The sequence below is a fragment of the Heptranchias perlo genome, unplaced genomic scaffold (genome assembly GCF_035084215.1).
Source record: "Heptranchias perlo isolate sHepPer1 unplaced genomic scaffold, sHepPer1.hap1 HAP1_SCAFFOLD_55, whole genome shotgun sequence".
NCBI classification, from domain to species: Eukaryota; Metazoa; Chordata; class Chondrichthyes; order Hexanchiformes; family Hexanchidae; genus Heptranchias; species Heptranchias perlo.
In genome coordinates this window covers 1,223,112-1,367,290 of record NW_027139570.1, presented here as the reverse complement: position 1 = coordinate 1,367,290, position 144,179 = coordinate 1,223,112, and the positions used below count along the sequence as shown (strand labels likewise).

Genomic DNA, 144,179 nt, shown 5'->3' with positions numbered 1-144,179 from the left:
CTTTCGGAAAAAAGAGCACATTAAGTTTATTATAAAATTAAACATTGTGGAGACAAAAGTCATTGCCCCAAATTAAAGTGGAAAATCACTTTGCACCTTTTTGCTCCTCCATCTGTACCATGTGTAACTTTCCCAGTGAGTTGCTGGATTCTCTGATAAATCACAATGTACTCTTAACCCGTCTGCTGTGTTATTAAAGTGGACAGGGTCTCGCTGCACTCTCCTGCTCTGTTAATGTTACAAATACTTTTATTGTTTCAGATTAAAGAAAAATATGAATAATGGAGAAATAAACAAAATCCCAGATTAGACTGCATTCAGATTGAGTCCAATTTTATTCTGATTTATTTAATAGAAGCTAGAATTGCATTCGCTACACAAAACGGTTAATTGGACCTTTCCTCCGAATGTCTGGTCTTTCCTTCTCGGTAACCATTACGTCAGAATAATCAAGTATTAGTCAATTTCTTTTTGCAGAAGTTCACATTTTGGTGTTTAATCCCTCACTGCACCGCCATATTTCTGTTAAACACCAGCTAGTGCCAGTCTCACTCAGTTTGTATCTATAACTATAGTGCAACAGTGATTTAACAGGACCAGCAAATTAACTCTTTCCGTCTCTCTCACCATAAAAAGCTCTACCTTGCCCCTCAGTAAGATGGATGCCTTACTGTTGGCCTTTTTGTTTCAAGATCAGGGCGGCAATTTTGTTTAAGTTTCATGGCGGTCAATTTGTTTGACATTGCCCCCTTGCCCGCCGGTAAGTTGACTGCCTTGCCCCTCAGTAAGATGGCCGCCTTGCAAATCAGTAAGATGTCCAGCTTGCCCCTCTGTAAGATTGCTGCCTTACTGGCTGCCATTTTGTTTCAGGTTTATGGCGTTGAAGTTGTTTTGTTCATAATTTCATATTTTCATAGCAGTTACGGCACAAGAGGCGGCCATTCAGCCCACTCTGCCTATACCAGCTCTTTGAAAGGGCAATCCAATTAGTCCTTTAATTAATCCACACTTGTCCAAGTGGGTATTAATTTTGTCCCTGATTACTTTTTTCTAAAAGCGTCCCCACCACCGAGGTTAAACTGACTGGCCTGTAGTTGATGGGTTTATCTTTAAACCCTTTTTTGAACAAGGCTGTAACATTTGCAATTCTCCAGTCGTCTTGCACCATTTCCGTATCTAAGGATGATTGGAAGATTATGGCCATTACCTAAGCAATTTCCACCCTTAGTTCCCTCAGCAACCTGGGATGCATCCCATCTGGACTGGATGACTAATCTACCTTAAGCACACCCAGCCTTTTTAGTACCTCCTTTTAATCAATTTTTAGCCCTTCCATTAACTCAACTACCTCCCCTTTTACTGTGATTTTGGCAGCAACTTCTTCCTTGTTAAAGACAGATGCAAAGTACTCATTTAGTGCCTTAGCCATGCCCTCTGCAGCCATGCGTAAATCTCCTTTTTAGTGCCTAATCGGACCCACCCCTCTTCTTGCTTTCCATTTTTAATTATATGCCTGTCGAAGACTTTTGGATTCCCTTTTTGTTCGCCTATTCTCATAGTCTCTCTTTGCCCCTCTTATTTCCCTTTTCACTTCTCCTCTGAGCTTTCTATATTCAGCCTGGTTCTCACTTGTATTATCAACCTGATATCTGTCATACGCCCCCTTTCTCTGCTTCATCTTACTCTCTGTCTCTTTCGTCATCCAGGGAGATCGGCCTTTGGTTGACCTACCTTTCCCACTCGTGAAAATGTACCAAGACCGTACCCGAACCATTTCTTTTTTAAAGGCCACCCATTATTCGATTACAGTTTTGCCTGCCAATCTTTGATTCCAATTAACCCGGGCCAGATCCGATCTCAACCCACTGAAATTGTCACTCCTGCAATTAAGTATTAGATTGCTCCTTGTCCTTGTCCATAACTAATCGAAAACTCATGATACTATGATCATTGTTCCCTAAATGTTCCCCCATTGAAACTTGCTCTGCTTGACCCACCTCATTCCCCAGAACAGCGGAACGGGAAGCCTCAGTAATCAGGAATGATGCTGAGAAGAGGCTGAGCTTGCGGAAAAATCACCACGCGCTCAGGTTCTACGCTGGCCGAGCAGATGCAGGACGCCCCGTCCAGCTGGACCATCCCCCACCACCTGTCCCAGGTGGAGAAGTCCCTGAGGAGGAGCCCCTTTGACCACAAAGCCCTCAGACAGTGGTCGGCACGGAACGTTCTGGGTGACCTGCAGGGAAAGGAGGGCGTGGCTCCTATCGGGCAGTTCCTTGACCAGACGGCCGATGCCATTTGGCAGAACCTCTCATCGCCGGAACTGATGAACAGGCACCGGGATGTGGCCTGGATGGTGGTGAGAAAGGCCCTTCCAGTGCAGTCCTTCCAACATGCACGGAATCTCAGCACCACTGCGCGCTGCCCTCGAGGCTGCAGCATTGCAAGACCATCATCCACCTCCTGATGGACTGTCCCTTCACGCGGGAAGTGTGGAGAGAGATGCGTTGGTATCTGTCCCGGTTCATTCCCACACCTCGGTAACACAGGACGCTGTGCTCCACGAGCTCTTCCCCAGGACACACACCGAGACAGATATCAACTGCTGATGGAAGACCATCAACTCGGTGAAGGAGGCCCTTTGGTCCGCCTGAAACCTGTTGACCTTCCATCTAAAGGAGTTGTCCACGACCGAGTGTTGCTGACCTGCACGCTCCAATGTCCAGGAGTACGTGCTGCGGGACGCGAGGTGCAGCCTGCACAAAGGCTCTATGGGGAAAGGGAACCGTGTAAGGCCATCCCACCTTGTATTGGTCACCATGTATTGTGAAATATGTACTGTGATTGAATTGTAATATTGGGATCATATTGTGTACGATCTGTTTTGTATTAGTTTGAATCTTATTGCTTTGAAATTGTGATATGTAATTTTAAATCTGTGGATTCTTACATTTTATGAAACAAGGTATATTTTGTGAAAAAATAGTGTGCAGAAACTTTCGAGGAAGTTAGAAATCAAACCTATAATCTTCTGACCTGTAGTTAGACACGTTACCCATTGCTGCACTGGCCCAGGTAGTGGAGAGTAAGGAGCAGCTCACACTCCCACATACCTGTGGTATGAGCAGGTACCGAGTCAGTCTCGGTCATGCCCACGTGACTCCACGAGTCCGGGAGTGTCAAAAGGCGCACAGTGAACAGTTCCCAAAGAGAGTAATCCTTGCTGCTTCCCTTCGATCGCTCAGCTGGGAGTGCAGAGGACTGTGGTCGAAAACAAAACAAAGTCATCCTTAGGTTGCTGGTTTAATTCTGGCTTGAAGAAGAGAGTGTGCTTTTGGAGTAGCAGCAATTAGGTCAAGGCCGCTTTCTTAGATTTACAGGCAGCCGACAGCTTAACATGTTGGTGCTGAGGCACAGGAGACCTCTTTTCCTTTCTCAAACCTTGAGGCTTTCTGTGTCTGCCCGAACACGACAGTTTTGCTCGAGCATTTACCTCTGTCACCAGCAGGGAGTGCCTTTGAGTAACAACACGTCAAACCTCACTCACTTTCAGGCAAAAAAGCCTTCCATCAGTCAGTCAGTCAAACAGACAGACAGGGCTCTCGCTGCTCCTCGAAGCTCGTGGCGGGGGTTGGGGTGCTGTTGCTTTCCGGTGACCACATCTGCCTTCCGCATGCTCAGGGCTCTTCTCAGCATCATTCTCGATTACTGTGCCTTCCCGTTCTGCGGTTGCTCACTTGCAAAAACTCGATACCGCGGATTGGAGCAAAGTATTGAATATATTCAGGGAGTTGGCAATTCGTGGCGCTGCCTGGAGGCGAGTGTTAAGCGACCATTGTGAAGGGCAATTTGGCCACCGCAGCTGGGGAATTAGCTCAAATGGTAGAGTGCATACTTGGTATGCGCGAAGTAGCTGGATCGATGCCCGCATTCTCCACTTGATGTTTTACCTTGGGGAATTGTCCCGAAACAAAAATGGTGTTAGATTTCAGCAAATCCATGACTCACGTCAATCCTCAGCTTCGATAAAGAGAGGTCAAGTGGCAGTAAATCTTTTGGTGTGCTGCACTAAGCAAAAGTTTTTGATTTTGGTGTTTAGCAAAGATGGAAAGATGAAGTGAGACATGGAAAAAAGCTTCACAGGTCCTGATATCCATTCTGTGGATTGAACTCAGGATTTACAAAGTTAATAAAACTAATGCACTCCCTGCTGTGTTCAGGACGCACTTATGATGGAGACTGCCAGGCAGCACTGCCAATTAGGACAGTTTGCAAGCTATCTATAGTCATAAAGTAATGGGCAGTTTGAAAAAACAATCCAATCAGGTCGGAGTTGACCAGACGATCTTCTGATTTGTCATGAGAAACGTTCTCCACTGCTCCACTGGCCTAGGTTATGCAAAGCAAGTAGCAGCTCACACTCCCACAGCGCTGCGGTATGAGTAGGGACCGAGTCAGTCTCGGTCATGCACCCGTGACTCCACGGGTCAGGGTTTGCCAAAAGGCGCACGATGCACAATCACCAAAAAGAGAGCTATTTGCTGCTTCCCCTCGATAACTCAACTGGTGGGAGCTCAGAATAATAGTTAATTAAACTCAAAGCAAAGTCATCCTTAAATCACTGTTTCAATTCCGGTTTGAAGGAACGTGTCTGTTTTTGGATTAAGCAGCAATTAGCTCAAGGCCGCTCTTTTAACTTTCCAGGCAGCCGACAGTTCAACATGTCGACACCTCTTTTCCTTTCTCAAACCTGAAAGCTTTCTGTGTTTGCCCGAACACAGCAGTTTTGCTCGAGCACTTGCCTCAGCTCACCAGCAGGGAGTGCCTTTGAGTAACAACACATCAAACCGCACTCACTTTCAGGCAAAATCTCTTCTGTCACTCAGTCAGACAGACAGGGCTCTCACTGCTCCCTCAAGCTCGGGGTGGCTGTTCCTTTCCTGTGACCTCCTCTACCTTCCGCAGGCTCGGGCTCTTCTCAGCATCATTCACGATTACTGGAGCTTCCCGTTCTCCTGATGCTCACTTGCTGATGCTCGATCCTCCGATTGGAGTAAAGTATTGATTGTATTCAGGGAGGGGGCCAACCCACGGCAAGATTTCTCTACTGGTCGTGGAGCTGCTTGGAGGCGAGTGCGAAGCAGCTACTGTGAAGGGCAATTTACAAGAAACAACCTCAAATATGGAATAAAGAGGGAGTAGCAACAAGGACACAGAATTGTCTGAGGGACAGGAAACAGAGGGCAGTGGTGAACGGTTGTTTTTCGGACTGGAGAGAGGTGTAGAATGGTGTTCCCCAGGGGTCGGTGCTGGGACCATTGCTTATCTTGATATATATTAATAACTTGGACTTGGGTGTATGGGGCACAATTTCAAAATTTGCAGATGACGCAAAACTTCGAAGGGTAACAAACAGTGAGGAGGACAGTGATAGACTTCAAGAGGACATCGACAGGCTGGTGGCAAGGGCGGACACATGGCAAATGTAATTTAACGCAGACAAATGCGAAGTGATGCATTTCGGTAGGATTAACGAGTAGAGGCGATGTCAACTACAGGGCACAATTTTGAAAGGGGTACAGGGTCAGAGGGATTTGGGGGTACGTATGCAAAAATCATTAAAGGTGGCAGGGCAAGTTGAGAAAGAGGTTAAAAAAGCATACGGGGTCCTGGGCTTTATAAATAGAGGCATAGAGTACAAAAGTATGGAAGTCATGATGAACCTTTATAAAATACTGGTTCGGCCACAACTGGAGTATTGTGTCCACTTGTGGGCACCGCAGTTCAGGTAAGATGTGAAGGCCTCAGAGAGGGTGCAGAAGAGATTTACTAGAATGATTCCAGGGATGAGGGACTTCAGTTACGTGGATCGACTGGAGAAGCTGGGGTTGTTCTCCTTCGAACAGAGACGGTTGCGAGCAGATTTGATCGAGGTTTTCAAAATCATGAAGGGTCGAGATAGAGCAGATAGAGAGAAACGCTTCCCGTTGGCGGAAGGGTCAAGGACCAGAGGACATCGATTAAAGTTGATTGGCAAAAGAACCAAAGGTGACATGAGGACAAACCTTTTTACACAGAGAGTGGTTCGGATCTGGAATGCACTGCCCGAGGGGGTGGTTCAATCATGGAAAGGAAAACATTTTCAGGGCTACGGGGATGGGGCGGGGAAGTGGGACTCGCAGGATTGCTCTTGCATAGAGCCGGTGCGCACTCGATGCTTCGAATGGCCTCCTTCCGCGCTGTAAACTTTTAATGATTCTGGTCGAGAGATCGCTGAGCATACGCGAGGTAGCAGGATCGATTCTTCCACCTGAGGGAGCTGTCCACGACCGAGTATTGCCGACCGGCACACTCCAAGGTGCAGGAGAACATGCTGCGGGACTCACTGAAGCGAGGTGCGGCGTTGGAAAGGCTCTATGGGGAAAGGCGACTGTGTAAGGCTGTCCCACGTGGTATTGTATAGAATGTATTAAAAAATATGTACCGTGGTTAAATTGTAATATCGGGATCGTACGATGTACGATCTGAAATTCATTGCTTTGAAATTGTGATATTTAATTTGATCTCTGTGTATTCTTAAATTTGATGAAATAAAGTATATTTTGTGAGAAAGTAAAAGTTTGCAGCTACCTTTGAGCCATGTAGCATTCGAACCTACTAATCTTCTGATGTATAATACCAGAACAGGATCTACCACGGTCCACTGGCACACGTTGTGAAAAGCAAGTTGCAGCATGCACTCCGACAGAGCTGTTGTATGAGCAGGTATCGAACCAGTTTCGGTCAGGCCCACGCGACTACCGAGTCGGGGAGTTTAAAACAGTGAACAATCACCACACAGAAGGATCTTTGCTGCTTCCCTTCGATCGCTCAGCTGGTGGAACAGAGGACTAGAGTGGAAAACAAAGCAGAGTCACCCTCAGGTTGCTGATTTAATTCCGTCTCGAAGTAGCGAATGTGATTTTGGAAGAAGAAACAGTTAGATCAAGGCCGCTTACTGTAGGTTCCCGTTCTGCTGTTGCTCACTTGCTGACGCTCGATACCGCCGATTGGAGCAAAGTATTGAATGTCTTCAGGGAGGGGGAAATTCGTGCCGCTGCTCGGAGGCGAGTGTGAATCGACCATTGTGAAGGGCAATTCCACCACCGCAACTGGGGAATTAGCTCAAATGGTAGAGCGCTCGCTTAGCATGTGAGAGGTAGCGGGATCGATGCCCGCATTCTCCACTCACTTTTTTACCTTGGGTAATTGTCCTGAAACAAAAATGGTGTCAGTTGTCCCACGTTAATCCTCAGCTTCGATGCAGAGAGGTCAAGGGGAAGCAAATCTTTTGGTGTACTGCAATGAGCAAAAATTCTTGATTTTGGTGTTTAGTAAAGATGGAAAGAAGAGGTGAGACATGGAAAAAAGCTTCACGGGTCCTGATATCTTTTCGGTGGATTGAACTCAGGATTTACAAAGTTAATAAAACTAATGCACTCCCTGCTGTGTTAAGAACGCACTTACGGTGGAGACTGCCAGGCAGCACTGCCAATTAGGACAGTTTGCAAGCTATCGAAAGTCATAAAGTAATGGGCAGATTGCAAAAACAATCCAGCCAGGTAGGAGTTAACCAGGCAATTTTCTGATTTGTCATGAGACACGTTATCCACTGCTCCACTGGCCCCCCAGGGTGTGCAGAGTAAGTAGCAGCTCACACTCCCACAGCGCTGCGGTATGACCAGGTACCGAGTCAGTCTCGGTCATGCACCCGTGAATTTGATTTTGGAATAAGCAGCAGTTAGATCAAGGCCGCTCACTGTGGCTTCCCGTTCTGCTGTTACTCGATATCACCGATTGGAGCAAAGTATTGAAAAAATTCAGGGACGGGACCAATCCAAGGCAAGATTTCTCCACTGGTCGTGGAGCTGGGTGGAGGCGAGTGTGAAGCAGATACTGGAAGGGTCAATGTATGAGTATTAAACAGGGAATTCGCCCAAATGGTAGCGTGCTCACTTAGCGGGATCGATACCTGTATTCTTCATTTACCTTGGATCAATTGTCCAGAAACAGAAATGGCTTCAGTTTTCAGCGAGCCCATAACCCACTTAATTCCAAAAGTTCACCATGTGCTACGGTACAGAGAGGTCAAGTGGCAGCACATCTTTTGGTGTGCGACAATAAGCAGAAATTCTTGATTTTGGTGTTGAGCAAAGAAGTTTAAAAAAAGCTTTAGACTCCATAATGCCTTTGCTGAGGATCGAACTCAGAACCTTCCGGTTATCAGACTGACGCGCTGCCCTGCTGCGCTAAAAAGACACTTGGCATATAATTAAGCAGGCAGCACTAACGAGCAGGACAGTTTGCAGGGTGTCACGTCATAAAGTAAGGGGCAGGCTGCAAAAAGCATCCATCCAGGTCGAAATCGAATCAACAATCTTCGGAACTCTGGTCAGACATGATCTCCACTGCTCTACCGGCCCAGGGCTGTGGGGAGTAAATAGGAGCTCACACTCTCACGGCGCTGCAGTATGAGCAGGTACCGAGTCAGTCTCGGTTATGCCCACGCGATTCCACGAGTCCGGGAGTGTCAAAGTGCGCATGGTGAACAATCCCATTTCCTACATCCCTTCCATCACTTCGGTGGTAAGACAGAGGATTATAAGTGATAAATAAAGCAAAGTAATCCTTCGGTTGCTGGTTCAATTCCAGATCGAAGGAATAAGTCTGCTTTTACAGTCAGCAGCAATTATCTCAAGGTGGCCCTCTGAACTTTACAGGCAGCCGACAGCTTAACATGTTGGCGCTGAGGCCCAGGACACCTCTTTTCCTTCCTCAAACCTTAAAGCTTCAGGTGTCTGCCCGAACACGGCTGTTTCACTCGAGCATTTGTCTCTGCTCTTCAGCAGGGGGCGCATTCGAGGAGCAACTTTTAAAATTTCAAAATATACTTTATTTCATAAAATTTAATGATACCTACAGTTCAGGGTAAAAGTCGCAATTTCAATTCAAAACAATACAAAACAGATCGCACACACTATGATCCCATTAATTGAATACAAAACACAGTCCATATTTTCTTATACATTCTGTACAATAAAAGGTGGGGTGGCTTTACACGGTGGCCGTTCTCCATCGACCCAACGCGTCGGCCGCACTTCACTTCAGTGCGTCCCGCAGCACGTATTCCTGGACCTTGGAGTGTGCCAGGTTTCAGGTGGACCAAAGAGCCTCCTTCACTGAGTTAATGGTCTTCCAGCCTCAGGTCATATCCGTCTCGGTGTGCGTCCCCGGGGAAGAGCCCGTAGAGCAAAGCGTCCTGTTTTCCCGAAGTGTTGGGGATGAACTGGAACAGAAACAAAAGCATCTCTCTCCACAACTTCTGCGTGAAGGGGCAGTCTACCTGGAGATGGACGATGATCCAGTCCGTGCTGCAGTGTCGAGGGCAGCTCGCAGTGGTGGAAAGACCGCACTGGGAGGGCATTTCTCACCACCATCCAGGCCACATCCTGGTGCCTGTTGGTCAGTTCTGGTGATGAGACATTCTGCCAAATGGCATCGACCTTCTGGTTGGGGAGCTGCCCAACCGGATCCACCCTCTCCTTTTCCTGCAGGACCGCCAGAACGTTCCTCTTTCGACCACCGTCTGGCGGCCTTGTGGTCCAAGTGGTTCCTCCTCAGGAACTTCTCCACCTGGGACAGGTTGGGGGTGGTGGGGGGGTGGGGGGCGGGCCAGCTGGACGGGACGTCCTGCGTCTGCTCGGCCAGCATGACCAGACCAAGTTTTCTCAGTGTATTGGACAGGTAGAAACTCAGCACGTAGTGACGCTTGGTGTTTGTGTACTGGGGCTCTACACACATCCTGAGGCAGTCACACACAAACGTGGCAGCATTGGGGACGCTCTTCCCCCCTTTGTCTGGGGGTTTGTACATGGTGTCCCTGTGGACACGTTCTCACTTGTGCCTCCAGACAAGGTGGAAGATAGCTCTGGTGACTGTGGCAAAGGAACTGCGGGGAAGGGGCCAGACCTGAGCCACATGAAGCAAAACTGTGAGTACCTCACACTTTATCACCAGGTTCTTGCCAGTTACATTTCTGGTTTGAAGCCTGGGGCCCCCCGAACCCGATACCCAGCACCATCAGGTAGCCAGACATGATGGTGAAGGGGACAAAGGATTGGGTCTCCCACCTGCCACAGAATATGGCCTCACCCTTACTGCGGTTCACTCAGGCCCCCTGAGGCCAGCTCGAACTGGTCGCAGATGCCCATCAGTCTGTGGACCGACTGATCGGACCAAAAGACCGTGACGTCATTCTTGTACAGGGGAGGCCTTAACGTGACAGCCGACACTGCCTGGAATCGTCACCCCCTGATACATGTGCCCTTCTTGATGGACGCGGCAAATGGCTTGATAAACACAGGAACTAGACCGCGGAGAGAGAACAGCACTGCCTGACTCCAGATATGATCGGAAAACTCTCCGACTCCACCCATTGATTAGCAATGCGTTATGGATGTGCGCGTAGAGCAGTCGGATCCAATCGCGGATTCCCTCCCCAAGCTCCATTTTGGAGAGCATTTCCATCATGTACGTGTGGGACATTCTATCGAAGGCCTTCTCCTGTTCCAGGCTGATCAGGCAGGTGTTTACCCCCTGTCCTGTATGTCGGCGATCATATCCCTGAGCAGCGTAATGCTATCAGAGAACTTCCTGCCGGGTCTGATCCGGGTGGATCACCCGCTCCAGCCGACTTGAGCGTGTTGGCGATTACCTTGGACAGAATCTTGTAGTCGTCATTTACCAAGGAAATGTGTCGCCAAATTCTGACTTCCCCCACTCCCCCTTCTGCATGTAGATGAGGGTGATGATGCCTTTACTCATGGACTCTGACATGCTGCCTGCAAGAAGCAATCTCCCGTATACTTCCAGTAGGTCTGCGTCCATCCAGTCCCACAGAGCCGAGTACAACTCAACCGGTAAACCATCGCTCCCCGGAGTTCTACTCTTCGCGAAGGACTGGACGGCCTTTGTCAGCTCGTCCAAGGTCAGTGGCCGATCCAGGCTCTCCCGTTCGCTGTCCTCAAAGACCTCCGTAAAAGAGGACAGGAAGGATTGAGAGGCCGTGCTGTCCCTGGGCTTTGCGTCATACAGCCCGGCATAAAAGGACTTGCTGATCCTCAGTATGTCGGTCTGCGAAGACGGCACCGAGCCCTCTCCCTCCTTCAGGCTGCTGATCACCAGAGGTCTCTCTGTGCAGCTTCTGGATGAATAAGCGCGAGCTCTTCTCGCCCTGCCCCACGGAGCGGGATCTGGACCGAAAGCTGATCTTCGAGGAATCGGAGGCGAAGAGTGAGACTTTCTGGCCCTTCAACTCCCTGAGTTCCTCCCCGACATCGATCCCCATCGACTGCAGCTGGAGCAGATCCTGCATGCTTTTCTGGAGCTGGGACAATTTCTTCTGTCTCTCACTCGTCCCTTTAACTGGACGTGTCAAACCGTAAGATCAGAGGGTGAGGCCCCTTTAACTGGGCAGGTCAAACTGTGTGAACACAGGGTGATGCCCCTTTAACTGGAGGTGTCACACCGTGAGATCACAGGGTGAGGCCCCTTTAACTGGACGGGTCACACCGTGAGATCACAGGGTGAGGCCCCATTCACTGTACGGGTAAAACCTTGAGATCTCAGGGTGAGGCCCCGTTAACTGGACGGGTCACAATGTGAGAACACAGGGTGAGGCCCCTTTAACGACGGGTCACACCGTGAGATCTCATGGTGAGACTACTTTAACTGTCACAACGTCCGATCTTAGGGTGAGGCCCCTTTAACTGGCTGGGTCACACCGTGAGATGACAGGGTGAGGCCCCTTTAACTGAACGGGTCACACCGTGAGATGACAGGGTGAGGCCCCTTTAACTGAACGGGTCACACCGTGAGATGACAGGGTGAGGCCCCTTTCACTGGACGGTTAAAACCTTAAGATCACAGGATGAGGCCCCTTTCACTGGACGGGTCACACTGTGAGATCGCAGGGTGAGACTGCTTTAGCTGGCTGGGTCACACCGTGAGATCATGGGGTGAAGTCCCTTTAACTGGACGAGTCACAACGTTAGGTCTCAGGGTGAGGTCACTTTAACTGGACGGGTCACACCGTGAGATAACAGGGTGAGGCCTGTTTAACTGGACGGGTCACACCGAGAGATAACAGGGTGGGGTGAGGCCCCTTTAACTGGACGGATCTCACCGAGAGATATCAGGGTAAGGCACTGTGATTCCAGGTGCTATTCCCTCGCTCGGCTAATTTAAATATATGAGGTTGCGAGAGTGTTGGAGAAATGAAGGCTTGAGATGGCAGAAGCACACAGGGTCTCAGCAGCAGTGGGACCAGGACTGTACTTTGTAACTGGTGCAGGGAAACAGCAGTGGGAACGGAAATCACAAAATCACAAGAGACTTAGAGGTCCATGTATATAGATCATTCAAACATCATGGACAGGTACAGAAAACAATCAGAAAAAGGTAATGGAATGCTGGCCTTTACAACTAGTGGACTAGAATACGTGGGTAGAAGTTATGCCACAACCATACAAAGCCCTGGTTAGAACACACCTGGATTACTGTGTTCAGTTCTGGGTACCACACCTTCGAAAGGATATATTGAATTTGGGAGTGCAGAGCAGATTTACTGCAATGATACCTGGGCACTAAGGGTTACATTTCGAGGAGAGAGTAAACAAACCAGGCTTGTATTCCCAGGAATTTAGAAGATTCAGGGATGATTTGATCGCAGGTTTCAAGGTATTAAGGGGAAGTGATAGGGAAGATAGAAAGAAATTATTTCCGCTGGTTTGGGAGTCCAGGACTAGGGGACATAACCTAAAAATGAAAGCCAGGACTTTCAGGAGTGAAGTTAGGAAACTCATCTACACGCAAAGGGTGGGAGAAGTTTGGAACTCTCTTTAACAAGCGGCAGCTGATGCTAGCTCAAATGTTAATTTTAAATCTGATATTGAAAGATTTTTGTTAACTAAATGTATTAAGGGAAATGGGGCTAAGGCGGATATATGAAGTTAGGTCACAGATCAACTATGATCTGATTGAAAGGCGAAACAGGCTCGAGGGACTAAATGGCCTAATCCTGTTCGGATCTTCCAATATACCTATATGTCAGTTTTCTGTGTTTATAAACACTTCATTGTAGTTCCCTCCGTGTCCAACACTGTGAGGCCTTCCCTGGTGTGTCAGCTTTCAGTGTTTTTAAACACTAAAGTGGATTTCACTCCGTGTTCAACACTGTGAGGCCTCACCTGGTGTATCAGCTTTCAGTGTTTTTAAACACTTCATTGTATTTCTCTCCGTCTCCAACACTGTGAGGCCTCCCCTGGTCTATCAGCTTTCAGTGTTTATGAACACTTCACTGTATTTCACTCCGTGCCCAACACTGTGAGGCCTCCCCTGGTCTATTAGCTTTCTGTGTTTATAAACACTTCACTGTATTTCACTCCGTGCCCAACACTGTGAGGCCTCCCCTGATCTATCAGCTTTCAGTGTTTTTAACACTTCACTGTATTTCACTCCGTGCCCAACACTGTGAGGTCTCCCCTGGTGTATCGGCTGTCAGTGTTTATAAACACTTCAATACATTTCACTGCATTTCCAAAACGGTGAGGCCTCCCCCGGTGTGTCAGCTCACTGGGCTATAAATTGGGTCGTTTAACACCTGTTCTATCGGCGCTCAGCGGCCTCCCAATGTGCCCCGATGGCGTCCGGAATGCGCGCGCATAAATCTAGCATGACGTGCTCCGTCGGCCACCTTGGAGGTGATGCTCCCACTGACACTATGGGATAACATGTTGAATGTAGTCGCTTATTAATAGCAGGGAGAAACACTCCAGTGACACAAGTAGGGCCCGTGGAAACTGATATTAATTACAGTCACTGAACAAACATATTCAGTTATCAACTTTAAATCCAACAATGTTTATATCACAACAAATATTTAACCAAATAGTACACAGATGGAAAACCCAAAGCGCAGTACATTATTTTAATAAATATTTGGAAGAAGAGAATCTATGAGACCCACAGTCTGACAGCACTGATGTGAAGGGAGAGCAGCTTCATTTACAGATTGCAGATTATTTCTGAGTGAAATCCTTTAATTTCAGAGAGTTACTCTCCACTTCACAAGGGATGGGTTTAAACTCAGAGATGGGAACTGAACCATTCTACTGGTCAGTTTGGAGACCATTCTGCGAATATTGGTACAATCTCAGGAGACCGCGTCAATATTGGCAAGTCGGTGGATCCTCTTGTCAATAATGGAGTTGTGGGAAAGATGGGCACGGATTTGGGAGGCGACAAAACTTTCAAGGACTTTGGGGAGGAAAGGGAGGTTGGAGATGGAGGCGATAGTTTGCAAGGACAGAGGGGTCAAGGGTGGGTTATTTGAGGAGGGGGCAATAATGGCAGATTTGATGGGGAGGGGGACAGTACCTGAGGATAGGGAACCTTTAGCAATATCAGCTAGCATGAGGGCCAGGAAGGGAAGTTGGGTGTTCAGCAGTTTACTGGGAATAAGGTCGAGGGTGCACGAGGTGGATCTCATGGTCAAGATGAGCTCGGAGAGGGTATGAGGGGAGACAGGAGAGAAACAAGAGAAAGACGTGAGTTCAGGGCGAGGGCAGGGCGGAGCCGTAGGGGAAGTTTGGCTTGGTGGGCTAGGGGAAGGGAGGCAGCTGAACGGGTGGTCTCAATCTTAGTGACAACGTATTCCATGAGCTCCTCGCACTTTTCGTTGGAGGTGAGGGTGGAGAGGGCAGGGGAGAGGGGTTTAAGAAGATGATTTGTAGTGGAGAAGAGAAGCCGGGGGTTATCTTTGCATTCCAGGATGATCCTGGAATACTGAGCAGTTTTGCAGGGGAGAGCAGGACCCAATAGTGCCCGAAAGAAGGCCCAAAAGAAGGTGATATTAGGAGGAATGACAACAGCTTGGAACAAAAGATGGGTTTCATGGTCCAGACGTCTGAAAGAAGGAAAGAACTTGCCTTTATATAGCGCCTTTCAAGGCCTCAGGACGTCCCAAAACAGTCAATGAAGAACATTGTGAAGTGCAGTCACTGTGGTAATGTAGGAAACGTGACAGACAATTTGCACACAGCAACATCCCACACAATTCACTGAGATAAATGACCAGAAAATCATTTTTAATGATGTTGGTTGAGGGATAATTATTGACCAGGACACCGGGGAGAACTCCTTTGCACTGTTTTGGATATTGCCGGGGAATCTCTTACACCTATCTGAGAGGGCAGATGGGCCCTCGCTTTAATGTGTCCTACAAAAGTCGGCACCTCCAACAGTACTGCGCTCCCTCAGTACTGATCCTTCTACAGCACTGCGCTCCCGCACTGCTGATTCTCCAACATTACTGTGCTCCCTCAGTACTGACCCTTCTACAGCACTGCGCTCCCTCACTACTGATTCTCCAACATTACTGTGCTCCCTCAGTACTGACACTCCGACAGCACTGCACTCCCTCAGTCGTGACCCTCTGACAGCACTGCGCTCCCTCAGTCGTGACCCTCTGACAACACTGCGCTCCCTCAGTCGTGACCCTCTGACAGCACTGCGCTCGCTCAGTAGTGACCCTCCGACAGTACTGTGCTCCATCAGTCGTGACCCTCCGACAGCACTGCACTCCCTGAGTAGTGACCCACCGACAGTGCTGTGGGCCCTCAGTAGTGACCCTCCGACAGCACTGTGCAACCTCAGTAGTGACCCACCGACAATGCTGTGCTCCCTCAGTAGTGACCCTCCGACAGCACTGTGCACCCTCAGTAGTGACCCTCCGACAGTGCTGTGCTCCCTCAGTAGTGACCCTCTGACAGCACTATGCTCCCTCAGTAGTGACCCTCCGACAGCACTGTGCTCCCTCAGTAGTGAACCTCCGACAGTACTGTGCACCTTCAGTAGTGACACTTCGACAGCACTGTGCACCCTCAGTAGTGAACCTCCGACAGTACTGTGCTCCCTCAGTGGTGACTCACTGAGAGTACTGTGCTCCCTCAGTAGTGACTCTCCGACAGCACTGTGCACCTTCAGTAGTGATCCTCCGACTGTACTATGCTCCGTCAGTCGTGACCGTCCGACAGCACTGTGCTCCCTCAGTGATGACCCTCCAGCAGCACTGTGCTCCTTCAGTAGAGACCGTCCGACAGCACTGTGCTCCCTCAGTACTGACCCTCCGACAGCACTGCAATCCTTCAGTAGTGACCGTCCGACTGCACTGCAATCCCTCAGTACTGACCCTCCGACAGCAATGCAATCCTTCAGTAGTGACCCTCCGACAGCACTGCAATCCCTCAGTACTGACCCTCCGACAGCACTGCAATCCCTCAGTACTGACCCTCCGACAGCACTGCAATCCTTCAGTAGTGACCCTCCGACAGCACTGCAATCCTTCAGTAGTGACCGCCCGACAGTACTGTGCTCCCTCAGTACTGACCAGTGTATCCAAGATTGCTGATGACACAAAGCTAAGTTGGAAATTAAGCTCAGAGGAGGATATAAAGAGTGTGCAAAGGGATATAGACAGGTTAAGTGAGTGGGCAAGAAAGTGGCAGTTGGAGTATAATGTGGGGAAATGTGAGGTTATTCATTTGGTATGAAGAATAGAATAACAGAATATGTTTTAAACGGTGAGAAACTATTAAAGGTTGGTGTTCAGAGAGATTTGTGGGAACTTGCCCACAAAACGGAAAGTTAACATGCAGGTGCAGCAAGCAATTAGGAAGGCAATTGGTATGACGGCATTTATTGCAAGGGGGTTGCAGTACAAGGGTAAGGAAGTTTTGCTACAATTGTGCAGGGATTTGTTGAGACCTCGCCTGGAGCACTGTGTACAGTTTTGGTCTTCATATCTAAGGAAGGAAATACTTGCCTTAGAGGCGGTGCCACGAATGTTAACTGGATTGATTCCTGGGTTGAGAGGGTGGTCATATGAGGAGCGATTGAGAAGAATCGGCCCTCATTCTCTAGTTTAGAAAAATTGGAGGTGATCTCATTGAAACTTATAACATTCTTCGAGAGCTTTGACAGTGTAAGTGCTGAGAGGCTGTTTCCCTTTGCTGGAGAGTCTGGAACTTGGGGTCATAGTCTCAGGATAACTAGTGGGCGATTTCGGACTGAGATGAGGAGGAATTGCTTCACTAAGGGGATTATAAATCGTTGGTATTCTCTCCTCCAGACGATTGTGGATGCTGAATCGTTGAAAATATTCAAGGCTGAGATCGATGAACATTTAGACTCTAAAGGAATCAAGGGATATGTGGATAGGCCGGGAAAGTGGAGTTGAGGTCGTAAATCTGCCATGATCTGATAGAATGGCGGAGCATGCTCGAGGGGCCGTATGGCCTCCTCCTGCTCCTTATTCATTAAGTTCTTATGACCATCCGATAACACAGTGCTCCCTCATTACTGACCATTCGACTGCACTGTGCTCCCTCAGTACTGACCATCCGACAGCTCTGTGCTCCCTCAGTACTGATCATCCAACAGCAATGTGCTCCCTCAGTACTGATCATCCAACAGCACTGTGCTCCCTCAGTACTGACCATCCGACAGCTCTGTGCTCCCTCAGTACTGATCATCCAACAGCACTGTGCTCCCACAGTACTGATCATCCAACAGCACAGTGCTCCCTCAGTACTGATCATCCAACAGCACTGTGCTCCCTCAGTACTGACCATCCGACAGCACAGTGTTCCCTCAGTACTGACCATCCGACAGCACAGTGCTCCCTCAGTAGTGACAATCCGACAGCACTGCTCCTTCAGTACTGACCATCCGACAGCACTGTTCTCCCTCAGTACTGCACTGCAGTGTCAGCCTGGATTATGTGTCCAGGTCTCTGGAGTGGGACTTGAACTCACAAATTTCTGACTGAGAGGTGAGAGTCCGACCACTGAGCCACGGCTTGCACCTGAAATGGGGAGAGGGCAATGGAGGGGCTTACGGAGACCACAGTGGAGCGTGGATATGGCTGAAGGCACGGCTGTCAAAGGTAGGACAAATGGACTGTGGATGTACAAGTTGCCAGAATTGGAGGACCGGAGTGGTGAGCGACTCACCAATCAAAAAGCCAGGGGTGGGATGGAATCCTTCGCTCGGACTTCCCAATTTTTAAATGGAGGAAATTGTGTCTCGTCTAAAACAGAATGTGGGTCTGACAAACACAAAGACATTGGAGTCATAGAATCATAGAAAGGTTACTCCACAGAAGGAGGCCATTCGGCGCATCGACTCCGTGCCGGCTCTATGCAAGAGCAATCCATATCCCCGTTGTCCTGCAATTTATTTTCATTTCAAGTACTTATCCAGTTCCCTTTTGAAGGCCATAATTGAATCTGCCTCCACCACCCCATCTGGCAGTGCATTCCAGATCCTAACCACTCGCTGTGTAAAAAAGTTTTGACTCGTGTCATCTTTGGTTCTTTTGCCAATCTCCTTAAATTGATGTCATCTGATTCTTGACCGTTCCGACAATGGGAACAATTTCTCTCTTTCTACGCTCTATCTCGACCCTTAATGATTTTGAACACCTCTATCAAATCTCATTGCAACCTTCTCTGTTCCAAGGAGAACAACCCCAGCTTCTCCAGTCTATCCACGTAACTAAAGTGTCTCATCACGGGAATCATTCTGGTAAATCTGGTTTGCACCTTCTCTCAGGCCGTCACATTTTTCCAAAAGTGCGGGGCCCAGAACTAGACACAATACTCCAGTTGTGGCCGAACCAGTATTTCATAAAGGTTCATCATGACATCCTTGCTTTTGTGCTGTTTGCCTCCATTTATAAAGACCAGGATCCTCTATGCTTGTTTAACCGCTTTCTCAACTTGCCCTGTCAACTTCAACGATTTGTGCACATATAACCCCAGATCTCTCTGTTCCTGCACGAAGGGTCAAGAGAGGCGATCGTTTTGTCGGCGTCCATTTGAAAGCTGGTCCGTGTCTGCAGACTGCGTCACCAAAGGGCAGCATGCAAATGAGGAAGGGGAGGGAGCCAAGGATTGAACCTTTAGAAACATCAGAAATAACGGTGATAGGGTGGGAAGAGAAGCTTCACCTGGCTCTGTTCAGATGGGTGAGTGGAACCAAGCGAGGGTAGTCCCACCAAAATAGTTCCGTACCGATGAATGAGGAGATCATTGGTAGTTTTACTGTGTGTGTGAAGATGGGGTGGGGTGGGCCAGGGGGGTTTTAAATCCAAGGATGAGAATTTTAAATTTAAGTGATATGGAGCTGGGAGCCAGTGAGGGTCAGTGAGTCCGAGCAGGACCTGGTGCTGGTTGGACACGGACTATACAGTTTTGGACGAGCTCACGTTTATGGAAGGTGGAGGTTGGGTGGCCGGCCAGGAGTGCATTGGAGGAATGGAGTCTGGAGGGACAGAGGCATTGATGAGAGTTTCAATGGCAATGGGCTGAGGAAGGAATGGAGGCGGGTGAGGGAATCACGGGGCCTTTGTGATGGAGGTCAAATCGGGTCATGAGCTGAGCTCGGTGTTACACGGGAACAATTTTACTGGAGCCGTTCACCAATGTAGAATAAACGGGTTAACATCTGCAGTAAAATAGCGGAGAGAGGAATGTCAATGGGACACGTTCAGTGTCCGTCCCCTAATATCACCCAGGTATTTCTAGGCTGCAATCCTCAACCTGCCCTTTAACTGTCCTCGTGTCAGAGACTCACAATTCATATTTTAACTGGGAAACTGCAGGAACAGAGTGAAACGGGTCAGCTTGTGTCCCTGGGTTCAGTGCACACTGCGGAGACATCTGTCTAAATTATAAATGAAACACCAGGAGTGAACATGGTCAATATAGTTATATAAAAACTGTAAATGAAGCCGTTTATTATTGTTGGATCAGTCCTGTATGAGAACAGATTTAAACTTTATTCCTGAGAGAGGTCTGATTAAGTAATATCGTGGACTTTGAGATGTTTGTGCTTTATTCACCACATTATTTACAGCGGAGTCAAAGCTGCTGATGTAATGTGTTTGTTAAACTGACTGTAACTAATAGCAATGGTCAGGGGTAAAACCGTGTCAGTGGAAACTTATCCCCTGTATAAATCAGGGCTTGTTGGAATGGATCAGCTCAGAGTGCCTGCTGGAGCTGTGGTTTCCAGGGTAACAGAAGTCAGTGCTTCTCACAGAAATGGAATATCCAGTAATCCATCAGATGGAAGACATCTATTATCCTGTTCTTGCAGCGATTGGAGTTCCAGGTAAGCCGTTATCTCAGCTGTTAATGGTGTAAATCAGTGTTGACTCTGCTGCTGTACTTGGGATATGATGTTTTCTCCTACCATGTTTAACACAGTCACCTGTTCTGTTCTATTGGTTGAATGATGGAATATGTTAAGTCTCTGCTCTTTCGGTCTTGTAGGAGCTGCATGATAACCATAATGACCCTTTTATATCCAACCCTGGCATTGATACTGGTTTATTTCCTGTATTGAATCTATTGTTGACAAATGATATCATTTTAACTTCCAAACTTTCGATATTGTCGGAGTTACATTATATCTGTAATGACTTTGTATGTACAAAGCTGGCATTGTTAATGGATTATTCTCTGTGTGGAATATATTGGAATTTGGCGTCTGGGCAAAGAGTTGGTATCAGACCATCAGGAGCTGTTATCAGTTTCATTTTGTGGAACTAACCTGTCCTGGAATATGTTTTCATCAATGTGTTTTCAGTGATTGATAATGAGACAGCTCAAGGTCTCAGTGTTACAAGGAGGCAGTGCAGTGTCCTCCCTCCCCAATAACATGCTCCAGTTTAACTGAGATTTCAGTGTATTTATTGGTTATCACTGTTCTGAAATATTATTTCATTATGTGTGTATCTGACGCCGCTTCAGCTGTCTGGTTACTGAACTGAGTTTGCTGCTGACACTTTCAAATCTCCTTCTCTGCTTCATTGAGAATGAATACACTGACTGTCTATTACTGGACTTCACTGTAAAATGAAATGTTTGGTTGTTATGTTGTCTCAATTTGCACCGTATCTGTTGGAATCAGGAGACCCTCTAAGATTCCTTAGATTATAAGTGTGATGTTGGCGTTTGTTATCTATCCCTTTACTTTATAATTACAGGAGAAGGAATCTTAATTATTTTAAGATCAGTCTGGAAGTGGAATTTGATTCTGTTTATTCCATGATTTGTCGATGCAGTGAACAGTGTAGGTGAACAGGTGGAGAATTGAATGATCTGTAGAATCATTAAACTATTCCACAAAGGCTTCACTATTTAACAAACTAACACTGAGAATAGGATCGGTGGAACACGGGGCTGGTGAACAGAATGCAGGCACAGGATGATAGGATTTAATCGGATATGAAAATGGACTTGAGAAAGAGAGTAGAGTGAGCGATAGAGAGGGGGACTGAGAGGGAAAGCGAGAGGCTGTGGTGTGAATAATTCATCAGAATGAACTGCTGAAACTTCCAGTGCAATTAAACATAGAAAATGTGATTTGAAGGTGTTATTATGATGTGGTCAGATTGAATTAGATTTTATTGTGGGACTCGCTCCTCGTGTTTATATCCCTGTCAGGACCTCAGTCTATTTTTTGTGAATGTTCCATGTTTTCCAACTTGACACTAAATATAGTTACAATTTACTTCAAGAATAGAATCAGAAATGTCTTGATCATAATGAATTATTCGGATTCTGTATTTTTAAAGTTCGGCTGAATTCAATAACAACGTGGTTGATTTTATTAATACTTTTCAATTTAAGTTTAATTGAATGTAGAAATTAAATTTATTAAAGACATTTTACACCCAGCACAGGTTCCCTGACATCGATAACCACAGAAATGAACAGTTGAATGTATTAGTTGGATTGTGTTCCTGAGACCAATAGATTAGATTTCCTCTCACACTCTGCTGCAGTCTCTCCCTGTGAATCCCAGCCTCTCCTCCCAATGCAATGAATCCTCTGTCTCCTCATCCCTTACTTCAGTTTGTCCGTTTTCGCAAACTACCTGCCCCTCATTCCCCTCCAGCTCCCACACGTTCATTTACACAACTCTTTTCCTTGTCTCCCTCCCAACCTCACTCACTGTCAGCTCTCTTAACCCAGAGCGACACACAATCTGCACCTCCCCCGCCCCCTCACCTTCCTGACCCTTCCCTCTCTTTCCCGTCAGTCCGGAGCCCAAATCCGGCTTTAATCCGCTGGATTCCCGGTGTGTAAAACCCCTTCTCCCTTCCCCACCGGCACTGCGCCCTCACTCAGCCCTTCCAGTGGATCCGGTGCTCACTTTATTCACTTTCTGTATCCATCTCCCAATTCATTATTGATCATTGTGTTTTAAAATATATCCCTGCCCGAAAGCGCTGCCCAGGTCAATCAATCACTTTAAACCCTTCGATGCAGCAACAAAGCTGGAAATTTCACCCCAGATCCTCTCAACCTGCTGCTTTGACTCCAGGTCTGATCAGTAATTTCTCTGCTTCTTTTTCTCTCTCTTACAGTTAACTTGGTGGCGATAGTGATCCTGTCCCGAGGAAAGTGCGGTCTCTCCAAATGTATCAGTGTCTACCTGGTGGGAATGGCAGTGGCCGATCTCATGGTCGTTGTCACTCGTGTGATATTGGTGTGGATTGTTGGAATGTATTTCCCAGGTTCATTCCTGGACATTACTCCTGTGTGTAGTTCGATAATCTTCTTGGGAGGTGCAGCCACGGATGTTTCTGTCTGGTTCACGGTCGCTTTCACCTTTGATCGATTTGTGGCCATTTGTTATGAGAAGCTGAAAATTAAATATTGCACCGAGAGAACGGCGGCTGTGGTTCTGGGAACAGTGAGTGTGCTGGCCTGTTTAGAAAGTGTCCCCTGGTACTTTGCATTTGACCCTTACTATATAATTGATAATGTTCCCTGGGGTTGTGTGGGTAAACCGAGCTTCCGTACTTCCCCCGCATGGGCCGCATTTGAGATGTTTCACCTCATTTTAACCCCTTGTGTCCCGTTCTGTCTGATTTTGCTGCTCAATGTTCTCACGGTCAGGCGTATTTTAGTGTCCAGTCAAGTCCGCAGGGGACTCCGGGGCCGCAGCAATGGAGAGAATCAGAGTGATCCAGAGATGGAGAACCGAAAGAAATCCATTATTTTACTCTTCAGTATATCGGGCAGTTTTATACTGTTGTGGCTGACACATGTTGTATTTTTCATTTATGTGCGAATTGCAGACATTCGGTATTATTACTCCTACACTGACCCTGTTTATCTCACAGAAAACACAGCAAGGATGCTGCAGCTTCTCAGTTCCTGCACAAACACGTGTATTTATGTCCTGACCCAGACTAAATTCAGAGAGGAGCTGAAGAACGCGGTGAAATACCCATTCAATCTAATTGTTAAATTAGTGAAATCATAGAAAGAGCTGAAGGGTTTCAAGCACTAGAACTAAATCCCATTTCATACTCCATCCCCTACACTTCCCGGGAGACGGAAAGTACATTTTATATTAACAGCACAGAGCCATGAAATGATCTGAAATATGGTTCTGATGTTATATTTTATTGAAAATCTGACCTATTAAGGCAGGATTTATTCTGCAGGCGACACATGCATTTTGCTCGAAATGGCAGTCCTAAAGAGCCCAGCTGGACTTCAACTAAATGGTGATACAGCAAAATGTGAAAAGCTGTGAATCAAAGTAGCTGCTTTGGGCCAGATCAGAATGGGTGCACGCCAAATAAATGGCGAGGGAGAGAGAGAGGCAGAGAGAGGGGGAGAGGGGGAGGGAGAGAAGGAACGAGATAAAGTCAGAGAGTTGGAGAAAGAGGGAGAGAGACTGAGACAGGCAGAGATACAGAGAGGGAGAGAGAGGGGAGAGTGACTGACATTGAGACGGAGAGGAACATACAGCGATAAAGAGTGTGAGAGAGCGAGATAGTGATATAAAGAGCGAGGGAGAGACAGAGAGTGAGAGCGAGAAAGAGAGAGAGAGAGAGGCAGAGAGCGACACACGGAGACCGTGAGAAGGATCAGAGAGAAAGACAGGGAGATAGTGGGACAGAGAGAGTAAGAAAGACAGAAAGGCAGGGAGAGAGACAGAGAAAGACAGAAGGAGAGAGAGATGGAGAGAGGAGTGGACAGAGACAGGGAACACAGGGCAAAAGAAATATAATGGTTAAATAGCGCAGAAAATTAAAACAGGTTCACATAAAGGGGAGAGGGTCTGTGACAAAGAGAGAAAGATAGAAACAATGAGGGGTAGAGACAGAGGGACACAGAGCTGGAGATAAATAAAGTGAGTTTGTTAGACTGGAGAGAAATATAAAGAGAGAAAGAAAGAGTGAAAGAAAGCATATATATATAAATATATAAATATATATAATGAGAGAGAGCAAGCAGACATGGATGGAACGAGAGAGAGAGACTGACAAAGGATTACAAATTGATGGAAGTAGAAGTGGAAATAACAAGATAGAATAACACACAGAATATCAACAGAGATAAACGATATAAACAGAGAACAGATACAATGAAGTACGGACAAAAATAACTATGTAATCAGCCTGGAGTGTGTGAGAGTGCTGACCAGCAGAACAGCAGCAGATGAAGCAGGTCAGACAGTTCATGTTTGTTCTGGGGTAACACTCTTGTGGATTTAATTTTGACATTTCTAAAGGTGATGCCTGGAGGCTGCACAATAAAGTCACTCAGCCTTGTGCACCTGACCCTGACCATTACTTACTGCAGGAGTTTCCCAGCTGCTCTTTGCAGTAAACATTCATCTGATAAACGAAAGCCTGAGACTAGATCCGCTTCAGTATGTCTGAAGGAAAAGGACGATTAAAAGGTGGAAGGACTGTTAAAAGGATTGATAATGACACATTGTAAAAGATCACACAGCAGAGGATAGATCACCATCGCAAAAAGAACGATTCCAGGGGGGCTAGAGGTGGTTTGAACACCTGCCGACTTGAATTGGTTACGTTGTGGACACTGAGAGAAAACAAGTAAAGTGTCATTCAATCGTGGGTTGTATTTGTAGGAACCTGTTATTGATAAGCCACCGTCCCAGAGGTGTGATTCTGTGTAGAAACGGTCTTAAAAAGCTGGGCAGAAGTTGAGTGGGGAGAGACGCAGATCCATCATAACTGCTCCAACCTCACCTTTCGCTTCCTGACAGCACCACCTCACCTGGAATTTTCATGACTGCTCGCTACCTCCCAGCTTGATGCCTCGATGCAGGTTTACAGATTGCCTTTGAAGCAGATGACCAGAGAAAGCCACACTGCACTACAACAGTATCCATCAAAATACCTGGAATCTTCCCGGCAAGTCTAAAACTTTCGATATGGGCTTAGTCTAAGATAAACATTTGATTTCCAAACGGTTATGCATTTTGAGAATTGAGAATGTGTTGTTTAATTTTTGCTAAAGCAATTCTAAATCGGGCATAAACCCAAGATGATGTTTAAATTCTAATGTCATTTTTTTATTGAATTAATAATAAATGTTTGTTTTCTCTGTAAAGCCATGGTTTGTGCCTGAAGTTTGTTTAGGATAAAGAGCCCATTAATTAAATGTAAAATTAAACCTTGTGGAGATAAAAAGGCATTGCCCTAAATTAAAGTGTAAAATCACTTTGCACCTTTTTGCTCCTCCATCTGTACCATGTGTAACTTTCCCCGTGAGCTGCTGGATTCTGCAATAAATAATATGTATTTTTACCCCTTCTGTAGCGTTAATAAACTGGACAGGGTCCCGCAGCACTCTCCTGTTCTGTTACTGTTAAAATACTGTTTTTGTTTCAGATTAAAGAAAAATATGAATAGTGCAGAAATGAATTAAATCTCAGATCAGAACGACATTCAGATTGAGTCCAATTTTACTCTGATTTATTTAATAGAAGCTAGAATTACATTCTCTACAATAAATGTCTAATTGGACCTTTCCTCCGAATGCCTGGTCTCTCCTTTTCTATCACCATTAAGTCCAAACAACCAAATGTTAATCCATTTTTTTTGCAGAAGTTCACATTTTGATGTTTAATTCCCTCACTGCACCGCTGTCTTTATGTTAAACACCAGCTAGTGTTAGTCTCACTCAGTTTGTATTTTTAACGATAGTGCAACAGTGATTTAACACGAAAAGCAAATTATCCCTCTCTGTGTCTCTGATCACAACAAGCTTCTCCTTGCCCCTCAGTAAGATGGCTGCCTTACTGGTGGCCATTTTGTTTCGGGTTCAGAGCGGCCATTTTGATTAAAATTCATGGACGCCTTGCCCCTCAGTGAGATGGCCGCCTTATTGACGGCTTTTTTGTTTCAGCATCAGGGTGGCCAATTTGTTCAGCTTCATGGCAGCCAATTCTTTCAATATGACCATCTTGCCCCACTCGTAAGTTGGCCGCCTTTCGGGTGCCATTTTGTTTCAGGTTCATGGCGTTGAAGTTGTTGTTCATCGATTCACATTTTGATAGCAGGCACGGTGCAAGAGGAGTCCATTCAGCCCACCCTGCCTGTGCCAGCTCATTGAAAGCGCGATTCAATCATTCCCATTTCCCGCTCTGCTTTTCCCCCACAGCCCTCATGGATGCTTGTAATAGTAGTTGTGATAATACACACACGCATATATATATATATATATATATATATGTATACAATTTGCTGTTGTAGGAGTTGCTTATATATATATATATGTATATAGAATACAAGTTGTTGTTGTCGATAAAGATTGTTTCTCAATCTTTTATTCTTTCGATTCTTCTCCTTTATAAACTGGTCTTTGTTTCTGTGTCAGTGAATGTTGCTGAGAGATTGTCCCTGTAACTGAGCGAGGGATCTTGCTGTGTATTAGGTTTTTAAAAAATGCTTTGGCTCTTTTATCTGTCATGAATTTATTTGAAATCTTTGCCTAATTGGTAAAATCCACAAACTGTAAGTTGCCCACAAACTCCAGGCTTTTTATCCACTGCGAATTAAAACAAGAGAAAAGAGCAAAGGGAAAGTTCGTTCACCTTTGCAAACTGCAACATAAAGGGTGAAGTAGCAAAAAATGCCCAGGGTTTGTGTCCCCTTCTCCAGAAACAGAAGAGAAAATGAGCACAGGGGCAATTTGGACGCTGCAGCAAACACTAACCCGGGACAGGGAGAGAGACCCGGACCTTTCAGGGGAGGGGCGGGGGATGGCGAGTGAGGGAATGAGTGGCAAAGCAGGAGAGAAAACCCTGCAAACTTGTATTGGAGAGTGAGAGAGGGAAGCAACTTGTGCTCTTCAGTCTGCCCTGAGTGTCTTTCTGTCTCTCTCTCTCTCCCAACTTTTCTCTCTTTTCTTCAGATTCTCTGCTTTGTAACTGGGGAGTTTCTTTGTCAGTGGTGTTTGCTGAGAGATTGCCTGCCTGTGTAATGGAGTGAGTGAGTGAGTGAGTGTGAATGTGTGTGTGTGTGAGTGAGTGTGAGGGAGCTCTGGGCTCTTGCTGTGCCTTTTCAATCACTTGCTTTGTTTTCAATCAATTCCTTTTCACCATCTCTCTCCCGACAGAGGATATGTTTTGTGGAAATGCTGTAACATGAAGTTGTGGAAAGAGATTTTTTGGGAGGAGGTGGATTCCTTGGACAAGAAGCTTTCTCTCCACAGGGGACTGATCGAGGCCTTCACCACAGGCTCACGTGAGTTGTGTCTGGGTCACTGTGGGATCACTGGGAGCACTGTGGGATCACGGGTTGCTATGGGATCACTGGGATACTGCAGGTTCACTGGGACATTGTGGGATGACTGTGACACTGTGGGATCAGTGGGACATTGTGGGATCATTGGGACATTGTGGGATCATTGGCTTACTGTGACCTTACTGGCCGCCATTTTGTTTCAGCTTCATGGGGTTACAGGAGAAACTGCTTTACCCATTCTATGTAATATAGAAAATATATATATATATATATATATATATTACATATATACACGTTATTTTATACACGCAAGTTGTTGTATATAAAGACAGTCTCTCAAACTTTTGCACAAATGCAGTAAGCTGGGATACTGGGACCTCTGTGCGCACTGTGGAATCACTGGGACACTGTGGATCAATGGGATACTATCACTGGGTGCATTGTGGAATCACTTAGACACACTGTGGGGACTCTATGGGATACTTATTTACCCAGTTGGGCCTTGGGGCTGAATTGTCTACTCCTGTTCCTATGTAACATGCTCGAGGGGCTGAATGGCCTCCTCCTTTTCCAGTCAAACAGGCTGGAAGGGCTTAATGGCCCAGTCCCATTCCAGTTTAATAGGCTCGAGATGCTGAATGGCCTCCAGTTTCCGTAAAACATGCTCGAAGGGCTGAATGGCCTCCTCCTGTTCCTATACAACAGGCTTAAGGGGCTGATTGGCCTCCAGTTCTGGTGTAAAGGGCTCCAGTGACTGCATAACCTCCTCCTGTTCCTACTTAACATGCTCGAGGGGATGAATGGTGTCCCGTTCCTGTATAACAGGCTCGAAGGGCTGAATAGCCTCCTCCTCTGCCAGTGCAACAGGCTCGAGGGGTTTAATTGCCTAATCCTTTTCCAGGGTAATACGCTCGAGGTGCTGAATGGCCTTCAGTTCCCATATAACAGGCTCGAGGGCATGAATTGCCTCCTCCTGCTGCTATCTGACAAGTTTGAGGGGTTGATTGGCCTCCAGTTCCTGCAGAACAGTCTTGAACGGCTGAATAACCTCCTCCTTTTCCAATGCAACAGGTTTGAGGGACTGATCGGCCTCTAGTAACTGTGTAACGGGCTCGAGGGACTGAATGGCCTCCTCCTCTTCCTGTGTAACAGCCTTCAGGGGATGAATGACCTCCTCCTGTAACTGTGTAACAAGCTCGAGGGGCTGAATGGACTTCTCCTGTTCCTATCCAACAGCCTTGAGGTACTTGCCGCTATTTCGTCCAAGATGGCTGCGGTAATCGCCGCCATTTTATCCAAGATTGCCGCCGTGCGTGAATACAAATTCTTGTTGTTGTATAAGTTGTTGTGATGGTGGTCTAAATACAAAGACTGCCACCCTGGGAGCACTCTGGGGATCTGGGTGCACTCTGCGATCCCTGGGTGCACTCTGGGATGACTGGGTGCACTCTGGGTTCAGTCAAGAGTCACTGGGACATTCTGGGGTCAATGTGGTATCACCGCGGACAATCTGCAGCAATTTTCTTCAAGATGGCCGCCATACTTGCCGCCATTTTGTCCAAGGGTGTCCACCGAACCTGCCGCCATTTCATCCAAAATGGGATCACTCTGGGGTGACTTGGTTTAATTCGAGATCCCTGGGTGCACTTTCGAATGACTCTGGGGTTACTGGGTTCATTCTGGGATCACTCTGGGGTGACTGGGAGGAGTCTGAGTTGACTGGGTGTAAGCTGGGAGCCCTGGGAGCATTCTCGGATTACTTTGCGGTGACTGGGTGCATTATGGGATCAATCTGGGTTGACTGGATGCAATCTGGAATCCCTGGGCGAACTTTGGGATGAATCCATGGTGATAGGGTGCATTCTGGGATCACTGGGTCCACTCTGGAATAAATCTGGGGTGACTGGGTGCACTCTTAGATGCCTGGGAGAACTCTGGGATCACTCTGGGATCAATATGGGGTGACTGGGTGCACGCTGGGCTGCCTGCGTGCGTTCTGGGATCACTCAGGAGTGACTGGTTGCACTCTGGGCTCCCTGCGTGCAATCTGGGATCACTATGGGGTGATTGGGTGCACTCCGGTATCCCTGTGTGAAAATAGCGATGACTCTGAGGTGACTGGGTGCATTCTGGTGTACTGAGGGTGTCACTGGGACATTCTGGTGTCACTGTGGGATCACTTGGGACTCTCTGCTGCTTACTTGCCCACATTTTGTTCAAGAATGCCGTCGTACGTGAGGCCATTTTGTCCAAGTCAGTCACCATGCTTGCCGCCATTTTTCCAAGATGGCCACCGTACATGCCGCCGTTTTGTCCAAGATGGTCGCCACACTTGTGGCCAATTTGTCCACGGTGGCGACCGTACTTGCCGCCATGCTGACCATGTGTAAATACACATACATATATAATATATACAGATATATGATATATATATATATATATCAAAAATACAAGTTTTTGTTGTAGTAGTAATTATTGTCGTGGTTGTCTAAATATAAAGACTGCCACTCTGGGATCACTCTGGTGCGACTGGGCGCACTCTGGGATCACTGGGTGTAATCTGGGGTCCCTGGGTGCACTCAGGAATCCCTGGCAGCACTCTGGGATCACTCTGGGTTGACTGGGTGCATTCTGGAATCCCTGGGTGCACCCTAGGTTCACTGTGGGGTGACTGGGTGCACTCTGGGATCACTGGGTGCACTCTGGGTTCACTGTGGGATCACTGGGACATTGTGGGGTCACTGTGATATCACTGGGGACACTCTGCGCGGTACTTGCCGCTATTTTGCCCAAGATAGCTGCCATTTTGTCCAAGATGGCCAACGTACTTCTCGCCATTTTGTCCAAGATGGCTATCCGACGAATGCAAGTTGTTGTTGTAGAAGTAGTGGTAGTTGTTGTGATGGTGGTCTAAATATGAAGACTGCCGGTTTGGGATCCCTCTAGGGAGACCTGTGCCTCCCCCAGAGGAGATCGACCGTGGCCTCCTCAACAGACTGCACCCAAACAGGGCCCACGAGAGTTCGGTCTGTTTATTGCCCTGGGATTTAATTTCCTCTCTGGGTCCTGGTTTTGGGGCCTCGGTTTAACATGTTCCTGTTCGATTGTGACCGTTGTGATTTAACCAGGTTAAAGCCTGGGGTTAAAGTACCCCGGCCTGCAATGTTATACAAACACGTTAACCCAGTGTGAGACAAACAGGGGCCGAGAGGAGATTAACGTCTGAAACATGAACCCCTGTCCGGGCTTCGAGGGTTTGTTATAATCTCAAAATGATGCTTGTGTTTCGGGGAGATGGGACAACATTGAGGGGTCAGAGCGGCCATTTGAGGTGTTTTGATGGAGTAAATAAGGAGAAACTGTTTCCAGTCGCAGGGGGTCGGTAACCAGAGGACACAGATTCAAAATAATTGTCAAAAGATCCAGAGGTGACATGAAGAAGGATTATATTTTTATGCAACGAGTTGTAATGATCTGCAATTCACTGCCTGAAAGGGAGGTGGAAGCAGATTCAATAGTAACTTTCAAAAGGGAATTAGTTAATTACTAGAAAAGGAAAAATGTTTTGGCCACGGGGAAAGATCAGGGTAATGGGACTATCTAGTTAGTTTTTTAAAAGAGCCGACACCGGCACGATGGGCCGAACGGCTTCCTTTTGTGAGTATCATTCTGTGATTTTGCGACGGGTTCACGTTGGCCATTTTGCGGCAGGTGTATGGCGGCCATTTTGCGTTGTATTTCGGGAGGCCATTTTGTGGGGTCCCAGCTGAGCTCTTCTGCTCTCAGTCCGTCTCACCATTTTGTGTAAACTGCATATCCAGCCTCCCGAGTAAGACCTCGCCACACATACACGGTTCACTGTTTCAAACAGTCAGGTCTGCGATGCCGCTTGGAGGAGGAGGGATTACATTTCCTGGAACCTTTATTCAATATTTTAAAACACTAACACCATTTTTAAAAACTAACGAGCCCAGGCCTGAGCTGAAGTAAACGGTGGAGTTTTATTAACACAGCACACTGACAACAACTTACATTTATATTGCACCTTTTTAGTCGTAAAACGTCAGAGGGCGCTTCATTGAAGCGATTCATGTGACACCGAGCCACACAAGGAGGTTATTAGGACAAGTGACCAAAATCTTGGTCAAAAAGGTAGGTTTTAAGGAGCGTCTTAAAGGAGGGGAGAGAGGCGGAGAGGTTTATGGAGGGAATTCCAGAGATTAGGGCCCAGGCAGCTAAAGGCACGGCCGCCAATGGTGGAGCAAAGGCAATGGGGGATGTGCAAGAGGCCAGAATTGTAGGAGCGCAGAGATTTTGGAGGGTTGTAGGGTCACAAGTTGCAGAGTCCGACTCCTCATTGGGAGAGACACATACTGTACAGAGGGATACTTGTCACCCTGCACACTTCCTGTCTGTACATTGACCCAGTTACCATGTCCAATTTAACAATCAACAGTATTTTTCCCCTTGTGTATTAGTTATCATGTCTAATTTAACTACAATCTGTAACTTTATTCCCCTCTGTATCAGTTATCATTTTCATTGTAACAATCAGCTGCAATGTTTTTACTTCTATGATTCTATGGAGATCAGGGAAAGAAAAAGAACAAATAAAAACAGAGCATTAGGGAGAAACAGAACAAGGGAGAGAGGGAAACCGACAGAGAGAGGGCAAGAGAAACAGACAGCTCTTCCTCTCTCTAGAAAGACATGGGGAGGGAAAGTGCAGACTGTTTCTATCGCGGGATAACTGCGGCTTAAAGTGCTCTGTTAGATCAGGCAGAGACTCTCTTTCTATAATGGGGGGAGGGGCTGCATCTGAACATAGAGTCAGACACACACTATTTGATAAACAGGTATGACATTTGCTCCCCGTTTTTAGCAGACAACCAACAAGGATTTTTTTTAAAATTTGTTTCAGATATATTGAGGTTGATTTAATGATGCCAATGGAGGATTGGATAACTTGAGGAGACGTGGAGCTGTGTCCTCTCCTCACTGGGCAGACTGATCCTGGGTTTGAACCTCGACAGATTCGGCTTTTCCTATCCTGTCCCTTACCGTCATGATGCACTGATTTAGTTCTCAGTACTGAAACTAGGGTCTTCTCCGAGACCAGATGCTGTCACTCTGAGATCTTCATGTACATTGAACCTTCAATCCTATTCATATCCTGACATCTGTAGCGTGGCTCATTCATACAGGTAGATTTAGATTTCATTCTATACTCGTGTTAGCTGTGGTTCAGTGGGAGCACAATCGCTTCTGAACCAGAGGGTTTTGTGTTGTAAGCCCGTTAGAGCGCTGGTATTCAGTGTCCCAACAAATACATGGCAAGGGACCAGATGAACCTTTGACCCCCTTCACCTTACCTCCTCACTAAGGAACCGTCTGGGTTGACCCTCCCAGCCTATGTCAAGAAGTGAATGATGCCTAATATTTCTCACTGAACTGTCTTACATCTCCCAGTTCAGATTGAATGGGTTCACCTCACCGACCATCAATTAGGATCCCCACAAGCTACTGAGTGAATGGATTAACATTTTCTTACCAAATCTTCAAAGAATTCAGACAGCAAATCATGCACAACAATGGTTTATTGTCTTGAAAATCACAATTATCATTATTTAAACACTGAATATACCAATAATAAGTAAATTATAGCAGTTGTATACAGAGTCAAGTAGCAATTTTAATAACAAGTAATATGCAGATACTTAACACAATGAATAAGCGATTGTAAAATCAGCTGAGAGTATCATCGTAATTCAGCATTAGCTGGATCACTGATTATCACATTATAGTTTAGATCAGTGTCTGAGATGACCGCAGATTGGTGAGATTAATGTAGGATTCACTATCAAAATATCTGACAATTTAACCCCATGAGATCGCCAGGCTAAGGAATAGATTAGAGAATAAATTCACCTCGGGCGTCAGAGCAAAGTGGGCGACAGCGAATCAGTAGCTCGTTTTCAACACTGCCTGATTCTATTTTCCATTTTAATGCTGCGTTCACCGATGAGATGTTAAAGCAGGGCACACTTTGCTTCAGTGGATGTAAGACTGCAGCCCCAGCCTGGACCCTTCCAGTCTCTACATTGACGCAATGTCCCACTGCAGCTCAGATTGAGCCCCACACTGGTCCCTTCCTGCCTGCACATTGACCCAGTGTCCCACTGCAGCCCAGACTGAGCCCCACCCTGGGCCCTTCCTGTCTGTACATTGAACCAGTGTCCCACTGCAGCCCAGACTGAGCCCCACGCAGGGCCCTTCCTGTCTGTACATTGACCCAGTGTCCCACTGTAGCTCAGGTTGAGCCTCACCCTGGGCCGTTCCTGTCTGGACATTGACCCAGTATCCAACTGAAGCCCAGACTGAGCGCCAACCTGGGCCCTTCCTGTCTGTACGTTGACCCAGTGTCCCAGTGCAGCCCAGACTGAGCCCCACCCTGGGCCCTTCCTGTCTCGACATTGACCCAGTGTCCCCCTACAGCACAGACTGAGACCCACCCTGGGCCCTTCCTGTCTGTACATTGATCCAGTGTCCCACTGCAGCCCAGACTGAGCCCCACCCTGGGCCCTTCCTGTCTGTACATTGACTCAGTGTCCCACTGCAGCCCAGACTGAGCCCCACCCTGGGCCCTTCCTGTCTGTACATTGACCCAGTGTCCCACTGCAGCCCAGACTGAGCCACACCCTGGGCCCGTCCTGTCTGTACATTGACCCAGTGTCCCACTGCAGCCCGGACTGAGCCCCACCCTGGAACCTTCCTGTCTGTACATTGACCCAATGTCCCACTGCAGCCCAGACTGAGCCCCACCCTGGGCCCTTCCTGTCTGTACATTGACCCCGTTTCCCACTGTAGCCCAGACTGAGCCCCACCCTGGGCCCTTCCTGTCTGTACATTGACCCAGTGTCCCACTGCAGCCCACACTGAGCCCCCACCCTGGGCCCTTCCTGTCTGTGCATTGACCCAGTGTCCCACTGCAGCACAGACTGAGCCCCACCCTGGGCCCTTCCTGTCTGTACATTGACCCCGTTTCCCACTGCAGCCCAGAATGAGCACCACCCTGGGCCCTTCCTGTCTGTACATTGACCCAGTGTCCCACTGCAGCCCACACTGAGTCCCCACCCTGGGCCCTTCCTGTCTGTGCATTGACCCAGTGTCCCACTGCAGCACAGACTGAGCCCCACCCTGGGCCCTTCCTGTCTGTACATTGACCCAGTGCCCCACTGCAGCCCAGACTGAGCCCCACCCTGGGCCCTTCCTGTCTGTACATTGACCCAGTGTCCAACTGCAGTCCGGACTGAGCCCCACCCTGGGCCCTTCCTGTCTGTACATTGACCCAGTGTCCCACTGCAGCCCGGACTGAGCCCCACCCTGGAACCTTCCTGTCTGTACATTGACCCAATGTCCCACTGCAGCCCAGACTGAGCCCCACCCTGGGCCCTTCCTGTCTGTACATTGACCCAGTGCCCCACTGCAGCCCAGACTGAGCCCCACCCTGGGCCCTTCCTGTCTGTACATTGACCCAGTGTCCCACTGCAGCCCGGACTGAGCCCCACCCTGGAACCTTCCTGTCTGTACATTAACCCAATGTCCCACTGCAGCCCAGACTGAGCCCCACCCTGGGCCCTTCCTGTCTGTACATTGACCCCGTTTCCCACTGCAGCCCAGACTGAGCCCCACCCTGGGCCCTTCCTGTCTGTACATTGACCCAGTGTCCCACTGCAGCCCGGACTGAGCCCCACCCTGGAACCTTCCTGTCTGTACATTGACCCAATGTCCCACTGCAGCCCAGACTGAGCCCCACCCTGGGCCCTTCCTGTCTGTACATTGACCCCGTTTCCCACTGCAGCCCAGACTGAGCCCCACCCTGGGCCCTTCCTGTCTGTACATTGACCCAGTGCCCCACTGCAGCCCAGACTGAGCCCCACCCTGGGCCCTTCCTGTCTGTACATTGACGCAGTGTCCCACTGCAGCCCAGACTGAGCCCCACCCAGGTCCCTTCCTGTCTGTACATTGACCCAGTGCCCCACTGCAGCCCAGACTGAGCCCCACCCTGGGCCCTTCCTGTCTGTACATTGACCCAGTGTCCCACTGCAGCCCAGACTGAGCCCCACCCTGGGCCCTTCCTGTCTGTACATTGACCCAGTGCCGCACTGCAGCCCAGACTGAGCCCCACCATGGGCCCTTCCTGTCTGTACATTGACCCAGTGTCCCACTGCAGCCCAGACTGAGCCCCACCCTGGGCCCTTCCTGTCTGTACATTGAACCAGTGTCCCACTGCAGCCCAGACTGAGCCCCACCCTGGGCCCTTCCTGTCTGTACATTGACCCAGTGTCCCACTGCAGCCCAGACTGAGCCCCACCCTGGGCCCTTCCTGTCTGTACATTGACCCAGTGCCCCACTGCAGCCCAGACTGAGCCCCACCCTGGGCCCTTCCTGTCTGTACATTGACCCAGTGTCCCACTGCAGCCCAGACTGAGCCCCACCCTGGGCCCTTCCTGTCTGTACATTGACCCAGTGTCCCACTGCAGCCCAGACTGAGCCCCACCCTGGGCCCTTCCTGTCTGTGCATTGAACCAGTGTCCCACTGCAGCCCAGACTGAGCCCCACACTGGGCCCTTCCTCTCTGTACATTGAACCAGTGTCCCACTGCAGCCCAGACTGAGCCCCACCCTGGGCCCTTCCTGTCTGTACATTGACCCAGTGTCCCACTGCAGCCCAGACTGAGCCCCACCCTGGGCCCTTCCTGTCTGTGCATTGAACCAGTGTCCCACTGCAGCCCAGACTGAGCCCCACCCTGGGCCCTTCCTCTCTGTACATTGACCCAGTGACCCACTGCAGCCCAGATTGAGCCCCACCCTGGGCCCTTCCTGTCTGTACATTGACCAGTGTCCCACTGCATCCCAGACTGAGCCCCACCCTGGGCCCTTCCTGTCTGTGCATTGAACCAGTGTCCCACTGCAGCCCAGACTGAGCCCCACCCTGGGCCCTTCCTCTCTGTACATTGACCCAGTGTCCCACTGCAGCCCAGACTGAGCCCCACCCTGGGCCCTTCCTCTCTGTACATTGACCCAGTGACCCAATGCAGTCCAGACTGAGCCCCACCCTGGGCCCTTCCTGTCTGTACATTGACCCAGTGTCCCACTGCAGCCCAGACTGAGCCGCACCCTGGGCCCTTCCTGTCTGTACATTGACCCAATGTCCCACTGCAGCCCAGACTGAGCCCCACCCTGGGCCCTTCCTGTCTGTACATTGACCCCGTTTCCCACTGCAGCCCAGACTGAACCCCACCCTGGGCCCTTCCTGTCTGTACATTGACCCAGTGCCCCACTGCAGCCCAGACTGAGCCCCACCCTGGGCCCTTCCTGTCTGTACATTGACCCAGTGTCCCACTGCAGCCCAGACTGAGCCCCACCCTGGGCCCTTCCTGTCTGTACATTGACCCAGTGCCCCACTGCAGCCCAGACTGAGCCCCACCCTGGGCCCTTCCTGTCTGTACATTGACCCCGTTTCCCACTGTAGCCCAGACTGAGCCCCACCCTGGGCCCTTCCTGTCTGTACATTGACCCAGTGTCCCACTGCAGCCCACACTGAGCCCCCACCCTGGGCCCTTCCTGTCTGTGCATTGACCCAGTGTCCCACTGCAGCACAGACTGAGCCCCACCCTGGGCCCTTCCTGTCTGTACATTGACCCCGTTTCCCACTGCAGCCCAGAATGAGCACCACCCTGGGCCCTTCCTGTCTGTACATTGACCCAGTGTCCCACTGCAGCCCACACTGAGTCCCCACCCTGGGCCCTTCCTGTCTGTGCATTGACCCAGTGTCCCACTGCAGCACAGACTGAGCCCCACCCTGGGCCCTTCCTGTCTGTACATTGACCCAGTGCCCCACTGCAGCCCAGACTGAGCCCCACCCTGGGCCCTTCCTGTCTGTACATTGACCCAGTGTCCAACTGCAGTCCGGACTGAGCCCCACCCTGGGCCCTTCCTGTCTGTACATTGACCCAGTGTCCCACTGCAGCCCGGACTGAGCCCCACCCTGGAACCTTCCTGTCTGTACATTGACCCAATGTCCCACTGCAGCCCAGACTGAGCCCCACCCTGGGCCCTTCCTGTCTGTACATTGACCCAGTGCCCCACTGCAGCCCAGACTGAGCCCCACCCTGGGCCCTTCCTGTCTGTACATTGACCCAGTGTCCCACTGCAGCCCGGACTGAGCCCCACCCTGGAACCTTCCTGTCTGTACATTAACCCAATGTCCCACTGCAGCCCAGACTGAGCCCCACCCTGGGCCCTTCCTGTCTGTACATTGACCCCGTTTCCCACTGCAGCCCAGACTGAGCCCCACCCTGGGCCCTTCCTGTCTGTACATTGACCCAGTGTCCCACTGCAGCCCGGACTGAGCCCCACCCTGGAACCTTCCTGTCTGTACATTGACCCAATGTCCCACTGCAGCCCAGACTGAGCCCCACCCTGGGCCCTTCCTGTCTGTACATTGACCCCGTTTCCCACTGCAGCCCAGACTGAGCCCCACCCTGGGCCCTTCCTGTCTGTACATTGACCCAGTGCCCCACTGCAGCCCAGACTGAGCCCCACCCTGGGCCCTTCCTGTCTGTACATTGACGCAGTGTCCCACTGCAGCCCAGACTGAGCCCCACCCAGGTCCCTTCCTGTCTGTACATTGACCCAGTGCCCCACTGCAGCCCAGACTGAGCCCCACCCTGGGCCCTTCCTGTCTGTACATTGACCCAGTGTCCCACTGCAGCCCAGACTGAGCCCCACCCTGGGCCCTTCCTGTCTGTACATTGACCCAGTGCCCCACTGCAGCCCAGACTGAGCCCCACCATGGGCCCTTCCTGTCTGTACATTGACCCAGTGTCCCACTGCAGCCCAGACTGAGCCCCACCCTGGGCCCTTCCTGTCTGTACATTGACCCAGTGCCCCACTGCAGCCCAGACTGAGCCCCACCCTGGGCCCTTCCTGTCTGTACATTGTACCAGTGTCCCACTGCAGCCCAGACTGAGCCCCACCCTGGGCCCTTCCTGTCTGTACATTGACCCAGTGTCCCACTGCAGCCCAGACTGAGCCCCACCCTGGGCCCTTCCTGTCTGTACATTGACCCAGTGCCCCACTGCAGCCCAGACTGAGCCCCACCCTGGGCCCTTCCTGTCTGTACATTGACCCAGTGTCCCACTGCAGCCCAGACTGAGCCCCACCCAGGTCCCTTCCTGTCTGTACATTGACCCAGTGTCCCACTGCAGCCCAGACTGAGCCCCACCCTGGGCCCTTCCTGTCTGTGCATTGAACCAGTGTCCCACTGCAGCCCAGACTGAGCCCCACACTGGGCCCTTCCTCTCTGTACATTGAACCAGTGTCCCACTGCAGCCCAGACTGAGCCCCACCCTGGGCCCTTCCTGTCTGTACATTGACCCAGTGTCCCACTGCAGCCCAGACTGAGCCCCACCCTGGGCCCTTCCTGTCTGTGCATTGAACCAGTGTCCCACTGCAGCCCAGACTGAGCCCCACCCTGGGCCCTTCCTCTCTGTACATTGACCCAGTGACCCACTGCAGCCCAGATTGAGCCCCACCCTGGGCCCTTCCTGTCTGTACATTGACCAGTGTCCCACTGCAGCCCAGACTGAGCCCCACCCTGGGCCCTTCCTGTCTGTGCATTGAACCAGTGTCCCACTGCAGCCCAGACTGAGCCCCACCCTGGGCCCTTCCTCTCTGTACATTGACCCAGTGTCCCACTGCAGCCCAGACTGAGCCCCACCCTGGGCCCTTCCTCTCTGTACATTGACCCAGTGACCCAATGCAGTCCAGACTGAGCCCCACCCTGGGCCCTTCCTGTCTGTACATTGAACCAGTGTCCCACTGCAGCCCAGACTGAGCCGCACCCTGGGCCCTTCCTGTCTGTACATTGACCCAATGTCCCACTGCAGCCCAGACTGAGCCCCACCCTGGGCCCTTCCTGTCTGTACATTGACCCCGTTTCCCACTGCAGCCCAGACTGAACCCCACCCTGGGCCCTTCCTGTCTGTACATTGACCCAGTGCCCCACTGCAGCCCAGACTGAGCCCCACCCTGGGCCCTTCCTGTCTGTACATTGACCCAGTGTCCCACTGCAGCCCAGACTGAGCCCCACCCTGGGCCCTTCCTGTCTGTACATTGACCCAGTGCCCCACTGCAGCCCAGACTGAGCCCCACCCTGGGCCCTTCCTGTCTGTACATTGACCCAGTGCCCCACTGCAGCCCAGACTGAGCCCCACCCTGGGCCCTTCCTGTCTGTACATTGACCCAGTGTCCCACTGCAGCCCAGACTGAGCCCCGCCCTGGGCCCTTCCTGTCTGTACATTGACCCAGTGCCCCACTGCAGCCCAGACTGAGCCCCACCATGGGCCCTTCCTGTCTGTACATTGACCCAGTGTCCCACTGCAGCCCAGACTGAGCCCCACCCTGGGCCCTTCCTGTCTGTACATTGACCCAGTGCCCCACTGCAGCCCAGACTGAGCCCCACCCTGGGCCCTTCCTGTCTGTACATTGACCCAGTGTCCCACTGCAGCCCAGACTGAGCCCCACCCTGGGCCCTTCCTGTCTGTACATTGACCCAGTGTCCCACTGCAGCCCAGACTGAGCCCTACCCTGGGCCCTTCCTGTCTGTACATTGACCCAGTGCCCCACTGCAGCCCAGACTGAGCCCCACCCTGGGCCCTTCCTGTCTGTACATTGACCCAGTGTCCCACTGCACCCCAGACTGAGCCCCACCCTGGGCCCTTCCTGTCTGTACATTGACCCAGTGTCCCACTGCAGCCCAGACTGAGCCCCACCCTGGGCCCTTCCTGTCTTTGCATTGAACCAGTGTCCCACTGCAGCCCAGACTGAGCCCCACCCTGGGCCCTTCCTCTCTGTACATTGACCCAGTGTCCCACTGCAGCCCAGACTGAGCCCCACCCTGGGCCCTTCCTGTCTGTACATTGACCCAGTGTCCCACTGCAGCCCAGACTGAGCCCCACCCTGGGCCCTTCCTGTCTGTACATTGACCAAGTGTCCCACTGCAGCCCAGACTGAGCCCCACCCTGGGCCCTTCCTGTCTGTACATTGACCCAGTGTCCCACTGCAGCCCAGACTGAGCCCCACCCTGGGCCCTTCCTGTCTGTACATTGACCCAGTGCCCCACTGCAGCCCAGACTGAGCCCCACCATGGGCCCTTCCTGTCTGTACATTGACCCAGTGTCCCACTGCAGCCCAGACTGAGCCCCACCCTGGGCCCTTCCTGTCTGTACATTGACCCAGTGCCCCACTGCAGCCCAGACTGAGCCCCACCCTGGGCCCTTCCTGTCTGTACATTGATCCAGTGTCCCACTGCAGCCCAGACTGAGCCCCACCCTGGGCCCTTCCTGTCTGTACATTGACCCAGTGTCCCACTGCAGCCCAGACTGAGCCCCACCCTGGGCCCTTCCTGTCTGTACATTGACCCAGTGCCCCACTGCAGCCCAGACTGAGCCCCACCCTGGGCCCTTCCTGTCTGTACATTGACCCAGTGTCCCACTGCACCCCAGACTGAGCCCCACCCTGGGCCCTTCCTGTCTGTACATTGACCCAGTGTCCCACTGCAGCCCAGACTGAGCCCCACCCTGGGCCCTTCCTGTCTGTGCATTGAACCAGTGTCCCACTGCAGCCCAGACTGAGCCCCACCCTGGGCCCTTCCTCTCTGTACATTGACCCAGTGTCCCACTGCAGCCCAGACTGAGCCCCACCCTGGGCCCTTCCTGTCTGTACATTGACCCAGTGTCCCACTGCAGCCCAGACTGAGCCCCACCCTGGGCCCTTCCTGTCTGTACATTGACCCAGTGTCCCACTGCAGCCCAGACTGAGCCCCACCCTGGGCCCTTCCTGTCTGTACATTGACCCAGTGCCCCACTGCAGCCCAGACTGAGCCCCACCCTGGGCCCTTCCTGTCTGTACATTGACCCAGTGTCCCACTGCACCCCAGACTGAGCCCCACCCTGGGCCCTTCCTGTCTGTACATTGACCCAGTGTCCCACTGCAGCCCAGACTGAGCCCCACCCTGGGCCCTTCCTGTCTGTGCATTGAACCAGTGTCCCACTGCAGCCCAGACTGAGCCCCACCCTGGGCCCTTCCTCTCTGTACATTGACCCAGTGTCCCACTGCAGCCCAGACTGAGCCCCACCCTGGGCCCTTCCTGTCTGTACATTGACCCAGTGTCCCACTGCAGCCCAGACTGAGCCCCACCCTGGGCCCTTCCTGTCTGTACATTGACCAAGTGTCCCACTGCAGCCCAGACTGAGCCCCACCCTGGGCCCTTCCTGCCTGTACATTGACCCAGTGCCCCGTTGGTGACCATCCAGTCCCGGATATCCTGGGGGACCGGGTGACTGAGTCTCGTGACCCTGTCGCTGGGCCTCTGACGTCACAATGGGAGACGACGCTCGCTCAGCTCGAGCTGGAAACCGTTAAAGGGCCGTTCGGATTTCAACCTGGAGCGCGGCCGGTTAAAGGGGAGGGACAGAGAATCGGCCAAAAATGTTCATATAATGAGACCAGGAATGGTTATAAATTGAAATGTTCACACTCCCACACTCAGTCCGGGTCTGGATTCCTGCAGTGACTCCAGGTGTCTCTTTCCGTTTTGACTGAACCGATTCCACTCCAGCCTGAAACACATTAAAGATTAAACATGAAATAAACAGATTGAACAACAGTGTAAATAACGGGGAGACTGGGGTTAATATTTCAATAATAATTACAGACAAATATTACCCATAAAAGGGACTGAATCCAATTGGTGTTTTATTTATTACATTAAACATTAACACAAACACTCACCGGATCCGCTCCAGACTCCTGCGGGTCAGTATGAGGGAGCGGAGAGCGGGGACAGATCGGTCTGTGAAGGAGTTTAATCCCAGGGTCAGACCCGTCAGTGACCAGATTGTACTGAGAGCGGAGACGAAATCCTCTGTACAAGAATCTGTGAGACCGACACCATCCAGACTGGGGATCAGAGAGAGAGAAATAACAGGAATCAGAGTAAATTTCCAGTATTTATCTGTATTATTATTCCTTATACTGACATGAATGTACCGTGTTCAGCATCCAGTTATTATAAACACAATCTCACACAGTCTGATACTTACCATAGTTTCTGTATTTTACAGTTCGGGTTCCTCAGAGCCGCAGACAGTAGTTTCACTCCTGAATCTCCCAGTTTATTGTCACTCAGGTTCAGATCCGTCAGTGACCGGTTTGTACTGAGAGCGGAGGCGAGATCCTTGGTACCAGAATCTGTGAGACCGATATCCCATAACCTGGAGATCAGAGAGAGAGAGAAAGAGAGAGGAGCAATAGATAAGAGGAATCAGAGAAAATTCCCAGTGTTTATTTTTAGTATTGTTACTTATACTGACATTAATGTACCGTGTTCGGCATCCAGTTATTATAAACACAATCTCGCACAGTCTGATACTTACTGCAGTTTCTGTATTTTACAGTTCGGGTTCCTGAGAGCAGCAGACAGTAGTTTCACTCCTGAATCTTCCAGTTTATTATTACCCAGGTTCAGATCCGTCAGTGACCGGTTTGTGCTGAGAACGGAGACGAGATCCTCGGTAGAAGAAGCTGTGAGACCGTTACTCCATAACCTGGAGATCAGAGAGAGAGAGAAAGAGACGAGCAGAGATAACAGTAATCAGAGTAAATTCCCAGTATTTATTTGAATTGTTATTACTTATACTGACATTAATGTACCGTGTTAGACATCCAGTTATTATAAACACAATCTCACACAGTCTGATACTTACCGCAGTTCCTGTATTTTACAGTCCGGGTTCCTCAGAGCCGCAGACAGCAGTTTCACTCCTGAATCTCCCAGTTTATTGCTCCCCAGTCTAAACACAAACAAACCGAGAGTGAGAAACAAACTGAATCCAATCCCAGATCTGACACAATTTCTCTCTGATATTACAGGAAATACTAAAAAATCTTCAGGAAATTAATAACCATATTTCCCTGTCACTGACAATGAATCTCACTCTGTCCAACTCCTCATTTAAATGTATTTATTAAATAAAGTGCTGTCTGTGTGAAGCCTTTAAATGTCCCTCAGTCTGGTCTCATTCCCTGATGATCAGAATTCCCCTCCTGGAGGTCAGTGACCAGTCCCGTCATATTTGGGGAAAGTTGTCTCACTTCTGCTGCTGCTTAAATCCCAGATTTTATGGGAATGTGGCGATTTTCCCTGAATTAAATGATAAAGCGGTGATTATTTATTCAGTGTTATATTAATCTGTATAATATCTCGGGGTGAGTTATTTTGTGAAACGGCGCTAACGGCTGCTTGAAATGCGTGCCCCAGGATTTAATGTAACAAGGAGAGTTTATTCTGTCCTGTTACAAGTTTTAAATGTCCCTTTACTCCTAGTTTGTAGGGGAGGGGAGTCTCTCACTTTATTCCCATTAAACTGTCTCAAAGTTTATTTCAGGTGAAACGTGCCCGACAGTTTATGGGGATTTTTCTGAAGTTCCCTCCCCGAGCGGGGCCTCACACACAGGGGGCAGATTATGGGAAATTCCCGGGTTCACTGCCCCTGGTTAACCCAGGAGCCTCCCGCGGTGTGTGAGGCCCCACCGCTGGCCGGTGTGTGTCTGTACTCCTGGGCTAATACCCCACAACCCGTTCGATTGGAACCTTTTTACCGGCAGATTTTAGTTCCCAAATCCCACTGAAGTGTCGGCCTGGATTAATGAGCGAGGGGCCTGAATCCTCGACCTTCTGACTCATGCACGAGTGCTGCCAGCTGGGTGAAGAGATGGTGGATGTATTGGAGAGTGTGAGGGGCTGTTTCATTGTTGAGTTAAGATAACGGACCGCGGTCCCGCGGGGAAAGCTCAGCCCGCCCACTGGCGGTTGAATGCCCGAAAGTTGTGTTTTGCTCTTTGTTACTGAATGTTTGGTGTTTCTGCTTCCCTCTCCTACACACGTTGACAGTCCGGTGACTGTCACTTGTCCCCACACCTCGGGAAGAGGGTGGGATGCTCCAACACACAGACTGCTGCAATTAGTGTCAGTCCACGTGCAAGGAACAGTGAGAGGATCCTCTTCAATGGACGTATCTCAGGCAGTGAGAAAAACAGCAATAAATATTATTTATTAAAATTAAATTATCAGACTCTTTCAGTGACCTGTATTTACTGATCCGATAAAGGCTGTAAAATCCCGACTTGTTCACAAGGATCCATTTGAGATTCTCCAGTCCTGAGGGAATTACTAACCGATCCTCTTATCATTTGTCATATTTGTGTTGAATCTGCTTCTCTCTGGTTTAATTGAACTGTTTGTTTCTCTTCATTACGGAGCAACAATACAATCCGTGACTGTTCGACAATTGACCAAACAGTTAGAGACAAATAAACAGTTACCTCAACACCTGGCATTTGTGCAGTGCAGGTTCCAGCCGCTGGAGTTCTTCACACCGAATGGAGCAGCTCTCCAGATCGAGGACTTTTATTGCATCACAGAGTCCAATGACATGAGACAGCACTGCACAGTCAATCGGGGTCAGTCGCAATCCACTAAATGTAAGTGTTTCCACAGATCCCACTGTGACCCGAGCCAGTGTTTGATTCTGAGACTCAAACAGGTAGTGGAATGTGTTCAGGAGGTTCCTTTTACCAGTTTCATTCGATGTGTTTCCAATCTCTCCTTCAACCTTCTCCTTCACCCAGTCAATCACTCCGCAGATTATTTGATGAAGAAATGGACCCAGAAACTCCTCCAGGGGCCGAGCTGACTGTGAGGAGGAGAGACCAACAACAAAACGGAGGAATATCTCAAATCGCCCATCTTCCTTGCTGTGGGCTTCACTGAGGAGTTTCCGGATGTCCCCTGGATCTGGAGTCAGGAATTGTGCGAGTGCGGCGACAAACTCTTGGATGGTGAGGTGCGGGAATGTGTAAACCACACTCTGGGCAGAATCATCTCTCTCCAAAAGTTCCATCATGAACCCAGACAGGAACTGGGAAGGTTGCAGATTGTACTTGATCAAATCTCCATTTCTAAACACAATCTTCTTCTCGGAGACTCCTGTGAAGGCCATCTCACCGATCTTCAGTAATACATCACGGGGGGATTCAATCTCTCGGCCATGGTTTTTCAGAATGTTGTAAATATAATAGGAATATAGTTGGGTGATGGTCTTGGGAACTCGCTGATGTTTCCTGTCTCTTTGTGTGAAGATTGGACCCAGAGACAGACCGAGGATCCAGCAGTAGGAAGGGTTGTAACACATGGTGTACAGGATCTCGTTCTCCTCCATATGTTTGAATACAGCTGCTGCCACCACCTGATCTTCAAAAAACTTGTTGAAATATTCCTTCCGTTCTTCACCAACAAATCCCAGGATTTCAGCCCAGACACTGATCTCAGCCTTTTCCAACAAATGTAATGCAGTGGGTCGGCTGGTCACCAACACTGAACATCCTGGGAGCAGCTTGTGTTGTATTAAACTGTACACAATGTCAGAAACTTCACACCAGTCTTCAGGGTCTGTGCACATGTACTGAGGTTCTGTATTTCTCTGATTGTCAGTAAAATCGATACTGTCCTTGAATTCATCTAAACCATCGAATATAAACAGTAATCCCTCTGGGTTCTTCCAGAGCTCTCCCAGAATATTCCCAAAGTAAGGATACAGATCCAGTGTCAGATTCCTCAGGTTTATTCTACAGTTAATCGCGTTCAAATCCCGGAATTTAAAACTGAAAACAAATTGAAAGTGTGGGTATATTTTCCCAGTGGCCCAGTCATAAACAATCTTTTGTACCATTGTTGTTTTTCCAATCCCCGCGACTCCGCTCACTGCTGCTGAACTCCCAGATTTGTATTTTCTCTGGGTAAAACTGCTCTGGAACAATTGATCAGTTCGGATTTTTTCCAGTTCTCTCCGGAGATGTTTCTTTCTCCACTCTTCATGGTCTCGGCCTCTTGCCAGCAGTTCATGTTCTACAAGTGTCCGATCTCGAACAGTAGAAATGACCGTTAGCTCAGTGTATAGAGTGACCAGCTGGAAAATCTTAACCTTCTCCTTTATTAGGATCGTGTTCACTCTCAGTGTTTCAGTTTGGACCCGGAGTGTTTCCTTGTGTTTCTGTTGAACATCTTCAATTAGAACAGACAGGAAGCGGTTCTCCTTGTTAGTTGTCTTGGCATAAAAACAGATTCTCAATATCACTTTAATATTCAGTAAAATGTTGCGAGATTTAATTCACAGCTTCAATAGAGGTGTGAGCAGGAAATTAAACTCAGTTACTGAAAACCTCGCTTGAAAGTGAACAAGGGCTTAGAAAAGTTGCAAATCCTCACTTGATTCTATTATTTTCTGAACATGGAGATTTCTATGAAGGTGATATTTTCACTCTGATGGTTAATACTATCAGCCCTGCCCTGTACCATGGACATCTCATTGCGAATCCAAACGTGATTCTGGTTATCCGAAACTTGAGGTTCCAGTGGAATAATTTATGAAACCGTCAGTGGTGCTGACCCTCTGCGGAAATGGGAAATAGGTTATTGTGTGCATTGGGAGAGGGACAGACTGTGAATGGACAGAAGTTCCACTATTATTGTATCAGACTTCGGGCAGGTTATCTGAGATATTGTGGATACTGGGAGAGGGACAGACTATGAAGGACAGAAGTTCCACTGTTATTGTATCAGACCTCGGGCATGTTATCTGGGATATTGTGGGCATTGGGAGAGGGACAGACTGTGAATGGACAGAAGTTCCACTGTTATTGTATCGGACCTCGGGCAGGTTATCTGCGATATTGTGGGCACTGGGAGAAGGAAAGACTAAATGGACACAAGTCCCACTGTTATTGTATCAGACCTCGGGTATGTTATCTAGGATATTGTGGGCACTGGGAGAGGGACAGACTGTGAATGGACAGAAGTTCCACTGTAATTGTATCGGACCTCGGGCAGGTTATCTGGGATATTGTGGACACTGGCAGAGGGACAGACTGCGGATGGACAGAAGTCCCACTGTTATTGTATCAGACCTCGGCAGGTTATCTGGGATATTGTGCACACTGGGAAAGGGACAGCCTGTGAATAGACAGAAGGTCCACTGTTATTGTATCAGACCTCGGGCATGTTATCTGCGATATTGTGGGCACTGGGAGAGGGACAGATTGAATACACAGCAGTTAAATTGCTTTTGTTTCAGGACTCGGGCAGATTCTCTGGGGTATAATGTACATTTCTTTCGTCACCTTTTCACAGGTAACGATTACTGCCATTCTCAAGGTCCAGAGTGGAATCAGAATGATGATGTTAGGTATTCGGACTTTCGGTTCACGGAATGGCGAGAGGGTTTGGTTTATTTTGTTTGTGCAAGCGAATTCTGGATTAAAATGTTTCAGTGGAATTCCCAACATTAGTAAGAACAGAAGAACATAAGAAATAGAAGCAGGATTAGGCCATACACCACCTCGAGCCTGCTCCGCCATTCATTAAGGTCATGGCTCATCTCCCTCAAATCCACTTGCCCACCCTGTCCACATATACATTGATTCCCTTCGTGTCCAAAAATCTATCGATCTCATTCTTGAATATATTCAACGGAAACAGGAAACATGCTCACAATCAACAAAGTAATTAAAAACGGGAAAGGGAAGTCAGGGTCATTTTCTCACCCTAAGGGCGAGAGAGCCTGGGAAGGACACTAAAGGGGCAGTGTAAGTGGGGTGAAGAGACAATTGAACGTGTTTCTGTGGATGCACTGAGAGGAGGGGGAGGTGGGGTCATCTCTCCAACAGGGACAGGCTTATTTGGGCCAAATGGCCTTTTCCTGTCCCTCATCATTCTCATGTTATATTGTGTTTCAGAAATTGCGAACAATTTTTCGGCCGTTTTACACCAACATCGAATGTGCTTTCCGAACAGTCCTGTCATATCACCGATTAGAATTAGAATTAGAACTACTGCCCACATCATTCAGTGCAATGTTGGAGCAGAAAACATTCACAGTTCATTTCAACTGTTCTCCCAATAATTATACTCCGTTGTTTCATTTTGGTCTAAATTTCCGACCATGCAGGTTTGGGAAATTACAAATCTGTTTCCATCAGTCATTCCATTGGATCTAAAAAGACCCTGAGTTAAAGGACTATTCTCTGAGTAGAATAAGTTCTCTCTTTCACTGGCCTCAGTCATTCCATTGGGTCTAAAAAGACTCTGAATTAAAGGACTAGTCTTTGAGTAGAATAAGTTCTCTCTTTCATTGCCATTAGGAAGCTAGCCAAAAACTTCCGAATTACCCTGAACATTGTCTTTCCCTCACATTTCTCCAAGGATTAATGATCTATTGTGTAAACATCTGTACATCTTCTCAGATCAGATCGAACACTTTGTGAAATTATATCATTTTTTATATTTCGAATTTCTCCACCTCGTTCCCTACAGCTGATTGTGAGCAGCTTTCTCGGGGCGCAGGTAAACCGTGACGTCTGGCACAAAGCACTGCTCATCGATTGTGAGCCGAAAGCATCTGTGGGGTACACTGGAGTTGTGCATAGGATTCACAATATATCAGGATCCTGCCAAGTGTGTTTGTTGATTCATAGTGTATCAGGATCCTGCTAATTGAGTATGAGGATTCACAGTGTATCAGGGTCCTGCCAGGTGTGTATGGGGGTTCACAGTGTATCTGGATCCTGCCAGGTGTGTCTGGGGATTCACAGTGTCTCAGGATCCTGCCAGGTGTGTATGGGAATTCACTCTGTATCTGGATCCTGCCAGATGTGAATGGGGACTCACAGACTATCACTATCCGGCCAGGTGTGTAAGCGGATTCACAGTGTATAAGGATCCTGCCCGGTGTGAATGGAGATTCACATTGTATCAGGATCCTGCTGGATATGTATGGGGATTCGAAGTGAGCAGGATGCTGCCAGATGTGTATGGGGATTCTCAGTGTATCAGGATCCTGCCACGTGTGTATGGGGATTCACAGTGTATCAGGATCCTGCCAGGTGTGTATGGGGATTTGAAGTGAGCAGGATCCTGCCAGATGTGTATGGGGATTCTCAGTGTATCAGGATCCTGCCACGTGTGTATGGGGATTCACAGTGTATTAGGATCCTGCCAGGTGTGTATGGGGATTCGAAGTGAGCAGGATCCTGCCAGATGTGTATGGGGATTCTCAGTGTATCAGGATCCTGCCACGTGTGTATGGGGATTCACAGTGTATCAGGATCCTGCCAGGTGTGCATGGGTATTCACAGTGTATCAGGATCCTGCCAGGTTTTTAGCGGGATTCGCAGTGTATCAGGATCCTGCCAGGTGTGTATGGGGATTCGCAGTGTATCAGGAACCTTCCAGGTATGTATTGGGATTCACAGTGTATCAGGATCCTTCCAGGTGTGCATGGGGATTCGCAGTGTATCAGGATCCTTCCAGGTGTGTATGGGGATTCGCAGTGTATCAGGAACCTTCCAGGTGTGTATGGGGATTCACAGTGTATCAGGAACCTTCCAGATGTGTATGGGGATTCACAGTGTATCAGGAACGTTCCAGGTATGTATGGGGATTCACAGTGTATCAGGGTCCTGCCAGGCATGAACTTTTTTTCACAACTGTTCGTAATCAGCGCCTGGATTAGCTGGAGTAATAAAACATCTGCAAATTTGCAAATAATTGAGAACAGCGAATACTAACGGATCGCGCAGACGATTTGAAGTTTATTAAGAAATCAAAATCAAAGTTTATTCTGTTCCCTCCTTCCTTTCAACTTCTGATTCCCAGATTCTGACAATCTCTTATCAAAAGGCTACAGTCAAACATTCTGATTCTCAAAGGTGAAATAAACGGTTTGAAATCCCCATTTCATCACTTACCTTTCAGGTGACTGGGTATTTCAGGTAAACCTCGTCCGATGTTCATATAATCAAATGGATCAGGACCTGTTTAAATCAATTAGATTTCATGAAATCAGATCTGTGTAATATTATAATAAATTCTGCCGTGTTTCAATCTGGAATTGAATTCAGTGTGTGATTTTACCGTACCAAGTTCCTGCATCTCTTTCAGTATTTTGTCCAACTTTGGTACCGCATGGTGCATTTTCACAAAGGATTCCCACATCACCCTTCGGGCCCGAGAGCCTTTCTCCATCACCAGATTTAGGACAAGTTTGGAACTGTCCGCCCTGTTTCCCTTCTCCACGAGATCAACGACTTTCTGTAAAGGATAATAATGAATATATTGGTCTCTCCTTTTCCCAGTCCCACTTAAACTGTTTGCCTTTTGTTTTCAGTCCACACAAGAGTTATATCCGAAACTTTCCCCTGTCCTTTGTACGGACACTGACCGATCCATTGGGCATTTTCACCTCTTCGTATCATTGTTTCAGATTCACTGTATTTTCAGTTTGATCCATTTCTTTCCTATTTGGCCTGTTTCAGTTCTGTCACATCCTATGATTCCAAGATCTGATATCCCGTTAGTTCTCTGATGTTTAAATAAACCAAACTCATTCTACAAGGAATACTCTCCACTTGCCTGGAATGGTGCAGCTCCAACAACACTCAAGAAGCTCGAAACCATCCAGGACAAAGCAGCCCGCTTGATTGGCACCGCATCCAACACCCTAAACATTCACTTCCTTCACCACCGGCGCAAAGTGGCTGCAGTGGGTACCATCCACAGGATGCACTGCAGAAACTCGCCAAGGCTTCTTCGACAGCACCTCCCAAACCCGCGACCTCTACCACCTAGAAGGACAAGGGCAGCAGGTAATGGGAACACCACCTGCACGTTCCCCTCCAAGTCACACACCATCCCGACTTGGAAATATATCGCCGTTCAATTTTCGTCGCTGGGTCAAAATCCTGGAAATCCCTTCTGAACAGCACTGTGGGAGAACCTTCACCACACGGACTGTAGCGGTTCAAGAAGGAGGCTCACCACCACCTTCTCAAGGGGCAATTAGGGATGGGGGATAAATGCTGGCCTCGCCAGCGACGCCTACATCTCATGAACAAATAAAAAAACATTATGTGTCCCTTCCACTTACCCGATGCTCCAGTCCACTAAAATGCCTCTCGTATGTTAACAACGAGCTGACTCCGTCGACCACTTCTTCAATCGCCTGTTCCAGTCTGTCCCGGTAGAATTTCGTCAACTGGAACAGTTGGTAATCGTCGCACTTTGTCAGGAACTCAGTGATTGCAGCGTTCGGATCTGTGAGAAAAATGGAGAAAACTAAATACATTATCGACTTTCTATCCGGGTGGCTACATTTCCTCTTATTCCAAACGGCTGAAGCCTCCTGTGAGTCACATTATCAAAAACCTTCTGAAAACCCATATACACCGCATGTGCTACATTCCATCGATCGATATAGTCACCTCTCAACAAAGCTGTATTAAATTTGTCAAATGCGACTTGTCTGTAGCGAATCAGTTCCAGCCTCCCCTGATCATCTCCTGTATCTCTAAATGTTCACTAATTCGACCTGGAATTACAGATTCAAGGAGTTTGCCCACTACTGACGGAGACTAATTGGTCTCCAGTTAACAGTTAACCCACTCTTCTTATTTTAACAGAGACATTAATTGGGCTCCTTCAGTCCACCTGGATATTTTTGATAACAATCGAGGATTGAGAAATTGTGGTCAGGGTCCCTCCTGTCTCCTCTCTGACTTCCTTTAACAGCCTCGGGTGTGTTATCTCTGGGCCCAGTGATTTATCCACCTCGGCGATGTTCCTCAGATCCAAATCCTTCTCTGCAGTTATCTCTAACTCTGGGCCCACATCCTCCTCTAGCACACCAACATTTTCACTTCCACCATCATTTTTTGAAGCTAAAGGAAATATTTTGTATCTCACCAAACCTTTATCCACAACTAGTTTCCCGCACTTCCCGCTCTATCTAATCTCCACTGATTGCTGGCCTGCAAAACCCACTGGGAATTTTTTTCTTTTTTCTTTTATTCGTTCACGGGATGTGGGCGTCGCTAGCGAGGCCAGCATTTATTGCCCATCCCTAATTGCCCTTGAGAAGGTGGTGGTGAGCCGCCTTCTTGAACCGCTGCAGTCCGTGTGGTGACGGTTCTCCCACAGTTCTGTTCGGAAGGGAGTTCCAGGATTTTGACCCAGCGACAATGAAGGAACGGCGATATATTTCCAAGTCTGGATGGTGTGTGACTTGAAGGGGAACGTGCAGGTGGTGTTGTTCCCATGTGCCTGCTGCTCTTGTCCTTCGAGGTGGTAGAGGTCGCGGGTTTGGGAGGTGCTGTCGAAGAAGCCTTGGCGAGTTGCTGCAGTGCATCCTGTGGATGGTACACACTGCAGCCACAGTGCGCCGGTGGTGAAGGGAGTGAATGTTTAGTGTGGTGGATGGGGTGCCAATCAAGCGGGCTGCTTTATCTTGGATGGTGTCGAGCTTCTTGAGTGTTGTTGGAGCTGCACTCATCCAAGCAAGTGGAGAGTATTCCATCACACTCCTGACTTGTGCCTTGTAGATGGTGGAAAGGCTTTGGGGAGTCAGAAGGTGAGTCACTCGCCGCAGAATACCCAGCCTCTGACCTGCTCTCGTAGCCACAGTATTTCTATGGCTGGTCCAGTTCAGTTTCTGGTCAATCCTGACCCCCAGGATGTTGATGGTAATGCCGTTGAATGTCAGGGGGAGATGGTTAGACTGTCTCTTGTTGGAGATGGTCTTTGCCTGGCACTTATCTGGCGCGAATGTTACTTGCCACTTATGAGCCCAATGTTTAGTGTGGTGGATGGGGTGCCAATCAAGCGGGCTGCTTTATCCTATTGCTTAATTGGGTAGATATGGATTCTATCTTAACATAGCTCCCTGGACACCTTTATATTCTAAACCTCTCCTTCTCTCTACCTCTCTGTTCTCATGGAAGACGCTCCTTAAAACCTACCTCTTTGCCCAAGCTATTGGTCTCCCGCCCTCATATCTCCTTATTTGAGTCAGTGTCAAATTTATTTTTGATACTCGTACCTGTGAGGCGCCCTGGGTCGTTTTACTGCATTCGTGTTGCTACACAAACGCAAGTTATTATTGTTCCAACTATGTCATAGAACCTTTATTAATACTGGCGTCCAGAACTATTTTTCTCTCCACTCAAAATATTATAATCAGGAACATTTCGCTCTGAGTCCTGTGAAAACTCAGACCTTGTCTTATATTTAATAGATTCTGACTTTGCAAATGTGTTTGCAATGATTTGTATTGCAAACACATTTGCAAAGTTGGGTACGGTAGCATAGTGGTTATGTTACTGGGCTGGTAATCCAGAGACCTGGACTAAAATCCGGAGTCATGAGTTCAAATCCCGCCACGGCAGCTGGCGAATTTAAATTCAATTAATTTATTAAATTCAATTAATTAAATAAAAAAAAATCTGGAATTAAAATACTGGTATCAGTAATGATGGCCATGAAACGACTGGATTGACGGAAAAACCCATCTGGTTCACGAATGTCCTTCAGTGAAGGAAGCCTGCCGCCCTCACCCGGTCTGGCCTCTTTGTGACTCCAGACCCACAGCAATGTGGTTGATTCTTAATTGCCCTCTGAAATGGCCGAGCAAGCCACTCAGTTGTAAAATCTCGCTCCGAAAAGTCATAATAAGAATAAAACCGGGCGGACCACCCGGCATCGGACCACGAGGCACCGGACACGACAACGGCAAAACACCAAGCCCAGTCGACCCTGCAAGGTCCTCCTTACCAACATCTGGGGACTTGTGCCAAAATTGGGAGAGCTGTCCCACAGACGAGTCAAGCAACAGCCTGACATCGCCAGACTCACAGAATCATATCTTTCAGCCAACGTCCCAGACTCTTCCATCACCATCCCTGGGTATGTCCTGTCCCACCGGCAGGACAGACCCACCAGAGGTGGCAGTACAGTGATATACAGTCAGGAGGGAGTGGCCCTGGGAGTCCTCAACATTGACTCTGGACCCCATGAAATCTCATGGCATCAGGTCAAACATGGGCAAGGAAACCTCCTGCTGATTACCATCTACTGTCCTCCCTCAGCTGATGAATCAGTCCTCCTCCATGTTGAACACCACTTCGAGGAAGCACTGAGGGTAGCAAGGGCACAAAATGTACTCTGGGTGGGGGACTTCAATGTCCATCACCAAGAGTGGCTCGGTTGCACCACTACTGGCCGAGTCCTGAAGGACATAGCTGCTAGACTGGGCCTGCGGCGGGTGGTGAGCGAACCAACACGAGGGAAAAACTTACTTGACCTCGTCCTCACCAATCTACCTGTCGCAAATGCATCTGTCCATGATAGTATTGGTAGGAGTGACCACCGCACAGTCCTCGTGGAGATGAAATCCCGTCTTCGCACTGAGGACACCATCCAACGTGTTGTGTGACACTACCACCGTGCTAAATGGGATAGATTCAGAACAGATCTGGCAGCTCAAAACTGGGCATCCATGAGACGCTGTGGGCCATCAGCAGCAGCAGAATTGTATTCCAGCACAATCTGTAACCTTATGGCCCGGCACATTCCTCACTCTACCATTACCAACAAGCCAGGGGATCAACCCTGGTTCAATGAAGAGTGTAGAAGAGCATGCTAGGAGCAGCACCAGGCGTACCTAAAAATGAGGTGCCAACCTGGTGAAGCTACAACTCAGGACGACATGCATGCTAAACAGCGGAAGCAACATGCGATAGACAGAGCTAAGCGATTCCACAACCAACGGATCAGATCAAAGCTCTGCAGTCCTGCCACATCCAGTCGTGAATGGTGGTGGACAATTAAACAACTAACGGGAGGAGGAGGCTCTGCAAACATCCCCATTCTCAATGATGGCGGAGTCCAGCACGTGAGTGCAAAAGACAAGGCTGAAGCGTTTGCAACCATCTTCAGCCAGAAGTGCCGAGTGGATAATCCAACTCAGCCTCCTCCCGATATCCCCACCATCACGGAAGCCAGTCTTCGGCCAATTCGATTCACTCCACGTGATATCAAGAAACGGCTGAGTGCACTGGTTACAGCAAAGGCTATGGGCCCTGACAACATCCCAGCTGTCGTGCTGAAGACTTGTGCTCCAGAACTAGCTGCGCCTCTAGCCAAGCTGTTCCAGTACAGCTACAACACTGGCATCCACCCGACAATGTGGAAAATTGCCCAGGTATGACCTGTCCACAAAAAGTAGGACAAATCCAATCCGGACAATTACCGCCCCATCAGTCTACTCTCAATCATCAGCAAAGTGATGGAAGGTGTCGTCGACAGTGCTATCAAGCGGCACTTACTCACCAATAACCTGCTCACCGATGCTCAGTTTGGGTTCCGCCAGGACCACTCGGCTCCAGACCTCATTACAGCCTTGGTCCAAACATGGACAAAAGAGCTGAATTCCAGAGGTGAGGTGAAAGTGACTGCCCTTGAGATCAAGGCAGCATTTGACCGAGTGTGGCACCAAGGAGCCCGAGTAAAATTGAAGTCAATGGGAATCAGGGGGAAAACTCTCCAGTGGCTGGAGTCATACCAAGCACAAAGGAAGATGGTAGTGGTTGTTGGAGGGCAATCATCTCAGCCCCAGGGCATTGCTGCAGGAGTTCCTCAGAGCAGTGTCCTAGGCCCAACCATGTTCAGCTGCTTCATCAATGACCTTCCCTCCATCATAAGGTCAGAAATGGGGATGTTCGCTGATGACTGCACAGTGTTCAGTTCCATTCGCAACCCCTCAGATAATGAAGCAGTCCGAGCCTGCATGCAGCAAGACCTGGACAACATCCAGGCTTGGGCTGATAAGTGGCAAGTAACATTCGCGCAAGATAAGTGCCAGGCAATGACCATCTCCAACAAGAGAGAGTTTAACCACCTCCCCTTGACATTCAACGGCATTCCCATCGCCGAATCCCCCACCATCAACATCCTGGGGGTCACCATTGACCAGAAACTTAACTGGACCAGCCATATAAATACTGTGGCTACGAGAGCAGGTCAGAGGCTGGGTATCCTGCGGCGAGTGACTCACCTCCTGACTCCCCAAAGCCTTTCCACCATCTACAAGGCACAAGTCAGGAGTGTGATGGAATACTCTCCACTTGCCTGGATGAGTGCAGCTCCAACAACACTCAAGAAGCTCGACACCATCCAAGATAAAGCGGCCTGCTTGATTGGCACCCCATCCACCACCCTAAACATTCACTCCCTTCACCACCGGCGCACAGTGGCTGCAGTGTGCACCATCCACAGGATGCACTGCAGCAACTCGCCAAGGCTTCTTCGACAGCACCTCCCAAACCCACGACCTCTACCACCTAGATGGACAAGGGCAGCAGGTGCATGGGAACAACACCACCTGCACGTTCCCCTCCAAGTCACACACCATCCCGACTTGGAAATATATCGCCGTTCCTTCATTGTCGCTGGGTCAAAATCCTGGAACTCCCTTCCTAACAGCACTGTGGGAGAACCGTCACCACACGGACTGCAGCGGTTCAAGAAGGCGGCTCACCACCACCTTCTCGAGGGCAATTCGGGATGGGCAATAAATGCCGGCCTCGCCAGCGACGCCCACATCCCGTGAACGAATAAAAAAAAAATAATAATAATTCACAGACATAAAACTAATCCTGACTCCGATTTTTCGGTATGTTGCCCCGTTTTCGTTTCTTCGTTTTTTTCAATATCATGTAAATTTATCTTTCAATAGTTCAAAACCACCTTCCTTTCTACCTGCTAATAACTTTTCACTATTTCATAAATCTTTTGTTTCTCCTACAACAGTTTTATTAATTCCACTCTCTCGCCTCAGACCCGGATATTTCTCACCCTCCAGTCATGTCAACTGAATCCCTCCAACTGCCCCATTCACCCAGTCTGTAAAACCATTGTTGGTCAGTTCAGACCGTGACCATCCCTTCCCTTCTCCCTGAACTCACACTACTCCCCGAGACCGTTAACCCTTCCCTCCTGCTCCAGCCCTGCAGCCACACATTGACCTGCCTCATATTTCCCTCCTTAAGTGGCCTAGTGTAAAACAATCCGGAGATCACCACCTGGAGGTCTTGCTTTATAGTCTAGAGCCTCAGTCTTAATATTCCCTCCATTATCGTACTTCAATCCGTGTTATTGGTTCCGACAATGGCTATTCTCTGCTCTCCTTTCCTTAACAGAGATGGTCCCACCTGTTCCAGGATGTTGTTCACTCCGACAGCAGGGAGGCAACTTACCATTCGGGATCTCCTCAGGGCTGCAGAAGATTCTGTCTATTCCCCTGACGAAAGAATCTCCCACCACTATCGCTCTCCGATTCCTGTGTCCCACCTGCCTCTCACCCCCATCCCACTCGGGGAGTCCCCCTGCTCCCCAGTCTGACACTGTTACTCAGGAAGACCATCCTCTGAGTCCCTGTCTCTATCCACCTTACAGTCCCCACAACCTGGTATCTATTGGACAGTTCCAGTATCAGGAGATACCTCCATCTTCGACTGCACTGTCCCTCTAGATCGTTACTCACTTCCCTCTATCTACACAGTATCTGTGCTGTTACCTCTTCCTGTGTGAGCTGCAGGTTCCTGTTAGTGATCTGGACCCCTTGTCAGGACAGAAATTTTATTTTGATGAATTTTCTGAACCGACCTGTGTCCATTCTCATTCTTGTTGAAGATGTTGGATCTTCTCCCCTGTTTGAACCTTCAGCCATAGTGGTGACAGACGTTCCCAGATTCTGATGCTCTGCAATAAATATAATATTAACAGAAGGTTTAGACAGAAATATTAAAATGAGCAGGATAACGTTGCCTTGTTGAACATGATACCAAGTCCGTCCTCCCCCATCAGTACAACAGCTGTTAGTTCTGGGATCGAGCATTTCCGGAGTGTTATGATCAATACTCCACATCAGGTGTGACACAGACAGCTGCCCAGTGAAATCCATTGAGTCCCGCTGATCTCCACAACCCAGTTCCAGACTTGCTCTCGTCGGCCGAGACTCTGCACTGGGAGTGCCCATTGGTAACATTTACTCACAGTGCAGGCAGAACCAGCCATATTCCTGAGGTAGTGAATATTCTGGCGGGAAACATGGCGCAGGGTGAAAATAAATGAACTAAATGACTCGGTTTTACACAGTCTGGGGCAACTGTATAATGTTTAGTCACAGATTGTGTTGAATATTTGTGAGTTGTTGAGTTTCGTTTTTAAATTCAGATACTTTCTGATCATTTTTTTCGTTCATGTGATGTGGGCGTCGCTGGCGATGCCAGAATTTATTGCCCACCCCTAATTACCCTTGAGAAGGTGGTGAGGAGCCGCCTTCTTGAACTGCTTCAGTCCGTGTGATGAAGGTTATACCACAGTGCCGTTAGGAAGGCAGTGCCTGGATTTTGACCCAGCGACAATGAAGGAATGACGATATATTTCCAAGTCGGGATGGTTTGTGACTTGGAGGGGAACTTGCAGGTGGTTTTGTTCCCATGTGCCTGCTGCCCTTGTCCTTCTAGGTGGTAGAGTTCGCGGGTTTGGGAGGTGCTGTCGAAGAAGCCTTGGTGAATTGCTGCAGTGCATCCTGTGGATGGTACACACTGCAGCAACGGTGCGCCGGTGGTGGAGGGAGTGAATGTTTAGAGTAGTGGTTGGGGTGCCAATCAAGCGGGCTGTTTTGTTCTGGATGATGTCGAGCTTCTTGAGAGTTGTTGGAGCTGCACTGATCTAGGCAGGTGGAGATTATTCCATGAAACCTCTGAAGTGTGTCCCGTAGATGGTGGATAGGCTTTGGGGAGTCAGGAGGTGAGTGACTCGCCGCAGAATACCAAGCCTCTGACCTGCTTTTGTAGCAAGAGTAGTTACGTGGCTGGTCCAGTTAAGTTTCTGGTCAATCGTGAAACACAGGTGTTTGATGGTGTGGATTTCGGCGATGTTAATGCCGTTGAATATCAAGGGGACGTGGTTAGACCCTCTCTTGTTGGAGATGGTAATTGCCTGGAACTTTTCTGGCGCAAATGTTAATTGCCACTTATCAGCCGAATCCTAGATATTGTCCAGGTCTTACTGCTTGCGGGCACGGACTGCTTCATTATATGTGGGCTTACGAATGAAACTGAACACTGTGCAATCATCAGCGAACATCCCAATTTGTGACCTTATGATGGAGGGAACCTCATTTATGAAGCAGCTGAAGATGGTTGGGCCGAGGACGCTGCCCTGAGGAACTCCTGCAGCAATGTCCTGGGGCTCAGATGATTGGCCTCCATCAACCACTACCATCTTCCTTTGTGCTTGGTATCACTCGAGCCAAATTAGAGTTTTCCCCCTGAATCCAATTGGCTTCAATTTTACTGGGGTTCCTTGGTGCCACACTCGGTCAAATGCTGCCTTCATATGGAGCGCAGTCACTCCCACCTCACCTCTAGAATCCATATTTGGATCAAGACTGTAATAAGGTCTGGAGTCAAGTGGTCCTGGCGGAATCCAAACTGAGCATCGGTGAGCAGGTTATTTGTTGAGCAAGTGCTGCTTGATAGCACTGTCGACGACATATTCCATCACTTTGCTGATGATTGAGAGTATACTGATGGAGCGGTAATTGGCCGGATTGGATTTGTCCTGCTTTTTGTGGACAGGACATCCCTAACAAATTTCCACATTGTCGGGTAGATGCCAGTGTTGTCGCTGTACTGGAACAGCTTGGCTAGAGGCACAGCGAATTCTGGAGCACGAATCTTCAGCACGATCGCTGGTATGTTGTCGGGGCCCATCGTCTTTATTTTCTCCAGTGCACTCAGCCGTTTCTTGATGTCACGTGCATTGAATCGAATTGGCTGAAGACTGGATCTGTGATGGTGCGGATATCGGGAGGAGGCAGAGATGGATCATCCACTCGGGACTTCTGGCTGAAGATGGTTATCTTCCATATGATATCTATTCACATATACAATATATACCTGGGTGTGATTCCTCTGGTCCCGATGGGCAGTGACAGTGTCCGTGTGTGGGTGGAGATGTGTCCTGATTGGTGCTTATATTAGAAGCTATTTACCATATTTCTCATGGTGTCATCACCTGACTATTGAGCAGTGTATGAGGTGAGGAAATTTACCACTGTTCCAATATTAACACTAATGAATACTGTAGGAGGTGAGGAGATTTACCACTGTTCTAATAGTAACACTAATGAGCACTGTAGGGGGTGAGGAGATTTACCACTGTTCTGATATTAACACTAATGAACACTGTAAGAGGTGATGAGATTTACCACTGTTCTAATATCAACACCAATGAGCACTGTAGGAGGTGAGGAGATTTACCACTGTTCTAACGTTAACACTAATGAGCACTCTAGGAGGTGAGGAGATTTACCACTGTTCTAATATTAACACTAATGAGCACTGTAGGAGGTGAGGAGATTTACCACTGTTCTGATATTAACACTAATGAGCACTGTAGGAGGTGAGGAGATTTACCACTGTTCTAATATTAACACTAATGAGCACTATAGGAGGTGAACAGATTTACCACTGTTCTAATATTAACACCAATGTATTATGTTATGAATCGTGTAACTTTGAACCGTTAGGTGATGCACAGCATTCATGTTTGTCATATCATTAGGAGTTATTCAATCTCAGAAAGCAGCATGAATATATGTGTTAGATTTGACTGCTGTTTTAGAATCAGAATTCTCCACTTGTGTTTGTGTTTTGCGAGGGAACGGAATTCGTGGTTGGGGTTCAAGATGGTGTCTTCGGTCTTCCCAATGTTTAATTGGAGAAATATGCAGCTCGTCTCAGACTGGACGTCGGACGAGCAGCGTGACAAATCAGAGGCAGTGAATGGGCCTGGAGAGATTGTGGATTGGTAGAGCAGAGTGTTGCCAGTGTACATGTGAAAGCTGAACCCTTGTCTTCATATAATGTCTCCAACACGAGATGAGAAATAGGAAGGGGTGAGGTTAGATCCATGGGGGATTCCCAGAGTTCACAGTACGGGAGCAGAGAAGCCATTTCAGGAGATTCTCCGGCTACGACTGGACAGGTAAAAGTGGAACCAAGTGAGGGCAGTCCCAATGAGCTGGACAATGGAGGAGAGGCGTTGGAGGAGGATATCGAGTTCGACCTTGTCAAAGGCTGCAGAGGTGGAGAAGAATGAGGAGGGATAGTTTACCACGGTCACAGCAATAGAAGGTGTTATTTGTGATTTTGAGTATTGCCATTTCGGTGCTGTGACAGGAGGGGAAACCAGCTTGGAGAGATTCACACATGGAGTTGTGAGAAAGATGGGCAGAAATTCGGGAGGAGTCAAAACATTGAGAGGAAAGAGAGGCTGGAGATGGAGATACTCGTGTCTAACTATTCACTCGCGGGTCAATGTGGGTTCGTCTCTTTAATCAAACCCTCTCCTCTGTAACACAAAATTCTCATTTGTGGTTTAGTGTTATAGAACAAGTTAAATTCAGTCCACTTTTACACAACATTCCACGCTCTCTGATTGGGCGATTGGAATCTCCCTGTTCCACCGGAGGAGTTCGCTTGTTCCACCATACAGAATTAGAGAAAAGCTTTCGATATTCTCATTTTACAAAACTGATTCATAAAATGCAGCCTCGTCACTCCCCTGTTTTGTACAGAATCGCGCAGAATGTACGGCACAGAAATAGACCATTCGGCCCAACTCGTCCGTGCCAGTGTTTATGCAGTAGACGAGCCTCCTCCAATCCAGCTTGATCTAACCCGATCAGCATATCCTTCTATTCCTTACTCCCTCATGTGTGTATCGAGTTTCATCTTCAAAGCATCTTTTCTTTTCAGTGAAGATCTGTAACTTGGAGATTGCCTTCTCACCGACCCTGTACAGTTCACGTGTTGTTCCTCAGCCCCAAAAGCGCAGTCCCGGACCCACACAACGCCGAACCAGCCCTGCACCTTCACCCCACTGACCCAAATCCACACCACACACCACTGACCCAGTCGTACACCGAAACCCCACTGAACCAGTCCCACACCGACACCCCACTGACCCAGCCCCACACCGACATCCCACTGACCGAGTCCCACACCGACACCCCACTGACCCAGTCCCACACCGACACCCCGCTGACCCAGCCCCACACCGACATCCCACTGACCAAGTCCCACACCGACACCCCACTGACCCAGCCCCACACCGACACCCCACTGACCGAGTCCCACACCGACACCCCACTGACCCAGTCCCACACCGACACCCCGCTGACCCAGCCCCACACCGACATCCCACTGACCAAGTCCCACACCGACACCCCACTGACCCAGTCCCACACCGACATCCCACTGACCCAGTCCCACACCGACACCCCACTGACCCAGTCCCACACTGACACCCCGCTGACCCAGCCCCACACCGACATCCCACTGACCAAGTCCCACACCGACACCCCACTGACCCAGTCCCACACCGACATCCCACTGACCCAGTCCCACACCGACACCCCACTGACCCAGTCCCACACTGACACCCCGCTGACCCAGCCCCACACCGACATCCCACTGACCAAGTCCCACACCGACACCCCACTGACCCAGTCCCACACCGACATCCCACTGACCCAGTCCCACACCGACACCCTACTGACCCAGTCCCACACCGTCACCCCACTGACCCAAATCCACACTCACACAACATTGACCCAGTCCTACACCGAAACCCCATTGAACCAATTCCACACCCACAAACCACTGACCCAGTCCCACACCGACATCCCACTGACCCAGTCCCACACCCACACCCCACTGACCCAGTCCCACACCGACACCCCACTGACCTAGTCCCACACCGACACCCCACTGACCTAGCCCTACACCAATACCCCACTGACCCAGTCCCACACCGACACCCCACTGACCCAGTCCCACACCGACACCCCACTGACCTAGCCCTACACCGATACCCCACTGACCCAGTTCCACACCGACATCGCACTGACCCAGTCCCACCTCGATATCACACTGACCCAGTCCCACACCCACACCCCACTGACCCAGTCCCACACCGACACCCCACTGACCCAGTCCCACACCGACATCGCACTGACCCAGTCCCACCTCGATATCACACTGACCCAGTCCCACACCGACACCCCACTGACCCAGTCCCACACCGACATCGCACTGACCCAGTCCCACCTCGATATCACACTGACCCAGTCCCACACCAACACCCCACTGACCCTGTCCCACACCAATACCACACTGTCCCTTCCAACCACTGAAATTAATTGATATTTTCATTGGCTCTCTCGGGTAGATTATTTTCTGACCCTCTCTGTTAGGTGATAAGTGTTCTCCCTTTATAAGTTGATAAGTTTACTCCTCAATATAATAGGGTTCAAAGCATTTATTGACATTCATCGGAATAAAGTATGCAACTTAACAGCACATTTACTGCTCAGGGAAGATTTCGAACAGGTTCTAGTTTTGAGCTCGAGGTTTTTCAAAGCTGATAAGGCCTGATCGAATTCCGAGTTATCTCTCCGAACACCCACTCTTTTATACCTTTTCCCCAATCCTGCCACGTGAGAATTCACACGTTCCATGTCAATACTGCTGTGTCCAGTGCACAGAATCAAGGACTATTTGGACCCGAACAATCAGCGCCCTATCAGTCACCTCTGAATCATCAGCAAAGTGATGGAGGGAGTTGGACCATCAAGTAACACTCGCTCGTCAATAATCTGCCTGCCAGCGCTCAGAACCGATTCCGCCAGAACCACTCGGTTTCAGACTTCTTTATCGTGTCAATCCACAAATGGATGCGAGAGTGGACAATCAGAGGACAAGTGAGGGGAACTCATCCCGTCAACAAGCAGCGTTTGACAGGGTGGGGCACCAAAGAGCTCCAGCAAACTGAGGTCAACGGGAGTCAAAGGGAAAACCTCCAGTGGCTGGAATCAGACGGGCCACCACACTGGGTTATGTTGGTGGTTGGGACTGTGTTGTATGTTGCAAAGCGTCAACCTCCAACTGTTTGTTCATAATATATATAATAATTCAGAAATACCTTCCAATAATATTTTAAATAATAGGATTTTAGCGGGAGAGAATAGGTTGAGGTTTTAGTCTCTTAAATGACGCTGCCACGAATGTTAATTTCAGGAAATAAACAACCCCTACATTCTGATCCGTGAGTAACTCCCCGACTTTCAATATAATTGAATAACTTCATAAGTAAACGGTGAAAGCCCCATTGGTCTACTTTAAAACACTGTAATTGTGCTCAGTATATTCGGGGTCCTTACCTTGTGCTGCGGCTCCTGATTCTGTTTCCACAGTGTCCGGGCAAGTTCGGGATGTGGGGTCTGCAGGTTAATGAACACACCCTGGGTAAAGATGAGTTACACATCACAGTCATAAACACGATCTTCAGCCTGATCAGTACAATCCCTCCCCGCCCTGTTCTCTGGTGTGGGGCTCGGTCTGAATCACACACCGTCTCATTCAAATTGAAATGGTCTGACAAATTACTGATATTTTAACCAAAGTCATAGAGTCTTAGAGTCATAGAGTTATACAGCACGGATAGAGGCCCTTCGGCCCATCGTGTCCGCGCCGGCCATCAGCCCTGTCTACTCTCATCCCATATTCCAGCATTTGGTCCGTAGCCTTGTATGCTATGGCATTTCAAGTGCTCATCCAAATGCTTCTTGAATGTTGTGAGGGTTCCTGCCTCCACAACCCTTTCAGACAGTGAGTTTCAGACTCCAACCACCCTCTGGGTGAAAAAGTTCTTTCTAAAATCCCCTCTAAACCTCCCGCCTTTTACCTTGAATCTATGTCCCCTTGTTATAGAACCCTCAACGAAGGGAAAAAGCTCCTTAGTATCCATCCTATCTGTGCCCCTCATAATTTTGTACACCTCAATCATGTCCCCACTCAGCCTCCTCTGCTCCAAGGAAAACAAACCCAATCTTCCCAGTCTCTCTTCATAGCTGAAGCGCTCCAGCCCTCGTAACATCCTGGTGAATCTCCTCTGCACCCTCTCCAAAGCGATCACATCCTTCCTGTAGTGTGGCGACCAGAACTGCACACAGTACTCCAGCTGTGGCCTAACCAGTGTTTTATACAGCTCCATCATAACCTCCTTGCTCTGATATTCTATGCCTCGGCTAATAAAGGCAAGTATCCCATATGCCTTCTTTACCACCTTATCTACCTGTTCCGCCGCCTTCAGGGATCTGTGAACTTGCACACCAAGATCCCTCTGACCCTCTGTCTTGCCTAGGGTCCTCCCATTCATTGTGTATTCCCTTGCCTTGTTAGTCCCTCCAAAGTGCATCACCTCGCACTTTTCCGGGTTAAATTCCATTTGCCACTGTTCCGCCCATCTGACCAACCCATCTATATCGTCCTGCAGACTGAGGCTATCCTCCTCGCTATTTACCACCCTACCAATCTTTGTATCATCAGCGAAGTCATTACTTCTTTGTGTGGAAAAAAAGATCAAATCCCCCCAGCTGTTCCATCTGTGGTTCAGAAGACCCCGCATTGAAACTGAATTCTGTAGCCAGATTCAGTTCCGTGTCCTCAATTCGATTTTAACACTCACCATAAAATCCTGTTTATTATCGAACCATTAAAGGCCACAGGTGGCAAGGGGCAAAGCTCGCTGTTAGTTTATTGGGATCAAACACCAGATGGAAGGACACAGTGAACTCTCTGAGTTGAAACGTTAAATGTTTGGAATTATCTCCTCTTTCCATAATTGACCGTATCATTGTCCCGATTCTAACTCTGTATAACTGTAACACATTCTGATCCGGGCTCCATTAATCTCAGTATTGGGTGTATTATAATGTTAATCTGATCCTTATTGCACTGAATTTGTACAATTCCTGTCACATGACTGGTTACAGGTTATTTCCCAATTGTTATTTATTAGCAACCGAGCAATGATTATAATCTCCTTGCAGAAAGTCTCCAGTTAATGAGTAACAGTCTCGGCCTTGATCAGGATATTTACACCCTTCAGTATCAGGCTCCAGGTTTCACTTACTGGAACTGAATCAGTAAATGTGTGTGGGAAACAAACGAGATTTCAGTTTCATCGGCCTGTTAATCTTTATTGTGGATGAAGTAATTTCATCTTTTCATTTAATCTTTGTTTTAAAAGTTTAGCAGCGGGTTCAATTTAATGTGAGGCTGAGAAACTCTGAACATTAAATTCATTTCCAAATTAGTATTTGTATTTAGTAGAAATATTAAAAGTTCATGCTACCCATTGCGACTCCACTATGTCTGATTCCCCTTCCTGCTTCTCTGTTCTCCAACTCCGTTTACGGCTCCCCCTGCTTCATGTCTGAAATCCCTGTTTTTCACCTGTCTATTTCCCCGACCGATTCTGTACCTGACCTTTAATGTTTGTTATCCCCCCACCCCCCACACCAACACAGACCGCATCCATATCTGTTTCTCGCCTTGGTTCCATTCACTCTGCTCTATGTCTGATTCTGTTCTAACTTGCCTTCCCCAGATGCACTTTTCATCCGACCTGCACTTATATTTATTCTGAGGCTGTGAAATTCATCATTAGCATATGTATTTAATATTGATATTAAAAGTTCATATTACCTCGTGCGACTCTTCCGTACCTTATCCCCCTTCCTGCTTCTCCGTGTTGCCGCTCCCAGTTTGTTTATAGCTCCCCTGCTTCGTGTCTGACATCTCTGCCTTTTACCTGTCGACTTCCCCCACCCATTCTGTGCCAGGCCGTTTATGTTTCTAACACTTAATATATATTTACACACATTTTTCCTATTTGCCTTTCTATTATTTGCACTTTTTTCATATTTCCTTTTTGCAGCTCGTAATATCTCCTCTGCCTTCCTTTGTTGTTTTCTATATCTCTCCCAGTCCTCTGGATTACCACTTTACTTGGCATTTGTGTAAGTCACTTCCTTTAGCTTTATACTGCCTCTTACCTCACACGTTCACCATGGTTGCTTGACTGTACAAGTGGAATATTTTGCTCTTTAGGGATATGTTTTGGATGAACAGATCTGTTCTATACACAAAACAAAAGGACAGACTGAATCCAGCCAATTACCGCCCTCCCATCCACCTCTCAATGATCAGTAACCTGATGGACGGAATCATTAATCGCGCCATCGAGAAACATTCACTCATCAACAATCTGTACAGCGACGCTCAATTCGGGCGGTGCCTCAAATCCCCGGATCCCCACTTCTTCACAGATACAAGTGTTGAATGCTGGAGAAGAAGTGATTGTAACTCGCTTGGACAACAAGGCAGCGTTTGTCTGGATTTGGCACCAAGGAGCCCCAGCATCCTGAGGTCAATGCGGGTCAAATGATAAACCGTCCCGTGGCTGGAATCATTGGATTTCGGTGACGGTTAGAGGCTGTGATATACTTTGAAAAGTCTCAACCTCTAACAGTGTCATAAACGAAGATTATCTTTGAATACTCGTTACATATGCAGAATTTTAGTGAGGAGTTTACATTTGGTAATTTGGTTCTGTTAAATGGCGCTTCTTCCAGTAAGTTCACTTATGTAAAAAAAAAACAATCTTTTCTTACCTGATCCAATATGGATACAACTTTTCAATCTCATTGAACTAATACACAAATACACGGCGATGGATCAGTTCTGCTGCATTAAAACACTGTAATTGTGATCAATATATTCGGGGTCCTTACCTTGTGCTGCGGCCCCTGATTCTGGGTAAGTTCGGGATGTGGGGTTTGCAGGTTAATGAACACACCCTGGGTAAAGATCAGTTACACACCACAGTGATAAACACGACCTTCAGCCTGGTCAGTACAATCCCTCCCCGCCCTGTTCTCTGGTGTGGTGCACGGTCTGAATCACACACGGTCTCATTCAAATTGAATTGGTCCGATAAATTACTGATATTGTAACCAAAATCGTTAATTCTTTGTGTGAAAACAATTACTAAGTCCCCCCAGCTCTTCCATCTGCGGTATAGAAGACCCCGCAGTGAAACAGAGTTCTGTCGCCGGATTCAGTTCCGTATTCTCAATTCGATTTTAATACTCACCATAAAACCTGTTTATTAACGAACCATAAAAGGGCACAGATAGCAAGGGAAAAAGCTCGCTGTTACATTATTGGGATCAATCACCAAAGGAAAGGACGCAGTGAACTCTCTGAGATGAAATGATAATTGTTTGGAATTATCTTCCCTTTCGATAATTGGTTGTTTCTTCGTCCCGATTCTAACTCTGTATAAATTCCAATCCCGACTCTATCAATCTCAGTATTGGTTCTATTAGAATGTTAATCTGATACTTATTGCCCCGAATGTGTTCAATTCCTGTCACATGACTGGTTACAGTTTATTTTCCAATGATGACCATTTATTACCAACAGAGCAATGATTATAATATCCTGCAGTTAATGAGTAACAGTCTCGGCCTTGATCAGGATATTCACAACCTTCAGTATCAGGCTCCACGTTTCCTTTACTGGAACTGAATCAGCAAATGTGTGCGGTAAACAAGTGTCATTTCTGCTTCATCGGCCTGTTAATCTTTATTGGGGGTGATGGAATTTCACCTTTTCATTTAATCTTTGTTTTAAAAGTTTAGCAGCGGATTCATTTTTTTGTGAGGCTGAAAAACTGTGAACATTAATTTCAGTTCCAAATTAGTATTTGTATTTAAAAGAAATATTAAAAGTTCATGCTACCCATTGAGACTCCTGCGTGTCTGATTTCCCTTCCTGCTTCTCTCTCCTCCCACTCCGTTTCTGGCTCCCCCTGCTTCCTGTCCGAAATCACTGCCTTTTACCTGTCTACTCCCCCGCCCCCACCGATTCTGTACCTGACCTTTAATGTTTGTTTCCCCCCTCACACAGACCGGTTCCATATCTGTTTCTCCCCTTGTTTCCATTCCCTCAGCTCTATGTCTGAATCTGTTCTAACTTGCCTTCCCCAGATGCACTTTCCATCCCACCTGCTCCGTGACTGAAAGTCCCCCTGCTCCTGTAACCGCCTCCAATTCGACTGCCTTCCCCCACTCCTATCTCTCCCCTAACCCTCTATTCCATCCCCACCTGCTGCAATCCTAATTCTCCCCTTGCCTTTCCTTTCCTCCTGGTCCATGCCTGATCTTCCTCACATCCTTTCGCCCTCCTGCTCGGTAACTGATTTCCCCCTCCTTTCATTCCACATGCCCCATGCCTGATTACCTTCCCTGCTTCCTTACCCATCCTGCTGCATGTCTGTTTTCCCACCCACCACAAAGGATGTAACAAAGCTATTCTAACTACCCCAGTGTCACACGAAGTACGGGCAGAATCCAACATTAACTGCACAGCCCATCCCGTTTTATTTTCACCCAATGCAGTTACAGACTCGGGAAATAATTTCTGTTTGGTCACACATCTCCATTTAAAAGATTCCACGTGTGGTATTTTGCCTATTTTCTAGTCTCACTGGGTTAAGCTCTCATTCTAGGGTCCAATTATGCTGTTTTTGTCGTTCGCTTCTATTTCCCCATTGAATGGATAGTTCACATCTGGATTTTTTAGTGATGCGGTATGTTCCAGGGCAGCAAGTCATCGATTGTCATGAAACATAGGAACAGGAGTAAACCATTCCGACCCTGGAGCTGGCTGCACTATTTTTTGACACCTTGATTTATCACAAAATCAAACGAAACCAGAATCAAATCCTAACTTTATTCTCAGTGTCGATGATGCGGCGTCCAGCGGTGGCGGAAAGCGTCAAGCGCATCCCTGATCCAATATTGAGTGAGATCATGGCTGGTGTGCATCTCAACTCCATTCAGCCGCCTTAACTCCAAGTCCATTGAAAAACTGAACGAACAAAAATCTACCGATTTCAGTATTGAAAGCTTTAATTGTTCCAGCTTCCGAAGCCTCCAGCGGAAGAGAATTCCAGATTTCTACTACCTGTGTGTGAAAAAGTGCTTCCTTATTTCCCTTCTGAATGGTCTAACTCGAATTTAAGATTATGTCCCCTCGTTCTTGATTCCCCATCATAGGAAATAGTTTCTCTGCATCTCGCCTATCGAATCCTTTTAACATTTTAAACATCCCGATCAGATCACTCCTCAACATTCTGGACTCGAAGGAATAGAGGCCAAGTTGATACAACCTGTCAATTTGAGTACAGACCATTTATCCCCACTGTCTCCCAACTCCATAACCTCTCAATCTGAGTACATACCATTTATCCCCACTGTCTCCCAACTCCATAACCTCTCAATCTGAGTACATACCATTTATCCCCACTGTCTCCCAACTCCATAACCTCTCAATCTGAGTACATACCATTTATCCCCACTGTCTCCCAACTCCATAACCTCTCAATCTGAGTACATACCATTTGTCCCCACTGTCTCCCAACTCCCTAACCTGTCAATCTGAGTAAATACCATTTCTCCCCACTGTCTCCCAACTCCATAACCTCTCAATCTGAGTACATACCATTTATCCCCACTGTCTCCCAACTCCATAACCTCTCAATCTGAGTACATACCATTTGTCCCCACTGTCTCCCAACTCCCTAACCTGTCAATCTGAGTAAATACCATTTATCCCCACTGTCTCCCAACTCCATAACCTGTCAATCTGAGTACATACCATTTATCCCCACTGTCTCCCAACTCCCTAACCTGTCAATCTGAGTACATACCATTTATCCCCACTGTCTCCCAACTCCCTAACCTGTCAATCTGAGGACATACATTTTTCCCCACTGTCTCCCAACTTCATAACCTCTCAACCTGAGTACATACCATTTATCCCCACTGTCTCCCAATTCCGTAACCTGTCAATCTGAGTACATATCATTTATCCACACGGTCTCCCAACTCCCTAACCTGTCAATCTTAGTACATACCATTCATCCCCACTCTCTCCCAATTCCCTAACCTGTCAATCTGAGGACATACCATTTATCCCCACTGTCTCCCAACTCCATAACCTCTCAATCTGAGTACATACCATTTATCCCCACTGTCTCCCAACTCCATAACCTCTCAATCTGAGTACATACCATTTATCCCCACTGTCTCCCAACTCCATAACCTCTCAATCTGAGTACATACCATTTGTCCCCACTGTCTCCCAACTCCCTAACCTGTCAATCTGAGTAAATACCATTTCTCCCCACTGTCTCCCAACTCCATAACCTCTCAATCTGAGTACATACCATTTATCCCCACTGTCTCCCAACTCCATAACCTCTCAATCTGAGTACATACCATTTGTCCCCACTGTCTCCCAACTCCCTAACCTGTCAATCTGAGTAAATACCATTTATCCCCACTGTCTCCCAACTCCATAACCTGTCAATCTGAGTACATACCATTTATCCCCACTGTCTCCCAACTCCCTAACCTGTCAATCTGAGTACATACCATTTATCCCCACTGTCTCCCAACTCCCTAACCTGTCAATCTGAGGACATACATTTTTCCCCACTGTCTCCCAACTTCATAACCTCTCAACCTGAGTACATACCATTTATCCCCACTGTCTCCCAATTCCGTAACCTGTCAATCTGAGTACATATCATTTATCCACACGGTCTCCCAACTCCCTAACCTGTCAATCTTAGTACATACCATTCATCCCCACTCTCTCCCAATTCCCTAACCTGTCAATCTGAGGACATACCATTTATCCCCACTGTCTCCCAACTCCATAACCTCTCAATCTGAGTACATACCATTTATCCCCACTGTCTCCCAACTCCATAACCTCTCAATCTGAGTACATACCATTTATCCCCACTGTCTCCCAACTCCATAACCTCTCAATCTGAGTACATACCATTTGTCCCCACTGTCTCCCAACTCCCTAACCTGTCAATCTGAGTAAATACCATTTCTCCCCACTGTCTCCCAACTCCATAACCTCTCAATCTGAGTACATACCATTTATCCCCACTGTCTCCCAACTCCATAACCTCTCAATCTGAGTACATACCATTTGTCCCCACTGTCTCCCAACTCCCTAACCTGTCAATCTGAGTAAATACCATTTATCCCCACTGTCTCCCAACTCCATAACCTGTCAATCTGAGTACATACCATTTATCCCCACTGTCTCCCAACTCCCTAACCTGTCAATCTGAGTACATACCATTTATCCCCACTGTCTCCCAACTCCCTAACCTGTCAATCTGAGGACATACATTTTTCCCCACTGTCTCCCAACTTCATAACCTCTCAACCTGAGTACATACCATTTATCCCCACTGTCTCCCAATTCCGTAACCTGTCAATCTGAGTACATATCATTTATCCACACGGTCTCCCAACTCCCTAACCTGTCAATCTTAGTACATACCATCCATCCCCACTCTCTCCCAATTCCCTAACCTGTCAATCTGAGGACATACCATTTATCCCCACTGTCTCCCAACCCCGTAACCTGTCAATCTGAGGACATACCATTTATCCCCACTCTCTCCCAACTCCCTAACCTGTCAATCTGAGTACATACCATTTATCCCCACTGTCTCCCAATTCCCTAACCTGTCAATCTGAGGACATACTATTTATCCCCACTCTCTCCCAACTCCCTAACCTGTCAATCTGAGAACATACCATTTATACACACTGTCTCCCAATTCCGTATCCTGTCAATCTGAGTTCATACCATTTATCCCCACTGTCTCCCAACTCCCTAACCTGTCAATCTGAGTAAATACCATTTATCCCCACTGACTCCCAACTCCCTTACAATTTCTAACCCAAGTCAAAATTCCAAGCTCTCTCGTTTTTGCCAATTATCTTTTGTGTGGAACCTTATCGAATGCCTTCTGGAAGTTCTCATAGATAACATCTACAGACATTGTTTTTCTACCTTATTAGTGATCTCCTCAAAACATTCAACTGGATTAGTCAGACATGAGTTCGCTTTAACAGAGCCACGCTCTCTCTCTCTGATCAGCTCATATTTGCTCAAGTGCTCAGTCACACTATAATTAATCACCAATTCTGGTAACATCCCTGCAACTGACGTTAAACTGACAGGCCTACAGTTACCTGGTTTCTCTATCTCACCCTAAATAATGCAATGACAGTAGCAATTTTGCTGCACAGTCCAGTGGCACAATTCCCGAATCAAGAGAGCTTTGTAAGATTATGACTAACGCTTCTGCAATTCCAACACCTCCTTGTTTTAATACGCTGGGGTGTTTACCATTAGCCTTTTTGTTACTTGCAAATCTTGTTTCCGTATTCCCTTCTTGCATCTCTTAATATTTTCTTCGTATCCCTTTGTTGTTTCCGATATTTCTCCCAGTCCTCTGGATTGCGGCTTTACTTGGCATGTGTGTCCGTCACTTCCTTCCTCCCCTCCCCTTCCCCCCGTCCTTTCCCTGACTCTGTACTTGCTTAAAAACTGTTCAATCTTTAATTCTTCCAGTTCTGATGAAAGATACTTCAATCTGAAGCGTTAAATCTGTTCTTCTACCCACGGATGCTGCCTGACGTGCTGAGCATTTCCAGCATTTTTCAGATTTGCAGCATCCGCATTATTTCATCAATAATCTGTTCAGATACACTCAGTTCGGGCGGTGTCTCAAATCCCCGGACCCTGACTTGTTCACCAATACAAGAGTTGAATACGAGAGAAGAAATGACAGTAACTCTCCTGGACAACAAGGCAGCGTTTGTTTGGATTTTGCACGAAGGAGCCCCAGCATCCTGAGGTCAATGCGGGTCAAAGGATAAATCTCCCGTTGTTGGAAACATTGGATTTCGGTGACGGTTCGAGGCTGTGATTTACATTCAAAAACCTCAACCTATAACCGTGTCATAAACGAAAATTATCTTTGAAAATGATTTACAACAGCATGATTTCAGTGCGTGAGTTAACATTTGGACATTTTATTCTGTTAAATGGCGCTTCTTCCAGTAAGTTAACTTTTGTAAAAAAAATCGTTTCAATATTGATACAATCAACTCAGAGAGTTCACAATATGGATAAAACTTTTCAATCTCCTTGAACTAATACACAAATACACGGCGATGGGTCAGTTCTGCTGCTTTAAAACACTGCAATTGTGCTCAGTATATTCGGGGTCCTTACCTTGTGCTGCGGCCCCTGATTCAGTTTCCACAGTGTCCGGGTAAGTTCGGGTTGTGGGGTCTGCAGGTTAATGACACAACCTGTGTAAAGATCAGTTCCATACCACAGTCATAAACACGACCTTCAGCCTGATCAGTACAATCCCTCTCCGCCCTGTTCTCTGGTGTGAGGCTCGGTCTGAATCACACACTGTCTCATTCGGATCGAATTGTTCTGATAAATTACTGATCTTTTAACCGAAGTCATTAATTCTTTATGTGGTAACAATGATTAAATTGACCGCCAGCTCTTCCATCTGTGGTTCACGAGACCCCACATAGAAACTGTGTTCTGCAGCCGGATTCAGTTCTGTGTCCTCAATTCGATTTTATTGCTCATCATAAAACTTCTTTATTATCGGAAAATAAAAGGGCAGAGACAGCAAGTGGCAAATCTCGCTGTTAGTTTATTGGCATCAAACGCCAAAGGGAAGGACACATTGAACTCTCTGAGTTGAAACGTTAAGTGTTTGGAATTATCTTGCCTTTCGATCAGTAGTTGTTTCTTTATCACTATTCTAATTCTGTATAAATGAATTGTATTCGGATCCCGGCTTTATTAATCTCAGTTTAAAGCCCGTTTTCATGCCAACCTGATCCTTATTGCCCTGAATTTGTACAATTGCCGTCACAGGTTATTTTCCTATTAACAACAGAGCAATGATTACGCAGGCAGAAAGGAAATGGGTGACCGCCAGGCAGAGGAAAAGGACTAGGCAGGTAGAGCAGGAGTCCCGTGGGGCCATCACCCTCTCGAACTGATAAACCGCTTTGGATACTTTTGGGGGAGATGGCTTGACAGGGGAAAGCAGCAAGAGCCAAGTTCGTGGCACCACGGGTGGCTCTGCTGCACAAGAGAGGAGGAAAGAAGAGGCAGGGCTATATTGATAGAGCATTCAGTTGTCAGGGGAACAGATAAGCGTGTCTGTGGCGGCAAACGCGACGCCAGGATGGTCTGTTGCCTCCCTGGTGCTCGGGTCAAGGATGTCACGAAGCGGGGCTGCAGGGCATTCTGGAGGGGGAGGGTGAACAGCCAGTAGTCGTGGTCCATATCGGTACCAACGACATAGGTAAAAAGGGATGAGGTCCTGCAAGGTGAATTTAAGGAGTTAGGAGAAAAATTAAAAAGCAGGACCTCAAAGGTATTAGAATCATAGAATCATAGAAGTTACAACCTCAGGATTACTACCAGTGCCACGTGCTAGTGAGTATAGCAACAGGAAAATAGACCGGATGAATGCGGGATGGTGTAGGAGGGAGGGATTTAGGTTCCTGGGACATTGGGACCGGTTCTGGGGGAGGTGGGCCCTGTACAAGCGGGAGAGGTTACAGCCGAGCAGGACCGGGACCAATGTCCTCGCGGATGGTTTTGCTGGTGCTATTGGAGAAGGTTTAAACTGGAGTGGCAGGGGGATGGGAATCTGAAGGGGAGTCAGAAAGGAGTAAATTTGAGAGCAGCAAGAGAGGGGAAGACCCAGGGGAAATTTTCAATACAAATAGTACAATCAGTTGTTCAAGAACAAGTGAAAGGGAAAAGCAGAGAGCAGCAGAAAGAAAGTGTACTTTAGGCATTACAGATAAAGTGAAAACTCGAAGGCGTAAAACGATTAACCCAGCATCAAAGCTGAAGGTCAGGCTAGGGTGTGTGGCCCAACTAAGAGTTCTAAATACAAATTCACGGAGCATAAGGAATAAATTAAATGAACTACAGGTTCAGATTCAAATTGGAGGGTATGACATGATAGCTATTACTGAGACATGGCTGCAGATTGGTCAGGATTGGGAACTAAATATACTGGATTATAAGGTCTACAGGAGAGATATGGAAAATGGAAGAGGGGGAGGAGTAGCCTCAGTGATAAGAGATGCAATCACTTTAATGATAAAGGAGGATATAACGAGAGGTAAGCAGCCAACAGAGACCTTATGGGTTGAATTGAGAAATAAGAAAGGATATAAGACCATAGTGGGAGTTTTGTATAGGACCCCTGGAAGCAGCTCTGAAGTGCTAGATTGGATAAATGCAGAGATTAGACAAGCGTGTAAGAAAGGCATAGTGGTCTTAATGGGGGTCTTTAACCTTCACATAGATTGGGAAAAGCAGACGAGCAACTGTCAGAAAGATAGTGAATTTCTTGAGTGTGTCCGGGATAGTTTTCTACAGCAGTATGTCCCAGAGGCAACAAGGGGGCAAGCCATACTCGATTAGTAATGAGTAATGAACCAGATTTAGTTTTTTTAATTTTTATTCGTTCACGGGATGTGGGCGTCGCTGGCAAGGCCGGCATTTATTGCCCATCCCTAACTGCTTAACTGTGCGTGGACATCTATCCAATAGCGATCATAACATGACCGAGTTCAAGGTAGTGTTTGAAAGGGATAATAGCCAAGATTCTGGACTTGGGTAAGGCCGACTTCGATGGGATGAGACAGAGACTGTCCACAGTAAACTGGGCAAATCTGTTGATGGGTAAAACGAGCGATGATCAGTGCGAAATGTTTTAAGGAACATTTAACGTGATACAGAATCGGTTTATACCCCTGAGGGGCAACAACTCTACTTGCAAAAAAAACCCAGCAATGCACAACTAAAGAGGTAACGGACAGTATAAGACATAAGGATTATTATAGTTACATTAGGAAAAAGAGGGAGTTCTGGAGCAGTGTTGGCCCCTTAAAAACTGAAAGTGGGGATATTGTCATTGACAATGGGGAAATGGCAGACGTGTTGAATAATTACCTTGCGTCAGTATTTACAGTAGAAAAAGAGGATAGCATGCCGGAAATCCCAAGAAAACTAATATTGAATCGGGGACAGGGACTAAATAAAATTAACATAAGTAAAGCAACAGCAATAAAGAAAATAATAGCACTAAAGTGTGAGAAATCCCCAGGACCAGATGGTTTCCATCCCAGTGTTTTAAAGGAAGTAGGTGAGCACATTGCAGATGACCTAACTATAAACTTTCAAAGTTCTCTAGATTCAGGAACTGTCCCACTAGATTGGAAAATTGCACATGTCCCTCTACTTTTTAAGAAAGGAGAGAGAGGGAAACCAGGGAATTATAGACCAGTAAGCCTAACATCTGTTGTGGGGAAAATGCTGGAGTCTATAATTAAGGATAGGGTGACTGAACACCTCGAGAATTTTCAGTTAATCAGAGAGAGCCAGCATGAATTTCTGAAAGGTAGGTCGTGCCTGACAAACCTGATTGATTTTTTTGAAAAGGTGACTAAAGTATTGGACAGGGGAATGTCAATGGATGTTATTTATTGGACTTCCAGAAGGTATTTGATAAAGTCCCACACAATAGACTGTTAGCTAAGATGGAATCGAGGGAAAAGTACAGACTTGTTAGGAAGTTTGCTGAGCGAAAGGCGACAGAGAGTAGGGATAATGGGTAGGTACTCATATTGGCGGGGTGTGACTAGTGGAGTCCCGCAGGTATCTGTCTTGAGGCCTCAATTATTCACAATATTTATTAACGACTTAGATGAAGGCATAGAAAGTCTCATATCTAAGTTTGCCGATGATACAAAGATTGGTGGCATTGTAAGCAGTGTGGATGAAAACATAAAATTACAAAGCGATATTGATAGATTCCGTGAATGGGCAAAACTGTGGCAAATGGAATTCAATGTAGACAAATGTGAGGTCATCAACTTTGGATCAAAAAAGGATCGAACAGTGTACTTTCTAAATGGTAAAAAGTTAAAAACAGTGGATGCCCAAAGGGACTTCGGGTTACAGGTACATCGATCATTGAAGTGTCATGAACAGGTGCAGAAAATAATCAATAAGGCTAATGGAATGCTGGCCTTTATATCGAGAGCACGAGAGTACAAGGGGGCAGAAGTTATGCTGCAGCTATACAAAACCCTGGTTAGACCGTACCTGCAGTACTGTGAGCTGTTCTGGGCACCGCACCTTCGGAAGGACATATTGCCCTTGGAGGGAGTGCAGCATAGGTTTACTCGAATGATACCCGGACTTCAAGGGTTAAGTTACGAGGAGAGATGACACAAATTGGGGTTGTATTCTCTAGAGTTTAGAAGGTTAAGGAATCATCTGATCGAACTTTATTAGATATTAAGGGGAATAGGTAGGGTGGATAGAGAGAGACTATTTCCGCTGGTTGGGGATTCTGGGATTTGGGGGCACAGTCTAAAAATTAGAGCCAGACCTTTCAGGAGTGAGATTAGAAAACATTTCGACACACAAAGTGTGGTTGAAGTTTGGAACTCTCTTCTGCAAACGGCAATTGTTACGAGCTCAAATGCTAAATTTAAATGTGAGATAGATAGCTTTTTGTTGTCCAAAGGTATTAAGGGAAATGGGCCAAAGGCACGTATTTGGAGCTAAATCACAAATCAGCCATGATCTTTAACGAATGGCGTAAAGGCACGAGAGGCTGAATGGCCTTCTCCTGTTCCTATGTTCCTAAGAACATTTGGAATCTGAAGGAATCAAGAGATATGTTGATTGGCCCGGAAAGTGGAGTGGAGGTCGAACATCAGCCATGATCTGATTGAATTGTGGAGCCGGCTCGAGGGCCCGTATGGCCTACTCCTGCTCCTTATTCTTTAGGTTCTTATGACCATCCGACAGCATAGTGCTCCCTCAGTATTGACCATTCGACCGCACTGTGCTCCCTCAGTACTGACCATCTAACAGCCCTGTGCTCCCTCAGTACTCACCATCCGACAGCACAGTGCTCCCTCAGGACTGACCATCCGACAGAACAGTGCTCTCTCAGTACTGCACTGCAGTGTCAGCTTAAATTATGTGTTTACGTTTCTGGAGTGGAATTTGAACTCAGAACCTTCTGACTCAGAGGTGAGAGTGCTACCACTGAGCCACGGCTGGCATCTGAAATGGAGAGAGGGAGATGGAGGGGCTTACGGAGACCACACTGGACCGTGGATGTGGCTGAAGGCACGGCTGTCAAAAGAAGGACAAATGGACTGTGGATGCACAAGTTCCCAGAAGTGGAGGACCGGAGTGGTGAGCGACTCACCAATCAAAAAGCCAGGGGTGTGATGGAGTCCGTCGCTTGGACTTCCCAATTTTTAACTGAAGGAAATTGTGTCTCATCTAAAACAGAATGTTGGTCTGACAAACTCAAGGACATTGGAGTCATAGAATCATGGAAGGTTACTGCACAGAAGGAGGTCATTCGGCCCATCGAGCACGTGCCGGCTCTATGCAAGAGCAGTCCAGCCCGTCCCACTCCTCTACCCTTTCCCCGTTGTCCTGTATTTTTTTCCTTTCAAGTATTTATCCCGTTCCGTTTTGAAGGCCATGATTGAATCTGCCTCCACCACCCTCTCTGGCAGTGCATTCCAGACACTAACCACTCGCTGTGTAAAAACGTTTTTCCTCATGTCACCTTTAGTTCTTTTGCCAATCCCCTTGAAGTTAAGTCCTCTGATTCTTGACCCTTCCGCCAATGGGAACAGTTTCTCTCTATCTGCTCTGTCCAGACTCTTCATGACTTTGAACAACTCTATCAAATCTCCTCTCAACCTTCTCTGTTGAAGGAGAATAACCCCAGCTTCTCCAGTCTATCCACGTAACTAAAGTGCCTCATCCCGGGTATCATTCTGGTAAATCTCTTCTGCACGTTCTCTAAGGCCTTCACATTTTTCCTAAAGTGCGTGTCCCAGAACTGGACACAATACTCCAATTGTGGCTGAACCAGTGTTTTATGAAGGTTCATCATGACATCCTTGCTTTTGGGCTCCATGCCTCTATTTATAAACCTGATGTGGAGATGCTCACTCGCTCACCTGACGAAGGAGATAATCTCCGAAAGCTTGTGATTTTCAAATAAAACTGTTGGACTATAACCTGGTGTTGTAAGATTCCTTACATCTATTTATTAAGCCCAGGATCCCGTATGCTTTTTTAACTGCTTACTGAACCAACCCTGCCACCTTCAACGATTTGTGCACATATAACCCCTGAACTCTCTGATCCTGCACGAAGGGTCAAGAGAGGCGGTGGTTTTGTCAGCGTCCATCTGAAAGCTGGTCCGTGTGTGTGGATTATGTAATGAAAGGGCAGCATGTAGATGAGGACGAGGAGGGAGTCAAGGATTGAACCTTTAGAAACATCAGAGATAATGGTGATTGGGTGGGAAGAGAAGATTCTCCTGGCTCTGATCAGATAGGTGAGTGGAACCAAGCGAGGGTCGGCCCACCAAAAGTGACCAGTAACCCATTGAAGAGGAAATGATGGGTGGGTTTGCTGTAGGTGTGCAGATGGGTTGGGGAGGGCCGTGGAGGGATTTAAACCTAAGGATGAGAACTTTAAATTTAAGGTATATGGATCTGGGAGCCAGCGAGGGTCAGTGAGGCCGAGCAGGACCTGGTGCTGGTTGGACACGTACTGCACAGTTTTGGACGAGCTCGCGTTTATGGAAGGTGGGGGTTGGGTGTCCAGCCAGGGGTGTATTGGAGGAATGGAGTCTGGAGGGGACAGAGGCATTGATGAGGGTTTCAATGGCAATGGGCTGAGGAAGGAATGGAGGCGGGTGAGGGAAAAACGGGGCCTTTGTGATGGAGGTCAATCGGGTCATGAGCTCAGCTCGGTGTTACGCGGGACCAATTTTACTGGAGCCGTTAACCAATATAGAATGAACGGGTAAACATCTGCAGTAAAATAGCGGAGAGAGGAATGTCACTGGGACACGTTCAGTGTCCGTCCCCGAATATCACCCAGGCATTTCGAGGCTGCAATCCTCAACCTGCCCTTTAACTGTCCTCGTGTCAGAGACACAGAATTCATATTTTAACTGGGAAACTGCGGAGAATCGGTAACATTTATAAATGAATCTCCATGATTGAACATGGTCAATACAATTATATAAAAACTGTAAATGGAGCTGTTCATTATTATTGGATCAGTCCTGTATGAGAACAGATTTAAACTTTATTCCTAAGAGAGGTCTGATTAAGATAATCACATGGACTTTGAGAACTTTTTGTTTTATTCACCACATTATTTACATCGGAGTCAAAGCTGCTGATGCAATGTGTTTGTTAAACTGACTGTAACGAATAGCAATGGTCAGGGGTATAACCGTGTCAGTGGAGACTTATCCCCTGTATAAATCAGGGCTTGTTGGAATGGATCAGCTCAGAGTGCCTGCCGGAGTTGTGGTTTCCAGGCCAACAGAAGTCGCTGCTTCTCACTGAAATGGGATCTCCAGTAATAATTCAGATGCAACGCATGTATTATCCTGTTCTTGCAGCCGTTGGAGTTCCAGGTAAGCCATTATCCCAGCTGTTAATGGTTTAATTCAGTGTTAAGTTTAATGCTATACTTGGCAAATTACTTTTTTCTCACTACTATTACACAGTGACCTGTTCTGTTCTATCGGTTGAATGATGGAATGTGTTAAGTCTCTGCTCTTTCGGTCTTGTAGGAGCTGCATTATATCCGTAATGATGTTTGTATATCCAACCCTGGCATTGTTACTGGATTATTCTCTGTATTAATATATTGTTGAATAATGCTATCTCCTTAACTTCTAAACGCTCGAAATTGTAGGAGTTATATTATATCTGTTGTGACCTTTGTATATACAACCCTGACATTATTACTGGATTATTGCCTGTACTGAATGTATTGGAATCAGACGCTGTCTGGACTAAGAGCTGGTATCAGACCACCAGGAGCTGTTAATATTTCCATCGTGTGGAACTTTTCTGGAATATGTTTTCATCAATGTATTTTCAGTGATTGATAATGAGACAGCTCACGGTCTCAGTGTTACAGGGAGGCAGTGCAGTGTCCTCCCTCCCCAATAACATGCTTCAGTTTAACTGGGATGTCAATGTATTTATTGGTGATGACTGTTATGAAATATTATTTCATTACGTGTGTATCTGACGCCGTTTCAGATATCTGGCTACTGAACTGAGTTTGCTATTGACTCTTTCACATCTCCTTCTCTGCTTCACTGTGGATGAATTCACTGACTGTCACTGGACTTCATTGTAAAATGAAAAGTTTTGATGTTATGTTGTCAAAGTTCACACTCTATCTGTTGGAATCAGGAGCCCTTCTGTGTATCTGCAGATTATAAGTGTGATTTTGGGGTTTTGTTCATTGAACAATCCCGCCATCCATCACTTTACTTTATAATTACAGGAGAATGAATCTCAATTATTGTGAGATCTGCCTGGGAGAGGCATTTGATTCTGTTTATTCCATGATTTGTAGATGAAGTGAACAGTGTAGGTGAACAGGTGGAGACTTGAATGATCTGTAGAAACATTAAACTATTCCACAAAGGCTTCACTATTTAACAAACTGACACTGAAAATAGGATCGGTGGAACACGGGGCTGGTGAGCAGAATGCAGCCACAGGATGATAGAATTTAATCGGATATGAAAATGGACTTGAGAAAGAGAGTGGAGTGAGTGATAGAGAGGGCGAATGAGAGGGAAAGCAAGATGCTGTGGTGTGAATAATTCATCAGAATGAACTGCTGAAACTTCCAGTACAATTAAACATAGGAAATTTGACTTATGGTATGGTCAGATTGGGTGAGTTTTTATTCTGTGACTCGCTCCTCATGTTTATATCCCTGTCAGGTCCTCAGTCTGTTTTTGTGAATGTTCCTTGTTTTCCAACGTAACACTAACATAATGAAAATTTACTTCAAAAATAGAATCAGAATTTTCTTGATCGTAATGAATTATTCATATACTGTATTTTTAAAGCGAGGCTGAATTCAATAAACAACGAGGTTGATTTAATTAATACTTATCAATTTAATTTTAATTGAATGCACAAAGTAAATTTATTGAACATATTTTATACAGAACACAGGTTCCCTGACACCAATAACCACAGAAATGAACTGTTGAATGTATTAGTTGGATTGTGTTAGTGGGACCAAGAGATTAGATTTCCTCGAACATTCTGCGGCCGTCTCTCCCTGTGAATCCCAGCCTCTCCTCTCACTGCATTGAATCCTCTGTCTCCTCATCCGTTTCTTCAGTTTGTACACTTTCCCAAATCTTCTGTTCCTGACTCCCCTCCAGCTCCTACATGTCCTTTTAAGTGTCTCCCTCCCAATCTCACTCATTAGCTCGCTCTCCAGCTGACTTTCCCGTTGAGTGCCAGCTCCTGTCGGCTCTCTGAGCCCATATCAACAAAGAGGCTCCACGTCCCCCTGTCCCCTCACCTTCCTGACCCTTCTCTCTCTTTCCCTCGCCATTTGGAGCCTAAATCTGGCTTTAATCCGCTGGATTCCTGGTGTGTAAAACCCCATCTCCATTCCCCACTGGCACTGCGCCCTCACTCAGCCCTTTCAGTGGATCCGGTGCTCACTTTATTCACTTTCTATATCCATCTCCCAATTCATTATTGATCATTGTGTTTAAAAACATCTCTCTGCCCGAAAGCGCTGCCCAGGTCAGTCAATCACTTTCCACCCTTCGATGCAACAACGAAGCTGGAAATTTCACCCCAGATCCTCTCAAACTGCTGCTTTGGCTCCAGGTCTGATCAGTAATTTCTCTGCTTCCTTTTCTCTCTCTTACAGTTAACTTGGTGGCGATTGTGATCCTGTCCCGAGGAAAGTGCGGTCTCTCCAAATGTATCAGTCGCTACCTGGTGGGAATGGCAGTGGCCGATCTCATGGTCGTTATAGCGGATCCGATATTGAGACAGATTACTTTGATGTATCTCCCAATGTCATTCCTGGAAATTACTCCCGTGTGTAGTTTTATTATATTCTTGGGTTTTGTAACCGCGAATGTTTCTGTCTGGTTCACAGTCGCGTTCACCTTTGATCGATTTGTGGCCATTTGTTGTGTGAAGCTGAAAACTAAATATTGCACCGAGAGAACGGCGGCTGTGGTTCTGGGAACAATGAGTGTGCTGGGCTGTTTGGTGAATGTCCCCTGGTATTTTACACTTGAAACTCAATTCATAATTGATAAAGTTCCTTGGCTTTGTGTGAATAAACCGAGCTTCCGTAGTTCCGCCGCATGGGCAGCATTTGAGATGTTTCACCTCATTTTAACCCCTTGTGTCCCGGTCTGTCTGATTTTGCTGCTCAATGTTCTGACAGTCAGGCGCATTTTAGTGTCCAGTCGAATCCGCAGGGGACTCCGGGGCCGCAGCAATGGAGAGAATCAGAGTGATCCAGAGATGGAGAACCGAAAGAAATCCATTATTTTACTCTTCAGTATATCGGGCAGTTTTATACTGTTGTGGCTGACATCGGTTGTCTTTTACATTTATGTGCGAATTGCAGACATTCGGTATATTTACTCCTACACTGACCCTGTTTTGCTCACAGAAAACACAGCAAAGATGCTGCAGCTCCTCAGTTCCTGCACAAACACGTGTATTTATGTCCTGACGCAGACTAAATTCAGAGAGGAGCTGAAGAACGCGGTGAAATACCCACTCAATTTAATTGTTAATTTAGTGAAATCATAGAAAGAACTGAAGGGTTTCAAGCAAATCCCATTTCATACTCCATCCCCTACACTTCCCGGGGGTTGGAAAATACATTTTATATTAGCAGCACAAAGCCCTGAAATGATCTGAAATCTGATTCTGAGATTATATTTTATTGATAATCTGACCCATTGAGGCAGGATTTGCTTCACAGGCGACACATGAATTGTTGCTCGAAATGGCGGCTCCAAAGAGCTCATCTGGGCTTCAACGAGATGACCACCGGGCAAATTTTGAAAAGCTGGTAATAAAAGTAGCTGCTGTGGGCCTGATCAGAATAGGTGCAGTCCCCATAAATGGAAAGGTAGAGAGCGAGGGGGAGAGAGAGAGAGAGGGAGAAGGAGAGAGAGAGCGAAAGAGGCGAGGGAGAGAGAGAGAGAGAGAGAGAGACAGAGAGACGCAGCAGAGAGAGAAACTGAGAGAAGGGGAAAGAGGGACAGAGTGATACAGACAGATGGAGAGAGAAAGCAGGGACAAAAAATATATAATGATTTTAAAAAGCGCAGAAAATTTCAGACAGATTCATATCAAAGCGAGGGTGTGTGTGAGATTGAAAGAGAGAGAGAGAGAGAGAGAGAGAAGCAAAGAGGGAGAAAGACAGAGCTACTCGGAGAAGGAGAGATATACAGACAGTTTGTAAGAAAGGAGAGAAAAATAACGAGAGAAAGAATGAGTGAAATAAATCATATATATAATGAGATAGAGCAAGCAGGCATGGATGGATCGAAAGGGAGAGACTGAGAAATAAATACAAAGTGATGGAAGTAGAAGTGGAAATAACAAGATAGAAAAACACACAGAAAATAAATAGAGACAAACGACATAAACAGAGAGCAGACACAATGAAAGACGGACAAACATATATAGTGACAGGAGGGTAGAGACAGTATTGCGAATAGAATACAGAAAGCATTATATAGCCAAACAAACTGTGTAATCAGCCTGGAGTGTGTGAGAGTGCTGACCAGCAGAACAGCAGCAGATGAAGCAGGCCAGACAGTTCATGTTTGTTCTGGGGTAGCACTCTTGTGGATTTAATTTTGACATTTCTAAAGATGATGCCTGGAGGCTGCACAATAAAGTCACTCAGTCTTGTGTACCTGACCCTGACCATTACTGACTGCAGGAGTTTCCCAGCTGCTCTGTGTAGTAAACATGCATCTGATAAACGAGAGTCTGAGACTAATTCGGCTTCAGCATGTCTGAAGGGAACAGACTCTTAAAAGGAGCAAGGATCGTTCAAAGGATTGTTAATGATACATTGTAAAACATCACAGATCAGAGAATAGACTACCGTAGCTACAAGAACGATTCCAGGAGGTCTCGAGGTCGTTTGAACGCCTGCCGAATTAACTTGGTTACGTTGTGGACACTGAGAGAAAACAACTGAAGTGTCAATCAATCGTGGGTTGTATTTGTCGGAACGAAATGTTGTCAAGCCATTGTCCCAGAGGTGTGATTCTGTGTTAAAAGTGTCTGTAGCAGTTGGGCAAATGTTGAGTGGGGAGAGACACAGATCCACCACGACAGCTGCAACCTCACCTTTCGCTTCCTGGCAACACCACCTCACCTGGAATCTTCCTGACTGCTCGCTATCTCCCAGCTTGATGCCTCGATGTAGATTTACAGATTGCCTGTGAAGCAGATGACCTGGATATAAGAGAAAGTCACGCTACACTACAACGGTATCCCTCAAAATACTTGGAATCTTCCCCCAACCTTGAGCCAACCATAAGGATATAACTGTTGTCATGGGCTTCGTCCAAGATACACATTGGATTTCCAAACGGTTATGCATTTTAGGAATTCAGAATGTGTTGTTTATTGGTGTTAAAGCAATTCTAAATCGGGTATAATCCCCAGATGTCGTTTAAATTCTAATCTCAATTTTTCTGGTGTATTAATAAGAACTGATTGTTTTCTTTATGAAGCCGTGGTTTGTGCCTGAAGTTTCTTTCGTGAAAAAAGCGCATTACGTTAAATATGAAATTAAATCTTGTGGAGATAAAAAAGGCATTGCCCCAAATTAAAGTGTAAAATCACTTTGCACCTTTTTGCTCCTCCATCTGGACCATGTGTAACTTTCCCAGTGAGCTGCTGGATTCTGTAATAAATCATAATGTACTCTTACCCCTTCTGCTGTGTTACTAAACTGGACAGGGTCCTGCAGCACTCTCCTGCTCTGTTACTGTTACAAATACTGTTATTGTTTCAGATTAATAAAAATATGAATAATGGAGAAATGAACCAAATCCCAGATCAGAACTACATTCAGATTGAGACCAATTTTACTCTGATTTATTTAATAGAAGCTGGAATTGCAAACTCCACAAAAAAATGGCTCATTTGACGTTTCCTCTGAATGTCTCGTCTCTCCTTCTCCGTAAACATTACGTCCAAATAAACAAATGTTAATCCATTTTTTGCAGAAGTTCACGTTTTGATGTTTAATTCTCTCACTGCGCCGCTGTCTTTATGTTAAACACCAGCTAGTGCTAGTCTCACTCAGTTTGTATCTTTAACTATAGTGCAACAGTGATTTAACAGGAACAGCAAATGAACCCTCTCCGTCTCTCTCATCATAACAAGCTCCACCTTGCCCCTCAGTCAGATGGATGCCTTAATAGTGGCCATTTTGTTTCAGGATCAGGACGGCCATTTCGTTTAAGCTTCATGGCGGCAAATTTGTTTGATATTGCCCCCTTGCCCGCCGGTAAATTGGCTGCCTTACCCCTCAGTAAGATAGCCGCCTTGCCCCTCAGTAAGATGTCCAGCTTGCCCCTCAGTAAGATTGCTGCCTTACTGGCTGCCATTTTGTTTCAGGGTTATGGCGTTGAAATTGTTGTTCATAGTTTCATATTTTCATAGTAGGTACGGCACAAGAGGAGGCCATTCAGCCCACTCTGCCTGTGCCAGCTCTTTGAAAGGGCTATCCAATTAGTCCGTTTATTGATCCACACTTGTCCAAGTGGCTATTCATTTTGTCCCTGATTATTTTTTTCTGAAAGCTTCCCCATCACCGAGGTTAAACTGACTTGCCTGTTGTTGACGGGTTTATCCTGACACCCTTATTGAACAAGGGTGTAACATTTGCAATTCACCAGTCGTCTGGCACCACCTCCGTATCTAAGGAAGATTGGAAGATTATGACCATTAATTCAGCAATTTCCATCCTGACTTCCCTCACCAACCTAGGATGCATCCCATCTGGACCGGGTGACTTATCTGCTTTAAGCATAGCCAGCCTTTTTAGCACCACCTCTTTATCAATTTTTAGCCCATCCAGAAACTCAACTACCTTCCCTTTTACAGTGAATTTGCCAACAACTTTTTCCTGGTAAAGACAGATGCAAAGTAATCATTTCGTGCCTCAGCCACGCCGTGTGCCGCCATGTGTAGATCTCCTTTTTGGCCCCGAATCAGCCAAATCCCTCTTCTTACTACCCGTTTACTATTATATGCCTGTGGAAGACTTTGCGATTCTGTTTTGTGTTAGTCTATTTCATATTCTCTCTTTGCCCCTCTTATTTCCTTTTCCACTTCTCCTCTCAGCTTTCTATATTCAGCCTGGTTCTCACTTGTATTATCAACCTGACATCTGTCATATGCCCCCTTTCTCTGCTTCATCTTACTCTCTATATCTTTCGTCATCCATGGATATCTGGCTTTGTTTGCCCCAGATCTCCGAAGGAATGACCCTGGACTGTAACCAAACCATCCCCTCTTTAAAGGCTGCCGCTTGTTTGATTCCAGTTTTGCCAATCTTTGTTTCCAATTTACCTGGTCCAGATCCGATCTCAACCCACTGAAATTGGCACTCCTGCAATGAAGTATTTTCACTCCAGATTGCTCCTTGTCCTTGCCGATGTCTAATCTAAACCTCATGATACTATGATCACTGTTTCCTAAATGTTGCCCCACTGAAACTTGCTTCAGTTGACCCACCTTATTCCCCAGAACAGCAGAATGGGAAAGCATAGTAATCAGGAATGATGCTAAGAGGAGGCCGAGCCTACGGAAAAATCATTGCGTGCTCAGTTCCTACGCTGGCCGAGCAGATAGAGGAAGTACCGTCGAGCTGGACCATCCCCTGCCCCCACCTGTCCCAGATGGAGAAGTTCCTGAGGAGGAACCCCTTTGACGACAAAGCCCTCAGACAACAAGGAACGTTCTGCGGGTCCTTCAGGGAAAGGAGAGACTGGACCGGATCGGTCAGTTCCGCGAACATACGGTCGATGCCATTTGGCAGAAGGTCTCGTCGCCAGAACTGACCAACCGGCGCCAGTTGTGACCTGGATGTTGGTGAGAATGGCTATTCCAGTTCAGTCCATCCAACATGCACGGAATCTCAGCGCCACCGCGAGCTGCCCTCGAGGCTGCAGCACGGCGAGACCAACATCTACCTTCTGATGGACTGTCCCTTCTTGCGGAAGGTGTGGAGAGAGTTGTTTTCTGTCCTGGTGCATCCCCAACAGTTTGATAACAGTTTGGCTCGATGGAGAAAGGGAACCGTGTAAGGCCATCCCACGTGGTATTGGTCACCGTGCATTATGAGATATGTACTTCGTTGGAATTGTAATATTGGGATCATATTGTGTACGATCTGTATTGTTATGAATTGCATTGCTTTGAAATTGTGATCATTTATTTGAACTCTGTGGATTCTTAAATTTTATGAAATAAGGTGCATTTTGTCATTAAAAAAATGTGCAAAAACATTCAAACTAGTTAGAAATCAAACCTACAATCTTCTGGCCTCTGAGTCAGACACGTTACCCATTGATCCACTGGCCCAGATTGTGGAGAGTTCGGAACAGCTCACACTTCCACAGCGCTGCGGTATGAGCAGGGACCGAGTCAGTCTCGGTCATGCCCAAGTGACTCCACGAGTCCGGGAGTGTTTAAAAGCGCACGGTGAACAATCACCAAAGAGAGGAACCTTTGATGCTTCCCTTCGATAGTTCTGCTGGTAGAGTGGAGGATAATTCATCAAACAAATCACAAAGCAAAGTCATCCTGAGATCATTGTTTCAATTCCAGCTTGAAGGAACGTGCCCGCTTTTGGATTAAGCAGCATTTAGCTCAAGGCCGCTCTTTTAACTTTCCAGGTAGCCGACAGCTCAACATGTTGACGCCTCTTTTCTCAAACCTGAAAGCTTTCTGTGTCTGCCCAAACACGGCTGTTTCGCTCGAGCATTTATCTCTGCTAACCAGCAGGGGGCGGCTTTGAGCAGCAACTTCTTAAAATTTCAAAGTATATTTTATTTCATAAAATTTAAGGATACTAACAGTTCAGTGTAAAAGTCACAATTTCAGTTCAAAACAATACAAAATAGATCCCAAACACTATGATCCCAGTATTTTAATAGAAAGCAAAGTACACATCTTATACTACATTCTGGACAACACAAGATGCGGTGGGTTCAGTCCATATCTTATATTACATTCTGTACAATACAAGGTGGGATGGACACAGTACATATCTTATATTACATTCTGTACAATACAAGGTGGGGTGGACTCAGTCCATATCTTATATTACATTCTGTACAATACAAGGTGGGATGGACACAGTACATATCTTATATTACATTCTGTACAATACAAGGTGGGGTGGACTCAGTACATATCTTATATTACATTCTGTACAATACAAGGTGGGATGGACACAGTCCATATCTTATATTACATTCTGTACAATACAAGGTGGGGTGGACTCAGTACATATCTTATATTACATTCTGTACAATACAAGGCTGGGTGAACTCAGTCCATATCTTATATTACATTCTGTACAGTACAAGGTGGGGTGGACTCAATACATATCTTATATTACATTCTGCACAATACAAGGTGGGGTGGACTCAATACATATCTTATATTACATTCTGCACAATACAAGGTGAGGTGGACTCAGTCCATATCTTACATTACATTCTGTATAATACAAGGTGGGGTGGACTCAGTACATATCTTATATTACATTCTGCACAATACAAGATGGGGTGGACTCAGTACATATCTTATATTACTTTCTGTACAATACAAGGTGGGGTGGCCTTGAAGATCAGCAAGTCTGGCATAAAAGGACTTGCTGACCCTCAGTATGTCAGTCTATGAAGAAGTCACCGAGCCCTCTTCCTCCTTCAGGCTGCTGATCACAGAAGTCTCTCTGAGCAGCTTCTGGAAGAAGAAGTGCGAGCACTTCTAGTCCTGCTCCACAGACTCTGGACCGGAAGATGATGCTTTTGGCCCCTTTAACTCGACTCGTCACACTGTAAGATCACAGGTTGAGGCCCCTTTAACTGGTCGGGTCATACTGTGACATCACAGGGTGAGGCCCCTTTAACTGGACGGGTCATACCGTGAGATCACAGGGTGAGGCCACTTTTACTGGAAAGGTCATATCATGAGATACAGTCTGTATTGTATTGTATTGCTTCGAAATTTTCAAATTTAGTTTTAACTCTGTGTATTCTTAAATTTTATGTCGTAATGTATGTTTTGTAATTAAAAAAATAGCAGAAACCTTCGAGTCATACGAGAAGCGAACTCTACAATGGGCTTATTTATGAACAGACATGTTATCCATTATTGCACTGGCCGTGGTTACAGATAGTAAGTAACAGTGCAGCGCTGTGAGCAGGTATCGAGTCAGTCTCGGTCATGCCCACACGAGTCCGGGAGTGTCAAAAGGTGTACAGTGAACAATCACCAAAGAGTAGCAGTTTTGCTGCTTCCCTTTGATCGCTCAGTTGGTGGAGCGGAGGACTGTAATACAGCAACAGATCAAAGTCATCCTTAGGTTGCTGGTTTGATGGAACAAACGTGCTTTTGAAGTAATTAACTCAAGGCCGTTCTCTTAACTTTACAGGCGGCCTACAGCTTAACATGTTGGTGCGATAAACTTTCTGTGTCTTCCCGAACACGGCTGTTTTGATCGAGCATTTGCCTCTGCTCACCAGCAGGGAGTGACTTTGAGTAACAACACTTCAAACCGCTTTCAGGCAAAACATTCTTCCATCAGTCAGTCAGTCAGTCAGTCAGTGAGTCAGACAGGGCTCTCGCTGCTCCCTCAAGCTCGGGGCCGCTGTGCCTTTCCTGTGACCTCGTCTGCCTTCCGCAGGCTCGGGCTTTTCTCAGCATCATTCACGATTACTGCGGCTTCCCGTTCTGCTGTTGCTCGCTTGCTGATGCTCGATACCACCGATTGGAGCAATGTATTGATTGCATTCAGGGAGGGGGCCAACCCAAGGCAAGATTTCTCTGCTGGTCGTGGAGCCGCTCGGAGGCGAGTGCAAAGCAGCTACTGTGAAGGGAAATTTACAAGAAATAACCTCAAATATGGAATAAAGTAGGGCAGTAGCCACATGGATACAGTATTCGCTAAGGGACAGGAAACGTAGAGTAGTGGTGAACAGTTGTCTTTCGGACTGGAAGGAGGTCTGCAGTGGTGTTCCCCAGGAGTCGGTGCTGGGACCACTGCGTTTCTTGATATATATTAATGATTTGGACTTGGGTGTTCAGGTCGCAATTTCAAAATTTGCAGATGACACAAAACTTGGAAGCTCAGTAAACAGTGAGGAGGATAGTGATAGACTTCAAGAGGACATAGACAGGCTGGTGGCATGGGCGGACACGTGGCAGATGAAAATTAACGCAGAAAAATGCAAAGTGATGCATTTCGGCAGGAATAACAGGAGAGGTAATATAAACTAGAGGGCACAACTCTAAAAGGGGTACAGGAAAATAGAGATCTGGGTGTATATGTGAACAAATCATTGAAGGTGACAGGGCAGGTTGAGAAAGCGGTTAAAAAGCATACGGGATCCTGGGCTTTATAGGGAGAGTACAAAAGTATGGAAGTCATGATGAACCTTTATAAAACACGGTTCAGCCATATCTGGAGTATTGTGTTCAGTTCTGTGCACCGCACTTTAGGAATAACGTGAAGGCCTTAGAGAGGGTGCAGAAGAGATTTACTAGAATGATTCCAGGGATGAAGAATTTTAGTTACGTGGATAGACTGGAGAAGCTGGGGTTGTTCTCCTTGGAACAGAGAGGGTTGCGAGGAGATTTGATAGAGATTTTCAAAACCATGAAGGGTTTAGACAGAGTATATAGAGAGAAACAGTTCACATTGGCAGAAGGGTCAAGGACCAGAGGGCATAGATTTAAGGCGTTTGGCAAAATAACCAAAGGTGACATGAGGAAAAAGTTTTTTTTACACAGCGAGTGGTTAGAATCTGGAATGCACTGCCCGAGGGGGTGATTCAATCATGGAAAGGAAATACAAATGCAGGGCTACGGGGATGGGGCGGGGGAGTGGGACTAGCTGGATTGCTCTTTCATAGAGCCTGCACGGACTCGATAGGCCAAATGGCCTCATTCCGTGCTGTAACCTTTCTATGATTCTGATAGAGTGCTCGATGAGCATGTGAGAGATGGCAGGATAGATTCTTGCATTCTCCACACACCTTTTGACTTGGGTCAATTGTCCAGAAAAAAAAGTGGCGTCAGTTTTCAGCGAGCCCATGGTCCATGTACTTCTTAAACTTCACTGCGTGCTACGGTACAGAGAGGTCAAGGGGCAGCAAATCTTTTGGTGTGCTGCAGGAAGCAAAAATTCTTGATTTTGGTCATGAGCAAAGATGGAAAAAAAAGCTTAATCATGCCTTCTCCGAGGATTGAACTCAGGACCTTCAGATTATGAGACTGACGCGCTGCCTGCTGCGCTAAGAAGGCACTTGATGCCTAAATGTCCAGGCAGCACAAACATGTAGAACAGTTTGCAAGGTGTAAAGTCATAAACTGATCGGCAGTTTGCAAAAACCATCCATCCAGGTCGAAATCGAACCATCAGTTTTCTGAATTCTGGTCAGGCACGTTACCCATTGCTCCACTGGCTCAGGGCGTGGAGAGTAAGTCGGAGCTCACACTCCCACCGCGCCGCAGTATGAGCAGGTACCGAGTCAGTCTCGGTCATTCCCACGCGATTCCACGAGTCGGTGAGTGTCAAAAGGCGCACGGTGAACAATTACCAAAGAGATGGGCCTTTGCTACTTCCCTTCGATAGCTCAGCTGGTAGCGTGGAAAACTTGTAGAGATTAAAACTTGAAATCTTAAATCGCTGGTTTAATTCCGGCTCAAAATAGTGGTTTTGGAGTAAACGGTATTGAGCTCAAGGCCGCTTTCTTCACTTTACAGACTGCTTACTGCTTAAAATGTTGGCGCTTTTCATTTCTCAAACCCGAAAGCGTTCCGTGTCTGTCTGAACACGGCTGATTTGCTCGAGCATTTGCCTCTGCTCACCAGCAGGGAGCGCCTTTGAGCAACAACAGGTCAAACCGCACTCACTTTCAGACAAAAAAAGACTTCTTTCAGTCAGTCGGACAGGTCTCTCGCTGCTGAAAGGAGCGCCTTTCTGCATCAATTCTTTTTATTTTGAAAATATACTTTATTTCATAAAATTTAAGGATACATAAAGTTCAGGGTAAAAGTCACAATTTCAATTGAAAACAATATAAAACAGATCGCACACACTATGGTCCCATTATTTCAATACAAAGTACAGTACATATCTTATAATACATTCTGCATAATAAAAGGTGGGAATGCTTCACACAGTAGCCTTTTCCCATCGAGCCCTTGCATAGGCTGCACCGCGCCTCAGTGCGTCCCGCAGCACATTCTCCTGGACCTTGGATTGTGCCAGTCGGCAACACTCGGTCGTGGACCGCTCCTTCAGCTGGAACACCAGGAGGTTTTGAGCGGACCAAAGAGCCTCCTTCACCGAGTTGATGGTCTTCCAGCAGCAGTTGATATCTGTCTCAGTGTGCCTTCTGGGAAACTGCCTGTAGCGCACAGCGTCCTGTGTTACCGAGGTGTTGGAGATGAACTGGGACGGATAGCAACGCATCTCTCTCCACACATTCTGCGTGAAAGTCCAGTCCACCAGGAGACGGACAACGGTCTCGTCCCCATTGTAGCCTTGAAGGCAGCTCGAGGTGGTGCTGAGATTCCGTGTGTGTTGGAAGGACCGCACTGGGAGGGTCCTTCTCACCACCATCCAGACCACATCCCGTTGCCTGTTGGTCAGTTCCGGCGACGAGACTTTCTGCCAAATGGCATCGACCGTCTGGCCGGGGAATTGCCCGATTGGATCCACCTTCTCCTTTTCCTGCAGGACCCACAGAACGTTCCTCGTCGACCACTGTCTGACGGCCTTGTGGTCGAAGTGGTTTCTCCTCAGGAACATCTCCACCTGGGACAGGTGGGGGGTGGAGGGGGGCAGTTGGGTCGGTCCAGCTGGACGGGGCGTTCCTGGTTCTGCTCGGCCAGCATGGCCAGACCCAGTTTTATCAGTGTATTGGACAGGTAGAAACTCAGCACGTAGGGACACTTGGTGTTTGCAGACTGGGGCACTACACACATCCGGAGGCAGCCACACGCAAAGGTGTCCATCAGGATCAGGGCAGCATTGGGGACGCTTCTGCCACCTTTGTCTGGGGGGCTTGTACACGGTGTCCCTGTGGACACATTCTCCAGACAAAGTGGAAGATAGCTCGGATGACTGTGGTGACGGAGCTGTGGGGAATGGGCCAGACCTGGGCCACGTAGAACAACACCGCGAGTACCTCACACCTTATCACCAGGTTATTGTTGGCTACGGTGAGAGAGCGTTCCCCCAATATGCCAAGGTTCTCTTTGGCCTTGGCGACACGGTCCTCCCATTTTTTTGGTGGAATCTTGGGGCCCCCGAACCCGATCCCCAACACCATCAGGTAGTCGGACCTGACGGTGAAAGGGACAAAGAATCGGGTCTCCCAACTGCCACAGAACATGTCCTTACTCTTACTGCGGTTCACTCTGGACCCCAAGGCCAGCTCGAGTCGTTCGCAGATGCCCATCAGTCTGTGAACCGACTGCTGATCGGAGCAAAGGACGGTGATGTCATCCATGTACAAGGAGGCCTTAACCTGAGAGCCTCCACTGCCTGGGATCGTCATCCCCCTGATACCTGTGTCCTTCCTGATGGACACCCCAAACACATGAAAAAGACCGCAGAGATTTAATTGGAAAACTCTCTGACTCCCGCCCATTGATTAGGACTGCGCGATGGATGTCCATATAGAGCAGTCGGATCCAATCGCGGATTCCCTCCCCAAACCCTATTTTGTAGAGCGTGTCCATCATGTATGTGTGGGATATTATATCGAAGGCCTTCCCCTGACCCAGGCTGAAGAGGCAGGTGTTGACCCCTCTGCCCTGCACGTAGGCGATCGTATCCCAGAGCAGTACAAGGATATCAGAGGTCGTCCTGCTGGGTAAAGTACAGGTCTGATCGGGGTGGTTCACCCACTCCAGAGCAGATTCGAGCCTGTTGGCGAAGGCCTTCGACAGAATCTTGTAGTCAGCATTAGCAGGGAAATGTGTCGCCAATTTCTGATTTATTCCCTCTCCCCCTTCTGCTTGTAGATGAGGGTGATGATGCCATTCCTCATGGACTCTGACATGCTGCCTGCCAGAAGCATACCCCCGTACACTTCAAGTAGGCCTGGGCCAATCCAGTCCCACAAAGCCGAGTACAAATCAACCGGTAAACCATCGCTCCCCGGAGTTCTACTCTTCTCGAAAGACTGGACGGCCTTTGTCAGCATCGTCCGAGTTCAGTCGCCGATCCATGCTCTCCAGCTCGCTGTCATCTAAGACCTCCGTGACAGAGGACAGGAAGGTTTGAGAGGCCGTGCTGTCTCTGGGCTTCGCGTCATACAGCCCGGCATAAAAGGACTTGCTGATCCTCAGTACTTCGGTCTGTGAAGACGTCACCGAGCCCTCTTCCTTCTTCAGACTGCTGATCACCAGAGGTCTCTCTGTGTAGCTTCTGGAAGAAGAAGCGCGAGCACTTTTCGCCCTGCCCCACCGAGCGGACTCTGGACCAAAAGGTGATCTTCGAGGCCTCGGAGGTGAAGAGTGAGACTTGCTGGTCCTTCACCTCTCTGAGTTCCTCCCCGACATCGATCCCCATCGACTGCAGCTGGAGCAAATCCTGCATGCTTTTCTGGAGCTGGGACAATTTCCTCTGTCTCTCTCTCGCCCCTTTAACTGTACGGTTCAAACCGTGCAATCACAGGGTGAGGCCCCTTTAACTGGAGAGATCAAACCGTGAGATCAGAGGATGAGGCCCCTTTAACTGGACGTTTCACACCGTGAGATCACAGGGTGAAGCCTCTTTAACTGGACGGGTCATACCGTGAGATCAGAGGGTTAGGCCCCTTTCACTGGACGGGTCACACCGTGAGATCTCAGGGTGAGACTGTTTTAACTGGATGGGTCACACCGTGAGATATCAGGGTAAGGCTCTGTGATTCCAGGTGATATTTCCTCGCTCGACTAATTTAAATATGTGAGGTGGCGAGAGTGTTGGAGAAATGAAGGCTTGAGATGGCAGAAGCACAGGGTCTCAGCAGCAGTGTGACCAGGACTGTACTTTGTAACTGGTGCAGGGAAACAGCAGTGGGAACAGAAATCACAAAATCACAAGAGACTTAGAGGTCCATGTATATAGATCATTAAAATGCCATGGACAGGTACAGAAAATATTCTTAGAAGGCTATTGGAATGCTGGTCTTCATATATATAGAGGACTGGAATACGTGGGTAGAATTATGCTACAGCTATACAAAGTCCTATACACCTGGAGTACTGTGTTCAGTCCTGGGTGCCACACCATAGGAAGGACATATTGGCCTTGGGAGTGCAGAGCAGATTTACTGGAATGATACCTGGACACTAAGAGTTAAATTACGAGGAGAGAGTAAACAAACCAGGCTTGTATTCCCTGGAATTTAGAAGATTAAGGGGTAATTTGATCGCAGTTTTCAAGGTGTTAAGGGGACCTGGTCGGATCGAAAGAGAGAAATTATTTCCGCTGTTTGGGCTGTCGAGGACTAGGGGACATAGCCTGAAAATTAAAGACAGGACTTTCAGGAGTGAAGTTCGGAAACACTTCTGCAGGGAAAGGGTGGGAGAAGTTTGGAAATCTCTTCCTCAAACAGCAGGTGATGCTAGCTCAAATATTAATTATAAATTTGATATTGAAAGATTTATGGTAACCAAATGTATGAAGGGATATGGGGCTAAGGCTGATATGTGGAGTTAGGTCACAGATTAAGCATGATCTCATTGAAAGGTGGAACAGGCTCGAGGGGCCAAATCGCCTAATCCTGTTCCGATCTTCCAATGTACCTATGTGTCAGCTTTCTGTGTTTATAAACACTTCACTGTATTTCACTCCGTCGCCAACACTGTGAAGCCTCCCCTGGTGTATCAGCTTTCAGTGTTTATAAACACTTCACTGTATTTTTCTCCATGTCCAACACTGTGAGGCCTCCCCTGGTGTATCAGTTTTCAGTGTTGAAAAATACTTCACCGTATTTCACTCCGTGTCCAAAACTGTGAGGCTCCCCTGGTGTGTCAGCTCCCTGTGTTTATAAACACCTCAATGTATTTCACTGCATTTCTAACTCTGTGAGGCCTCCTCCGATGTGTCAGCTCTCCATTAATAAACATTTCAATACATTTCTAACACTGTGAGGCCTTCAGTGTTTATAAACACTTCACTGTATTTCACTCCGTGTCCAACACTGTGAGGCCTCCCCTGGTCTATCAGCTTTCTGTGTTTATAAACACTTCACTGTATTTCACTCTGTCTCCAACACTGTGAGGCCTCCCCTGGTGTATCAGCTTTCAGTGCTTATCAACACTTCACTGTATTTCACTCCGTGTCCAACACTGTGAGGCCTCCTCTGGCATGTCAGTTCCCCGTGTTTATAAACACTTCAATGTATTTCACTGCATTTCCAACACTGTGAAGCCTTCCCCGATGTGTCACTCTCACTGGGCTATAAACTGGGTCGTGTAACGCCCGTTGTCTCGGCGCTATGAGGCCTCCTCATGCGCCCAGGTGGCGTCCGGAATGCGCGCGCATAAATCTAGCGTGACATGCTCCCACTGACACTATGGGATAACATGTTGAAAGTAGTCACTTATTAATAGCAGGGAGAAACAGTCCAATGACACAATTAGGGCCCATGGAGGCTGACATTAATTACAGTCACTGAACAAACAGATCCATTTATCAACTTTAAATCCAACAATGTTTATATCACAAGAAATATTTAACCAAATATTACACAGATGGAAAGCGCAAAGCCCAGTATATAATTTTAATAAATATTTGGAAGAAGAGAATCTATGAGACCCACAGTCTGACAGCACTGATGTGAAGGGAGAGAAGCTTTATTTACAGATTGCAGATTATTTCTGAGTGAAATCCTTCAATTTCAGAGAGTTTCTACCCACTTCACAAGGGATGGGTTTAAACTCAGAGATGGGAACTGAACCATTCTACTGGTCAGTTTGGAGACCATTCTGCGAATATTGGTACAATCTCTGGATACGCCGTCAATATTGGCAAGTCTATGGGCCCTCTTGTAAATATCGGGGCAGTCTCTGGATCTACCTGTAAATAATGGCACAGACTTTGAATTCGACTGTAAATATTCGCACACTCTATGGATTTCCCTTCAGTTATTCATACAGACTATGAGAAAGGCTCTGGATACTTTAAAATATTGATCCACTTCTGGATTTCCTGACACAATCTGTGGACTGTCTAAATGTGTACACTGCCTAGTAACATTGTAAATATTGAACCTGCCCCACAGACCCCTGTAAATATTGACATAGACTGGTTACTGCGGAATGTATACAATCCCTGGCAGCACTTTATATATTGACTCACTCTCACAGACCTCTGTAAATACTGGCTCAATCTGGGAACTCCCTGAATATCTACAATCATTGGTAGGCCTTTATATATTGACTCACTCTCACAGACCTCTGTAAATACTGGCACAATCTGGGGACTCCCTGAATATCTACAATCCTTGGTACGCCTATATATATTGCTCACCCTCACAGAATCTTTTAAATACTGGAACATTCTGGGGACACCCTGAATATCTACAGTCCTTGGGACCACTTTAGATATTGACTCACTCCCATGGGAACCTGTAAATACTGACACAATCCAGGTTCTGTCATAATATCTACAGTCCTTGTTACCACTGCAAATATCGACTCACTCTCACAGGCTCCTGTAAATACTGACACATTTTGGGGACTGTCTCAATATCTACAGTCATTGGTACCCCTTTATATATTGAATCACTCTCAAAGACCGCTGTAAATACTGACACAATCTGGGAACTCTCTGGATATCACCAGTCCTTGGCACCCCTTTATATATTAACTCACTCTCACAAACCATTGTAAATACTGTCACATTCTGGGGACTTCCTGAATATCTCCAATCCTTGGTCCCTTATTACATATTGACTCACTCTCAGAGATCCCTCTACTTAATGACACAATCTGGGAACTCAATGAATATCTAAAGTCCATGGCATCATTTTATATGTTGACTCAAGCTCACAGACCCCTGTAAATACTGGCACAATCTAGCAACTGTCTGAATAGCTCCAGTCCTTGGTATCCCTTTATATATTACAGGAAGGCCGTAATTACTCTGGACAGAGTGCAGAGAAGATTTACAATAATATTGCCAGGTCTTGAAAATTGCAGAGTGTTTGGATAGGCTGTGTTTTTTTTTCCTGGAGCAGAGGAGGCTGAGTGGAAACTTGATTGAGGTGTACAAAATTATGAGGGGCCCAGATAGAGGAGACAGGAAGTACCCGTTCCCCCTCACGGAGAGTTCAAGAACTCGAGGACATAGATTTAAGCTGATTGGCGGACGGATTAGAGGGGACATGAGGAAAAACTTTTTTACCCAGAGTGTGGTGGATGTTTGGAATTCGCTGCCCGAATTGATGGTGGAGGCAGGGACCCGCAACTCTTTTAAAAAGTACATACACCTGCACCTAAAGTGCTTTAAGCTGCAGGGCTACTGACCGGGTGCTGGAAGGTGGGATTGGAATGGGCACCTGGTTGTTGTTCGAGCCGGCGCGGACACGATGGGCCGAATAGCCCCCTTGTGTGCTGTATCTATTCTCTGGTTCTATGGTTCTGTATTGATTCAATCTCGCAGAACCCTGTAAACACTGTCACAGTCTGGGAACTTCCTGATTATCTACAGTCCTTGGTGCCCCTTTATTTATTGGCTCACTCTCACAGAACCTTGTAATAATGACACAATATGGGGACTCCCTGATTGTCGACAGTCCTTGGTACCACTGCAAATATCGAGTCACTTTCACAGACCCCTGTAAATACTATTACAGTCTGGGGACTTCCTGCATATGTACAGACCAAGGCACCCTTTTACATGTTGTCTCACTCTCAGACATCACACTACACACTGACACAATCTGGGAACTGTCTGATTATCCACAGTCCATGGCATCCTTTTATATATTGACTCACTCTCACAGACCCCTGTAAATACTGACACGATCTGGGGAATTCCTGCATATCTACAGTCCAAGGCACCCTTTTACATATTGACTCACTCTCAGAGATACCTCTGCAGACTGACACAATCTGGGAACTGTCTGAATATCGACAGTCCTTGGCAACCTCTTACATATTGCCTCACTCTCAGACATCACTCTACACACTGACACAATCTGGGAACTGTCTGATTATCCACAGTCCATGGCATCCTTTTACAATATTGACTCACTCTCACAGACCCCTGTAAATACTGACACGATCTGGGGACTCCCTGAATATCTCCAGTCCTTGGTCACCCTGTAAATATCGACTCACTCCCACAGACCCCTGTAAATAATGACACAATCTTGGAACTATCTGAATATCTACAGTCCTCGGCACACCTTTATATATTGACTCACTGTCACAGAACCCTGTAAATAATGACACATTCCGGGGACTCCTTGAATGTCTACAGTCCTTGGTATCCCTGTAAATGTTGATTCACTCTCATAGGCCCCTGTAAATAATGATACAATTGAGTGACTGTCCAAATATATACAGTCCTTGTTACCCCTTTATTTATTGACTCACTCCCACAGACCCCTGTAAATGTTATCACAGTCTGGGTACTTCCTGAATAGCTCTTGTCCTTGGTAACCCTGTAAATATCGACTCGCTCTCACAGACCCCTGTAAATAGTGACACAATCTAGGGACTCCCTAAATATCTCCAGTCCTTGGTACCTCTTTATATAATGAATCACGTTCACAGAACCCTGTAAATAATGACTAATTGTGGGGACGCCCTGAATGTCCACGGTCCTTGGTATCCCTGTAAATATAGATTCACTCCCACAGACCCGTCTAAATAATGATACAATCTCGTGACTGTCAGAATATGTACAGTCCTTGGTACCCCTTTATTTATTGACTAACTCCCACAGAACCATGATATAGTCTGGGGACTCCTTGAATGTCTAAGTTCATGGTATGCCTGTAAATATCGACTCTCTCCCACAGAAACCAATAAATACTGACACAGGCTGGGGACCTTCGGAATGTCGGCAGTCCTTGGCGCCCCTGTAATTATCGACTCACTCTCACAGACCCCTGTAAATGCTGACACAATCTGGGAATTGTCTGAATATCTACAGTCCTTGGTACCCCTTTATATATTGACTCACTCTCACAGACCTCTGTAAACATTGACACAGTCTGGGGACTTCCTGAATATCTGCAATCCTTGGTACCACTGTAAATATCGTCTAACTCTCACAGACCCCTGTAAATAATCACACAATCTCGGAGCTGTCTGGATATTTGCAGTCCTTCGTACCCCTTTATATACTGATTCACTTTCACAGACCCCTTTGAATGCTGACTCAATCTGGACACTATCTGAATATCTGCAGTCCTTGGTACCGTTTTACAGACTCCTGTAAATAATGACACAGTCTGGGGACTTCCTGAATATCTATAGTCTTTTGCACCCTTTTACAAATTGACTCACTCTCAAAGATCCCTCTACATACTGACACATTCTGGGAACTGCCTGGATAACTACAGTCCTTGGTACCCTTTTATATATTGACTCACCCTCACAGATCGCTGTAAATACTGAGACAATCTGGGGACTCCCTGAATATCTACAGTCCTTGTTACCCCTTTATATATTGACTCACTCTTACAGACCCCTCTAAATGCTGACACAATATGGGTACAGGCTGAAAATCTACTGTCCTTGGTACCCTTTATATATTGTCTCACTCTCACACAACCTTGTAAATACTGACAATTTCTGGGGAATCCCTGAATATCTACAATCCTTGGTACCCCTTTAGAGATTGTCTCACTCTCACACAACCTTGTAAATGCTGACACAGTCTGGGGACTCCCTGAATTTCTACAATCCTTGGTGCCTCTGCAAATATCGACACACTCTCACAGACCCCTGTAAATAATGATAAAGCGGCTGGGGACTTCCTGATGTCTACAGTCCTTGGTACCCCTTTAATAATCGACTCACACTCACAGACCCCTGTAAATGTTGACACAATCTGGGAACTGTCTGAATATCTACTGTCCTTGGTACCCTTTTATATATTGACTCACACTCACAGACCCCTGTAAATGTTGACACAATCTGGGAACTGTCTGAATATCTACAGTCCTTGGTACCTTTTTATATATTGACTCACTCTCACAGACCCCTGTAAATAATGACACAATCCGGGGACTTCCTGAATATCTACAGGCCTTGGTAGCTTTTTCTATATTGATCACTCTCTCAGACGGCTGTAAATGATGACACCTTCTGGGGAATTCCTAAATATGTACAGTCCTTGATATTCTTTTATACATTGACTCATTCACACAGACTCCTGTAAACACTGACACAACGCCGGGATTCCCGGAATATCTGTTTCCCTTGGTACCCTTTTACATATTGATTCACTCTCAGAGATCCCTCTATATACTGACACAATCTGGGAACTGTCTGAAGAACTACAGTCCTTGGTACAATTTTATATATTGACTCACTCTCACAGCCCTCTGCAAATGCTGACACGATCTGGGGACTCCGTGAATGTCTACATCGCTTGGTATGCCTTTATTTATTGTCTCATTGTCACAGAACCCTGTTAGTACTGATACAGTATGGGGACTCCCAGAATGTCTATAGTCCTTGGTATCCCTGTAAATATCGACTATCTCCCACAGAACCCCTTCAAATGCTATCACTGGCTGGGGACTTCCTGAATGTCTACAGTCCTTGGTACCCCTGTAATGATCGATCACTCTCAAAGACACCTGTAAACAATGAAACAATCTGTGGACTCCCTGAATATCTACAATATTTGGTACCCCTTCAGATAGTGACTCACTCTCACAGACCCCTTTAAATACCGACACAATCTGTGGACTTCCAGAATGTCTACAGTCCTTGGTATCCGTTTAAGTATTGACTCACTCCCTGTAAATAATAACACAATCTAGGAACTGTCAGAAATGTCAACAGTCCTTGGTACACCTTTATTTATTGACTCACTGTCACAGAATCCTGTAAATACTGACACAGTCTGGGGACTCCGTGAATGTCTACAGTCCTTGGTAGCACTGCAAATATTGACTCACTCTCACAGACCCCTGCTAATAATGATACAATCTAGGGACTGTCAGAATATCCACAGTCCTTGGCAACCCTTTCTTTATTGACTCACTGTCAAAGACCCCTATTAGAACTGATAGAGTATGGTGACTCCCAGAATGTCTACAGTCATTGATATCCCTGTAAATATTGACTCTCTCCCACAGACGCCTTCAAAAACTATCACAGTCTGGGGACTTGCCGAATGTCCACAGAACCTCGTAAATGCTGACGCAATCTGGGAACTGTCTGAATATCTACAGTCCTTGGTGCCATTTATATATTGACTCTCTCCCATAGACCCCTTCAAAAACTATCACAGTCTGGGGGCATCTTGAATGTCCACAGAACCCCGTAAATGCTGACACAATCTGCGAACTGTCTGAAGATCTACAGTCCTTGGTATCCTTTTACACATTGACTCACTCTCAGAGATCCTTTTGCATACTGACACAATCTGGAAACTCTGGATATCTACAGTCGTTGCTACACTTTATATATGGACACTCTCACTCCCAGACCCCTGTAAATACTGACACAGTCTGGGGACTTCCTGAATATAAACAGTCCTTTGTACCCTTTTACACATTGACTCACTCTCACAGACACCTGTAAATACTGATACAATCTGGGAACTGTCTGAATATCGAAAGACCTTTGTACCCCTCTATATATTGACTCACTCACACAGACCTCTGTAAATACTGTCTCAGGCTGGGGACTTCCTGAATATCTACAGTCCTGATTTCCCTTTTACATATTGACTCAGTCCCACAGACCCCTGTAAATACTGTCACATGAGTCGGTCGTTCAGCCTATCAAAACTATAGTACAGGAACAGGAGGAGGCCACAGTGACTCAGTGCTCCCAGTGATCAAATGAAACCTCAATGCCCCACAGAGATCCCACAGTGACCCAGTGATCCCACAATCTCCCAGTGATCCCACAATGGCCAAGTGATCCCACAGATTCCCAGTGATCCCACAATCTCCCAGTGATCCCACAGATTCCCAGTGGTCCCAAATTGCCCACTGTGACCTGTGATCCCACAGTGATCCAGTGATCCCACAGTGACCCAGTGATCCCACAGAGAGCCAGCGATCACCGTGACCAAGTGATCCCTCAATGCCCCACTGAGATTGCACTGTAATCCAGTGAGCCCACAGTGCTCCCAGTGATCCCACAGTAACCAAGACACAAACCACATGAGCCACATTGGGTGCAGCCTGTGGTGAAGGCCTCGGTCAGTCCCCTCTGGAGAGAAAGCTTCTTTGCCAAGGATTCCTCCTCCTCCTCCCAAAATTTCTCTTTCCACATCTTCATGTTACGGCATTTCGACAAAAGTAATCCACTGGAGAGAGAGAGAAATAAGGAATTGATTAAAAACAAAGCAAGAGATGAAAAAAACTTAGCAAGAGCCCAGAGTTCCCTTACACTCACACTCACTCACATTCATTCCGTTCCATAGGCAATCGCTCAGTAAACACCATTGATAAAATCCCCAGTTACAAAGCAACGAATCTAAAGAAAAAAGAGGAAAGTTGGGAGAGAGAGAGAGAGACTCGGGACAGACTGAAGAGCGCATGTTGTTTCACTCTTTCTCTAATACAAGTTTTCAGGGTTTTCTCTCCTGCTTTCCCACTCACTCATTCCCCCTAAAAGGTGCCGGTCTGACTCTCTGTCCTGGTCAATATTTGCTGCAGGATCCAAACTGCCCCGAGTTCGTTTTCTCTTCTGTTCCTGGAACAGGGAACAAAAAGGTGAAAGAACGTTACCTTTGCTCTTTTCTCTTGTTTTAATTAGCAGTGGATAAAAAGCTTTTAGTTTATGGTCAACGTACAGTTTGTGGCTTTTTCCAATTCGCTAAAGAATTCAAATAAATTCATGTCATTTAAAACAGCTGAAGCGAAGAACTTAATAAAAAACAAATAGACAGTAAGATCCCTCACTCAGTTACAGGGACAATCTCTCAGCAACATTCATTTAGAGAGAAACAAAGCCCAGTTTCGAAAGGAGGAAAATGTCAAGATTGAGAGACAATCCTTATAGACATAACAACTTGTATTTATATATCACAGCAACTACTACAACAACAACTTGTATATAAATATGTATATATTTACACATTACCACGACTACATTGCTCAGATAAGGGTTGTGGGGAAAGAGCTGAGAGGGAAATGGGATCGCCCTTTCAAAGAGCCAGCGCAGGCACGGTGGGCCGAATGGCTCCTCCTGTGTTGCACCCACTATGACACGATGAGCAACAACTTCAAAGTCTGGGACAGGATAAAAATACCCGCCTCTGCAGCAGCCATCTTACTGAGGGGCAAGTTTGATATCATACTTTGGGCCAAGGTGGACATCATATTGGGGTCAAGATGACCATGTTAAACAAAATGGCCACCCTGAACTTGAAACAAAATGGCTGCCCTGAACCTGAAACGGAATGGCCGCCAGTAATGCAGCCATCATGATGACGGGTAGGGCGACCATTTTAGTGAGGGGCAAAGTGGGCATCTTAAACAAAATGGCTGCCATGAAGTTTAATCAAAATAGCTGCATAGAACGGGAAGTAAAATGGGCACCAGTCAGGGTGAGGAGCAAGGTAGAGCTTGTTATGGTGACAGACGGAGGGGGCTCATTTGCTGTTCCTGTTGAATCACTGTTGCACGATAGTTGAAGATACAAACTGTGTGAGAATGGCACTAGCTGGTGTTTAACACAAAGACAGCGGTGCAGTGAGGGAATTAAACACCAAAATGTGAACTTCTGCAAAACAATGGATTAACATTTGTTTATTTGGACCGAATGCTTAAGGAGAAGGAGAAACCAGGCATTCGGAGGAAAGGTCCAATTAGTCATTTTGTGTAGAGAATGTATTTCTAGCTTCTATTCAATAAATCAGAGTAAAATTGGACTCAATCTGAATGTAGTTCTGATCTGGGATTTTGCTTATTTCTCCATTATTCATATTTTTTCTTTAATCTGAAACAATAACAGTATTTGTAACAGTGACAGATCAGGAGAGTGCTGCGGGACCCTGTCCAGTTTAGTAACACAGCAGAAGGGTTAAGAGTACATTGTGATTTATTACAGAATCCAGCAGCTCACTGGGAAAGTTACACACGGTTCAGATGGAGGAGCAAAAAGGTGCAAAGTGATTTTACACTTTAATTTGGGGCAATGACTTTTTGTCTCCACGAGGTTTCATTTTACATTTAACTTAATGAACTCTTTTTCCGAAAGAAACTTCAGGCAGAAACCATGACGTCGTGAAGAAAACAATAATTTATTATTATTAATAAACTAGAAAAATTGACATTATAATTTAAACAACATCTTGTGTTTATGCCCGATTTGGAATTGCTTTTACAACAATAAAACAACACATTCTGAATTCCTAAAATGCATAACAGTTTGGAAACCAATTGTCTATCTTAGACTAAGCCCACAACGAAAGTTTTATTCAGATGGTTGGCTCAAGCTTCCCGGGAAGATTCGAGGTATTTTGATGGATTCCATTGTAGTGTAGCGTGGCTTTCTCTTGTAGCCAGGTCATCTGCTTCACAGGCAATCTGTAAACCAGTATCGAGGCAACAAGCTGGGAGGTAGCGAGCAGTCATGAAGATTCCAGTTGAGGTGGTGCTGCCAGGAAGTGAAAGGTGAGGTTGGAGCAGTCGTGGTGGATCTGTGTCTCTCCCCACTCAATAACTGCCCAGCTTTTAGAGATATTTTTAACACAGAATTACACCTCTGGGACGGTGGCTTCTCAACAACAGGTTCCTACAAATACAACCCACAATTGATTGACACTTCATTTGTTTTCTCTCAGTGTCCACAACATAACCAATTTAAGTCGGCAGGAGTTCAAACGACCTCCAGCCCTCCTGGAATCGTTCTTGTTGCTATGGTGATCTAAACTCTGCTGTGTGATCTTTTACAATGTGTCATTAACAATCATTTTAAGAGTCCTTTTCCTTCAGATATGCTGAAGCCGATTTAGTCTCAGGCTTTCGTTCATCAGGTGATTTTTTTTTACTGCACAGAGCAGATGGGAAACTCCTGCAGTAAGTAATGGTCAGTGTCAGGTGCACAAGGCTGAGTGACTTTATTGTTCAGCCTCCGGGCATCACCTTAAGAAATGTCAAAATTAAATCCACAAGAGTGTTACCCCAGAACAAACATGAACTGTCTGGCCTGCTTCATCTGCTGCTGTTCTGCTGGTCAGCGCTCTCACACACTCCAGGATGATTACACAGTTTGTTTGGTTATTTATTGCTTAATGTGTTCTATTCTCAATCCACTCTCTACCCTCCTGTCACTATATATGTTTGTCCGTATTTCATTGTGTCTGTTTTCTGTTTATATCGTTTGTCTCTGTTTATTTTCTGTGTGTTTTTCGATCTTGTTATTTCCACTTCTACTTCCATCACTTTGTATGTATTCCTCAGTCTCTCCCTCTCGTTCCATCCATGTCCGCTTGCGCCCTCTCATTATATATATGATTTATTTCACTCTTTCTTTCTCTCGTTATTTTCCTCTCCTTTCTTAGAAACTGTCTTTATATCTCTCCTTCACCAAGTAGCTCTTTCTTTCTCCCTCTTTGTTTCGCTCTCTCTCTCTTTCTCTCTCTCACACACACCCTCGCTTTGATGTGAATCTGTGTGATATTTTCTGTGCTTTTTTAATCATTATATTTATTGTCCTTGCGTTCTCTCTCCATCTGTCTTTTTCTCTCTCTCTCTCTCTTTCCCCTCTCTCTGTTTCTCTCTCCGCTGCGTCTCTCTCTGTCTCTCTCTCCCTTGTCTCTCTCGGTCTCCCTCTCCCTCTCTTCCTCTCCCTCTCTCTCTGTCTCCTTCTCCCGCTTTCTCTATCTCCATGTCATTCTCTCTCTCTCTCTACTTCTCCCTCCCCCTTGTTCTCTCCCTTTCCATTTACGGGGACTGCACCCATTCTGATCAGGCCCACAGCAGCTACTTTTATAACCAGCTTTTCAAAGTTTGCCCCGTGGCCATTTCGTTGAAGCCCAGATGAGCTCTTTGGAGCCGCCATTTCGAGCAACAATTCATGTGTCGCCTGTGAAGCAAATCCTGTCTCAATGGGTCAGATTATCAATAAAGTATAATCTCAGAATCAGATTTAAGATCATTTCAGGGCTCTGTGCTGCTAATATAAAATGTACTTTCCATCCCGGGGGAAGTGTAGGGGATGGAGTATGAAATGGGATTTAGTTCTAGTGCTTGAAACCCTTCAGCTCTTTCTATGATTTCACTAATTTAACAATTAGATTGAGTGGGTATTTCACCGCGTTCTTCAGCTCCTCTCTGAATTTAGTTTGGGTCAGGACATAAATACACGTGTTTGTGCAGGAACTGAGAAGCTGCAGCATCTTTGCTGTGTTTTCTGTGAGATAAACAGGGTCAGTGTAGGAGTAATAATACCGGATGTCTGCAATTCGCATATGAATGTAAAATACAACCTGTGTCAGCCACAACAGTATAAAACTGCCTGATATACTGAAGAGTAAAATGATGGATTTCTTTCGGTTCTCCATCTCTGGATCACTCTGATTCTCTCCATTGCTGCGCACCCGGAGTCCGCTGCGGACTCGACTGGAGGCTAAAATACGCCTGACTGTCAGAACATTGAACAGCAAAATCAGACAGAACGGGACACAAGGGGTTAAAATGAGGTGAAACATCTCAAATGCGGCCCATGCGGGGGAAGTACGGAAGATCAATTTAGTCCCACAAAACCAGGGAACATTATCAATTATGAATTGAGCTTCAAGTGTAAAGAACCAGGGGACACTCTCCAAACAGCCCAGGACACTCACTGTTCCCAGAACCACAGCCGCCGTTCTCTCGGTGCAATAGTTAGTTTTCAGCTTCTCACAACAAATGGCCACAAATCGATCAAAGGTGAAAGTGACCGTGAACCAGACAGAAACATTCGCGGTTACATAACCCAAGAATATAATAAAACTACACACGGGAGTAATGTGCAGGAATGAAAATGAGAGATACATCAAAGTAATCTGTCTCAGTATCGGATCCGCTATTACGACCAGGAGATCGGCCACTGCCATTCCCACCAGGTAGACACTGATACATTTGGAGAGACCGCACTTTCCTCGGGACAGGATCACAATTGCCACCAAGTTAACTGTAAGAGAGAGAAAAGGAAGTAGAGAAATTACTGATCAGACCTGGAGCGAAAGCAGCAGTTTGAGAGGATCTGAGGTGAAATTTCCAGCTTTGTTGCTGCATCGAAGGGTGGAAAGTGATTGATTGACCTGGGCAGCGCTTTCGGGCAGGGAGATGTTTTTAAAATAAAATGAGCACCGGATCCAGTGGAAGGACCGAGTGAGGGCGCAGTGCCGGTGGGGAAGGGAGAAGGGGTTTTACACAGAGGGAATCCAGCGGATTATTGCCGGATTTGGGCTCCAGACGGAGAGGGAAGGAGAGCGAAGGGTCGGCAAGGTGATGGTACAGGTGGAGGTACAGTTGGTTTGTTGCTCTGGGTCAAGACAGCCGACAGGGGCTGGCACGAAACGGGAAAGGCAGCTGGAGTCCGTGCAAGTGAGTGAGATTGGGAGGGAGACAAGGAAAAGGACATGTTGGAGCTGGAGGGGAGTCAGGAGCAGATAGTTTGGGAAACTGGATGAACTGAAACAACGGATGAGGAGACAGAGGATTCAATGCAGTGGGAGGAGAGGCTGGGATTCACAGCGAGAGACTGCAGCAGAGTGTGAGAGGAAATCTAATCTATCGGTCCCACGAACACAATCCAACTAATACATTCAACAGTTCATTTCTGTAGTTATTGTTTTCAGGGAACCTGTGTTGCGTTTAAAATATGTTCAAAAATTAAATTGATATGTATCAATTAAATCAACCTCGTTGTTTATTGAATTCAGCCAAGCTTTAAACGTACAGTATCCGAATAATTCATTATGATCAAGAAATTACTGATTCTATTCTTGAAGTAAATTTTCATTCAGTTTAGTGTTACGTTGGAAAACAAGGACCATTCACAAAAACAGACTGAGGACCTGACAGGGATATAAACATGAGGAGTGAGTCCCACAATAAAAACTCATCCAATCTGACCATATCATAAGTCACATTTTCTATGTTTAATTGTACTGGAAGTTTCAGCAGTTCATTCTGATGAATTATTCACACCACAGCCTCTCGCTTGCCCTCTCAGTCGCCCTCTCTATCACTCACTCTAATCTCTTTCTCAAGTCCATTTTCATATCCGATTAAATCCGATCATCCTGTGCATGCATTCTGTTCACCAGCCCCGTGTTCCACCGATCCTATTCTCAGTCAGCTTGTGAAATAGTGAAGCCTCTGTGGAATAGTTCAATCTTTCGACAGATCATTCAAGTCTCCACCTGTTCACCGACACTGTTCACTTCATCTACAAATCATGGAATAAACAGAATCTATTGCCTCTTCCAGGCAAATCTCACAATAATTGAGATTCCTTCTCCTGTAATTATGAAGTAAAGAGATAGATGGCGGGATTGTTCAATTAACAAAACGCCAAAATCACTCTTATAATCTACAGATAAATAGAAGGGCTCCTGATTCCAACAGGGACAGTGCAAACTGATACAAGATCGCATCAAATCATTTCATTTTACAGTGAAGTTCAGTGACAGTCAGTGAATTCATCCACAGTGAAGCAGAGAAGGAGATGTGAAAGAGTCAGCAGAAAACTCAGTTCAGTAACCAGACATCTGAAGCGGTGTCAGATACACACATAATGAAATAATATTTCATAACAGTGATCACCAATAAATACATTGAAATCCCAGTTAAACTGAAGCATGTTATTGGGGAGGGAGGACATTGCACTGCCTCCTTGTAACACTGAGACCGTGAGCTGTCTCATTATCAATCACTGAAAACACATTGATGAAAACATATTCCAGAACAGGTTAGTTGCACACGATGGAAATATTAACAGCTCCTGATTGTCTGCTAACAGCTCTAAGTCCTGACATCGTCTGATTCCAATACATTCATTACAGGGAATAATCCAGTAATAATGCCAGGTTTCGATATACAAAGGTCACTACAGATATAATATAACTTCTACAAGTCCAAATGTTTCGAAGTTAAGGAGATAGCATTGTTCAACAATATATTAATACAGAGGATCATCCAGTAACAATGCCAGTGTTGGATATACAAAGTTCATTACGGATATAATGCAGCTCCTATGAGACCGAAAGAGCAGAGACTTAACACTTTCCATCATTCAACGAATAGAACAGAACAGGTCACTGTGTAAAATCTGTAGGTAGAAAATGTAATTTGCCAATTACAGCATTAGACTTAACACTGATTTAAACCATTAGCAGCTGGGATAATGGCTTACCTGGAACTCCAACGGCTGCAAGAACAGGATAATACATGCGTTGTATCTGAATTATTACTGGATATCCCATTTCTGTGAGAAGCACCGACTTCTGTTGGCCTGGAAACCACGGCTCCGGCAGGAACTCTGAGCTGATCCATTCCAACAAGCCCTGATTTATACAGGGGATAAGTCTCCACTGACACGGTTATCCTCCTGACCATTGCTATTAGTTACAGTCAGTTTAACAAACACATTACATCAGCAGCTTTGACTCCGATGTAAATAATGTGGTGAATAAAACACGAAGATCTCAAAGTCCAGGATATTATCTTGATCAGACCTCTCTTCGGAATAAAGTTTAAATCTGTTCTCATACAGGACTGATCCAACAATAATGAGCGTGTCCAATTACAGTTTTTATATAATTGTATTGACCATGTTCACTCCTGGTGATTCATTTATAAATGTTACCGATTCTCCGCATTGTAGACTGAATCCAGGGACACAAGCAGGGTAGCTTGAGGGTTGCAGCCTAGAAATGACTGTGGGTGATATTAGCGGACGGACACTGAACGTGTCCCATTGACATTCCTCTCTCCGCTATTACTGCAGATGTTTACCCGTTTATTCTACATTGGTTAACGGCTCCAGTAAAGTTGGCCCCGTGTAACAGTGAGCTGAGCTCATGACCCGATTTGGCATCCATCGCAAAGGCCCCGTGATTCCCTCACCCGCCTCCATTCCTTCCTCAACCCATTGCCATTGAAGCCCTCATCAATGCCTCTGTCCCCTCCAAACTCCATTCCTCCAATGCACTCCTGTCCGCCCACCCAACCTCCACCTTCCATAAATGTGAGGTCGTCCAAAACTCTGTTATTCATGTCCAACCAGCACCAGGTCCTGCTCGGCATCGCTGACCCTCACTGCCTTCCAGTTCCTTAAATTTAAAGTTCTCATCCTTGAGTTTAAATCCCTCCATGGCCCACCCCTCCCCGTCTTCACACCTATAGAAAACCCACCAATGACCTTCTCATTCATCGGACACTGGTCCCCTTTGCTGGGACGACCCTCTCTTGGTTCCACTCCCCTATCTGATCAGAGCCAGAAGAAGCTTCTCTTCCCACCCTATCACCGTTATCTCTGATGTTTCTAAAGGTTCAATCCTTGGCTCCCTCCTCTTCCTCATCTACATGCTGCCCTTTCATAACATAGTCCACAAACACGGATCAGCTTTCAGATGGACGCTGATAAAACCACGGCCTCTCTTGACCCTTCGTGCAGGACAGAGAGATCTGAGCTTATGTATAAACAAATCGTTGAAGTTGGCAGTCCAGGTTGAGAAAGCAGTTAAAAATGCATACAGAATCCTGGGCTTTATAAATAGAGGCATAGAACACAAAGGCAAGGATATCATGATGAACCTTTTATAAAACACTGGTTCGGCCACAATTGGAGTATTATGTCCAGTTCTGGGCCCCGCACTTTAGGAAAAATGTGAAGGCCTGAGAGGAGGTGCCGAAGAGATTTACTGGAATGATTCCCGGGATGAGGGACTTCAGTTACATGGATAGACTGGAGAAGCTGGGGTTATTCTCCTTGGAACAAAGAAGGTTGAGTGGAGATTTGAGAGAGTTGTTCAAAACTATAAGGGGTCGAGATAGAGTAGATAGAGAAAAATTGCTCCCATTGGCGGTAGGGTCAAGAATCAGAGGACATCAATTTAAGGAGATTGGCAAAAGAACCAAAGATGTCATGAGTAAAAACCTTTTTACACAGCGAGTGGTTTGGATCTGGAATGCACTGCCAGAGTGGATGGTGGAGGCAGATTAAATCATGGCCTTCAGAAGGGAACTGGATAAGTACTTGAAAGGAAAAAAAAATGCAGGACAACGGGGAAAGGGCGGAGGAGTGGGACGAGCTGGATTGCTCTTGCAGAGAGCCGGCACGGACTCGATGCGCCGAATGGCCTCCTTCTGTGCAATAACCTTTCTATGTTTCTAAGACTCCAATGTTTTTGTGTTTGTCAGACCCACATTCTGTTTTAGATGAGACACAATTTCCTCCAGTTAACATTTGGAAAGTCCTCGCTACCGATTCCATCCCACCCCTGGCTTTTTGATTGGTGAGTCGCTCACCACACCGGTCCTCCACTTCTGGCAAATTGTGCATCCGCAGTTCATTTGTCCTTCTTTTGACAGCCGTGCCTTCAGCCATATCCACGCTCCAATGTGGTCTCCGTAAGCCCTTCCATCTTCCTCTCCTCGTTTCAGGTGCCAGCCGTGGCTCAATGGTACCACTCTCACCTCTGAGTCAGAAGGTTGTGAGTTCAAGTCCTATTCCAGAGACCTCAACACATAATCCAGGCAGACACTGTAGTGCAGTATTGAGGAAGCACTGTTCCATCGGATGGTCAGTACTGAGAGAGCACTGTCCTGTCGGATAGTCAGCACTGAGGGAGCACTTTCCTGTCGGATGGTCAGTACTGAGGGAGCACAGAGCTGTCGGATATTCAGTACTGAGGGAGCACTGTCCTGTCGGATGGTCAGTACTGAGGGAGCACAGAGCTGTCGGATGGTCAGTACTGAGGGAGCACTGTCCTGTCGGATGGTCAGTACTGAGGGAGCACAGTGTTGTCGGATGGTCAGTACTGAGGGAGCACAGAGCTGTCGGATAGTCAGTACTGAGGGAGCAATGTCCTGTCGGATGGTCAGTACTGAGGGAGCACAGAGCTGTCGGATGGTCAGTACTGAGGGAGCACTGTCCTGTCGGATGGTCAGTACTGAGGGAGCACAGTGTTGTCGGATGGTCAGTTGTGAGGGAGCACTGTGCTGTCGGATGGTCAGTACTGAGGGAGCACAGTTCTGTCGGATGGTCAGTACTGAGGGAGCACAGTGCTGCCGGATGGTCAGTACTGAGGGAGCACTGTGCTGTCCGGATGGTCAGTATTGAGGGAGCACTGTGCTGTCGGATGGTCAGTACTGAGGGGGCACTGTCCTGTCGGATGGTCAGTACTGAGGGAGCACTGTGCTGTCGGATGGTCAGTTCTGAAAGAGCACTGTGCTGTCCGGATGGTCAGTATTGAGGGAGCACTGTGCTGTCGGATGGTCAGTACTGAGGGAGCACTGTGCTGTCGGATGGTCAGTTCTGAAAGAGCACTGTGCTGTCCGGATGGTCAGTATTGAGGGAGCACTGTGCTGTCGGATGGTCAGTACTGAGGGAGCACAGTGCTGTCGGATGGTCAGTATTGAGGAAGCACTGTGCTGTCGGATGGTCAGTACTGAGGGAGTACTGTGCTGTCGGATGGTCAGTACTGAGGGAGCACTGTGCTGTCGGATGGTCAGTACTGAGGGTGCACAGTGCTGTCGGATAACCAGGACTGAGGGAGCACAGTGCTGTCGGATGGTCAGTACTGAAGGAGCACAGTGCTGTCGGATGTCAGTATTGAGGGAGCACAGTGCTGTCGGATGGTCAGTATTGACGGAGCACTGTGCTGTCGGATGTCAGTATTGAGGGAGGACAGTTCTGTCGGATGGTCAGTACTGAGGGAGCACAGTGCTCTCGGATGGTCAGTACTGAGGGAGCACAGTTCTGTCGGATGGTCAGTACTGAGGGAGCACTGTGCTGTCCTGATGGTCAGTATTGAGGGAGCACAGTGCTGTCGGATGTCAGTATTGAGGGAGCACTGTGCTGTCGGATGGTCACTACTGAGGGAGCACAGTGCTGTCGGATGTCAGTATTGAGGGAGCACTGTGCTGTCGGATGGTCACTACTGAGGGAGCACAGGGCTGTCGGATGGTCAGTACTGAGGGAGCACTGTGCTGTCGGATTGTCAGTTCTGAAAGAGCACTGTGCTGTCCGGATGGTCAGTACTGAGGGAGCACAGTGCTGTCGGATGTCAGTATTGAGGGAGCACAGTGCTGTCGGATGGTCAGTATTGACGGAGCACTGTGCTGTCGGATGTCAGTATTGAGGGAGGACAGTTCTGTCGGATGGTCAGTACTGAGGGAGCACAGTGCTGTCGGATGGTCAGTACTGAGGGAGCACTGTGCTGTCGGATGGTCAGTACTGAGGGAGCACAGTGCTGTCGGATGTCAGTATTGAGGGAGCACAGTGCTGTCGGATGGTCAGTAGTGAGGGAGCACAGTGCTGTCGGATGTCAGTATTGAGGGAGCACTGTGCTGTCGGATGGTCAGTACTGAGAGAGCACAGTGCTGTCGGATGTCAGTATTGAGGGAGCACAGTGCTGTCGGGTGGTCAGTATTGAGGGAGCACAGTGCTGTCGGATGTCAGTATTGAGGGAGGACAGTTCTGTCGGATGGTCAGTACTGAGGGAGCACAGTGCTGTCGGATGTCAGTATTGAGGGAGCACAGTGTTGTCGGATGGTCAGTTGTGAGGGAGCACTGTGCTGTCGGATGGTCAGTACTGAGGGAGCACAGTTCTGTCGGATGGTCAGTACTGAGGGAGCACAGTGCTGCTGGATGGTCAGTACTGAGGGAGCACTGTGCTGTCCGGATGGTCAGTATTGAGGGAGCACTGTGCTGTCGGATGGTCAGTACTTTGGGAGCACTGTCCTGTCGGATGGTCAGTACTGAGGGAGCACTGTGCTGTCGGATGGTCAGTTCTGAAAGAGCACTGTGCTGTCCGGATGGTCAGTATTGAGGGAGCACTGTGCTGTCGGATGGTCAGTACTGAGGGAGCACTGTGCTGTCGGATGGTCAGTTCTGAAAGAGCACTGTGCTGTCCGGATGGTCAGTATTGAGGGAGCACTGTGCTGTCGGATGGTCAGTACTGAGGGAGCACAGTGCTGTCGGATGGTCAGTATTGAGGAAGCACTGTGCTGTCGGATGGTCAGTACTGAGGGAGCACTGTGCTGTCGGATGGTCAGTACTGAGGGAGCACTGTGCTGTCGGATGGTCAGTACTGAGGGAGCACTGTGCTGTCGGATGGTCAGTACTGATGGTGCACAGTGCTGTCGGATAACCAGGACTGAGGGAGCACAGTGCTGTCGGATGGTCAGTACTGAAGGAGCACAGTGCTGTCGGATGTCAGTATTGAGGGAGCACAGTGCTGTCGGATGGTCAGTATTGACGGAGCACTGTGCTGTCGGATGTCAGTATTGAGGGAGGACAGTTCTGTCGGATGGTCAGTACTGAGGGAGCACAGTGCTCTCGGATGGTCAGTACTGAGGGAGCACAGTTCTGTCGGATGGTCAGTACTGAGGGAGCACTGTGCTGTCCGGATGGTCAGTATTGAGGGAGCACACTGCTGTCGGATGTCAGTATTGAGGGAGCACTGTGCTGTCGGATGGTCACTACTGAGGGAGCACAGTGCTGTCGGATGTCAGTATTGAGGGAGCACTGTGCTGTCGGATGGTCACTACTGAGGGAGCACAGTTCTGTCGGATGGTCAGTACTGAGGGAGCACTGTGCTGTCGGATGGTCAGTTCTGAAAGAGCACTGTGCTGTCCGGATGGTCAGTACTGAGGGAGCACAGTGCTGTCGGATGTCAGTATTGAGGGAGCACAGTGCTGTCGGATGGTCAGTATTGACGGAGCACTGTGCTGTCGGATGTCAGTATTGAGGGAGGACAGTTCTGTCGGATGGTCAGTACTGAGGGAGCACAGTGCTGTCGGATGGTCAGTACTGAGGGAGCACTGTGCTGTCGGATGGTCAGTACTGAGGGAGCACAGTGCTGTCGGATGTCAGTATTGAGGGAGCACAGTGCTGTCGGATGGTCAGTAGTGAGGGAGCACAGTGCTGTCGGATGTCAGTATTGAGGGAGCACTGTGCTGTCGGATGGTCAGTACTGAGAGAGAACAGTGCTGTCGGATGTCAGTATTGAGGGAGCACAGTGCTGTCGGATGGTCAGTATTGAGGGAGCACAGTGCTGTCGGATGTCAGTATTGAGGGAGGACAGTTCTGTCGGATGGTCAGTACTGAGGGAGCACTGTGCTGTCGGATGGTCAGTACTGAGGGAGCACAGTTCTGTCGGATGGTCAGTACAGAGGGAGCACAGTGCTGCCGGATGGTCAGTACTGAGGGAGCACTGTGCTGTCCGGATGGTCAGTATTGAGGGAGCACTGTGCTGTCGGATGGTCAGTATTGAGGGAGCACTGTGCTGTCGGATGGTCAGTACTGAGGGAGCACTGTGCTGTCGGATGGTCAGTTCTGAAAGAGCACTGTGCTGTCCGGATGGTCAGTATTGAGGGAGCACTGTGCTGTCGGATGGTCAGTACTGAGGGAGCACAGTGCTGTCGGATGGTCAGTATTGAGGAAGCACTGTGCTGTCGGATGGTCAGTACTGAGGGAGCACTGTGCTGTCGGATGGTCAGTACTGAGGGAGCACTGTGCTGTCGGATGGTCAGTACTGAGGGTGCACAGTGCTGTCGGACAACCAGGACTGAGGGAGCACAGTGCTGTCGGATGGTCAGTACTGAAGGAGCACAGTGCTGTCGGATGTCAGTATTGAGGGAGCACAGTGCTGTCGGATGGTCAGTATTGACGGAGCACTGTGCTGTCGGATGTCAGTATTGAGGGAGGACAGTTCTGTCGGATGGTCAGTACTGAGGGAGCACAGTGCTCTCGGATGGTCAGTACTGAGGGAGCACAGTTCTGTCGGATGGTCAGTACTGAGGGAGCACTGTGCTGTCCGGATGGTCAGTATTGAGGGAGCACAGTGCTGTCGGATGTCAGTATTGAGGGAGCACTGTGCTGTCGGATGGTCACTACTGAGGGAGCACAGTGCTGTCGGATGTCAGTATTGAGGGAGCACTGTGCTGTCGGATGGTCACTACTGAGGGAGCACAGTGCTGTCGGATGGTCAGTACTGAGGGAGCACTGTGCTGTCGGATGGTCAGTTCTGAAAGAGCACTGTGCTGTCCGGATGGTCAGTACTGAGGGAGCACAGTGCTGTCGGATGTCAGTATTGAGGGAGCACAGTGCTGTCGGATGGTCAGTATTGACGGAGCACTGTGCTGTCGGATGTCAGTATTGAGGGAGGACAGTTCTGTCGGATGGTCAGTACTGAGGGACACAGTGCTGTCGGATGGTCAGTACTGAGGGAGCACTGTGCTGTCGGATGGTCAGTACTGAGGGAGCACAGTGCTGTCGGATGTCAGTATTGAGGGAGCACAGTGCTGTCGGCTGGTCAGTAGTGAGGGAGCACAGTGCTGTTGGATGGTCAGTACTGAGGGAGCACAGTGCTGTCAGATGGTCAGTATTGAGGGAACACAGTGCTGTCGGATGTCAGTATTGAGGGAGGACAGTTCTGTCGGATGGTCAGTACTGAGGGAGCACAGTGCTGTCGGATGTCAGTATTGAGGGAGCACTGTGCTGTCGGATGGTCAGTACTGAGGGAGCACAGTGCTGTCGGATGTCAGTATTGAGGGAGCACTGTGCTGTCGGATGGTCAGTACTGAGAGAGCACAGTGCTGTCGGATGTCAGTATTGAGGGAGCACAGTGCTGTCGGATGGTCAGTATTGAGGGAGCACAGTGCTGTCGGATGTCAGTATTGAGGGAGGACAGTTCTGTCGGATGGTCAGTACTGAGGGAGCACAGTGCTGTCGGATGTCAGTATTGAGGGAGCACAGTGCTGTCGGATGGTCAGTACTGAGGGAGCACAGTGCTGTCGGATGTCAGTATTGAGGGAGCACTGTGCTGTCGGATGGTCACTACTGAGGGAGCACAGTGCTGTCGTATGTCAGTATTGCGGGAGCACTGTGCTGTCGGATGGTCAGTACTGAGGGAGCACAGTGCTCTTGGATGATTATAAGAACGTGACTAATAAGGAGCAGGAGGAGGCTATACGGCACCTCGAGTCTGCTCCGCCATTCTATCAGATCATGCCTGATCTTCAACTTCACCTCCACTTTCCGGGCCTATCCACATATCCCTTCATTCCTTTCGAGTGCAAATGTTCATCGATCTCAGCCTTGAATGTACTCAACGACTTAGCATCCACACTCGTCTTGGTTTGAGAATTCCAACGATCACAACCATCAGTGAAGAAATTCCTCCTCCTCTCAGTCCTAAATCGCCCACCCCTTATCCTGAGACTATGATCCCAAGTTCTAGACACTCCAGACACAGGAAACAGCCTATCAGCATCTATCCTGTCAAGCCTTCTAAGAATTTTATAATTTTCAGTGGGATCACCTCTCATTCTTCTAAACTAGAGAATATGGGCCTTTTGTTCTCAATGCACCCAACAATGAGGAAAATTGCCCAGGTGTGTCCTGTCCACAAAAAGCAGGACAAATCCAATCCTGTCAATTACCGCCCCATCAGGCGACTCTCAATCATCAAAAAAATGATGGAAGGTTTCGTCGACAGTGCTATCAAGCGGTACTTACTCTCCAGTAACATGCTCACCGATGCTCGGTTTCGGTTCCGCCAGGATCACTCGGCTCCAGACCTCATTACAGCCTTGGTCCAAACATGGATAAAAGAGCTGAATTCCAGAGGTGAGGCGAGAGTAACTGCTCTTGATATCAAGGCAATATTTGACTGAGTGTGGCACCAAGAAGTCCGAGTAAAATTGAAGTCAATGGGAATCAGGGGGAAAACTCTCCAGTGGCTGGAGTCATACCTGCAACAAAGGAAGATGGTAGTGGTTGTTGGAGGTCAATCATCTGAGCACGAGGACATTGCTGCAGAAGTTCCTCAGGGCAGTGTCCTAGGCCCAATCATCTTCAGCTGCTTCATCAATGACATTCCCTCCATCATAAGGTCAGAAATGGGGAAGTTAGCTGATGATTGCACAGTCTTCAATTCCATTCGTAAATCCTCGGATAATGAAGCAGTCCGTATCCGCATGCAGCAAGACCTGGGTAACATCAGGCTTGGGCTGATAAGTAGCAAGTAATATTCGCTCCAGACAAGTGCCAGGCAATGGCCATCTCCAAGAAGATAGAGTCTAACCACCTCCCCTTGATATTCAACGGCATTACCATCGCCGAATCCCCCACCATCAACATCCTGGGGGTCACCATTGACCGGAAACTTAACTGGACCAGCCACATAAATACTGTATCTACAATAGCAGGTCAGCAGCTGGTTATTCTGCGGCGAGTCACTCATCTCCTGACTCCCCAAAGCCTTTCCACCATCGACAAGGCACAAGTCAGGAGTGTGATGGAATACTCTCCACTTGCCTGGATGAGTGCAGCTCCAACAACACTGGAGAAGCTCGGCATCATCCAGGACAAAGCAGCGCGCTTCATTGGCACCCCATCCACCACCCTAAACATTCACAGGATGCACTGCAGCAACTCGCCAAGGCTTCTTCGACAGCACCTCCCAAACCCGCGACCTCTACCACCAGAAGGAAAAGAGCAGCAGGTACATGGGAACAACACCACCTGCAAGTTTCCCTCCACACCATCCCGACTTGGAAATATATCGCCGTTCCTTCATTGTCGCTGGGTCAAAATCCTGGAGCTCCCTTCTTCACAGCACTGTGGGAGAACCTTCACCACACGGACTGCAGCGGGTCAAGAAGGCGGCTCACCATTACCTTCTCAAGGGCAATTACGGATGGGCAATAAATGCTGGCCTCGCCAGCGACGCCCACATCCCATTAACGAAGAAAAAAATCTGTCCCCTTATGACAACCCTCTCATCCCAGGAATCAATCTGGATGACACTCGTTGCACCGCCACTAAGGCAAGTATATCCCTCCTTAGATATGGAGACCAAAACTGTACACAGTATTCCAGGTGTGGTCTCACCAAATCCCTGTACAATTGTAACAAAACTTCCTTACTCTGGTACTCCAACCCTCTTGCAATAAATTCCGACATACCATTGCTTGCTGTACCTGCATGTTAACTCTCTTTTTTTGTGGACAAGTTCCCCCCAATTTCTCGGAATAACAACATTTAATAGTTTCTCACCATTTAAAATATATTCCGTTTCTCTATTATTTCTACCAAAGTGAATAACCTCACATTTCCCCACATTATACTCCATCTGCCACCTTCTTGCCCACATTTAATCTGTCTATATCCCTTTGCAGAATATTTGTGTCCTCCTCCCAGCTTACTTACCCACCGAGCTTTGCATCGTCAAGAAACTTGGTACATTGGTCAGTACTGAGGGAGTGCAGTACTGTCGGAGGGTCAGTATTGAGGGATCGCAGTACTGTCGGAGTGGCAGTACTGAGGGAGTGCTGAACGTTCGGAGGGGCAGTAATGATGGAACGCGACAATTTCGGAGGTGCCAACTTTTGTAGGACACATTAAACCGAGGGCGCATCTGCCCGCTCAGGTAGATGTAAAAGATCCACCGGCAATATTCAAAATAGTGTAGAGGAGCTCTTCCTGGTGTCTTGGCCAAAATTTATCCAACAACCAACATTACTGAAACTGATTTTCTTCTCGTTTATCTCAATGAAATGTGTGGGAGCTTGCAGTGTGCAAATTGGCTGCTGCGTTTCCGACATTACCACAGTGACGACACTTCACAATGTTCTTAATTGACTGTTTTGGGACGTCTTGAGGTCTTGAAAGGCGCTATATAAAGGCAAGTTCTTTCCTCTTTCAGACCTTCCATGAAACCCATCTCTTGCTCCAAGCTTTTGTCAACCCTCCGAATTTCTCCTTCTTTTGGGCCTTCTTTCGGGCACTATCGGGTCCTGCTCTCCTCTGCCAAAACTGCTCACTATTCCAGGATCATCCTGGAATGTAATGATAACCCCCGGATTCTCTTCACCACTGCAAACCATCTTCTCAAACCCATCTCCCTGCCCCCTCCACCCTCACCTCCAACAAAAAGTGCGAGAAGCTCATGGAATTCTTTGTCACTAAGATGGAGACCATCCGTTCAGCTGCCTCGCTTCCCCGAGCCCACCGAGGCAAACTTCCCATATGGCTCCCCCCTGCCCAAGCCCTGAACTCACATCTTTCTCTTGTTTCTCTCCTGTCTCCACTCATACCCTCTCCGGGTTCATCTTGACCATGAGACCCGCCTCTTGCTCCCTCGACTCTATTCCCACTAAACTGCTGACCACCCAACTTCCCTTCCCGGGTACCATGTTAGCTGATATTGTTAACGGTTCCCTCTCCTCAGGTACTGTCCTCCTCCACTTCAATTCTGCAGTCATTACCCCCTCCTCACAAAAAACACTCTTGACCCCTTTGTCTTTGCAAACTATCGCCTCCATCTCCAATCTCCCTTTCCTCTCCAAATTTAATGAACGTGTTGTCATCTCTCAAATCGGTGCCCATCTATCCTCAGTGTATTGGCTCGTTTTCTAATCTGCCTGATTCTATTTTCCATATAATGCTGCATTCCCCGATGAGATGTTAAACCAGGGCTCCCTTTGTTTCAGTGGATGTGAGCCTGCAATACACTGGGGAATGTATTTACAGTTGTTTGTTAATATAGTCATGATAACCAATACACTGGAGAAATAATTTGCAGTTGTTTGTTAACACAGTCATGATAAGCATTGCGCTGGGGAATGAATTTTCCGTTGTTTGTCAACAGAATCATGATAACCAATACACTGGGGAATGAATTCATATAAGTTTGTTAATATAGTCATGGCAACCAAAACACTGGGGAACGAATTTTAAGATGTGTGTTAATGTAGTCATGATAACCAATACACTGGGGAATGAATTTACAGTTGATTGTTAATATAGAGATGAAAACCAAGACATTGAGGAATACATTTACAGTTGTTTGTAAATATAGTCATGACAACCAATACACTGGGGAATGAATTAACAGTTGTTTGTTCATATAGTCAAGATAACTAATACATCGGGGAATGAATTTACAGTTGTATGTTAATCTAGTAATGATAACCAATACATCGGGCAAAGAATTTACAGTTTTTTGTTGATATAGTCAGAAAAACTAATACATCGGGGAATGAATTTACAGTTGTTTGTAAAAATATTTATGACAAACAATACACTGGGGAATGAATTGACACTTGTTTGTAAATATAGTCATGACAACCAATACACTGGGGAATGAATTTACAGTTGTTTGTATATGTATTCATGACAACCAATACAATGGGCGAATGAATTTACAGTCGTTTGTTAATATAGTCATGACAACCAAGACACTGGGGATTGAATTTATAGCTGTTTGTTAATATCGTCATGATAACCAACACACTGGGGAAATAAAAATCAGTTCTTTGTTAAGATAGTATTGATAATCAATGCACTAGCGAAAGAATATACAGTTGTTTGTGAATATAGTCATGATAACTAATACACTGGTGAATGAATTTACAGATGTTTGTTGATGCAGTCATGATAACCAATACACTGGGAAAAGAATTGACAGTTGTTTGTCAACATAGTCATGATAACCATTCCGCTGGGGAATGAATTTTCCGTTGTTTGTCAATAGAGTCACGATAACCAACACATTGAGCAATACATTTACAGTTGTTTGTTCATGTAGTCATGACAACCAATGCACTGGGTAATTAATTAACAGTTGTTATTAATATGGTCAAGATAACTAATGCATCGGGGAATGAATTTACAGTTGTCGGTTAATCTAATAATGATAACAAATACATCGGGAAAAGAATTTACAGATTTTTGTTGATATAGTCAGAAAAACTAATACATCGGGGAATGAATTTACAGTTATTTGTTGATATAGTCATGACAAAAAATACACTGGGGAATGGATGTTCAGTTGTTTGTTAATATAGTCAAGATAAATAATACATCGATGAATGAATTTACAGTTGTTTGTTGATATTGTCATGATAACCAATACATTGGGGAATGAATTTATCGTTATTTGTTAATATCGTCATGATAGCGAAAGCAACGGGGAATGAATTTACAGTTGTTTGTAAATATAGTCATGACAAACAATACAATGGGGGAATGAATTCACAGCTGTTTGTAAATATAGTCATGACAAGCAATACAATGGGGGAATGAATTTACAGCTGTTTGTAAATATAGTCATGACAAGCAATACAATGGGGGAATGAATTTACAGCTGTTTGTAAATATAGTCATGACAACCAAGACAATGGGGGAATGAATTTACCGTCGTTTGTAAATATAGTCATGACAACCAATACACTGGGGAATGAATTTATAGTTGTTTGGTAACATAGTCATGACAACCAATACAATGGGGGATGAATTTACAGTTGTTTGTTAACATAGTCATGACAACCAACACATTGGGGAGTGAATTTATAGTAGTTTGTTAATATCGTCAGGATCACCAAGACACTGGGGGATTGTATTTACAGTTGTTTGTTAATGTAGTCATGATAACCAACACACTGGGGAATTCATTTCGAGTTGTTTGTTAATAACGTCATGAGAACCAATACACTGGGGAATGAATAAACAATTGTTTATGACAATAGTCATGATAACCAAGACACCGGGGGAATGTATTTACAGTTGATTGTGAATATACTCATGACAACCAACACACTGGGGAATTAATTTATAGTTGTTGTTTGTTAATAACGTCATGATAACCAATACACTGGGGAAAGAATTTACAGTTGTTTGTTAACATAGTCATGATAACCAATACACTCGGGAATGAATTTACAGTTGTTTGTTCATATCGTCATGATAAACGAGACACTGGGGAATGAATTTACAGTTGTTTGTTCACATAGTCAACATAACTAATACACCGGCGAAAGATTTTACAGTTGTATGTTAATCTAGTAATGGTAACCAATACATCGGGGAAAGCATTTACAGTTTTTTGTTGATTTGGTCGGTAAAACTAATACATCGGGGAATGCATTTACAGTTATTTGTTGAGCTAGTCATGATAACTCATTCACTGTGGAATGAATTCACAGTTGTTTGTTAATATAGTCATAACAACCAATACATTGGGGAATGGATGTTCAGTTGTTTGTTCATATAGTCAAGATAACTAATACATCGTTGAATGAATTTACAGTTGTTTGTTAAAATAGGCATGATAACCATTACGCTGGGGAATGAATTTTCCGTTGTTTGTCAATAGAGTCTTGATAACCAATACACTGGGGAATGGATTTACAGATGTATGTTAATATAGTCAAGATAAGAAATACACCGATGAATAAATTTTAAGATTTCTGTTTATATTATCATGAAAACCAACACATTCAGCAATACATTTACAGTTGTTTGTTAATGTAGTCATGACAACCAATGCACTGGGGAATGAATTAACAGTTGTTTGTTAATATTGTCAAGATAACTAATACATCGGGGAATGAATTTACAGTTGCCTATTAATCTAATAATGATAACAAATACATCGGGGAAAGAATTTACAGTTTTTTGTTGATATAGTCAGAAAAACTAATACATCGGGGAATGAATTTACAGTTATTTGTTAATACAGTCATGACAACCAATACACTGGAGAAAGGATGTTCAGTTGTTTGTTAATGTAGTCAAGATAACTAATACATCGTGTAATGAATTTATAGTTGTTTGATGATATTGTCATGATAACCAATGCACTGTGGAAATAATTTTTCTTTGTTTGTTAATATCGTCATGATAACGAATGCAACGCGGAATGAATTTACAGTTGTTTGTAAATATAGTCATGACAAACAATACAATGGGGGAATGAATTTACAGTTGTTTGTAAATATAGTCATGACAAGCAATACACTGGGGAATGAATTAATAGTTCTTTGTTAACATAGTCGTGATAACCAATACACTGGGTAATGAATTTACAGTTGTTTGTTAACATAGTCATGACAACTAACACATTGGGGATTGAATTTATAGTTGTTTGTTAAAATCGTCAGGATCACTAAGACACTGGGGAAATGTATTTACAGTTGTTTGTTCATATAGTCATGATAACCAACACTCTGGGGAATTCATTTATCGTTGTTTGTTAATAACGTCATGAGAACCAATACACTGGGGAATGAATAAACAGTTGTTTATTACAATCGTCATGATAACCAATACACTCGGGAATGAATTTACAGTTGTTTGTTCATATCGTCATGATAAACTATACACTTGGGAAGGAATTTACAGTTGTTTGTTCATATAGTCAAGATAACTAATACATCGGCGAATGATTTTACAGTTATTTGTTGAAATAGTCATTATAACGAATACACTGTCTAATGAATTTACAGTCGTTTGTGAAGAAAGTCACGATAACCAATACACTGGGGAATGAATTTCTCGTTGTTTGTTAATATCGTCATGATAACCAATGCAACGGGGAATGAATTCACAGTTGTTTGTAAATATCGTCATGACAAACAATACAATGGGGAATGAATTTCTCGTTGTTTGTGAATATAGTCATGACAACCAATACAGTGGGGAATGAATTTACAGTTGTTTGTATAATAGTCATGACAACCAATACAATGGGGAAATGAATTTACAGCCGTTTGTAAACATAGTCATGACAACCAATACAATGGGGAATGAATTTACAGTTTTTAAAAATATATTCATGAAAACCAACACATTGGGGATTGAATTTATAATTGCTTGTTCAGATCGTCATGATCACCAAGAAACTGGGGAATGAATAAACAGTTGTTTATGACAATAGTCTTGATAACCATGACACCGGGGGAATGTATTCACAGTTGTGTGTTAATATCGTCATGATAAACAAGACACTGGGTGAATGTATTTACTGTTGTTCCTTAATATAGTCACGATAACGAATGCAATGGGGAATGAATTTACAGTTGTTTGCAAATATAGTCATGACAACCAATACATTGGGAAATGAATTTATAGTTGTTTGTTAATACAGTCATGACAAACAATACACGAGGCAATGGATATTCAGTTGTTTGTAAATGTAGTCAAGATAACGAATGCAACGGGGCATGAATTTACAGCTGTTTGTAAATATAGTCATGATTACCAACACATCGGGGAATGAATTTATAGTTATTTGTTAACACAGTCGTGATAACCAATACACTGGGGAATGAATTTACAGTTGTTTGTTAACATAGTCATGATAACCAACACAATGGGGAATTCATTAATAATTGATTGTTAATAACGTCATGAGAACCAATACACTGGGGAATGAATAAACAGTTGTTAATTATAATAGTCATGATAACCAAGACACCGGGGGAATGTATTTACAAGTGCTTGTGAATATACTAATGATAACCAACACACTGGGGAATTCATTTATACTTGTTTGTTAATAACGTCATGATAACCAATACACTGGGGAAATAATTTACAGTTGTTTGTTAACATAGTCATGATAACCAATACACTCGGGAATGAATTTACAGTTGTTTGTTCATATCGTCATTATAAACTATACACTAGGGAATGAATTTACAGTTGTTTGTTCATATAGTCAAGATAACTAATACATCGGCGAAAGATTTTACAGTTGTATGTTATTCTAGTAATGGTAACCAATACATCGGGGAAAGAATTTATAGTTTTCTGTTGATATAGTCAGAAAACTAATACATCGGGGAATGGATGTTCAGTTGTTTGTTCATATAGTCAAGATAACTAATACATCGTGGAATGAATTTACAGTCGTTTGTGAAGAAAGCCACGATAACCAATACAGTGGGGAATGAATTTCTCGTTGTTTGTTGATATCGTCATGATAACCAATGCAACGGGGAATGAATTCACTGTTGTTTGTTGATATAGTCATGAAGAAGAACACACTGGTGAATGAATTGACACTTGTTTGTAAATATAGTCATGACAACCAATACATTGGAGAATGAATTTACAGTCGTTTGTAAACAGAGTCATGACAACCAGTACACTGGGGAATGAATTTGCAGTTTTTTTAAATACAGTCATGAAAACCAACACATTGGGGATTGAATTTATAGTTGCGAGTTAAAATCGTCATGATCACCAAGACACTGGGGAATGAATAAACAGTTGTTTATGACAATAGTCATGATAATAAACATACTGGGGAATTAATTCATAGTTATTTGTAAATATAGTCATGACAACCAATACATTAGGAAATGAATTTATAGTTGTTTGTTGACATGGTCATCATAACCAATACACTGAGGAATGAATTTACAGTTGTTTATAAATATAGTCTGACAACCAATACACTGGGAAATGAATTCATAGTTGTTTGTTGATATCGTCATGATAACCAGTACACTGGGTGAATGTATTAACAGTTTTTTGTTACTATGGACATGATTACCAACACACAGGAGAATTAATTTATCGTTGTCTGTTAATAACGTCATGATAACCAATACACTGGGGAATAAATAAACAGTTGTTTGTTAATATAGTCATTATAACTAATACACTGGGAAAAGAATTTACAGTTGTTTGTTAATAAAGACATGACAACCAACACACTGGGGGAATTAATTTATAGTTGTTTGTTAATGACGTAATGATAACCAATGCATGGGGGATTGAATTTATAGTTGTTTGTTAATATCGTCATGATAACCAAGACACTGGGGGAATGTATTTACAGTTGTATCTTAATATAGTAATGATAATCAACATACAGGGGAATTAATTGATAGTTGTTTGTTAATAACGTCAGGATAACCAATGCCCTGGTGAAATGAATTTACATTTGTTTGTAAACGTAGTCATGATAACCAATACACTGGGGAATGAATAAACAGTTGTTAATTAACATAGTCATGACAACCAATACACAGGGGGAATTAATTTACCGTTTTTTGTAAATATGGTCTTTATAACTATCACATTGGGTATTGAATTTATAGTTGTTTGTTAACATCGTCATGATCACCAAGACACTGGGGGAATGCATTTACAGGTGTTTGTTAATATCGTCATGATAACCAACACACTAGGGAATTAATTTATAGTTGTTTGTTAATGACGTCATGATAACCAATACACTGGGGAATGAATTTAAAGTTGTTTGTTCTTATCGTCATGATAACCAATACATGGGGGAATGAATTTACAGTTGTTTGTTAATATCGTCATGATAACCAATACACTGGGGAAAAATTTACAATTGTTTGTTAACATACTCATGACAGCCAAAACATCTGGGAATGAATTAACAGTTGTTTGTTCATATGGTCATATTAACCAATACACTTGGGAATGAATTTCCAGTTGTTTGTTAATATAGTCATGACAATAAATACGCTGGGGAATGAATTTACAGTTGATTTTCCATAGAATCATGATAACCAATACACTGGAGAATGAATTTAGTGTTGTTTGTAAATTTAGTCATGACAACCAACACAATTGCGGAATGAATTTACAGTTGATTGAAAAGATAGTCATGACAACCAATACACTGAGGGAATGAATATACACTTGTTTTTGAACATAGTCATGATAACCAACATACTGAGGAATTAATTTATAGTTGTTTGTTAATAACGTTATGATAACCAATACACTGGGGGAATGAATTTACAGTTGTTTGTAAATCTAGTAATGATAACCAATACATCGGGAAAGAACTTACAGTTTTTTGTTGATATAGCCAGAAAAGCTAATACATCGGGGATTGAATTTACAGTTATTTGTTGATATATTCATGATAACTAACACACTGGGGAATGAATTTACATTTATTTGTTAATATAGTCATGACAACCAATACACTAGGGAATGGATGTTCAGTTGTTTGTCAATATCGTCAAGATAACTAAGACATCGTGGAATGAATTTACAGAGGTTTGTTAATATAGTCATAACAACCAATACATTGGGGAATGGATGTTCAGTTGTTTGTTCATATAGTCAAGATAACTAATACATCGTGGAATGAATTTACAATTGTTTGTTAATATCGTCATGATAAATGATACACTGCGGGAATGAATTGACAGCTGTTTGTTGATAAAGTCATTATAAAGAATACACTGGCGAATGAATTTACAGTCGTTTGTGAAGAAAGTCATGATAACCAATACACTGGGGAATGAATTTCTCGTTGTTTGTTAATATCGTCATGATGACCAATGCAACGGGGAATGAATTCACAGTTGTTTGTAAATATAGTCATGATAACCAATACACTGGTGAATGAATTGACACTTGTTTGTAAATATAGTCATGACAACCAATACACTGGGGAATGAATTTAAAGTTGTTTGTAAATAAAGTCATGACAACCAATACACTGGGCAATGAATTTACAGTTGTTTGTTAACACAGTCATGACAACCAATACACTGGGGGAATGAATTTGCAATTTTTTGTAAATGTAGTCATGATAACCAACACATTGGGGATTGAATTTATAGTTGCTTGTTAATACCGTCATGATCACCAAGACACTGGGAGAATGTGTTTACAGTTGTTAGTTAATATAGTCATGATAACCAACACACTGGGGAAATAATTTACAGTTGTTTGTTAACATAGTCATGATAACCAATACACTGGGGAATGAATTTACAGTTGTTTGTTCATATAGTCAAGATAACTAATACATCGGGGAATACATTTACAGTTTTATGTTAATCTAGAAATGGTAACCAATACATCGGAGAAAGAATTTACTGTTTTTTGTTGATATAGTCAGAAAAACTAAGACATAGCGCAATGAATTTACAGTTGTTTGTAAATATAGTCATGACAACCAATACACTGGGGAATGAATTTACAGTTGTTTGTATATATATTCATGACAACCAATAAAATGGGCGAATGAATTTACAGTCGTTTGCAAATATAGTCATGACAACCAATACACTGGGGATTGAATTCATCATTGTTTGTTAATATCGTCATGATCATCAAGACACTGCGGAAATAATTTACAGTTGTTGTTAATATAGTCATGATAATCAATGCACTGGGGAAATAATTTACAGTTGTTTGTTCACATAGTCATGATAACCAATACACTGGGTAATTAATTCATAGTTGTTTGTTAATAACGTCATGAAAACCATTACACTGGGGAATGCATTTTCAGTTGTTTGTTAACATAGTCATGACAACCAATACAATGGGTAATTAATTCATAGTTGTTTGTTAATAACGTCATGAAAACCATTGCACTGGGGCAATGAATTTACACTTGTTTGTTAATATAGTCATGATAACTAAAACACTGGGGAATGAATTTACAGTTGTTTGTCATAAAAGTCAAGAGAACTAATACATCGGGGAATGAATTTACAGGTTTTTTTGATACAGTCAGAAAACTAATACATTGGGGAATGAATTTGCAGTTATTTTTTATTATCGTCATGACAACCAATACAGTGGGGAATGGATGTTCAGTTGTTTGTTAATGAAGTCAAGATAACTAATAAATCGTGGAATGAATTTACAGTTGTTTGTAAATATTGTCATGACAAGCAATACAATGGGGTAATGAATTTACAATCGTTTGTAAATATAGTCATGACAGCCAATACACTGGGGAATGAATTTATAGTTTTTTGTTAACATAGTCATGACAACCAACACATTGGGGATTGAATTAATCGTTGTTTGTTAATATCGTCAGGATCACCAAGACATTGGGGAATATATTTTCAGTTGTTTGTTGATATAGTCATGATAACCAACACACTGGGGAATTCATTTCTCGTTGTTTGTTAATTACGTCATGAGAACCAATACACTGGGGAATTAATAAACAGTTGTTCATTACAATAGTCATGATAACCAAGACACAGGGGGAATGTATTTACAGTTGTTTGTGAATATACTCATGACAACCAACACACTGGGGAATTAATTTATAGTTGCTTGTTAATAACGTCATGATAACCAATACACTGGGAAAAGAATTTACAGTTGTTTGTTCATATCGTCATGATAAACTATACACTGGGGAAAGAATTTACAGTTGTATGTTATTCTAGTAATGGTAACCAATACATCGGGGAAAGAATTTACAGTTTTTTGTTGATATAGTCGGAAAACTAATACATCGGGGAATGAATTTACAGTGGTTTGTTAATATAGTCATAAAAACCAATACATTGGGCAATGGATGTTCAGTTGTTTGTTCATATAGTCAAGATAACTAATACATCGTGGAATGAATTTACAGTTGTTTGTTAATATAGTCATGATAACTGATACATGTGGGGAATGAATTTACAGCTGTTTGTAAATATAGTCATGACAACCAATACACTGGGGAAAGAATTTACAGTTGTTTGTTCAGATAGTCGTGATAACCAATCCACTGGGGATTGAATTTACAGTTGTTTGTTAACACAGTCATGACAACCAATACACTGGTGGAATGAATTTGCATTTTTTTGTAAATGTAGTCATGATAACCAACACATTGGGGATTAAATTCATAATTGCTTGTTAATACCGTCATGATAATCAACACACTCGGGAATGAATTTACAGTTGTTTGTTCATGTCGTCATGATAAACTACACACTGGAGAATGAATTTACAGTTGTTTGTTCATATAGTCAAGATAACTAACACATCGGCGAATGATTTACAGTTGTATGTTAATCTAGTAATGGTAACCCATACATCGGGGAAAGAATTTACAGTTTTTGGTTGATTTAGTCAGAAAAACTAATACATCGGGGAATGAATTTACAGGTTTTTTTGATACAGTCAGAAAACTAATACATTGGGGAATGAATTTGCAGTTATTTTTTATTATCGTCATGACAACCAATACAGTGGGGAATGGATGTTCAGTTGTTTGTTAATGAAGTCAAGATAACTAATAAATCGTGGAATGAATTTACAGTTGTTTGTAAATATTGTCATGACAAGCAATACAATGGGGTAATGAATTTACAGTCGTTTGTAAATATAGTCATGACAGCCAATACACTGGGTATTGAATTTATAGTTTTTTGTTAACATAGTCATGACAACCAACACATTGGGGATTGAATTAATCGTTGTTTGTTAATATCGTCAGGATCACCAAGACATTGGGGAATATATTTTCAGTTGTTTGTTGATATAGTCATGATAACCAACACACTGGGGAATCCATTTCTCGTTGTTTGTTAATTACGTCATGAGAACCAATACACTGGGGAATTAATAAACAGTTGTTCATTACAATAGTCATGATAACCAAGACACAGGGGGAATGTATTTACAGTTGTTTGTGATTATACTCATGACAACCAACACACTGGGGAATTAATTTATAGTTGCTTGTTAATAACGTCATGATAACCAATACACTGGGAAAAGAATTTACAGTTGTTTGTTCATATCGTCATGATAAACTATACACTGGGGAAAGAATTTACAGTTGTATGTTATTCTAGTAATGGTAACCAATACATCGGGGAAAGAATTTACAGTTTTTTGTTGATATAGTCGGAAAACTAATACATCGGGGAATGAATTTACAGTGGTTTGTTAATATAGTCATAAAAACCAATACATTGGGCAATGGATGTTCAGTTGTTTGTTCATATAGTCAAGATAACTAATACATCGTGGAATGAATTTACAGTTTGTTAATTTAGTCATGATAACTGATACATGTGGGGAATGAATTTACAGCTGTTTGTAAATATAGTCATGACAACCAATACACTGGGGAAAGAATTTACAGTTGTTTGTTCAGATAGTCGTGATAACCAATCCACTGGGGATTGAATTTACAGTTGTTTGTTAACACAGTCATGACAACCAATACACTGGTGGAATGAATTTGCATTTTTTTGTAAATGTAGTCATGATAACCAACACATTGGGGATTAAATTCATAATTGCTTGTTAATACCGTCATGATAATCAACACACTCGGGAATGAATTTACAGTTGTTTGTTCATGTCGTCATGATAAACTACACACTGGAGAATGAATTTACAGTTGTTTGTTCATATAGTCAAGATAACTAACACATCGGCGAATGATTTACAGTTGTATGTTAATCTAGTAATGGTAACCAATACATCGGGGAAAGAATTTACAGTTTTTGGTTGATTTAGTCAGAAAAACTAATACATCGGGGAATGAATTTACAGTTATTTGTTGATATAGTCGTGATAACTCATTCACTGTGGAATGAATTTACAGTTGTTTGTTAATATAGTCATAACAACCAATACATTGGGGAATGGATGTTCAGTTGTTTGTTCAGATAGTCAAGATAACTAATACATCTTTGAATGAATTTACAGTTGTTTGTTAATATAGTCATGATAACTGATACACTGGCGAATGAATTTACAGTCGTTTGTGAAGAAAGTCACGATAACCAATACACTGGGGAATGAATTTCTCGTTGTTTGTTAATATCGTCATGATAAACAATACACTAGGGAATGGATGTTCAGTTATTTGTCAATATAGTCAAGATAACTAAGACATCGCGGAATGAATTTACAGTTGATTGTTAATATAGACATGATAACTAATACACTGGGGAATGAATTTCCAGTTGTTTGTTCACATAGTCATGACAATAGAGACGCTGGGGAATGAATTTACAGTTGATTGTCTATCGAGTTATGACAACCAATTCACCGGAGAATGAATTTAGAGTTGTTTGTGAATATCGTCATGATCACCAAGACATTGGAGGATTGTAATTACTGTTGTTTGTTAAGATAGTCATGATAACCAACACACTGGGTAATTAATTTATAGTTGTTTGTTAATAACGTCATGTTAACCAATACACTGGGGAATGAATTTACAGTTGTTTGTTAACATAGTCATGACAACCAATAAACTGGGGGAGTGAATTTACAGTTGTTTGTTAATATAGTCATGATAACTAAAACACTGGGGTATGAAATTACAGATGTTTGTTAATATAGTCATGATAACTAATACACTGGGGAAAGAATTTACAGTTGTTTGTTAATATTGTCATGACAACCATGACACTGGGGAAAGAATTTACAGTTGTTTGTTAATGTAGTCATGACAACCAATACACTAGGGAATGGATGTTCAGTTGTTTGCCAATATAGTCAAGATAACTAAGACATCGCAGAAAGAATTTACAGTTGATTGTTAATATAGGCATGATAACCAAAACACTGGGGAATGAATTTCCAGTTGTTTGTTAACATAGTCATGACAATGAAGACGCTGGGGAATGAATATACATTTGATTGTCTATAGAGTCATGATAACCAATACACTGGAGAATGAATTTAGAGTTGTTTGTTAATATCGTCATGATCGCCAAGACACTGGCGGAAGGTATTTACTGTTCTTTGTTAATATAGTCATGATAACCAAAACACTGGGTAATTAATTTATAGTTGTTTGTTAACAACGTCATGATAACCAATACACTGGGGAATGAATTTACAGTTGTTTGTTAATATACTCATGATAACCAATACACTGGGGAATGAATTTTCAGATGTTTGTTAACAGAGTCATGATAACCAATACACTGGGGAATGAATTTTCAGTTGATTGTTAATATAGTCATGAAAACCAACACATTGAGGAATACATTTACATTTGTTTGTTAACATAGTCATGACAACCAATACACTGGGGACTTAATTTGCAGTTGTTTGTTAATACTGTCAAGATAACTAATGCATCGGGGAATGAATTTACAGTTGTTTGTGAATATAGTAATGACAACCAAAGCACTGGGGAATGAATTTACAGATGTCTGTTAATATTGTCATGATAACCAATACACCGATGATTGAATTTTAAGATGTCTGTTCATGTAGTCATGATAACCAATACACAGGGGAATGAATTTACAGTTGGTTGTTAATGTAGTCATGACAACCAATACACTGGGGAATCGATGTTCAGTTGTTTGTTAATGAAGTCAAGATAACTAATACATCGTGGAATGAATTTACAGTTGTTTGTAAATATGGTCATGATAACCAATACACTGGGGAATGAATTTATCGTTGTTTGTTAATATCGTCATAACGAATGCAACGGGGAATGAATTTACAGTCCTTTGTAAATATAGTCATGACAGCCAACACACTGGGGAATGAATTTTTAGTTGTTTGTTAACATAGTCGTGATAACCAATACACTTGGAGAATGAATTTACAGTTGTTTGTTAAGATAGTCATGACAACCAACACATTGGGGATTGAATTTATAATTGTTTGTTAATAGCGTCAGGATCACCAAAATATTGGGGAATATATTTACAGTTGTTTGTTGATATAGTCACTGGGGAATTCATTTCTCGTTGTTTGTTTATAACGTCATGAGAACCAATACACTAGAGAATTAATAAACAGTTGTTCATTACAATAGTCATGATAACCAAGACACCGGGAGAATGTATTTACAGTTGATTGTGAATATATTCATGACAACCAACACACTGGGGATTTAATTTATAGTTGTTTGTTAATAACGTCATGATAACCAATACACTGGGGAAAGAATTTACAGTTGTTTGTTAACATAGTCATGATAACCAATACACTGGGGAATGAATTTACAGTTGTTTGTTCATATCATCATAATAAACTATACACTGGGGAATGAATTTCCAATTGTTTGTTAATATAGTCAAGATAACTGAGACATCGGCGAATTATTTTACAGTTGTGTGTTATTCTAGTAATGGGAACCAATACATCGGGGAAAGAATTCACAGTTTTTTGTTGATATAGTCAGAAAACTAATACATCGGGGAATGAATTTACAGTGGTTTGTTCATATAGTCATAACAACCAATACATTGGGGAATGGATGGTCAGCTGTTTGTTCATATAGTCAAGATAACTAATACATCGTGGAATGAATTTACAGTTGTTTGTTAATATAGACATGATAACTGATACACTGGGGGAATTAATTTACAGCTGTTTGTTGTTAAAGTCATTATAACGAATACACTGGCGAATGAAATTACAGTCGTTTGTGAAGAAAGTCATGATAACCAATACACTGGGGAATGAATTTCTCGTCGTTTGTTAATATCGGGGAATTAATTCACAGTTGCTTGTAAATATAGTCATGACAACCAATACACTGGTGAATGAATTGACACTTGTTTGTAAATATATTCATGACATCCAATACAGTGGGGAATGAATTTACAGTTCTTTGTTCAGAAAGTCGTGATAACCAATCCACTGGGGAATGAATTTACAGTTGTTTGTTAACATAGTCATGACAACCAATACACTGGGGGAATGAATTTGCAGTTTTATGTAAATATAGTCATGATAACCAACACATTGGGGATTGAATTTATATTTGCTTGTTAATACCGTCATGATCACCAAGACACTGGGGGAATGTATTTACAGTTGTTTGTTAATACAGTCATGATAACCAAAACACTGGGGAATTAATATATAGTGGTTTGTTAATAACGTCATGATAACCAATACACTGGGGAAATGAATTTACAGTTGTCTGTTAACATAGCCATGATTAACAATACACCGGGGAATCAATTTACAGTTGTTTGTAAATATAGTCGTGATAACCAACACATTGGGGATTGAATTTACAGTTGTTTGTTAACATCGTCATGATAAACAAGACACTGGGTGAATATATTTCCAGTTGTTCCTTGACATAGTCACGATAACGAATGCAATGGGGAATTAATTTACAGTTGTTTGTAAACATAGTCATGACAACCAATACATTTGGAAATCAATTTATAGTTGTTTGTTGACATAGTCATGATAACCAATACACTGAGGAATGAATTTATAGTTTTTTGTTGATATCGTCATGACAACCAGTACACTGGTTGAATGTATTCACAGTTGTTTGTTAATATAGTCATGATTACCAACACACAGGAGAATTAATTTACAGTTGTCAATTAATAACGTCATGATAACCAATACACTGGGGAATGAATTTACATTTTTTTGTAAATATAGTCATGATAACCAACATATTGGGTATTGAATTTATAGTTGTTTCATAATTAAGTCATGATAACCAATGCACTGGGGAATGAATAAACAATTGTTTATGACAATAGCCATGATAACCAAGACACTGGGAGAATGTATTTACAGTTGTATGTTAATATAGTCATGATAATCAACATACTGGGGAATTACTTTACAGTTGTTTGTTGATAAAGTCATGATAACCAATACACTGGGGGAATGAATTTACATTTGTTTGTTAACGTAGTCAGAATAACCAACACACTGAGGAATGCATTTACAGTTGTTTGTAAATATAGTCATGCCAAACAATACAATGGGGGAATGAATTTACAGTCGATTGTAAATATAGTCATGACAGCCAATACACTGGGCAATGAATTTACAGTTGTTTGTTAACATAGTCATGATAACCAACACACTGGGGAATTCATTTCTGGTTGTTTGTTAATAACATCATGAGAACCAATACACTGGGGAATTAATGAACAGTTGTTCATTACAATAGTCATGATAACCAAGACACCAGGGGAATATATTTTCAGTTGTTTGTGAATATACTCATGATAACCAAAATACTGGGGAATTAATTTATAGTTGTTTGTTAATAACGTCATGATAACCAATACACTGGGGAATGAATTTACAGTTGTTTGTTCATATCGTCATGATAAACTATGCACTGGAAAATGAATTAACAGTTGGTTGTTAATCTAGTCAAGATAACTAAGACATCGGCGAATGATTTTACAGTTGTATGTTATTCTAGTAATGGTAACCAATACATCGGGGAAAGAACTTACAGTTTTTTATTGATATAGTCAGAAAACTAATACATCGGGTAATGAATTTACAGTGGTTTGTTAATATTGTCATAACAACCAATACATTGGGGAATGGATTTTCAATTGCTTGTTCATGTAGTCAAGATAACTAATACATCGTGGAATGAATTTACAGTTGTTTGTTAATATAGTCATGATAACTGATACACTGGGGGAATGACTTTACAGCTGTTTGTGAAGAAAGTCACGATAACCAATACACTGGGGAATGAATTTCTCGTTGTTTGTTAATATCGTCATGATAACCAATGAAACGGGGAATGAATTCACAGTTGTTTGTAAATCAAGTCATGATAACCAATACACAGGTGAATGAATTAACACTTGTTTGTAAATACAGTCATGACAACCAATACAGTGGGGAATGAATTTACAGTTGTTTGTTCAGATAGTCGTGATAACCAATCCACTGGGGAATGAATTTGCAGTTTTTTGTCAATATGGTCATGATAACCAACACATTGGGGATTGAATTGAAAGTTGCTTGTTAATACCGTCATGATCACCAAGACACTGGTGGAATGTATTCACAGTTGTTTGTCAATATAGTCATGACAACCAACACACTGGGGAATTAATTTATATTGGTTTGTTAATAACGTCATGATAACCAATACACTGAGGAATGAATAAACAGTTGTTTGTTAATATAGTCAAGATAACTAATACACTGGAGAATGAATTTCTAGTTGTTTGTTAAAATAGTCATAACAATAAAAACGCTGGGAAATGAATTTACAGTTGATTTTCTACAGACTCATGACAACCAATGCACTGGAGAATGAATTTAGAGTTGTTTGTTAATATCGTCATGATCACCATTACACTGGGGAATGAATAAACAATTGTTTATGTCAATACTCATGATAACCAACACATTGGGGAATGAATTTATAGTTGTATGTTAATCTAGTAATGATAACCAATACATCGGGAAAGAATCTACAGTTGATTGTTAATATAGACATGATAACCCATACACTGGGGAATGAATTTCCAGTTGTTTGTTGACATAGTAATGACAATAAAAACGCTGGGGATTGAATTTACAGTTGATTGTCTATCGAGTCATGATAACCAATACACTGAAGAATGAATTTAGAGTTGTTTGTTAATAACGTCATGATAACCAATACACTGGGGAATGAATTTACAGTTGTTTGTAAATACAGTCATGATAACTAATACACTGGGGAATGAATTTGCAGATGTTTGTTAATATGGTCATGATAACCATTACACTGGGTAATTAATTTATAGTTTTTTGTTAATAACGTCATGATAACCAATACACTGGGGAATGAATTTACAGTTGTTTGTAAATACAGTCATGATAACTAATACACTGGGGAATGAATTTGCAGATGTTTGTTAACATAGTCATAATAACCATTACGCTGGGGAATGAATTTTCCGTTGTTTGTCAACAGATTCACGATAACCAATACACTGGGGAATTAATTTACAGATGTTTGTTAATGTAGTCATGATAGCCAATAAAAGAATGAATGAATATTAAGATGTTTGTTGATAACGTCATGATAACCAATACACTGGGGGAATGAAGTTACATTTGTTTGTTAACGTAGTCATGATAACCAATACACTGGGGATTGCATTTACAGTTGTATGTTCATCTACAAATGATAACCAATTCATGGGGAAAGAATTTAAAGATTTTTGTTGATCTGGTCAGAAAAACTAATACATCGGGGAATGAATTTACAATTATTTGTTGAAATACTCATGATAACTAATGCACTGGGGAATGAATTTACACTTGTTTGTTAGCATAGTCATGACAACCAATGCACTGGGGAATGGATGTTCAGTTGTTTGTTAATATAGTCAAGATAACTAATACACTGGGAAATGAATTTCCAGTTGTTTGTTAACATAGTCATGACAATAAAAACGCTGGGGAATTAATTTACAGTTGATTGTCGAAAGACTCATGATAACCAATACACTGGAGAATGAATTTAGAGTTGTTTGTTAATATCGTCATGATCACCACGACACTGGGGGAATGTATTTACAGTTGTTTGTTAGCATAGTCATGATAACCATTCAGCTGGGGAAGGAATTTTCCGTTGTTTGTCAAGAGAGTCATGATAACCAATACACTGGGGAAAGAATTTACAGATGTTTGTTGATAAAGTCATGACAACCAATACACTGGGGAATGAATTTACAGATGTTTGTTAATATAGTCATGATAACCAATACACTGGGAAATGAATTTACAGATGTTTGTTAATATCGTCATGATGACCAACAAACTGGTTAATTAATTCACTGTTATTTGTTAATATAATCATGAAAACCAACACATTGAGGAATACATTTACAGTTGTTTGTTAATGTAGTCATGACAACCAACACATTGAGGATACATTTACAGTAGTTTGTTAATATATTCAAGATAACTGATACATCGGGGAATGAATTTACAGTTGTATGTTAATCTGGTAATGATAACCAATACATCGGGGAAAGAATTTACAGTTTTTTGATGATATAGTCAGAAAAACTAATACATCGGGGAATGAATTAAAAGTTATTTGTTGATGCAGTCATGATAACTAATACACTGGGGAATGAACTTCCAGTTGTTTGTTAACATAGTCATGACAACCAATACACTGGGGAATGGATGTTCAGTTGTTTATTAATGTATTCAAGATAACTAATACGTCGCGGAATGTATTGACAGTTGATTGTTAATATCATCATGATAACCAATACACTGGGAAATATATTTATCGTTGTTTGTTAATATCGTCATGATAACCAATGCAACGGGAGAATGAATTAACAGTCGTTTGTAAATATAGTCATGACAACCAATACACTGGGGAATGAATTTACAGTTGTTTGTTAACGTAATCGGGATAACCAATACACTGGGGGAATGAATTTACAGTTGTTTGTTAACATAGTCATGACAACCAATACATTGGGGGAATGAATTTACAGTTTTTTCTAAATATCGTCATGATAACCAACACATTGGGGATTGAATTTATAGTTGTTTGTTAATATCGTCAGGATCACCAAGACACTGGGGGAATGCATTTAAAGTTGTTTGTTAATATAGTCATAATAACCAACACACTGGGGAATTCATTTATCGTTGTTTGTGAATAACGTCATGACAACCAACACACTGGGGAATGAATAAACATTTGTTTATGACAGTAGTCATGATAACCAATATACTGGGGAATGA

General features: G+C 45.3%; 1 protein-coding gene and 1 non-coding gene across 2 annotated transcripts; both read right to left on the bottom strand.

Annotated features, from left to right (window-relative positions):
• Positions 1–42,289: 42,289 nt before the first annotated feature.
• Positions 42,290–94,575, bottom strand: LOC137315442 (NACHT, LRR and PYD domains-containing protein 3-like). Its single transcript, XM_067980120.1, has 15 exons — positions 94,551–94,575; positions 92,494–92,643; positions 74,809–74,888; positions 64,998–65,078; positions 59,551–59,707; positions 58,367–58,462; positions 51,798–51,964; positions 50,791–50,833; positions 50,620–50,685; positions 45,142–46,879; positions 43,524–43,610; positions 43,194–43,364; positions 42,861–43,031; positions 42,607–42,717; positions 42,290–42,377 (listed from the first exon to the last, which is right to left on the bottom strand). The coding sequence occupies exons 1-15, from the start codon at positions 94,573–94,575 to the stop codon at positions 42,290–42,292; spliced, it is 3,231 nt and encodes a 1,076-aa protein (XP_067836221.1).
• Positions 94,007–94,079, bottom strand: trnam-cau (transfer RNA methionine (anticodon CAU)). Its single transcript has one exon. It is a non-coding gene; the product is annotated as a tRNA-Met (tRNA).
• Positions 94,576–144,179: the final 49,604 nt, after the last annotated feature.

Coding starts and splice junctions, on each gene's coding strand:
- LOC137315442 (XM_067980120.1), bottom strand. CDS start 94,575: ATGAAAAGCGCCAACATTTTAAGCA. Junction 92,644..94,550: donor AAGCGCCAACATTTTAAGCA/GTAAGCAGTCTG, acceptor TTCCCTTCACAG/TAGCTGCTTTGCACTCGCCT. Junction 59,708..64,997: donor ATCAGGAGCCGCAGCACAAG/GTAAGGACCCCG, acceptor GAAAAGTTCCAG/GCAATTACCATCTCCAACAA.